This window comes from Sturnus vulgaris, chromosome 1 (genome assembly GCF_052056855.1).
Source record: "Sturnus vulgaris isolate bStuVul1 chromosome 1, bStuVul1.hap1, whole genome shotgun sequence".
NCBI lineage: Eukaryota > Metazoa > Chordata > Aves > Passeriformes > Sturnidae > Sturnus > Sturnus vulgaris.
In genome coordinates, this window is record NC_142243.1 from 1,511,252 (window position 1) to 1,612,262 (window position 101,011).

Consider the following 101,011-nt stretch of genomic DNA (forward strand, 5'->3'; position numbering starts at 1 on the left):
GGGGGACATTCCCGTCCTCCTTGGCCGCCCACGCTCTCCAAGGGATCCAAGGACCACGCAGGGCTGTGCAGCCCTCCCCGGGGAGCTCCCAGCATCTCTGGTGTCCAGCAGGTCTGGAGAGCTCCAGGGATCACGGAATTCATGGATGGGATCACCCACTGGCCACGTTGGTGGCTCACTTGTTTGTTTTTGGTTTTTTTTTTGTTTTTTTTTTTTTTTAACCTCCCAAATAACTTAATCTCTCATTCCACAGAACAGAGAAACCGCATGGAAACCCTTGGAATCCGCTGCGTGGCCTGATGGTCTTTTCCCACTAAATGCTCTCCAGGGACCTTTTTCATCCTTTGGGTGAATTATTATTTTTTTTTTTTCCTTTCTTTCCCTCCTCCTGTCTTTACATCACTGTCTCTCTCTCCTCTTCCACCAGGACCGTGGGTCTGTCTCCGTCGTAGAGCCCGGAGCCGTTCAGGTATTCCTCATCCTTGTTGTACTGCTCAGGGCCGGAGGAAGGCATGGAATTCTCTGAAATGGAGCCGTTTTTCACATAGCCTGGCAAATTCCTGTGGCCATTGAGGGTCCCTGGGATCAGTCTGGTGTTGAGGTGCAGGGCAAGGGCCCCTCTCGTGGCTACATTGGTGATGCTGGTGTGGGACACCATTGGTCCATAACTGTACGTTGTGCTCCCACTCCGAGCTTTCCTTTTAAAGTCAAGTGCTAAAGTCCACCTGCTCCATGACTTCTTTATTTCTGCTTGGACCTGAAGGGGGGGAAAAAAAAAAGAGGGGGGGAAAAAAAAAAATCCCCATGAGTGGGAGAAGGAAAATGCCAGAAAAATGTGGTGTCCATAGAATGGGCGGGAAACTCGGCGGGGATTTGGAATTTCCTGGTCTTTATTTTTATGGGCCAACTCGTGATTCCATGAAATTGGAAAGAGCAATAAATTCACATTAAACCTGCCCTTTCCCAATGAAATATTGGACACTGGGAAGCTTGAATGGCTGGAAAGGTGGGATGGCTCTGCCCAAGGTTTAAGGGATGGAGAGCAGCACATCCAAGAGGGAATTGTCTCAACATCCCATGGAAATCAAGTGTGAGTGGGAAAACCACCTTGAGGGGCACCTGAATCCTGAGAGATTTCCCTAGAACGAATTTCCCTGAGAATTTCCCTAGAATTTTCCTAGAAATGGGAATTTTAGGCTGGGTCTAAAGTAGGTTGTTAAAGTTAGGCTGAGATCAATCCCCCTTAGATTTTATCCTCGTTTTATCTGCAGAACATACACAGTGAATTTGTAGTTTTATTTCCCTTTAAAATCCATAACTTTAGGTCATAAATTCCCCTTAAAATCCATGAATTTCATTTTAAGTCAGTGTGTGGAACTTCTTCCCTGGGGTCAGTAGCTGCTGACCATCCATTTTCTTAATTAACAGCAATAGAGGGAATTAATGGAAATGAGGAAATTAAAGTATATTTTTCTGGAAATAGATAAAAAAAGTCCAAAGAGCCTGGAAAAATCCAGATTTTGTTAATCAGTGACTCTATCAATCGGTTTTTCTTCTTAGTTTGAAATGAAGCAGCACTGAGCAGCACTTGTGCTAGGGAATTAAAAATTGCAAAATTTTTTCTCCATTAGCTGCTTCCAGTAGCTCATTTATCGGTGCCATATTGACCTGGGGGTTTTCCACCAGAACAAAAATGAGGATTTGAATTTTTTATGTGGACTGAGAGACCTTGGACTGCAAAATAAGGTTGTTTGTTGTAGAAAAATGAGGATGTGCTGTTCCACCTGAGTGTGGAATTAACCCAAGAAAGGAGGGAATGAAGACTCACCTCTCCATTGCAAAAACAGTATATGATGGCAACAAAAAATCCCTGGAAGGAGCAAGAAACAACAAATTAATGGGAATGTAGGGAAATTTGAGTCTCTTTTCTGCCCAGCAACCCCAGGCTTCTCTGAGACTGAGGACATTCAAAACCAGCTGTGGCAAATGTGTGTGAGAAATGTGGGATTGCTCAGTGGGGCGGGAGAGGGGAAACAGAGAAAATTCCCTGTGGATGGAGCTCAGAGTGGACAAGGAGCTGTCCCTGAGCCAGCAGAGATGGGGATGCATTGGGAAGAACATTTTTTGCTGGATACATTGCCCCTTTTCTTGTGTTTTGCAAGTAGAAAACAGATTTGGGGCTGAAATATTTTCAAATCCCCTCGTGAATGAATTCTAGTGCACTGTAAACCCAGCCCTGCTTCCATAGCCAGCCTTGCACCCACATTCCCCTCCTCTCCCCACTGAAATTCCCAGGGTTTTCCCAGAGTTCCAGTACCTGGAAAGAGTTGAACAGCATTTCATAGTGCATTTGAACTTGCCAAAGAATCCCTGACACGTCTGTGTATGGCATAGCCATGAAAACAATATAGTGAACGCCAAACAGAGGCATAAGGACGAGGGTAGATTTCAGCAGCTTCCTGCAGGGAAAAAAAAAAAAAAAAACGGGATACAGCAGGAATTAGTGCCTGGATAAAGCTCCAACCCAGCCAGGTTTGTCACCGGGTTCTCCTTGCCCCCTTGGATATGGGATGTTTGTACAGGTGTTGTGGAATTCCACCTGGAATTCCGAGCTGCTGTTTCACTCCCCAGCGTGTGCCAGTGCCAGCCCTTTGTGTGATGCTGGAGGTGACACTGAGGTGCCTTTTCCAGCCTCAGACCCGCTCCAGGTTTGGGTCGGGATGGTGGGTGGAAGGTGAAAAGGAATGGAAGGAATTTGTGCTGCAATTCCAGCCCCCAGGCTCCAGCAGCCACCAAATCCCCTCATCCCTAAAGGATGGCTCTCCATCTTCACGTGGTCCTACAGTGGCTGACACTGCTGGAGCAGGAGGCTGGAGAATCGACTTCCAGAAATCTTTTCCAACCTCAACCACTCCATTGAGGCAAGACAGGAAAATCCAGCCTGGATCCTGTGCAACGAGCAGATCTGGAGGAGAGGGAAGCGAATTAGGAGTGGAATTACTCCAGATACCCAGGGGAACAGGACAGAGCAGAGGTGAACGCTCCCAGGAGGTGCTTTGGGCTTCAGCATCCCTTGGAAAAGTTATTTTTTTTTTTTTTTTTCAGGAAGCAGCTCCACCTCAGCACAGGATCAGTGCTGGGGACTCCACAACCCGGAGTATTTGGCCGGGCTGGCTCCGGAGGGAATCAGCTTTGCCTGGAAGTGACATTAATTGAGGGATTAAAGCTCGTGCCAGGAGTTCCAGCAAGTCCCCGAGTGAAGCAGGGATCGGGAAGGGCGGGAATCGCTCCCAGAAAGCCCCGGCACCGCCTCTGTCCAGCGCCTGCAAACCACCGAGGGAATTTAACACTTTAAAAGGAGCAGGCCCCATCCAAACCATAATTAATGGCAGAGCTTCAGCCAGGGAGAAGTAAATAAATGGATAAATCAGAGCCCTGACAGGGCAGCGAGGAAAAGTGGGAGGTGTTTTCCTGCCAAAGCTCCCCCTCCTGCCTCAAATGTGTGTTTGGAGAGGGAGGTGGGAGCAATGAGCTCATGGTTTACATCCCAAATCATTCCTCTCTCCCCCCTTCCCAAGTGTCCTGTTGGGCAGTCCAGGAGATCCCAAGGAGCCTTGGGAGCTCTCAAGCAGCCGTGGTGTCCCAGCAATCCGATTTTTCCATCCAGTTTTTGACCATGCTACAAATAACCTGAATTGTCAAGGGAGATGAGCTGGCAGAATAAAGGAAAACCAAACAGAAAATGAAACGAAACTGGAATATTTTTATCAGTTCAGCCAAAGCACTGAAACACCCGCTCAAGGGCAGGTTTAACAAATAGGCCAAGCTTAACAAAGCACGGTGGGGAAATAAAAAGAAGCAAATAAACTGATACAAGTTTTATGGCCTTCAGCAGCACAAACAATGTTTTATTTTTGCACTTTTAGCTCAAAAACTGGCTGAAGAGCTGGAATTCCTCCCTAACCTCCAGCAGCTTGGGTTTGAAAGGTTTGGGAGAGTTTTAAAATCGCTCTGGTTCATTCTGCATGACCACACTTGGAAGACAAGAAATTTTCCGAGTTGTTTTAGGTGCCACCACAGCCAAGGGGGTGAGCCAAGGACTTTGTCCATCCCAGAGAGGGGACAGGGCAGGTGACACTCACCTGTACTGTTGTCTCGAGTCACACCTCCCTGCATTCGTCTCTCGGAGCTTGGTTGCGAGGACTCTGATAATATTGATAAAGAGAATAAAATTTACCTGCAGGGGAAAGAAAACAAAGAAACGAGGAGTGTTAAAAATGGATGAAAATGGAGTTTTTCCAGTTGGTGTTGCCCCTCCAGGTGAGGCAGGGGGTGGGACTGGGGAGGAAACTCCTCCTGTGGAAGGGATGAACATTCCAGGAATGATCCCAGGGTTTTTAACCTTCAGGGAGAACATGGAATGGCTCAGAGGTGTGGACATCTCACATGGAAACACCCGAGCCAGCAGCACAGCAGGCACCTGGAGAAGGCCAAAGTGAGGTTTTGTCTTTCACAGCCCAGCTGGGATTAAGATCCCAGGAGCACTCCTAGGATGTCTTCCCACATTTCCATGTGCCAAAGGAAAGAGGAACAAGCCAAATGCTGCTCTGAAGACACAGAGTGGACCTAGCTGGGGATGACAGCTCAAGAAGGCAGAAGGGCAATGAAAACTTGGATTTCTCCCACATTTCCACTGCTGAGCTTCCTCTGGGAAGTGTTTAGGATGGAGCAGACAAGGACAGTGAGGGAACATCACCCACTGCCTTTCAGGGAGACACATCTGTGGACACAGCTGGGGGCCAACTGCTCGGGATAATTCCAGTGGTGCCTTGGAACAGGCTGCACCAGGAAGAAGTGGAATCCCCATCCTGGGAAGTGATGGAATCCCCATCCTGGGGAGTGATGGAATCCCATCCTGGGGAGTGATGGAATCCCATCCCAGGGAGTGATGGAATCCCCATCCTGGGAAGTGGGAGAATCCCATCCTGGGAAGTGGGGGAATCCCATCCTGGGAAGTGATGGAATCCCCATCCTGGGGAGTGATGGAATCCCCATCCTGGGAAGTGGGGGAATCCCATCCTGGGGAGTGATGGAATCCCCATCCTGGGAAGTGGGGGAATCCCATCCTGGGGAGTGATGGAATCCCCATCCTGGGAAGTGGGGGAATCCCATCCTGGGAAGTGATGGAATCCCCATCCTGGGAAGTGGGGGAATCCCATCCTGTGGAAGTTGTGGAATCCTGTGTGGATGTGGCTCCTGGGACAAGGGGTTGTGGTGACCGTGGTGGTGCTGGGGAATGGCTGGATTTGATCTGGGAGAACATCTCCAACCTCCGCGACCCCGTGATTCCGTTCTTGTCCTACAGGAACACGCCGAGGGAAATTTGATGGCAGCACCACGTGGAGAGGAAAGATGGGGAGATTCCCGTCTTTGCAGAGCTCTTCAGAGCTCGGTTTCCCTGGATTCCAGCAGCTGCTGGCCCAGCCAAACCCACCCATGGGTTATGGAGAGGGTGGAGGCAGACCCGTGCTGTAACGGCACCGAGCAGATCCACGCCGTTGGATAAACCCCTGTGGATTCCTCCGGAGCCTTCAGCATTTCAAGACACGGAATTCCCACACCACACACAGGCTTGGAGTCTCAGGGAGGGACCACCTCAAGCTGGACGGTCCAGGAGACTTCCTTGGATTCATTTTGGTTGGAGCCAGAGCAGATCCGTGTTCCAGCATTTCCATGGCAGAGATCCCACCACAACCATGGGAGAGTGGCTCCCACGGTCACTTATTCTTCCTGATAAAATTGGGAATTCCCTGAGCTGCTGGACCAGCAGGGTCTGGTTTGCCATGGCTTTGTCTCCTGTGGTTGGATTCCTATTCCTTTTCATTCCAGTTCATTTGGAACTGTTCTCCATAAAAAAAGCAGGGAAGGTGGTGCCATACCTTTCCATCACTGGGATATGAGTGAAAATTCTCTCCCGTATCCATATCCCTGTTTTCATGAGGTTTGTGGGAATTTTACATCCCTGCAAACCCATTCCCTGAGTTTCATTTGGCTGAAATTTCCTGACTGGCACAGGAATTATAAGGGAGGAACGAACAGACCAACAGGCAGGGAAGCACAGAGCCTGGGGGGCATTTAATTCCTGGGAAACCATCTGGAAGGGAAAAACCAAGCAGGATTTGTGTCTCTACAGGAGCTTTTCCAGCTTTAAAGGCTCCAAAGTGGGATCTTGTTCTGCATTTGTCAGCAAAATTAAAGATGCCCAACCTTATCACACCGAGGAGGGAAACTCCTCTGCTTTCCCCAAATGTGCTAAATTCAAAAAGAAATCCAGACAAAGGAATCCCATCCAAATTAGCAGAAAGTGGAGAGATTTTAAACCCCCCCAGCCTCCAAAACCTCATCCAGAAAAGGCAGGACTTATTCCAGCAACGTGGGAATGGCAGAAGCAGCCAAGTGAACAATACGAACCCACAGAAATTAAACAGACACAACCCACGGAATATTTTTGCATAATAAACAGCTGCACTTGCAAATTGCCAGGGCACAGGCACAGCCTCCTGGAGAAACCTGATTTTTCCAAGGATGAGCCTCAATTGGGCTCTTTCTCCTCTGCTAATTGGCCTTTAAATGAAATGCAATGGGGTTGCTGGAATTCGTTTAATTGAACCATCTGAACTTTCTTCTCCGGCCTCTGCTGCTCCATTTCCAAAGATGTGGTCTCAGCGTTTCTTCCAAGGAATTGCTGCAGCCAGGTGGAGAATTTCCACGGAATGGATGAAATCCAGGCCCTCCCCCAACCCCCAAAAGTCTCACCTAATGGCACGGATGAGCACATCCACCCCAGAAAAATCTCCTGCTCTTTGTGTGTCTGGTGTTCTTCTCACCCACACTGAGCACCTCCCAAGGCCTCCTGATTGGTGAGGCAGGAGGAAGAGCCTGATCCCAAACCCTCGGGATTGTGGAGAGATTCCTACCAGCTCCACTCCATCATGGATGAGTGGAAAGGGAGGTGGGATTTTGAGGGGAGGGCATGAGCTCATGGATTCCATCAGGAGATGGAGCAATGGAGAACCCCAAATAAAGAGGGGGGGGGGGGAAGAGGATAATGAATGAATTCATTAATTAGGACATAATTGAATTCATCTGGTGCAGATAATTAAATCTTATAATCCCCTCTCCAGCTCTGGAGAGCTCCTCCTGTGTTGGGATAATGTCCCTTGGATCTTTCCTTTCCCCTCTGGCTCCTGGCTGGGGGTTGGAATAATCCAAAGTGATTAAAGATCCAATCAAAACTGGGATGGTTTCATTCCCCTTCCCACCTCGGGCTTCCCAAGCTTTTATCAGTTCAGAAAGAATGGGATGACCCTGAAACATGCCTGGGAAAAGCTTTGGTCCAGCTACAGACCCCAAATTCCATCTCTTCCCACTGGAGATGCCTCCAGAACATGTTATGACCCCTGAGAGTTTCCAGGACCATCTGGGTTGGAAATATTGCCTTGAATGTTGGTTTCATTAATGATTTTAGGGTCTTAGCCCTAAAAATGTGGGATTTTTCTCTCCTTGAAGTCACTCACAAACCCTTCTGCTCTATTCAGCTGCCAAAATTCCAGGCAGGACAAACATAAACCCCTCAAAGTGGAAATGCAGGGATTATTTACGAAGCAGGATTTTTTGATAACAGGGAAAAAAAAAAAAAAAAGAGTAGGAAATCCTGGATCAGCTCCCAGATCCCAAAGGCCTCCCAGCCCCTCACTCATCCCATACTCACCACGATAGCTGCCAGGATGGGCACCTGAATAATCCACTTTAAATTGCCAGCACTCAAGTCCCAACACCTGAGGAGAGATCAACATCCTGTCAGGAAATCATTCCAAGAACAATGGACTCCAGAGTTTTGCTGGAAAAATCCCCCTGGAAGGACGAGTAGGGCCTTGCTCTAACCCTGCCTGCACTCAGTGACACTTTGGAATATCCCTTTTCCTGCTGTTATGCCACTGAAAAACGAGAATATTCCAATGGTTGGGATGGTTGTGCTCTCCAGAGGGTGAAGCTCTTTCCAGCTCCTGCCACACTCATCCAGAATTGTCCCTTCCAGGCAGGAATGGATCCTTTTCCACTTCTTCACTTCCTCACCAGAAAAAAATCCCTACGTTAAAAGTAATCCAGGTTTCATGAACACAGGAGAGGCTGAAGTGATGCAGGATCACAGAATCCTGGAATGGGTTGGAATGGACCTTAAAGGTGATTTAATTCCACATCCCTGCCATGGGAGAGAGGTTGCTCCAAGCTCCATCCGACCTGGCCTTGGACATTTCCAAGGATGGGGCAGCCACAGCTTCTCTGGGTGACCTGAGCCAGGGCCTCCCCACCCTCACAGGGAAGAATTTTTCCCAATATCCCATCTAGCCTTGACCTCTGGCAGTGGGAAGCCATTCCCTGTGTCCTGTCCCTTCAGTTCCTGATCAATAATCCCTCTCCAGGTTCCCTGTAGGCCTCTTCAATCCTGGATATGTCCCTGCTCGTGGCAGGGGTTTGGATTAAATGACCTTTGAAGGTCTTTCCCAACCCAACCATTCCATGATTTCCCCTTGGAATAAACCTGCACACTTCCCATGGGGACAATGCTGGGGTCCCACTCTCTCTTCAACCCTGCCCTTGCAGGGAGACCCAGCCAAAGCCCCCAAAATCTTTATCTCCATCCACCTTCAGGCTTTATCCCAGCGAGGACTGGAAGGGACAATTGGTGACATGGATATTGGGATATTGGGATGTTGGGATATTGGGATGTTGGGATATTGGGATGTTGGGATGTTGGGATATTTGGATATTGGGATGTTGGGATGTTGGGATATTGGGATATTGGGATGTTGGGATGTTGGGATATTTGGATATTGGGATATTGGGATATTTGGATATTGGGATGTTGGGATGTTGGGATATTGGGATGTTGGGATATTGGGATGTTGGGATGTTGGGATATTGGGATATTGGGATGTTGGGATGTTGGGATATTGGGATATTGGGATGTTGGGATATTTGGATATTGGGATATTGGGATATTGGGATATTGGGATATTGGGATATTGGGATATTGGGATGTTGGGATATTGGGATATTGGGATATTGGGATATTGGGATATTGGGATATTGGGATGTTGGGATATTGGGATATTGGGATATTGGGATGTTGGGATATTGGGATGTTGGGATATTGGGATGTTGGGATATTGGGATATTGGGATATTGGGATATTGGGATATTGGGATATTGGGATATTGGGATGTTGGGATGTTGGGATATTGGGATATTGGGATATTGGGATATTGGGATCCAATCCTCCATCTGCCAAGGAGGGACGGGCTCCTGGAAACTCCCAGGAGTTTCCAGCACCCGTTGGAAAAGCTGACCCAGTGTTAATTTGTTGGAACCCAGAATCCTGGGAATTTTGAGCTTTCTGTGCTTTCTGACACTGACCCCAGGAGAACACTGCTTGTGACCTGAGGCCTTGGAGAAGGTTTCCAAAATTGAGTGATGGGGTTGGGATCACTGGTGTGCAGTTTGAATAGAAATGTGTGATTTCACACGGTGAAGGGTTTGGAATTTGGGGTTTTAGAATATAGAAATAGGTGTGGGACAAGATGGAGGCTCCTGGGTGTTGTCTCTTTCTTCCTTCTTGTTCCTTCTTCCTCATGATTTCAGGCAGTAGTTTTTAGTCAGACAGTTCTACACTACAAGCCACAAGTGTTTGGTTATTGGGTCAAAAGTATAAATAATATAAGTGTTAGTTCTTTATTGAACTATTTAGCTTTAAAAAACCTCATAACTAGCCAGACTCAGCTCCATTTTGCTCGCTTTTACTTAGTAACTAAAAGTATTACACTAGTAATTACATTTAGATAAAATGTAATAAACAAAAATTCGTCTCCTTCGTGTTTTTAATCCTAACTCTAAGTAAAGACAAAAGAAAATAAAAACAAGCCACTAATTAAGTCGTACAGTTAAGCCATGACATTAATTATTCTGGTGGAATTGTCTCCAGCTCTGGAGACAGGAATGCCACAGGGTTTTCCTTGTCTGATCCAGGTAAGCCCCACATGGCAGCTCAGTTTTCCCAGGCCAGCTCCTCAGGGAAGGCGAGGCTGGAAAGCCACGGGTGCTCCCTGGGAGCCTCTGTGAGGATGAGCTGGTGTCCCTGCTGTGTCACCCCTCTGCTGACCCACCCATCCCAGCCTGGAGCTGAAATCCCCCTCTGGAAAGGGCATTCCCATGCAAAGCCGTTTGGGAATTCCTCTGCTGGAGGATCCTGGGAACAGGACTTGTGTGGTCAAGCTGTGAATTTTGGGGACAAGGCAAGCTTGGATGGGGCTTGGAGCAACATGGGAGAGTGCAAGGAGCCCCTGCCCATGGCAGGGTGTGGAATGGGATGAGCTTTAAGGTCTCTTCCAACCCAAACCATTCTGGGATTGTAAAATCCATGGAGGAATGACAGTTCTACCACCCCACCACCACCAAACGTCTCTGGCTGTGCTGCAGCTGCTCTGCCCCAAATTCATTCCCACTCATTCAGGATTTTTCTGTCTTGTCCCTGCCCAGCTGTGACACAGCCCCTTTATCCTCAGGGACAACAACTGCAGGTATTCCCATTTACTGAATCCTGCAAAATGAAAAATCATCCTTCCCTTCCATCCGCCACCCTCCTCCAAAAGTTAATGACGTCAGAGTAGAATCCCAGCTTTGCCTGGTTCTTTTTCCTTTTGAATTCACCCATAAATCTCATAAAACTTTGCACATAAAAGGCAGAGAAAGGAAACCCAGCGGGACTTACTCTGTGTCGGCCAGAGTGGCTCTGACGCTGGCCCACACTGTGACAAACACAGCAGGGAGTCCTGCAAAAGAACACAGGTGACACGGGGTCAGGGGGGACCGAGGGCTCCAGCACCGAAATTCCAGGTGGAGCGGGTGAGGGGAAGGTGGAAGGAGCAGTTTTTAATTATTCGGGGGTAACTGAGACTTGGAAAGGCTGAGCTGTCACATCTGAGAACTGAACTGGTGCAGTCTGGGGTGCTCAGACAGACCTGGAGGGGCTGGAGAGAGTCCCGGGAAGGGAACGGAGCTGGGAAAGGGCTGGAAAACTCCTGAGGGAGCTGGGAAGGGGCTCAGCCTGGAGAAAAGGAGGATCAAGGGGAATTTCTGGCTCTGCACAACTCCCTGACAGGAGGGGACAGCCGGGGGGGATTTGGGATCTGCTCCCAGAGAACAGGGACAGGAGGAGAGGGAACGGCCTCAGGATGGGCCAGGGGAGGTTCAGGGTGGAAATTGGGAAAATTCCTTCCTGGAAAGAGGCTGCTGCACATTGGAACTGCCCAGGGCAGGAAGGACTCCCCATCCCTGGAGGGATTGAGCCCTGTGGATGTGGCACTTGGGGACACGGTCAGGGGTGGCCTTGGCAGAGCTGGGGATGGTTGGACTCGATGATTTCCGAGGCTGGGGAGTGCTGGAACCTGAGAGACTGAAACTGGCTTTGACCAACTCATCCCATGGGAAACAGAGAAATCTGCTCTGGAGCCAGGCTGGGAGAGCTGGGAATGTTCCCCTGGAGAGGAGAAGGCTCCAGGGAGAGCTCAGAGCCCCTGGCAGGGCCTGAAGGGGCTCCAGGAGAGCTGGAGAGGGACTGGGGACAAGGCCTGGAGGGACAGCACACAGGGAATGGCTCCCACTGCCAGAGGGCAGGGCTGGATGGGATATTGGGAATTTCTGGAATTCCCAGAGCAGCTGTGGCTGCCCCTGGATCCCTGGCAGTGCCCAAGGCCAAGCTGGAGCAGCCTGGGACAGTGGGAGGTGTCCCATGGCAGGGTTGGAATGGGATGATTCTCAAGACCTCTTCCAACCCAAACTATTCCATGATTCCATGATTCCAATGGTTTTATGCAGCACAGCTTCTCCAAGATATTTCCTCCCTTCCTTCCCATCAAGGAAAGGTAGAGCAGGAGTCAGGCTCAGTTTCTCCCAGAAAATCCCTGGATGGGTTGGAAGCTCTGTTAGATATGAGAGAGTTGCTGCATGAAGCACAGAAATACTAAAATTTAGGATTATGCTTCCAGAATATCCAGCCAAAGGTTCATTCCCAAATGAGCCATCCTGATTTCAGCACAGCTACCCTGGGCCATCATCTTTTCCCTGTGAAACATAGAAAAAATATTCCCCAATAACCAAATGCAACCTTGTATTTATTTTTTTTTTAGGGTCCAGTTATTTGTACAACTGAGTCCCCTACTGGCTTCCCTTAAAAAGCAGGATCCAATCCACAGTAGCTTCCACAAATTCGGGAAGAATGACCCCTTTCAGGTGGAAAAAAAAATTATTAAAAAATAAATAAAGGCGACATTTATCAGCGGGGACTGTGAAGAGGCTGTTCCCAGTCTAAGCTCACTGGGGCTCGGGGATAAGCCCAGGCTTAACTTTCAGCATGCACTTAAGTCTCATTAGGGTGCTTAAAGGTTTTCCTGACCACGGGGTGTGGAGCAGGGACGGCTGTGTCCCAAACCCGGGGACAACGGGGCCCTTATCCAGGCTGGGAGCTGGGAATGCCGAGGTAATATAAGAAAGCATAAATAATTAAACACAGAGCCTCACTCAGGCCCAGCACTCCTACAAAGCCACATTTATAAGGAATTTATCCCGCTCCACAATTCCCTGTGTTGCTGGCGCTGGGAAGAAAATCCTTGACCTGTTGCACTGGGAACTTGGAGAGAGGGAAGTGAGGGCTCGGGGAAGGTGACAGGCACCAGCTCTTCCCTCCTCCCTGGAATCCACCTATCCATGGAAAGTAGGGCAGGCTCTGGAAAATCACCCAAAGTTGAAATGGATTGAATTTTTTGGTGCTCTTTCAGTTTATATCCACGGAGGAACTGCCATGTTGAAAGGCTGTCCATGAAATACTGGATATTCCCACTACAGCCAAGCTCTAAGTTTGGAGGATTGATTTCTTTGGGAGATTTGGATATATTGGTCAGGAATTTGTTCTTCTCTTGCCTTTCAAGACCTGTGCTGACTTCAGGCTCCCAAGCAACAATAAAATACTCAGGGGAAAAGAGTTAGGGATGGATGGATGATGGATGATGGATGATGGATGGATGATGGATGGATGGATGATGGATGGATGATGGATGATGGATGATGGATGGATGATGGATGGATGATGGATGGATGATGGATGATGGATGGATGGATGATGGATGATGGATGGATGGATGGATGGATGATGGATGATGGATGGATGATGGATGGATGGATGATGGATGATGGATGATGGATGATGGATGATGGATGATGGATGATGGATGGATGATGGATGGATGGATGATAGATGATGGATGATGGATGATGGATGATGGATGATGGATGATGGATGGATGATGGATGGATGGATGATAGATGATGGATGATGGATGATGGATGATGGATGATGGATGATGGATGGATGATGGATGGATGATGGATGATGGATGGATGGATGGATGGATGATGGATGGATGATGGATGGATGGATGGATGATGGATGGATGATGGATGGATGATGGATGGATGATGGATGGATGGATGATGGATGATGGATGGATGGATGGATGGATGATGGATGGATGATGGATGGATGGATGATGGATGATGGATGATGGATGGATGATGGATGGATGATGGATGGATGGATGATGGATGGATGATGGATGGATGGATGGATGGATGGATGGATGGATGGATGGATTCATGGATGGATTAATGGACATATGGATGGATAGATGGATGGATGGATTAATGGATATATGGTTATATGGATGGATTCATGGATTAATGGATGGATTAATGGACATATGGATGGATGGATGGATGGATGGATGGATAGATGGATAGATGGATGGATGGATGGATAGATGGATGGATGGATGGATGGATGGATGGATAGATGGATGGATGGATGGATGTCCTCCCCCAGCTCCAGCCCAGCCCCTGCCATGCCGTCAGTGACTTGTACAGAATCCACATTGTATGCGCTGTGCATTTCCAGCCACACACACAGTGTGTACAATGCAGGTGCTATAAAGTCAGGAATCTTCCCAGCAGCTGGAAAATGGGAAAGATCTGCTGGCCACCCCACCCTCTCGAGGGTGTTTCCCATGTCTGTGTCTCCCAGCAGCTGGAAAAATGGGTTTCATGCATGTGGAGCGAGGGAGTGACTGCTGGAAGGGAGTTTAGGAATGAAGACCTCGTGTAGGTCTGGGATTTCTGGTCTCCATTCCCTGGGTTTAAAAGCCTCTCTGAGGAACAATGCCTGTGTTTTACGAGTCCCTCTGTGCCCCTTTTTCCTGATGTAAAATGAGAATAATAATTATACTTTTAAGGCCTCTGGTCCCGCTTGGTATAAATGTTTTTGGGGAAGAATTATTCCTGCTTGGATAAACACACAGGGCTCATCATCATGGATTTTCAGAGCACCTCCCACCATCTCTTTTATCTTTTCCAGGTGTCCCTGCAATCCCAAATTTGCTGAAATGCAGGGCAGCCCAGCCATGTGTGTGGGAATTAACGTGGTGTGAAGGAAAAATGCCAATGGAATCAGCTTGGGTTTCCTGGCTATTGGTCATGGTCCTAAACTTCCTTCAAAAAACAGCTGCAGGGAGCTGGGAGTCTCCCAAGGGATTTATTGTTGCCCATAATGTCATTATTTATTTATTTTGGGTGGGTGCTGGCATGGAAAGAGTTCCTTTCCATCAGCAGGGTCTCCCTTGGAAGAAGGGAATTGAGGCCTTTGATGGAGCTTGTGCCAGTGAGGATGTGGACTGAAAATGCAGGACAGAAATCCACGGACACGACATCAAAGAATTGCTCTTTGTCCCGCTCTCCCCAGAAATAAGATGTTGTAGGGTGATTTTCTCTCCCTGCTCCCACCTTGGAGATTTCCAGGCAGCACAAATTCAGTGCTGATTATTGCCACTTTTGGGGGCAAATCTGTCTTTTCCGTGCAATAATTATTTCTCCCCGATTCCCCGTCACTCATTGCTGCGGTGTGGGCAGGATCCAGCGCCCGCTGCAGGCAACTGGAATTTTTCCACCGTCTCCAGTGGCTCCTGGATCGGTTTGCCCTTTTGCAGTGCCCAAAAATTATCCAAACAATCCTCCTGAGCCGGGTGCCTGCTCCGACATTATCATCCCAATCCAAACAAAGCAGCCCCAACTGCCACCGGAGGCACCGTGTGTTCTCATTCCAGAGACATTTCCACGGGGCAGCCTCAGGCTCCTGGAAGCCCAGGGATGCTGGCTGTTGTGACAGGTGTGACTGCAGCCCTGCGGTTGCTCTGATAAAATGATTATTCCCTGGCAGCAGATTATTCCCTTAACGAGAGCAATCCCTGCCCGTCCCAACGTTTTCCTTTGGTTTTTGCTGGTTAAACACACGGCATTATTTTCCAGCTGCTTCCCTCTCCTCCCGGATTCCCACTGGGGAATTGCTTAAGTCTGCTCTTTGCTGTTTAATGTTATTTTTTGAGAGGGAGTTTTTACAGAGCCTGAAGGTTTGGTGGAAGATGAGTTTATTTCTCTTTTCTAATTTAATTTAGCTGGGGTTTTGTTAATTTGCTTTAGCCAAGAGGTGCCATCCAAAGCCCTCTCTGTCCCTCAGCAGCTGAGATAAGAAATGCCAAATCCCCAAAATAGAATCCCAGAATGATCTGGGTTATGAGGGACCTTAAATCCCATCTCATTCCACCCCCTGCCAGGGGCAGGGACAACTTCCACTCTCCCAGGTTGCTCCAAGCCCCATCAAATATCTCTTAATTTGTTGATTTTTCCCAAAACTTTTCCAGCCGTCCCGGACCAGGCTTTTCCTGAGAGATGGATTCCCACTTTGGAATATTCCTATATTTACACTTCCCATCTTTATCATCTGCCAGCACCAGCAGTTCCTGACGTGTGGAGCAGCTGAACAGGAGGTTTGGAAGCAGCTTCTTCCCTGCACCCCATTTGGGAAGGAGAAAGGCTGGAGAGATCCCTGCCCTGGTGCATTGAATCCCAAAAATCTGCAATCCTTCATAAACTCATTCCTGTGCTCCCTGCCTTGCTCTGAGCTCCACCAACATTTTCCCCTAAAAATCTGGAATGGGGATGGGGTGCTGCACACCTAAACCTTGCCCTAAAATGCAGTCAGGACGTGGCCAGGTGAATTTGGGATCTGGAATTTGGGAAGTGGTGCTGGGTCAGGTAACCACAGCCCCCCCCCCCCGGGCAGGTTTTCCCTGCTGTAATTCCTGCTTAAACCCTTCCTTGCATCCTCAGGGATCATCGGAAACATTCCCTGTTCTCCTCCCAACCTCCAGACTCCGAGACAACTGTGGGCAGTTGTTTTATTGTCCCAGCACCTCGTAACTCCTGGGAAGCCAAAATTAAAGCCAGGAGCGAACAGAAATCCCATTCTCCTCCGAAATGTGCGTGCCCGCAACGTCTTCTCCTAATGAGCCCCTTCCCTGCACCCACATCCCGCCCCTTGCTCATTACTCAGGGAAAAGATGCCCGAGTTGAAAGAAAAGGAAAATAAAAAAGTCTTCCCCACAAATTGCAGGTTTCCAGTGGTGTTCCAAGGCTCAGGAGACCTCAGGGATTTGAACCAGCTGAGGTTTGAGGGAGGAAATCAGAGCTCGGGGCTCTCATTGGGAGCAGATGCTCAAAACCTCCCACAGATTTCTGTCCCTCCAGCCCAGCACTGGTTTCTTAGCAGGAGATCCTGGGAAGAGATGGGGATAAATCCCTGAAATCGGCTGTCTCATCCCAAATTCAGCCCTCACATTTCCTGCCCTGGAAGGGTGGCAAAATGTGGGGGTGCTGAGGCACCACCAGAGATTTGTGGCTGTCCCTGGATCCCTGGAAGTGCCCAAGGCCGGGCTGGACATTGGGGTTGGAGCAGCCTGGGACAGTGGGAGGTGTCCCATGGAATGGGTGGGACTGGATGTGCTTTAAGGTCCTTCCCAACCCATCCTGGAATTCCCTCGCTCTTTGTGCTGCCTCTCCAAGGCTGGGCTGATCCTTCTGGAGACCCTGGGAGGAGCCACAGTGTCTGGAATGATAAAAGCTTCCCAAAATGAAAAACCTGGCCTTGATGCTCATCCTTCCTCCATCCCCTCTCCCATATTTCTGTATTTTCCTTCAAGAACCCCCTCCAAGAGACTTTTCCAGGTGAGCCCTGAGGAGCGGCCGTGACTTACCCCAGCCAAATAATGTGAATCCCCAAAGATATTTCTTCTCTGAGAAAAATGCCATGAAGATGAGGCTGTGCAGATAGAGCCCTTCCACCAGGATCCAGTAGTAATTGGTCGCCAGGAAGTAGAGGAAGAAGGTGACAGCTACTTTACAGCCCACCTGCAGCCACCACACAAGGACAGAGAAGGAACACGGGGTGAAATTCTTGTGCTGCACAAACGAGTCGGGGCGAGGTGGGAAACGAGGTGGAGAAAGGAAAATGATTAAATCAGGAAATTGTGTTTCAGGGGTTTTTTGTGAGGGGGGGAAAATCTTTGGGAGAGAAGGAAAGATGAACAGTTGGGAAAAAACTCCTGAGCCAAAGATGATTTTTCCTGCAGCAGGTGAGCTGGGAAGTAGAAAAAAGGAGATGATCCTGCTCTCTCCCAACCTGGTGATGAGGGGCTCACACACTTCCTAGAGCAGCTGGGGTTCATCTTTCCCTGTTCCATCTTTCCCTGTGTTCCATCTTTTCCCTGTGTTCCATCTTTCCCTGTGTTCCACCTTTTCCCTGTGTTCCTTGTCCTTGTTTGAGGCCAAAGGGCCTTGGCCAAGTTGTCCTGGCCTGGGTGTCCTGCTGAAGTCACAGCACTGGGAATTCCAACTCCTTCCTCAGCTCGAGGTGGGATGGGGTCACCCCATCCTGCCCCTCCAGGATCCTCCGGGGTTGTTTTCTGTCCTCACTCACTGGGAACCCCTGCAGATGGCTCCTGCTGCCTTTGGAGCAAACAGGGCCTGGAGGTTTTCCCTGGAAATCTCAGGAGCAGACCTGAGCTGCCAGGTGGGAGATCTGGGAGAGACTTCCAGGACATCCTGGGTGTTCAAGGGGCTCCTAAGCTGAGCTCTCGCTCCACACTGAGCTGAAATCCTTTAATTTTTGGGGAGCAAAACCCTGACTGTGACCCCAGCACTCCCTTGGGTCAGAGTGGGACAAAGCCACCCCTGCTTCCCAATTTCTCAGCTCCAGCAGAGAAAGGCTGCAAAATATCACAAAATCCACTTGGGGATTAATCAGTTCAAAGCCAGCTCTTGTCAGTGTGGATAACCTTGGAGTCTGGGATGTTGGATTTCCCAGGAATTCTGTGGCTGCCACATCCCTGGGCCCATCTTTGTGCTGTCCCTTCCTTTGAGAGGAATACAAAGGACTGACAGAAAATGCCAATAATAATACCTTGGAAATAAAAAGATAATTTTTTAAAATCCTGGCACAGCCCTTTTGCTAATTTTTCATCCATCAATATGCACATTTATACATATATTTGCATATTGATAAGATATCCACTCATTACACTCATTTTCTTTCATAGACAGAGGGAGTAAAAATAGATTAATTAAAATCCCCCTAAATTAATTAATACTTTTTATATTTATTTTAAAAAATCCCCATCTAGGTTAGCTATTATTTTCTATATTTATTTTTTATATTTACTTCCTCATGCAGGGAATGTGAGGCAAGAATTGCAAAGTTCCCACTTCATTTGGAAACAAAATAAATCCATTAATTGTCCCTTCATAGCTTGTTTGCCTTGCACTTCCAAAGAGTGGGAAATGCCATTAAATGCTAATATCCAAAGAATGCCATAGATTATCCTAATTATTCCTTCTAATGAGCCTGGCACGAGGAGAAACACCAAACAATGCTGTGAAACATTTTGTGTTCTTTCCAAAAAAAAAAAAAAAAGAGAGTTTTGGAGGGTGTTGAGTGAGACTCTGCAGATTAATGACACAGATCTCCGGGATGGGAAAGGAACACAATGACAAAGTTCCAGTCGGGACACTGGGATGCACACTGGGACATTCCCAAATCCTCTGATTTTTCACGAGGTGTTGCTGGTCCCTGGTTGTAGCACAAGTTGGGAAGGACTTGAGGAGCCAAGCAAATCCACAGGCAGGAAGTTTATCCCAGAATCCTTGAGGTTGGAAAAGACCTCCAAGGTCATGGAGTCCAAGCTGTGCCTGATCCTCACCAGAGCACCAAGTACCACATCCAGGAATTCCTTGGACACCTCCAGGGGTGGGGACTCCAAACCCTCCACGGCCCTTCCAAGGCCTGACCACCTTTTCCATGGAGAAATTCCTGGTGTCCACCCTGAGCCTCCCCTGCCCATCCTGAGGCCGTTCCCTCTCCTCCTGTCCCTGTTCCCTGGGAGCAGATCCCAAATCCCCCCCTCACTGTCCCCTCCTGTCAGGGAGTTGTGGGAAGGGAGAAGGTGCCATATCCAGGATTCCATGGGAAATCCGAGATGGGACCAATGACAGGGAGAGCCAAGAGCTCCAGGATGTGGGAAATGTGAGGATGGCCTTCATCCCCCCCCGGACATGGACAATGCAGGTATTGCCATCAGAGATTTCTATACAGTGAAATCCCCATGGAATTCTGGAGAAGAATCCAGCTGAGCTCACTTCCATCTTTATTTTGGGATGCTGACTCGTCTGCCTGGGTGGATTGTGTTGACTCAACCAAGCTGAGGTTCAGGTTGGACACCAGGAGGAATTTCCCCATGGAAAGGGTGCTCAGGCTTTGGAAGGGGCTGCCCAGGGAAATTTGGAGTGCCCATCCCTGGAGGTGTCCAAGGAATTCCTGGATGTGGCACTCAGGGCTCTGGCCAAGGTTGGGACTGGGGACCCAGCAACCATTCCAAGGAATGGAATTCTTGGAATTCTTTTCCAACCTCAACGATTCTGCCCAAGGTCTCCCTCACAGACAGCAGCTCCTTTCTGCAGATGAGCCCCACCCTTTCCTCTGACACCACATCCTCCCCCCATTTTCCCTTCCAAAATGTCTTTTTTTCCATACAGGAGGGAGAAAAGTCGTGCATTCCCCATTTGTGGAAGTGTTGTGAGCCAAGCTGGATGTGCCTTGTGCTGGGATGGTCAGGAATGTTTCCACAGCCATAAATGCAGGGGGTGTCAGGGGAATGTAGATGGGAATCAAACCATCAACCGTGACTGGTGTGGGGGCAGCTTTTCCTTAGCCCAGGAATTGGGAATCCCTCTGAACCACCACACTGAGAATGGGAAAGGACGGGAAGGAAGAGCCTGTGAAAGACGAGTAGGGTACAAAACTCCCCAAAAGAAGGAAAGCGTTGAACAGAGAGGACAAAGACACGAATCCTGGAGGATCAGCGCTCTGGGAACACTCACAAACTGTGACTTATCCGCTGGAGGTGCCTCCGTGATGGATTTCAAGTCCTCCTCGGAGATGCGCTCCATCTCCTCCAGGGCTGAGCCCGAGTACAGGACCGCGTCCTTCACGAAGATGCTGACGGCTCTCAGCATGAAGGACACAAACAGGTGCATGTGGATGTAGTTCCTAGTGCAGTGCAAACGTCTGCAAGGGGACAGAAGGGATTGGGAAGTTCAGTCCAGCTCTTGGATGCAGCCAGGGTCGCTTCTGGCTCTGGAGAGCCCCAGCTCCTCCCACCGAGGAGTCACCGCTCCCTGCTCTTCCATGGGGCTGGAAAATGGATTGATGCCTTCTCCAGGGGCTTTTGGGGAATCATGGAATGGTTTGGGATGGGTGGGACTTCAAGCCCATCCAGTGCCACCCCTGCCATGGGCAGGGACACCTCCCACTGTCCCAGGCTGCTCCAAGCCCTGTCCAGCCTGGCCTTGGACATTTCCAGGGATCCAGGGGCAGCCACAGCTTCTCTGGGCACCCTGTGCCAGGGCCTGCCCACCCTCCCAGCCAGGAATTCCTGCCTAAAATCTGCTCCAACCCTGCCCTCTGGCAGTGGGAAGCCATTCCCACTCTTGTCCTTGGATTCCAGAGGCTCCAGAAGTTGGGGGCCACTGGAAACCTCGCAGAGCTTTGTGTAAACCATTAATTTCCTTTGCCCAGCTCAATGTAGGAGCAGCTCCAGCAGTAACTCGGGTGTGCTGGGCTGTTGTCCCTGTTTTCCTGCTGTAAATGTTATCCTTTGGAGCAGTTTGTGGGCTCCACCCCAGCAGTGGCAGCAGCGACCCCACAAACCCCAGTTGTAAAGTGCTTTAAGGTCCTTTTTGGAGGAAAAGCTTTTTTTGGGGGATGGTGAGAGGTGAATGGGTCAGAAGCAGGAAGAAGAGGTGCATTTTAGAATGGAGAATCAGGATTTTGGGAAGAAGGAACTGACATCTTGGAGTCCCCTCTGTGCTCTGGTGCCACGCCTGGATTCATGAATGGATTGATATCCTTGTAAATCCCAATAATCTGCACTAATTAAAAGCTGTGTTTTTATCCCTTTTGCAGGACGTTTTGATAACAACACCACTTGTTCCCTGCGCTTTTATAATCCAAATTACACCAAGTGGAACTGATGAGGTTTAAATGAGGATTGGCTTTGTTCCCTTCTTTTGAAAGGGAGTCAATGAATCTCTGGATTATCGAGGATAAAATCTGGCTTGATCCCTGCTGCTGCTCTGATCCTCGGGATAAAGATGCTCCAGCACAGTTGCTCAGGTGGTCTGGGCTGGAAATGAAGTGCTCTGATAAAGGGATAAAGGTATGGATAAAGAAAAATCAGGAATTCTCTTGCACACATGGAATATTTTAACAGCCTTGCCAGTGTCCAGTGGGAAATGAGGTGAAGGGAAAAGGTTGGGAGAACAGGAGTGTGGGGGAGGGATGGGATCTGCAGCTCCCTTTGGATTGGGTCTGTCATGGATTTGGGATTTGCTATCCAAGCAAACCCCCCTGACCTCTTGCTGTGTGCTGAGAGCTCTGAGCACTTCCAGGGCCCAAAGCCACACATTTGATTCCCAGTGTTCCATGTCCAGGGCTTGGCTCAAGCCTCCCAAATCCCTCCCAAATCCCTCTGCAGACACCACGTGGCCCCCACCAGCGCTTATCCAGGTCCTGCTGGATTTTAGGAGAAGACAGGAGCAGATATCCAAGGGAAGCAAATCTGGGGCTCAGGGTTTGGGGTCACCTTGCTCTCTCAGCTCACCAGACAGAACATTCCCAAAGGATAAATTCCTGGGTATGGGTGACATGGGTGACACCTTTCATCCCTCCCATCCCATGCTGTCTGTGCCAGCAAGAATCCCAGAATCCCAGAATGGTTTGGGCTGGAAGGGACCTTAAAAATCATCTCATTCCAACCCTGACACCTTCCACTATCCCAGGTTGCTCCAAGCCCTGTCCTTGGACACTTCCAGGGATGGAAAATGAAACACTGGATTGAGGAATGGAAAATGAGCATTCAAAGTGGTATTTAGGAGTCAGGGATGGTGGGAAGGGAAGGGAAGGGACACAATGGATGCAGGAGAGTCATTTTTGGATCCCTGGGAAGAGCAGCAATGTGGGGAATCAGCCTGGGAGTTTTCCATCCCTTTCAGCTGGTTTATCCTTCACGAACATTTGGATTTAGAGTGGCATTTCCCTCGGGAATCTTATTTCTCTGCAAATCAGCCATCTAAAGCTAAGCCAGCCACCTTCAGGGACAACAGGGACAGAAAATCCTGGACAGTCTTCCAAGGGATTCCTGGAGACACCGAGGAATTCCCATTTTCTACAAAGAGGGCCTGGAAAAACCCCACCTTAGGGAAGTGGAAGGAGTTCCAGCATCCCACCCACCATCCCCCAGGAAGTTTTCCCAAATCACAGGTGCCACCACCGCCGTTTGGGTAAAAAAGGAGCCGCCTACCTGAAGTATCCCAGGATAAGGACAGCAACTGTGAGGGATCCCAGGGAGATGGAGTATCCAACAGTATAAATCAAATAGAGGCGATCAAAAACCTCCTGCAGCAGAAATGATGGAGAAAACAGCGTCACACGGGGAAGGCTGCACACAGAGCCCCCATCCCGGGGGAATCCCGTCCCTTCTGGCAGCTTGGGAAGGGGGGGGTTTGTGTTTCCTGAGGTGGGGAAGTGGGATTTTCCCCAAGGCATTTGGGATGGTGTGGGGTTCATCCCATACCTGGGGAATTTTGTGGCATTTTCATCCCAAAGGAGCCCAAAGCACTTCACAAACTCCTGGCCCAGTCCAGGAATCACTTGGGAATTTTTACCTGGATAAAATGAGCTGGGAATTTTGTAAGGGATGAATGATGGAGTGGGGTTCATCCCATACCTGGGAATTTTGCAGCATTTTCATCCCAAAGGAACCCAAAGCACTTCACAAACTCCTGGCCCAATTCAGGGATCACTTGGGAACTTTTTCCTGGATAAAATGAGCTGGGAATTTTGTAAGGGATTAAGGATGGAGTGGGGTTAATCCCATAACTGGGGAATTTCGTGGCATTTTCATCCCAAAGGAGCCCAAAGTGATTTACAAAATCCTAGCATAGTCCAGGAATCACTTGGGAATTTTTACCTGGACAAAATACCTGCTGAGCTGGGAATTTAGTAAGGGATTAATGATGATGTGGGGTTCATCCCATGCCTGGGAATTTTGCAGAATTTTCACCCCAGAGCTCTTCACAAAATCCTGGCCCAATTCAGGAATCACTTGGGAATTTTTACCTGGACAAAATACCTGCTGAGCTGGGAATTTTGCTGGAATTGCACAATTTAGCTGTGGCTGGATGACTGATGTGCAGCCTGGGGGATGTAACCCACACCAGAAAACACGGGAAGGAAATACTTTGGCTATGGGACATGAGGAAAAAAATCACCTGCGTTTATTTTTCCCTTTTTTAAATCCCAAGCAGCCTCTGCCTGTGGTTATCCAATCCAGACACAACCTGAGCTTGCCAAAATCCCATTGGAAAAGGTCCTGTCATGGGAGAGTTCCTAATAATTAATCCTTTAGGAAGTTTTAGGTTGCTATTTTCTAAAGCTGGCCTCGAAACCCTGAGGTTTCCATTAAATATCAGGATATTTTCCTTGATCCTGCTGGGACTTGCAGCTGAACTCAGGGATTCCTGGAAAGGGTTAAAATGCCTGCCCCCCCTATCCCAGCCTGTCCTGCCTTTCCCAGCCTGATTTTAGCAATAAAATCCCAAAAAACAACCCTCAAGCAATTCAGGATCTTTCTCCTCATTCCCTCCTGTCCCTCGCCCTGCCCACGGGGCTGCAGTAACGTCAGGAATGCTGGGCTCTGAATGACAGCTCTGATTGGGATTTGAGGCTTGGAACGCTGTCCTGGAATGCCAAACCTCAGCCCTATTACATCAGAATCCGCAGATTTGGGAATGTTTCTCTGCGGTTTGCACTGGAGGAGCGAAGCCCTTGCCAATATTAATTTACTGAGTGTGTCTGTGCGTATTTATGGGATATTTTTATAGATTTTTATAGATCTGTCTGTGCAGGCAGCAGGGCCTGAAAAGCCAAGAAGAGGAGATTTCAAAGCTTTCAGGGAAAAATATCCTGGCGTGATTTTCCTGCTGCCAAGCTGGAATCCTCTTGGAGCTGGAAAATGTTTGCCTCCATGGCAAAAAATAAAATAAAATAATAATAATAGTAATAATAATTTAAAAAATAAAAAATCTCACTCCAAGGTTGGAATTCTCAGTAATCCAAGAGTTTTGAGGCCTTAACAAAACATCCCTGAGCCCCATTCAGAAATTTCACTGGGAAGATCCACGTTCCTATGGTCGGGAATGGCTTTGGGAAGAGCCCCTGGATTGGCAGGAGGTTTTTGGAAGGCTGAGTGCTCTGAGGGCCTTTCTTTGATGGGAGGTTGGGTACCAAGTGCCAAGACACAGAAATCCTCTCCTGGAGTCCTCCTTGGAGAAGGAGGTTTCCCAAATCCTACCTGGAAAAGCCCTTGGGAAATGGGATTTCTTGGATGGGGTACTCAGATCCTTGGGGAAAGCCTTTGGAGCAAAAAACTGAGATTCTCCACTCCCACTTCTCCCTCACTTGGAGCTCAGGACTGGCAATTCCCAGGAGCTTTTCCTCCTTGGATTTATCCAAGAGAGGAAAAAATCTCCAGAAGAATTCCAAGTCTCCCAAGAGCTCCATGAAAACCACAAAGAACAACCAGGAAAGATCCTCCAGGTAGGAAAATCCTTAGGGAGCTGAGGTAGATGGGAAATGAAAGAATTCCCAGAAAACTACAAAGGTCCTGATGGCCAAGCCATGGACACAACCTGGAGCTCTGTCACTCCAGGAATTTGCCACCTGAAGTCTCCTGGAAGTCCACCCTGAGTGGCCATCCCTGGTCATCCATTGCTGGCCAAGAGACCAAACCTGGCCTTGCCACCAGCTAATTAAACCAGTGCAATTTAATTTAATTATCGTTTAATCAAAGTGTTCAGGGCTTTGAGCAACCTGGGCAGGTGGGGGAGTCCCTGCCCATGACACAGAGCTGGAACTGGCTGGATTTTAAGGCTTCTCCCAACCCCCATCAATTCAGGACTCCACAATTCCATGACTTTGATTCCTGCAGGAACTCTCCACTCCTTCAACTGTTGCCGTGTGTGCAAAAAGAAAAGGAAAAGGAAAATCAGACGGAGCAGGGATTTTTCTGGTGGCAAATCCTATGCTGAGTTTCAAGGAGCCGAATTTTTCCTTTCATCCTTTTTATTCCCCTTTAGCAGCACTCGGGCTGTGAAGCTGGGAGGGATCCCAGTGTTTTCAGAGGAATGGGAAAGCTGTGAAGGGTGGGATCAGCAGCACGAGGGGCTGGAAGCATAAATAAGGATTTTCCAGATGGAATTTCTGCAAAGTTTCTCCGAGCTGCTGATTCAGGTGTCGTTAAGTTTGGAATTAGGGGAGTTTGCTGCTTGGAGTGATAAACAAAGCCAGAAAAATCTCTGTGCTTGCTTTTGTTTTGTTTTGTTTTGTTTTGTTTTGTTTTGTTTTGTTTTGTTAACAGGAAAATGGGGCTAAATAAAAGCTAAATGGGATATTCACCAACGGCACTGATTTCCAAAGCCTCAGGGAAATCTCTGAGTGCTGATGATGCTGCTCCTGCAGGACTCTGCTCCTCTCATCCACAGAGATTCCAGGCTCTTAAATCCTCCCAGTCTGGAGAGTGACTGGGATCAGCTCTCACAAAAGACCCCCAGTTTACTCTCAGACACCCCAGTTTAGCTTCAGACACCCCAGTTTACTCTCAGACACCCCAATTTAGACATGCATGCCCATAAAAATCACCTTTAAGCTCCTTTCCAACCCAAACCATTCCAGGATTCTTGGATTCTATTTCCAGGAACCAGACCAAATCCATAGGCATGGAATGAGGATGGCACCTCGGGGTTAATTGAAATTAATGAGCAAAACATCTCTCAGACGATTTTTTTTTTTTTTTTAATCCCTCCACGGACTTTAAAACCTCTGCCCTCTGTCCTGCTGCAAATGCCTGGCACTTCGCTGGCATTCCTTCGTGGAATTGGGCATAGAACAATCCAAACCCTCTCCTGTGCCGTCACTTTGAGGCTCCACAAAGTTCTTTGCTTTTCTCAGGACCCCAGAAAGCTCCGGGATTGCTGCTTGGAACAATGGAGTTTAGATAAAGCAGCCCTGCCACACGCTGGGCCCTTCCCATTGTGTTTGGAATGAGAAGGATTCTCCCATCCCCTCCGAATTCCCGGGAAGACGTAAAAACCCTCCAAGAAGGAGGAGATGAAGACAGGGTTGAGGTTGGATTTTAGGATGGACAATCCTGCTGGTGGTTCCCAACCTCCCAAGTTGCTGGCTCTGACTTCCCCTTTCCCGGGATTTTGGGATTTGGAGATCCAGCTCATTTTTGGGAAAGAGGATGGGTTTGACCTGCTTTAAAAATAACCTGTGCTTGGCATTCCTGATCTTCTGGGGGAGATGGGGATGGGGGAAATTGCTGGGGTTTGACCCAAACGTGTTGGATAAAAGTGACTGGAAAAAAAGGATCCTGCTGCTATTGGCTGGATGTGTGGAAGGGAAGGGATCCACAGCCAGTGGTTCTGTGGAATTTGGGGAGAAATGGGTTAAAAAGCTGCCTGAGGTTCATCACTTGGCATTTGTGCTGCATTTTATATTATTTTTTTCTATAAAGATGGAGGAGCTCCAGGAACACAGGTCACACTCACTCCTGGTTTTAAGGGAATTTAGGGAAGAAAGGAGAAAGGCCAGGCCGAAGATCCTTTAAACTCTGCTCCCTGTCTCCTTCATGGCCAGGAAGGGGAAACTTAGGGAGGAGTGTGGAAACAGAACCAATCCACAATAAATATGACCTGGAGCTGCTGGAGAGATCCAGAGGAGCCCCCAGAGCTGCTCCAGGGCTGGAGCCAGGCTGGGAGAGCTGGGAATGTTCACCTGGACAAAAAAAAAGGATCCAAGGAGAGCTCAGAGCCCCTGGCAGGGCCTGAAGGGGACAAGGCCTGGAGGGACAGCACACAGGGAATGGCTTTGAGCTGAAAGAAGTGGATTTAGATGGGATATTGGAATGGAATTCCTGGCTGGGATGGAATTCCCAGAGCAGCTGTGGCTGCCCCTGGATCCCTGGGAATGTCCAAGGCCAGGTTGGGGCACCCTGGGATGGTGGGAGGTGTCCAAGACCACCCAGTGCCACCCCTTGGATGGGCAGGGACACCTTCCACCATCCCAGGTTGCTCCAAGCCCCAATGTCCAACCTGGCCTGCGACACTTCCAGCTGATTTTTTTCCTTCCCTCTTTAATATAATCCAGAATAAATCCGAGGAAACCCTTTCCCTTTAGGGTGACTCCTTCATCCTACCTGACTGAAGGAGGATTCAGCCTCCAGGGCTCTCAGTTCCCATCCCACAGGGGGGATTTTCCCTGAGGAAGCAGCCCAGGAGCAGTGGCTCCCCCGGGGCACTTACGAGCTGTTAATTCTGATGGTTTTTATTTAACGCGCTTTGCTCTTTGCACAGAGCGGTTTCCGAGCTGCTCTCTGTGAAATAATCCCCCCCTGTTCGGGCCAGGACACCAGCCTTGCTCTGGGACCTTCTGTTTGCTGCTCGGGACGATCTTAAAATTATCCCAGCACGGCTAAAAATGGGAAAATTCCCCACCTAAACAAACATGCCTGGCTGGAGATGCGTGGTGTTTATTTAGGTGTGGATATCTCCAGCTATCTATAGGTTCAGGCCTATTTCCAGAGATAGCCAGAAAATCCATATATTTATAGCCACAGACAGTTGGATTGCCTAATTTTTTTTTTTTTTTTTTTTTTTTAAAAGTCCCAGTTTCTTAAAATTCCCTCTGGTTGCATCTGCTCAGAGTCAGCCACGATGTCCTGGCAAAGCTTTGGGTAAATGCAGCTGTTGGTGGTGACGCAGAGATGCTGCTCCCCAGGGAGGGAAATAATAATAGAAAATAATCTCTCGTTCCAGACAACGGCTCCATGTGGCCAAATCCTTCCCCTTCCTGACATCCCTGCACACATTTGCTCCATGAAAAAAGAGATCTCAAAGGGAGGTTTATGAATCCCAGGGCTGCGGTGCCACATTGAAGTGTGACACAAGAGTTCTTCTGTGCTCTCTGCGAGTAACAAAGAGGGAAATAAATGCCTTTTTTTTTTTTTTTTTCTCCCCCTCTCTTTTATTTCCAGAGTGGTTTTCATACCCTGAGGGAACCTGCAGTGGGTGCACAGATAGCTGCTTCATTTGTCACCAGAATTCAGGCATTTCTGATAAAATCAGGGAGCTCCATGGCAAGGCACAGAATGGCTGAGGGCAGGGCAGGGCTGGGGAAAAGACTTCTTGCAAATACAAGGATGATAATAAAAACATAAAATAACATAAAGTAAATTTTAAATTTTAAATTTTAAATTTTAAATTTTAAATTTTAAATTTTAAATTTTTAAAAAATTTAAAATTTAAAATTTAAAATTTAAAATTTAAAATTTAAAAATTTAAAAATTTAAAATTTTAAAATTTAAAAATTTAAAATTTAAAATTTCAAAATTTCAAAATTTCAAAATTTAAAATTTAAAATTATAATAGTAATAAGTAGATGTTGTTGAAAATCTACTCCATGAAAAAAAAAAAAAAAAAAAAGAATCCAAGGAAGGTTAATTAATGCCAGGGCTGCAGAACCACATTTAAATGTGACAAGGGACCTTCCGTGCTCTCTGTGAGCAAAGTCATCACCACACTGAGGGGAAAAATGCATTTTTTTTTCCCTCTCTTTTATTTCCAGAGTGGTTTTCATACCCCGAGGCCCAATAAACCTGTGGATTCACTTTATTTGTCACAATAATTCAGCCATCTGTGGGATAAAATCGGGGAGCTCTGTGGCAGAACCACTGAGGTCAGGGAGAGAAATCTAAAGTTCATAATGATAATAATACTAACAATTAATAAATGGATGTCATGAAAAAGGATTTGTTTATCAGGATTCTATTTCAAAGCTGGCAGAAACATTAATTTTTTTTCCTGTGTTCTTTGCCCTGGGTAAGCATCATTTAAGTAGCCTGGTCATTTAATCTGACTGGGTTTAATTTGTCCTACTATTAAATATTATTTAATTTGTCTTACTATTACATGTAATTCCATTTTCTTTTGTAGCTATGACAGAAAATTCCTGGCAAAAGATGCCTGAGCTTCGGATAATGAGGATTTTGGGATGGGTAATTGGAACAGCTCATTAAGGCAGAGCTGATGAGGAGCAGTGATGGTCCCAGGGGTTGAGGATAAAAACGAGGTGACACCTCCTGTGAATGTCCCCTGTGCTGTGACCCCCCTGTGACACTCAGGGGACACAAACTCGGGCAGATTTTGCTTTCAGCCTTTAAAATCACCCCGGAGAGGGGTGAAAAAAAAAAAATAAAAAAATTGGGCAACTCTGCTCTTCCTTGTGCCCTTCCTTTACCGAGTCACCCTGACAGGTCGTGCCTGGGGGAGGATAAAAGGATTTTCTTTCCCCAGGGGAAATCTTGGATCAGGGGAATCAGCTGCACAATTCCCACCCCAGATGTGACTGAGGGTGCTGGGACAGGGGAGGAGATTCTGGAGAGTCAAAAGTTTGTGCATTGATCAAGGTGCTCGATGACTCCAACTCCAGGAGCTTCCCAGGAAAATCTGGAGCTAAAAGAGTTTTTTTCCCACTTTGAGCTGGGAAAAATCCCACCAGACTGGTTCTGGAAGGGAAACCATCCACCTGCTGGAGCAGCACCCAGTGCTCACAGCCCTCTCCCCTTGTCCATGTGAGGGAAAATATTCAGCAGCTCAGAGAGCTCTTTGCCTCCTCTCCTTGTTTTCCTAAATCACTCCATGCAGGAGCTGCTCCACTCTTAAGGAGAAGAGAGCAACCAAAAAAAAAAAAAAAAAAAACCAACAAAAGAAAACAACAACAGCAACAAAAAAAACAAAACAAAAAAACCCAAACAAAAACCAAAAGCCAAAAAAAAAAAAAAAAAAAACCTAAACCCAGTCCCAACAATTCCCACTCTGTGGTTAGATTTCAAATGAAGAGCAGTGTCCCCAGGGGGCTCTGGATCATGCCAAGGAAGCTGTGGTTATGTCCTTATCTCAGCTGTCTGGGACAATCCCCCTGTCCCCAGTGCCATGCCCCATCTTCAAAACCACTGAAATCCCAGAGGGCTTGGCTAAATTCTTTGGGAATTACAGTGTGGGTGGGTGGGAATGTCATTCTCTGTGGGACAAGGAGGTCACATCCTCCCAGGGGACACCAGGGACAGCTTTGCTGTCACCTTAGCACAGAATTCCTTCCAAACTTCCACCATTACAGAGCCCCAGGCTGGCTCATGGATTGTGGTGGGTTTTTTTGGGTTTTTGTGGTTTTTTTTTCCCTCACCAGGCCCTCTCCATGTGCTTCAAAACCCTTTTCCAACTTTGGAGTGGTGTCACTGCTTCCAAATTGTGACGACGCCAGAATTCATTCATGGATCATGGAAAACCAGCTGGGTTTGGGTGGGAAAGGATCTTAAGGATCATCCCATTCTCACCCCCTGCCATGGGCAGTGACATCTCCCACCATCCCAGGCTGCTCCAAGTGTCCCATCCAACCTGGCCTTGGACATTGCCAGGGATCCAGGGGCAGCCACAGCTGCTCTGGGAATTCCATCCCAGACAGGAATTCCATCCCAATATCCCATCTAAATCCACTTCTTCCAGCTCAAAGCCATTCCCTGTGTGCTGTCCCTCCAGGCCTTGTCCCCAGTCCCTCTCCAGCTCTCCTGGAGCCCCTTCAGGCCCTGCCAGGGGCTCTGAGCTCTCCCTGGAGCCTTCTCCTCTCCAGGCTGGACGCTCCCAGCTCTCCTCTGGATTTGCTCCTGGTTTGATTCCACATGTGTTTGGACATTCCCTCCCACAGACAACCACATAAACCTTGGAATTTTTGATAACAGCCTGGCAGCAAAAGGATTTCCTGCTGTGGCAGAGGGAGCCTCTACACCATGGAACGACCTCCAACCACTTCTGAGCATCCCCAAGACCGCTCCAATTTCCCCCAAGATCCCTTCAGGAACGGGACCATGGCAGCTGCAGGAAACTTTCCTGCCTTTGAGGACAATTTTCCAATCAAATCATGGCCCATCAAAGCAGCGTGTGGCTTTGGCAAGCTCGGGATGGGTTTCCAAGAGGAGGAAGATGAGCTGGAGCCCATCCGGGGTTTTAGATGAGACAGAGCCCCGTGGGTTAGCCTGGCACGAGGCCAGGAATTCCTGCTGCCTGCAGGAATGGGAATATGGGAATGGGGAATGGGAATGGGAATGGGAATGGGGATGGGAATGGGAATGGGAATGGGAATGGGAATGGGAATGGGAATGGGAATGGGAATGGGGATGGGAATTGAAATGGAGAATGGGGAATGGGGAATGGGAATGGGAATGGAGAATGGGAATGGGAATGGGGACAGGAATGGGAATGGGAATGGGAATGGGAATGGGAATGGGAATGGGAATGGGAATGGGAGTGGGAGTGGGAATGGGAATTGGAATGGAGAATGGGGACAGGAATGGGAATGGGAATGGGAATGGGAATGGGAATGGGAGTGGGAATGGGAATGGGAATTGGAATGGAGAATGGGGAATGGGGAATGGGGAATGGGAATGGGAATGGAACAGGAATGGAACAGGAATGGGGACAGGAATGGGAATGGGAATGGGGACAGGAATGGGAACAGGAATGGGAACAGGAATGGAACAGGAACAGGAATGGGACAGGAATGGGAACAGGAATGGGAACAGGAATGGGGACAGGAATGGGAACAGGAATGGGAACAGGAATGGGAACAGGAACAGGAATGGGAACAGGAATGGGAACAGGAATGGGAACAGGAACAGGAATGGGAACAGGAATGGAACAGGAATGGGGACAGGAATGGGAACAGGAATGGGAACAGGAATGGGGACAGGAATGGAACAGGAATGGGAACAGGAATGGGACAGGAATGGGAACAGGAATGGGAACAGGAATGGGAACAGGAACAGGAATGGGGACAGGAATGGGAACAGGAATGGGGACAGGAATGGGGACAGGAATGGGAACAGGAATGGGAACAGGAATGGGAACAGGAATGGGGACAGGAACAGGAATGGGAACAGGAATGGGGACAGGAACGGGAACAGGAATGGGAACAGGAATGGGGACAGGAATGGGGACAGGAACAGGAATGGGGACAGGAATGGGAACAGGAATGGGAACAGGAACAGGAATGGGGACAGGAATGGGGACAGGAAGGGGAACTCCTACCCTTTCCCTCGTCTCGTTGGTGAGGAACTTGGCGCACTCGCTGTAGTTGGCCCAGGTGCGGTTGTTGCCCGGGACCAGCTCCCAGCTCCCGTTCAGGTCACACCGGCGATAAGCGTGGCCTGCAGAGAGGGAGCAGACACGGAGTGAGCAGGAAAAGGGGAGAAAATTCATCCCTGAGCTCATCCATGCTGGGGCCTCCTGCCCGCTTGGAAGCCGGGCTGCAAAAAACAACTTTATTGATTTTATCCATTTTTTAAGCTGAGTGCTGTAGTTCAGGTTAGGTTTGGGGGGTTACAGGTGCGAGGTTTTAGTGTTTTTGGTTTTTTTTTTAGTTTAGAGTAGGTTTAATAATTTTAAGAAAAAGGGAAGGGAAAAGAAATTAACTGTAGTTCAGGGAATTTTTTTTTTTGTCTTAGTTAGAAAAATTAACTAAAAGCAAAAAAGAGCCCTCTTCTTTGTGAGAAGGATGCAGGGGAGCCTGGTGCAGACTCTGATAACAAAACTCTGCACTTTTTCTTTTCTCTTTCACTCGGGGAACTGATCTTAAAGCTGCAGAATTTAAATATTCAACCAACAGAACAGAGGATTTGGGGGACACAAGCATCATAAAGTTACACCAAGACACAAGAAAGGCCACGGAGCTGTGGGGAGGCTCACACTGGCCCGTGGGCCACAGAGGGTTAATGGAGAAGGGGTATTTGTGAAAGGTGCTCCATCAAGGCCCTTGGCCTGGAGACCAGGAAGAGGAGAAGGAGATAAGCAGGAAAGAAAACCTGCAGCTGGGAGAAAGGATTTTTAGGAAGGTTTTGTGGAAAGGGGAGGAGGTTTCGGTGTAAGCAGAGAACAAAGTGTGAGCCGTGTGCGGGGTGTAAGAGGCAGCCATGCAGGGCACTGCACACTCTGAAATGCAGAATGTGCATTTGTGTGCCTCTACAGCCACACTCAGCCTTTAAGAACAGCCCTGGGTGGAAGTTCAGCTGTTGGGTCTGCAAATGGAGAGGACTTGGAAAACCACAAAGGCCAGAATTATCCTCAGAATTCCCTGCGTCTCTCCCTGTGGAGGAATAAAGGTGATTTGTACAGTTCTGCTCTTTGTTTGCAGGCTCAGGTCACCACCAGGGTTTGGTTTTTTTAATCCCTGTCCTCCTCGTGGGGATGCAGAAGGAAGGGAATGCAAGGTTTCATCCTTGGATTCAGCTGGCAGAGGAGAATACCCGTGCTCAGGTGTCTGTGTGGGAATTGTGGCATCAGGTGTGTGTTAAAATCCCCCCACAGGGAACAGGGATTAATCCCACAGAGAGAGAGAGAGAGTAGGGAACCCAAGGAAAGATGGAAAGGGATTTTTACAAGGCATGGAGGGACAGGACACAGGGAATGGCTCCCACTGCCAGAGGGCAGGGATGGATGGGATATTGGGATGGAATTCTTGGCTGGGAGGGGCTGGGATGGAATTTCCAGAGCAGCTGTGGCTGTCCCAGGATCCCTGGAAGTGTCCCAGGCCTGGCTGGATGGAGCTTGGAGCAGCCTGGGATAGTGGGAGGTGTCCCTGGCCATGGCAGGGGGTGGAATGGGATGATCTTTATGCTCCTTTCCATCCCAAACCATTCCAGGATTCTCTGACTCCATCATCTAAGGGTCTCCATGGGGCTCCCACACTGCCTGAGGTACCCAGTGGATATCAGTGAAGTGAGGAACCCAAGCCATGTTGGAATATTGAGGAAAATAAGGGAAGGATTGCACTGAGGGAGGTCTAGGTTGGATATTGGGAAAATTCCTTCCTGGAAAGGGCAGGGGTGGAGCCCCCATCGCTGGAGGGGTTTAAAATCCATGGATGTGGCACCTGGGGACACGGCCAGGGGTGGCCTTGGCGGTGCTGAGGGAGCAGTGGACTGATCTGGGAGGGCTTTTCCACCCTAGAAAATTCCATGATTCTCTCCCTGCTTGTTCCTCCTGGCCTCTGAGGTGGAGAGCCAGATGTCACCAGCCAGGGGTGAATCCCAGCTCTCAGCCCCTGATGGAATAGTCAGGACAGGCTGTGAGCATCCAGGATTCCTGGGAATATCCTTCCTTGCTTCTTCTAATCCCCAGCAGTGCTCTGCCCCGAGCACAGACTCTGAATCTCCTTTTTTTCCCCCTCCTTGGGTGCTTGGAACATTCACTGAAGGGCCAAGTGTGCTCTGATCACTTCTAAAAACACTCTCAGACTTCCTGGCACCACCAAGAAATGCAGAGCCTGAGGGAAGGGAGATGAGGAATTCCCACATTCTGCTCCCAGACACCCACCAGGGCTCTGGACACAGAATTAACAAAGCCTGAGGTGGAGAGTAAAAGTTGGAAGGATATTTTTGGGGTTCTGTGGGTACCCAGAGTTCATGGGGTCAAACAAATCCCCAGGATTTACGACTGGGAGCTGTGAGCAGGTAACTGGTGTTGGGAATGGCACAGTCTGTGAGGGCCAGGTGGGAAATCTGTGACTCTGTGTGGGAAATTTGTCATTATTTCAATTCCAACTGAGCTTTCCTTCCAATAATTTATGTTTATCCATATTTATCAATAATCACTGGCTCCTTCCTCCTTTCCTTTCCTTTCCTTTCCTTTCCTTTCCTTTCCTTTCCTTTCCTTTCCTTTCCTTTCCTTTCCTTTCCTTTCCTTTCCTTTCCTTTCCTTTCCTTTCCTTTCCTTTCCTTTCCTTTCCTTTCCTTCCCTTCCCTTCCCTTCCCTTCCCTTCCCTTCCCTTCCCTTCCCTTCCCTTCCCTTCCCTTCCCTTCCCTTCCCTTCCCTTCCCTTCCCTTCCCTTCCCTTCCCTTCCCTTCCCTTCCCTTCCCTTCCCTTCCCTTCCCTTCTCCCTGGCTTTACTCCTGCTTGGAAGGGAGGCCCCACGTGAGAAAAAAAAAAAAAGGGATGACAAAGAGAATTTTCTGGCAGCACAACAATTTATGTTTATCCCCATGATGTTTATCCAGTATTCCCATTCCATCCTTTCCCCTGCCTTTCCTGCTGCCGGGAAGGGAGGCCCCAGGTGGGAACAGAGGGATGCTGGAGGGAATGTTGATTTTCCTGGGGCTGGGCAGCACACCCACCTTTGTGGTTGAAGTCGTAGATGTACTCGGGGCACGGCATGGCCACCACCTTGCCGGGCACGCCCTCGGGCCAGCACACGATGCCGTCCCACTCCGGCAGGCAGAAGCCATCTGTGGGAGAGAGCAGGGACACAGAGGAGTCACTGCACCTGCCAGGGCACACCTGTGCCCACCTGGCTGGAGAGGAACAGGCCAGCCCTGCCATTCCCTTGGACAAACCCACCCGAGGGATCGTTGCCGATCCCTTCTTAGTGTGCGGCTCCCGAAGGTGCCGATTATCCCAAAGTTTTGTTGCACAAGGACAAACTGTGCCCGGCTCTGGGATCCCCAGGGTCAGTGGCACTGCTGGAGAGAGTCCAGAGGAGGCAACTCCAGAGAAGTTTCTCCCAGAGCTGCTCCAGGGCTGGAGCCAGGCTGGGAGAGCTGGGAATGTTCCCCTGGAGAGGAGAAGGCTCCAGGGAGAGCTCAGAGCCCCTGGCAGGGCCTGAAGGGGCTCCAGGAGAGCTGGAGAGGGACTGGGGACAAGGCCTGGAGGGACAGGACACAGGGAATGGCTTTGAGCTGAAAGAAGTGGATTTAGATGGGATATTGGGATATTGGAATTCCTGGCTGGGATGGAATTCCCAGAGCAGCTGTGGCTGCCCCTGGATCCCTGGGAATGTCCAAGGCCAGGCTGGATGGGACACTTGGAGCAGCCTGGGATGGTGGGAGGTGTCCCTGTTCATGGCAGGGGTGGAATGGGATGATCCTCCCAGATCCAGGACCTGCTCTTGCCCTTGCTGAATTCCAGAAGTTTCCTCCCTGCCCATCTCCCCAGCCTGTCCAGGTCCCTCTGAAGGGCTCCACAATTCCTCGAGGCATCTCTTGCTCCCAGCTCTGTGTCCTCAGGGAACTGCTCTGCTTTGGGCTGGAGAACTGCACCCATCCATGAAATTCCAGCTGCAGTGGAATCTTGAGAAGGAAATGCCCAAAGCAGCAGATCTGCCCCAAATCTGCTGCCAGAGCTGTGTCTGCCCTCAGCCATGAGTTTATTTAGTCCAGGACACAGGAGCTACCTGGGAATCAAAAGGAACAGGAGCCACCTGCTCTCATCCACAAAAAAAAACTCCTCTAGGAACGAAATCCAAATAGGGCCGAGATCTCAGCGAGTTCCATGGATATCAAAGCTTCCAAGCACCCAGGAACTCATCCTCCCTCCCCAGTGTGATCTCCCGAGATGAAAGGAAAACCAGGATTGCTTCAAAGCAAGGGCTAGGGTCAGAGCCGACACGGATTAATTCAGTTTGGTGGTTTTTAGGACATGAAAAACACCAAAAGTCTCCTCATTTAGCAGCTGATTTCCTATCTCTAATTGGGTGTGGATGAAAAGGACCAGACAAATCCCAGCCTTTCTTCTAAAGCATCAGCTGGGAGGGAGGGTCAGGAGCTGAAATTCCTCAACATCCGCGTGATAAAAAAAATGAGGGAAATAATTTATTGTATTTTCTCTGCTTAAAATCCCGCTAGGAGGAGAAAAATAATTTCTTATTCATGAGAACTGGAAATATCCTTCCCTCTGGCTCGTTTCTTGCAGGATAACTTACACTAGGGGAAAAAAGAGTTTATTTATTTCTTGGTTCTCTGGAAGGTACAAAAGACAAAGGGAAAAAAAAAAAAAAAACAGAAACCAACACAGGGCCCCACAAAGTTTGGCTCAGGACAAAATGTTGATGTCCTTGTGGTCTTTTCCGCAGACAAGAAAGTAAATAAAGATTTAATGGAGCCCTCAAAGTGCTCTTGCTTAAAATAAAATCAGTCCTTATGACAAAATAAATCAATTGGAGTAAACATTAAAAGGAACACAGTGGAGAAACAACTCTGAGAGAAAAATATTCTTCCAAAAGTGCTCTGAAATGAGAGGGAAAAATCTCCCACTTTTTTCCAAAACCTTCACAGATTGCAAAGGGCAATTTCACTTTTAAGAGGTTTCATTTCACATCCCACCGAAATATGTGGCCAGAAAAGAAGAATGTGCTCAATTCTGTGGTGGAAACATGGAAAAAACGATAACAAACCACACAATTACTGATTTTTTGGGTACTTTGAGCCCCCAAAATCCTCCCCAAAAGCTGAAGGGAACAGTGGTGGGACAACTCTGGAATGCAGCTTTATGGGGGAAAATCTTAGGGAGCCAAGAGCTGCCTTAGAAATATTTTAAAAAGATGATTTTTGCATTTAAAATGTTGACCTCTGCATGGAAATGATTCCTTAAACGTTTTAATCCTGGAACTGACTCATTAAAGCTGATAAGAATCCAAAGGGACTCAAAATTCAGGAAGTGTCTGAGCTTCCCAACAAAAGGATCCATGGCTGCTCCCAAGGCCTGAAGCACCCCAGGGAAATCTCTTCCCCCTCCTCTCCATCACCTCGGGCCTCTCTCCCCCCCATTCCTGGCTTGGAAAAAGCCATTCCAGGAAAACTTGGAGGAGGGATAAAACATCTCAGTGATCGTTTCCTGCCTGGAATTCCCCGGGGATGGATGAAGGGCAGGTGGATATTTGGGAGCTGCCACCTGGATATTCGGGATAACGCAGCTGTTTCCTGAAAATCCCGGGAGTTATGGGGGGAAAAAAAGAGAGGATTTGGGTCAGGAGCAGGGATTGCAGGCAGGGAAACCTGGGGAGGAACATCCACAGGTCAAGCCAGGTGGGAGCTCCTGGAATGATTTGAGGAGCTCCTACCTTGACTGAAACTCTTGGAAAACGTTTTTGAAATGGAAATACGGACTGATACCGGGAGCAGCCACACTTTGGGATTGTTGGATCCACGCTCCTGGGGTTTAACAGAGCTGTTTGTCCCCTCTGTGTCCTGGAGAGGAGCCTCACCATCCTCATCTCCCATCCCAAATCCCTCCAAGCCTCCCATCCAAGGAGACCTGGGAGCACGAGGGGAGAGGGGTTTAAACCAAAGGAGGTCGGGTTCATTCCCACTAATTACAAGGAAGAAATTTATTGTAATGAGGGAACAGCTTTTCCAGAGAATTTGTGGGTGCCTCATCCCTGGAAGTGCCCAAGGCCAGGTTGGACATTGGGGCTTGGAGCAGCCTGGAATGGTGGGAGCTGTCCCTGCTCATGGCAGGGATGGATCAGGATAATTTTTAAGGCCCCTCCCAAACCCAAATCACTCCATGAATCCCTGATGAAACAGGAAAGGAAAATCCCATATTTCCCATCGTGCTGGAATCCAAACAAGCCATTCCCTTCTGTTTGTTTGCCCAAAGAGCTCCTCCAAACTTTTTTTTTTTTTTTTTTCTCCTGAATTTATAAAAACATTCACAGTATCAACAGCTTGGCTTCTCCCTTTGTTTTCCTTTTTCTCCCGGTCATTTCTCCAAGGAGATCCAGGCTGAATTCCAAGAAGAATGCAAAAAATTGGGGAAGTTTGGCCTGTTAATAATGAGTCAGTCTCTCCTGACAACAATACTCCAAAGCACTGAGAATTCCAAAGGATCCAGTTGGAAAAGTTGAAAAACTCTTGGAATTTTGGTGGGAATGTGTTCCACTGTGCTGTTTGGATTGATATCCATGTAGGTCAGGACATGGAAGCAGAAAAGTCAAACATTTCTTTCCTTGGAAGAAATAGTAGGATTCCCAGATGATGGAAGTCCAAAGGAATTCAGAAGCTGTTTAGAAAACAAGGAAATCTCACACATATCCCAAAGTGTTTTGGCAATCCTGAAGGGATGATTTATCAGCTTTATCCCTCAGGGATCTCCCTGTGGGTGAAGCTCCCCTGAACCCAGAGCTGTGTCTCTCATGGATGGGGACACGGAAGGTGGGAATGGCATTGGAATTCCTGGTGATTTGAGGACATCACCACTTCAGTGCTGGAGAAATGAAACATGGGATCCCTCCAGGATCCCACGGGCTCAGGGACAGCTCCTCATCCACTGGGACATCTCTTGGATCAATCCTTTCCCACTGAAAGTTGGAATCTCAGGGCATGGAAGGCGAAGTCATTCCAAGATGGGAACACGCAAAAACACTCTTGGATGTCATGGCTGCAGGATTTCCCTTTGGAAGGCAGGAAGGCCAATCCCAGAATATTTTGGGAAGGGGCTGTTCCCAAATGCACCCTTGATTTGGCTTCCCCATCTAACCTAAGTCAGAATCCCAGAGGTTTTTTGGTAGAAGAGAGAAATTAGGAGCAGATTGGGGCCACCCCTGCTCAGGGTGCACGGAGAATTATTCCCTCCTTCCTGCTCCTATCCCATCCCCCTTTCCCTTTTCCTCTTCCTTTTCCTTTCCCTTTTTCATTCCCTTTTCCTTTTCCTTTCCCTTTTCCTTTTCCTTTCCCTTTTCCTTTCCCTTTTCCTTTTCATTTCCCTTTTCCTTTCCCTTTTCCTTTCCCTTTTCCTTTTCATTTCCCTTTTCCTTTCCCTTTTCCTTTTCATTTCCCTTTTCCTTTCCCTTTTCCTTTCCCTTTTCCTTTTCATTTCCCTTTTTCATTCCCTTTCCCTTTTCCTTTCCCTTTCCCTTTCCCTTTTCCTTTCCCTTTTCCTTTCCCTTTTCCTTTTCCTTTCCCTTTTCCTTTTCATTTCCCTTTTCCTTTTCCTTTCCCTTTCCCTTTTCCCTTTCCTTTCCCTTTTCCTTTTCCTTTCCCTTTTCCTTCCCTTTCCTTTCCCTTTCCCTTTCCCTTCCCTTTCCCTTTCCCCCAGCCTCGATCCCCTCAGTCCCCAGCCGGATTGGGACACTTGGCATGTGGAGAACACGTTGGAAGCATCTGCGAGGCTCCCTGGCAGCTGCACAAATGCAAACACGGGCTCGAGGTGTTTATCCAGGGGCACGGAATATAAACCAGGACGGCTCATTCCGGCACCCGGGAGACCACAGCTGGAAGACGCTGTGTGATTGTGGTCACTCCATTACGGGAAGGACATTTGGGGCATTGGAAAGGGAGGAGAGACCAAAAAAAAAAAAAAAAAAGAGGTTTTGGGATGGGAAGGGGGAGGAATCATTTGGGGATTGGAAGGAGGAGAAATCAGTTTGGGGATAGGAAGAGGGGAGGAATTGTTTCGGGATAGGAAGGGGTGGGAAGAAGGAAAAATCATTTGGGGATAATAAGGGGGAGAAATCAGTTTGGGGATAGGAAGAGAGGAGGAATCATTTTGGGATAGCAAGAGGGGAGGAATCGTTTTGGGATAGAAAGAGGGGAGGAATCATTTTGGGGATGGGAAGGGGGAGGAATTGTTTTGGGATTGGAAGAAGGAAAAATGATTTGGGGATAAGAAGGGGGAGAAATCATTTTGGAGATAGGAAGAGGGGAGGAATCGTTTTGGGATAGGAAGAGGAAGAAATAATTTTTGGGATTGGAAGAGGGAAAAATAATTTAGGGATAGGAAGGGGCAGGAATTGTTTTGGGGTAGGAAGGGGGGAAAAATAATTTTGGGATGGGAAGGGGAAGGAATTGTTTTGGGATTGCAAGGGGGGAAAATACTTTCGGGATAACAAGGGGGAGAAATCATTTTGGGCATAGGAAGGAGGAGGAGTTGTTTTGGGATAGGAAGAGGGGAGGAATCATTTTGGGATAAGAAGGGAAAGAAATCGTTTTTGGGATTGGAAGAAGGAAAAATAATTTGGGGATAGAAAGGAGCAGGAATTGTTTTGGGGTAGGAAGAGGGGAGGAATAGTTTCGGGATTAGAAGGGGGAAAATAATTTTGGGATAGGAAGGGAGAGGAATTGTTTTGTGAGAGGAAGGGGGAAAAATAATTTAGGGATAAGAAGAGGAAGAAATCATTTTGGGATAGGAAGGGGAAGAAATAATTTTGGGATAGGAAGGGGAAGGAATTGTTTTGGGATGGGAAGGGGGGATAAATAATTTTGGGATGGGAAGGAGGAGGAATTGTTTTGGGATAGGAAGAGGGAGGAATGGGGGCTTGGAGGGGCAGGAATTTGGTTTTGGGGTTTGCAGATGGATTTCAAACCTCTGAGGGCGGGGGGGATGAGGGGCTGTGGATACACACAGGGGTGGTTTGGATGGAGGGCAGGAGTGGGATCCTCACTGATCCAACAGAATCAGGCTGGAAGGGACCAGAATGGATCAGCAGGGCCATCCCAGAGCACAGGGCTCAGGGTGACATCCAGGTAATTCTGGAGGATCCCCAGGGAGGAGACTCCAGCCCCTCTCAAGTCTCTGTTCCAGCTCGGTCCCTGCCCAGGGCAGAAGTTCTGCCTCCTGTGCAGGGGCAATTCCTGAAATCAGTCCCTGCCCGTGGCTCTGGTGCCATTGCTGGGCCCTGGAGCAGAGCCTGGCCCTGCTCTGACTCTCCCTGCACTCAGCGACACCCCGGGATACTCAGGGACAGACAGAGACAGACAGGGACACCCAGGGATACTCAGGGACAGAGACAGACAGGGACACCCAGGGACACTCGGGGACACCCAGGACTGAGGGTCCCTCTCAGCTGGGGCTCCTCTCCAGGCAGAACAGCCTCAGCTCCCTCAGCCTTTCCTGGGTATGGAGATGCTCAGGCCCCTCCTCATCCCCACTGGATCCACTCCAGAAGTTCCATGGCCATGGATGGAGGCAGTTTCTGTCTGTCATTGCTCAAAGGCCTTTGCTGACCTTCCCCCCAGTGGATCATGGCCAGGACATCCCTCCCTTCCACGCTCAGCCCTGCAGGGAATGGGCATGGGAGGGGATGGACAAGTCCCAACACGTCCTGGCTCACCCCAGTCCCAAGTACCACCAGACAATTCCATGTCCCAGCTCCAGAGACACCTTCCTGACCTGACCAGGCACTTCTGGACCCTGCCCATCCACCCCCAACCTCCCGACCCAGGGGCAGAACCACAACCTCCAACATCCCCTCGGAAACTCCCGACCTGCCACGGCTGGCACATCCCATTCCTTCCTCATTCCAGCACATCCAGTCCTTCCAATCCCTCCAGCCTCCCTCTGGTGATGCCTTTAGTTTGGAGTGTTCCTGTTCTCCTTGGATGTGCTTTTCTGATGTGCTGGGGTGCTGAAGACAGAACAGTTCCTATTCCAGGTCACAACTCAAGGACAGTTTCTCCAAACTTCAGGCCCTGAGCACAAACTCCGTGGAAAGGTGGAGAGAATTTATAAAAGTGTGAGATTTTGTGACCAACCCCTCCTTTCCTTCCACCTTGGAGCCATCCAGGCAGGGCCACCACAAATTTATTTTGTACAATAAATTCCCATTTTATTTCCTTAACTCTGTGTGCAGCCTCTGCTCCTCAAGGCATCACTGGGAGGGAAAAATATCACTCATATCAATCATGCAAATAAGGTTGATAATTAGAATCAGAGCTCAGGCACCCTTTGGAATGTTTCCCTCCCTTTCTCCGTGTTCCTTTGCAAATCTGAACCACAGACCACTCGTGCCTCTCACAATTCCCCAAATCCTTTCCTCCCGTGTGTTCCAAGCCCTGTCCAGCTGCTCTGTGGACATTCCTCAATAGCACTGGGAGCCCCTGGCCCATCGAACTTTGCAGGCAGAGGCCCCATCCCAGTTTCAGCTCCTTCAAGCCCAGCATGGTTCATATCCGTGACCCTGGGCTCCCTCACGCTCCAGAAGAACAGCCTGGTCTGTGATTCCATCCTCAAAGGTCTCCTGGTCCATAATTCCATCCTAAAAAAGTCTCCTGGTCCATAATTCCATCCTAAAAAGTCTCCTTGTCCATAATTCCATCCTAAAAAAGTCTCCTGGTCCATAATTCTTTCCTAGACACTCTCCTGGTCCACAATTCCTTCCTAGACACTCTCCTGGTCCATAATTCCATCCTCAAGGGTCTCCTGGTCCACAATTCCATCCTAAAAAGTCTCCTGGTCCATAATTCCATCCTAGACACTCTCCTGGTCCATAATTCCATCCTAAAAAGTCTCCTGGTCCACGTTGACCCCCCCAGTTGGTGTCCACTGGGGCAGTGAAAGCTTTTCCAAGCCAAATCCGTGCTGGGAATATGGCCACGAGGGAATTTTGTGGAATTTGGGCCACATCTGCAAGGATGGAGAGCAGAAACTGGGAGGAGATGGAAATAGCTGGAGAAATGATGGGTTTCCAGAGGGCTGAGGTGTTTAGGGCTCAGGATGTCTCTGCCTCCCTAAATTCCTGAGGTACCTGAGGCTCCTCCCAACCTCTGGGAGCTCCTGGCATCAGGGAATGGTGCTGGACCCTCTGGAGAGGAAACCAGGAGCAGATTTTGGGGTTCCTCAAGCCCAGCGAGAGCCTGGAATCAGTTCTAGGTCCTTTAGGGACAGTGAAGCCAAACTGGGATGCACAACCCAGGTAAACAGCCCCAGATTCCCAACTAAAAATAACACCTTCCCTGGGAAAATAGGTTTATTTATTAAAAAAACAACCCAGTTTGGAGCTGCAACACCTCAGGCTCAGAGAAAGGGTTGGCCATGGCCTTTGCTAATGACAGGGTTGTGCAAAAATCCCTCTTCTTTCCCCACAAAATGTCCCATCTCCTTTTCCAAACCAGGGAAAGACAAGCTTTTAATTCATGGATTTAAAAAAAAAAAAGAAGAAAAAAAAAAAGTCAGGTCTGATGGCTCAGGGCTGGGAATTTCACTTCATCCCCTTCCAGGTTTAACTTTGGGGTGGCATCAGCTGCCCACCAGGGCTGGGATGGAATATTTGTGTCGGGAGAAGAGAAATTTTTTGGGTTTCCTGTTCTTTCCCAAAAAGCTTTCATCTGGAGACTAAATTTAAGGAAAAAAAGGGGAGGGGGGGAAGAGAAAGAGAAAAGGAGGAAACCAAATGCTTGTGGGGGGAAGGGTTTTGGGGTTTTTTTGGTTTGGTATTTTGGGTGTCCAGCCCTCAGCCAAAGGTGCAGATGACGCACGAATCCCGATGGGGCTCTTTGGGAGCTCCTGGAGCAGCTCAGCCTCGGCTCCCCAGGGCACAGGGATCAGGAGCCAGGGCTCAGAGACACCTGGGAGGTGGCCAAGGGCCAGAGGATCCCTGTGAGCCATCCAGGAGGACAGCAGCGACCTCATCCTCCCAGAAAACTGAATTTTAACCTTTTTAAGGGGGGAAAAAAAAAAAGGAAATTTGGAGTGGCTGAAGAAAATCTGAAATTTTAGAGCTTTTTAGCCTTTTTATTCCCCGAGATTTTTCTTTGGAATATCAACCCTGCCAGCCAGGACACGCTCCCACTTTCTGGAATGGGGTCAAAGACTCTTTTCCTACGACCCCTGTGGTGAGGATTTTCCCAGGAGAGATCCCCCTCAAGTCCTCAAGTTGTTGCCCTTGGGGTCAGGAATTTTAAGTAGAGATTTTCTCCTTTCCCAAACATCCGACACCACAGGGCTGGCCCTGGGTTGGAGCTGCTCCAGGATGATCCCAGAGGGATTCTGCCTCTCCAGGCTGATCCCTTCCAGCAGAGCTGAACGTGGATCTTTTCCCTCACCACAAACAATTCCCTAAAAAAGGCTGGAGAAATCCCATCCTTGGATCACTGTGGAATGTGTTTTCCTGAGGATCTCCCCAAAAGTTCTGCTTCATTGTAGGCCTGTCCTTTCCCCTTCTTTGGAATAACAAATCCAGCAGGGATTTGGAACTGGAAACCACATCCAGGATTTATTTTGCTCCAAACCAACCTTACTTTTCCTCATCAATTTTTCCTTTTAAATCCTATCTGCAAATAGGAGCTGGAGCATCATGATTGTAGATTGTTGCCCTTCCCAGATTTTTCTTTGGGATCTGCAGTGAGGGAAGAGGTGACAGGATGAGATAGGCACAAGTCTGGATATCCCTGATCACCAAAGCAGACACCACATCCCAAATTCTGGATCATCCCAGAAGGAAAACACTGGACCCAACCACTTTCCCTGCATCCAAGGGCACCTGAAATCCCAAAACCCGTGGATGGCAGCTCCTCGGAAAAGTGGGAAGAACTTTTCCAAATTGGAAAACTCTTTGCTGGCACCACAAACCCCTTAAACCATCTCGGGGGCAGTCTGGCAAATCCCTGCCTTGTTTGGGAACTCCTAAAGGGAATTTCTGGGGTATGAAATCCTAAAAAATAATCCTTGTGAAAGGTTGAGTGGGAATTCCTCCTGCCTTTGGATTAGTGCAGATTAATTGGATCTAATTCTCCTCTGCTAATGAGTGAAGTCTCCAAAGCCTTGAAATTCAGGTGGTTGCTCCTCTTGGACAATTTGGGATTGGATTTGCTGTAGAGGATGGAGCAGGGAGCCTGAGGAGCTCAGAGCAGCTTTTTCCAGAGGCAGGATTCACATCCATGGGATTGAACCAGCACACATTGGAAATTTTCTCTTCCAGCCCCAGATCCAGGGGATCCAAATCCCTGGGATCCGCTTCCTTTGCTCCCCCTTTGGGGAAACGGCCCCAAAATCCAGCTGCCAATCCCATCCCTATCCCTGCCCACACTGCAGGGGGATCCATCCCAAAAGCTGGAGAAGGGGCAGGGCAGCAGGGCCAGGTGGGCAGTGAGACACCAGCAGGAAATGCCTTGGCCCACGTGCTCATTAACGAGGTGTTAATTGGGCACGGGGGGGAGGGGACAAAGGAGCAGCAGAGGATGTGGCTTGAGGTTTCCTGATGGAAAACAGGAGGCTTGGAATCAAAGGAAAGCTGGGATTTTATGGCCCCTCGCTGGTGTTTCCAAAGGCACCGGGAGGGCAGGTGGCAAAGCCGGGCTTGGCAAAGCCGGGCTTGGCAAAGCCGGGCTTGGGGGCTTTTCCCACAGCACTCCCCAAGAGAACAGAGAGCCGAGCTGCAGGAACATCGTGGCTTGTCCCGTTTTCCCTGGAAATAGAGGGAAGTGGGACAGGACACCCACCCAGGGGACTGAAGGGTCCCTCAGCTCGCCTGGAATTCACACTTGGGAATGTGAGGAAAGGAACCAGCGGGGGGTGAGGATTTGCTCCCCACATGAGAGAGTTCTGTCCTTCCTCCTCCCCCCAGCCCCACAGCTGGGAGCGATTTTCCAGCCCAAAATAGAAAGGAAGTGGAAGGAAGAGGCTCAGCAGAGCTCAGCCCTTCCAAGGAGAGAGAGTGGGGAAGGAGAAAGGTCTTGGAGAGATGTTTTGTTTTCCTTATCGCTGTTTGCAAAGGATTTTTGGGATTTGGAATAGTGCCCAGGGCTGGAAGAGCTGGGAATGTTCCCCTGGAGAGGAGAAGGCTCCAGGGAGAGCTCAGAGCCCCTGGCAGGGCCTGAAGGGGCTCCAGGAGAGATGGAGAGGGACTGGGGACAAGGATGGAGGGACAGCACACAGGGATGGATGGGATATTGGGAAGGGATTCCTGGCTGGGATGGAATTCCCAGAGCAGCTGTGGCTGCCCCTGGATCCCTGGAAGTGTCCTGGAGCAGCCTGGGACAGTGGGAGGTGTCCCTGTCCATTCCAGAGGGGTGGAATGGGATCTTTAAGGTCTCTCCCAACCCATTCTGGAATTCTGAGATCCCAGAGCTGCTGGTTGCTGCTCTCTCCTGTGCATTGCTTTGAATAATCAGGGCCATAATCCCACAGCTCCCACATCCTCCTGGACCCTCAGCATTTGGAATTCTGGAGCAGAACAAGCCTGGGACAACTTTCCTTTCCAACACCTCGTGCTGAAACCATCCTGAAAATCCAATTCACTGGGATGCTCCAACTGCCTCCTGCCCTCCCAGCTCTGCATGTGGGGCTGAGGGGAAGGGTTGGGAGCAGCGAGGACGGATCCAGCTGCGGCCCCGGGATCTGGGAGCAGTGAGGATGGATCCAGCTGCGGCCCCGGGATTTGGGGAGGGGAGCAGGGATGGATCCAGCTGCGGCCCCGGGATTTGGGAGGAGCAGGGATGGATCCAGCTGCGGCCCCGGGATTTGGGAGGGGCAGGGATGGATCCAGCTGCGGCCCCGGGATTTGGGGAGCAGCGGGGACGGATCCAGCTGCGGCCCCGGGATTTGGGAGGAGCAGGGATGGATCCAGCTGCGGCCCCGGGATTTGGGAGCACTCACCGTGCACCTTGGGCACCTTGGCTTTCAGGTGGCGCTCGCACTTGGCCTTGGCCTTCAGCAGGAGGAAGATCTGCTCCTCCTTGGTGATGACATCGTCGGCATCCACCTGCAGGGAAGGGACACGGAGGTCAAACTCCAACTCCAAACCCTCCTCTGCATCCATAAATTCCTCAGCCTCGCCCTGAGAATCCCGGTTGGCTCTGTAGTTGTGTCCCAAGGAGCAGCTCCTCTGTGGAATTATAATCCCTGGGTATGGCAGAGGAAACACAGGCTGGGAATGATCCCATTGTGCACATTCCCACATGGAAGCAGCAATTTTGGGATGGAGCATCCCAGGTTGCAGGGATCAGGTTGCTGCCCAGGAGGAAAACATTCCCAGGAAATAATTTAATGCCAAGGACTCATCTCCTCTTAGGAATTACAACTTCCCGTGCTGCTCCTCCTCTGCACGGAGATTTCATCCACAGAAAATCCTGCCTGAATCCCAGGAATGTGTGGAGGGATCTGACAGCAGCTCCCCACCCTCTGCTCCAGGGAGAGCTCAGAGCCCCTGGCAGGGCCTAAAGGGGACAAGGGATGGAGGGACGGGACACAGGGAATGGCTTTGAGCTGGAAGAAGTGGATTTAGATGGGATATTGGGATGGAATTCCTGGCTGGGATGGAATTCCCAGAGCAGCTGTGGCTGCCCCTGGATCCCTGGCAGTGTCCCAGGCCAGGTTGGACATTGGGACAGTGGAAGATCCCTGCCCATGGAATGGGATCATCCTTCGGATCCCTTCCAACCAACCCATTCCATGATTTCCCTGCACTCCCCGAGCCATCCCTATCCCAAATCCCGGTTCCTTCCCTCCTTTCCAGTTCATTCCCTTTGCCAAGCCAGTAACAGGAACCAGCTGAGGGCCAATTAACTCCCGACAAAAACTCCCTCCAAATGACATAACGAGGGTTAATGAATCCCAGCTCCCAAATAACCCGGGATTCGATTTCCCAGCGGGCTCCCAGGGACAGGAACGGGGGGCAAGGGACTCGCAGCTGTGGAGTTAAATCTGATAAAGGGCCGGGAGTAAAACAGGAGTTGGGTTTTCATGTCCTTGGAACAAATCCAGCCTGAAAAACCCTTCAACAAGCGGGAGCCGCTTCCAAACCGCGTCCACGTTAATGGGAACAATTCCAGCCTTTCCCAGATGTTTGGCCTGTCCACATTTAAGGCACCATCCCTCATTTCAGCTTGGATTGGGAACAGAAAGCTCGGGGTCAGCTCCCGCTGGCACACGGATCCGTACAAAGCCGGAGGAGTTAGGCTGGATTTAGAGGGACGGGAACCTCAGGAATTCCGAGGGATTCATCCCAAGCACGCTCAGCCCTCAACTCCTCTGGCTGCGCTTGGAGGGATGCACAGAAAACACATTTTGATTCCCAGAAATAAAAGGGGAAAAAAATTCCGAGGGCTGGGCAGAGACTGAGCTCAGCTCAGGTTTAATTTCCTAAACCTGCCTGATCCTTAAAAAAAATCCACTAAAACCGACCCCACGTTCCCTCTTCTCCTCCCAAAAAATTGTTTAAATGATAAAAGAAGAAAAAATCTATTTTGGACCTGACTTTGTGGGTTTCCCCTTGGTCAAAGAGGTTGAAATGTGAATGTAAATAAATTTATGGATTAAAACAGAGATTTTTCACTGAATCCTGGTGTTTGAAGACATCAGCTCTCAAAAGCTTTTGGGAAAACTATGGAATGGTGATGGAAAAATCCCGTAAAACATCCAGGGAAAACCAGGCTGGGAGTTTGGAATTTGGCATTCCCTCTGTCCCCACCCCCTGTGGGGACATTTCAGAGCCTCCATGGGGCTAAAAGATCCCTGGGGATTGAGGATTGTCCAACCCTGGAATCCTCAGATTTGGAATCACGGGACAGCAGCTGGCACAGCACAAACACCTGGAGCACCTCTGGATCTTCCAGCTGCTGGAGGAATTTCAGCTCCCTAATTGCACATTTCCCTGATTTTCCTTGGATTTTTCCTGCCCTGGATCTCCTGATTTCAAGGCAGAGTTTCTCTGTTTCTCTTCCCAGCCTGGCTGTCCGAGGTTAAAGGAATCCATGGGAATATTTTCCTTGTGAAAACTTCCTGATCTAAGGCTGGACAAAGCTTTCCCTTGGAAAAACAATCCCAACACCTGATAAAAAAAAAATTCTGGGGGAATGGCTTTGCTAAAACCGTTAGGAATGGTTTGTGGCAATTTTTGGGAATCTGGAGATTCCCAGGCAGCCAAAGAAGCAGCTCCACTTCCAGGAGTGCCCAGGTGGGATTTGGGAAATTCAGGATTTGGGAATGGCTGGGAATGAAGCTGCTGCTGCTTTGGAGAGGATTTGGATCCTTTTGGATGGAGAAAACCAGGGATGGGGATGTGCAGGATATGGAGAAAGGAAGGAAATGAATCCCTAACTTGCAGGATTTGAGACTCAGATGAAGAGAGCAAGGACTCAAAAAATCCCAACAAATCCCAACCAGAAATGAACAAAGCCCAAATCCAGCAGGAGATGGGAAAATCCAGAGCCTGGATGCAGATTCTGGGGGCAGGAATGTCCTAAACTGCTGCTGCCCCGAAGCTGGGAGGTGACAGCCCTCAAGTGTCACCTCTTTTCCTAAACTGGCCCCTCCTGGAATTAGGCTAGGATGGAGAATTGGCCAAAAGAGGGATATTTTCATCAATATCCATGGATTTCTTCTCTTTTTAAGGCCACCTGTGCCGTGCTGAGGATCCCAAAATCCACATTAATATCCAGAATTTGCTCCAGTCCAGCACTATTTATTCCATAAACTCTCTTCTGCACAGGACAATGAAAAAGGAGATAAAAGGCACTGGGAATTTTTCATCCCAGTGAATTCCAGAGCCAAAACCTCCTCAGGATTCTCATATTCAACATTTCCCTCCTCTTTTATCAAATTCCCACGTGCCTTCATCGTTTTAACCTCCTCAAAAAATCTCTCATCCTGCTAAAACCATTTAACCAAGAGAAAGGAATAAATACAGGATTTATTTTTCCCAATAATCCCTGCCCTGATGAAAAACTGGGAATATCCAGGATGGGTTTTACCAACCTGAGCTTTTCCCTCAGAGCTCCTCTCAGAGTCTTTACCTGCCCACAGCAGCTGGAATTTATTCCATCCTCAAACCAGCACCTGAAATAAATTGGATCAGCCTTTTTTGGGATTTCTTTCCCCCCCACTCCCTTTTTTTTTTTTCCCATTAATTGGCCACTCAGGAGCACTGGGAAGGTTTTTTTGAGGAGGAATTGCTGCTGGTGGGAATTCTGGGAGAAAGAAGAACATCCAAGGGAAGGTAGAAATTGTCCTAGAGCTCCCAAATCCAGCTGTTTTGGAGGAAGAGGTCGAGGTTATCCTGTCCCTGCAGACTTAATCCCTCTAAAATCCCTCTAAAAGCTGCCAGCAAATCCCTTTAAATCACATTGCCCTAAAGTTCCTCAGCAGAAAGTCGTGCACTGAGTTTCTTGGAATTCACTTTATCCAAGGAATTGCTTTATCCCGAGGGATGCAGTGTCCTGGGTGCTCCACTGGTGCAATTTTTTTCCCTGAATTCCTGCAATCCCACCCCAGGAACACCTGGAAAGGATGGAGGCTCCTCCCTGGGCTTCCCAGTTTTCCCATCAAATCCCACCTTGTTCCATCATCCCCTCCTCTCCTCCCAGTGCTGGAAAATAAAAGTTCCTCGTGGAGAGAAGATGTGGGAATGTCGCTTTTCCCTCCTTATCCAGAGAAAACAGAAATGCCAAAGGGAAAAGGGGACACAACAACTTTATCCCCAGGCTGTAAAATCCACTTGGATCCCTTTCCTTGCCCCCCATCTGAGCCCGTGGGGATGGATGAGGATGTTCAGGGAACGAAAATTCCCTGGTGATGTCCCAGCAGTGAAAGCAAATCCCAAATGTCCCTGGGGAGATCCCGGTCATCCTCGTTTCTGGGTCCTCATTTTTGGGAATAACGGGGTGCTTTCTGTGCCACTTCCCTGGGGCACCTCAAAAAGCAGCTCCAGGGAAACAGATTTGTTGGGATTGAGGGTGAGGAGTTCTGGGATCTGCTGGGAGAACACCAGGAAATCGCTGGGAAGGGGAAAAGAGGGAGAAAGAAGGGAAAAGGGAAAATATTGCAATTCTGGAATGGTTTGGGCTGGAAGGGACCTTAAGGATTATCCCATTCCAACCCCTGGATGTTTTCCACAATCCCAACCTGGCCTTGGACACTTCCAGGGATTGGGAATCCACAATTTGCAGTCAGCACATGCCATTTCATCCAGGAGAACTGGGATTCATGGTGCCTTTCCAGGAACAGCAATTTAGGGACAACATTTTTAAATCCCAAAGGATTTCCTGTTTTCCACCCCTGGAGCAAACGAGGTGGGACCCAAGAGGCTGAGCTATGGAAAAATCAACTTCCAAGAAAGGAGGAAATTCCCATAATTTCCTATCAGGCTGCCTGAGCAGGGATGTCCTTCCCAGAGATCAGAGCATGGAGTTGCTGCAGAGGGATCAGCGAGGGCTGGAATTTTATTCCTGGATCATAAACAACCCCCATGGCACTCTGCACTTCAGGAATGATTAATGCCAACCACGATGGCTCAGCTATTCCCAGGAATCCCATCCTGAGCTTCCTCCTGGTCTAGAGAAGGCCTGGCCTAACTGGAGCCATCCCCATTTCTCCATAGCTCCCATGCGATGAGCCAAGCCTAACTCAGCTAAACTCGAGATCAAGGGCTAGGCCTAGACCAAGGCAGGATCAAAGCAGATCTGTGAGAAATTCTGGATTTCTCCCACTGCTTCCAGAGCAGCTGAAGGTGATTCCCAGCTCCCATGGCTTGGAAATTCCCAAAGTGCTGCTCCTGGGTCCCTGTGTCCTGCTGGGAGGAGCAGAAAGGAATGTTGGGAAAACTGGGATTGTTCTGGCACGGTTTGGGTTTGGTTTGGCTCACACCCACCCATCCCTTCCTCTCTTCTCCAAGGGGTGATCCCAAGAAGTGTGACCTGGAAGAGTCCCAGAAGGATCATCCAAGTGCAGCCCCTGTGATCCTGAAATCTTTTAAGGGAATCTGTCCCGGATATGTGATGGATGCCCTTGGACAGAGCACCAGAAGAAATGGATTTTCCTGGACTCTCCATGGGAAAATCCCAGTCCTTCCTTCCCTCTCTCCAGCCCAATTCCCCTTTTCCACACACAGAAACTTCCAAGCAGCTGAGATGAACCAGAATTCCTTAATTCCATCCTGAGGTATTCCCTGGATTTCCTCCCACCAAGAGCCAGTGCAGGACAAAAATCTCGATTCAATTGTGAGATGAAATCTTTTAAAAAAACCCAACTTTGGATTTTTATTCCTCAGCCCAGCAGCAGAAGAGCTGTGGGATATAAAGCAGAATATTCCCAGTGGGAATGAGCTCAGGAAGAAGATGTCAGCTTTTCCCAACTCCCAGAAAATGGGATTCTCTCAATTTCCCTCTGAATTAAAGAAGACCACAGGATTCCATGGAGGTGTTAATTGAAAGTTAATTAAGACAGCAATTAAAGGGAAGGGCTGGGAGTCAACACCTGAAATTAAGCAGGAAGAATGAATTCCTTATTATTTTATAGGAATTGCAGTGAATTCTGCTGATTCTTGTTCATTAATATCAACAATTAATGCACCACTGTCCCACCTCAGATGCTCAAAATTAGGCAAAATTTGGATTATCCATAAAAATCACCAATATGGGATCTATTTTCCAAGGCCACGCTCCCAAATCCCTTCAGTTTGTTTCCAAATCCTGCCAATCCAAGCTTTTCCTACAGTGCTTGGAAAGAGTTGTTAAAATGCTGATTCCAACAGCACTGAATTCCAGGAAATCCCAATTTTCCTGTTATTGGCCACAAAAGTGAGAGGAATCCCAATTTTTGGTGGAAATGGATGGTCCTTAAGGTTCCTTCCAACCCCAACCATTCTGGGATTCTGGGATTTAGGTTCCACTGATTGATTGGGATTGGTTTCCTATGAAGATGCTCCACTGAGGACATTCCCACTTTATCCTCAGGATCCTCTTCCATCCCACTGGGACTCATGGAATTCTTCCCACTCATGGAATTCTTCCCATTCATGGAATTCTTCCTATTCATGGAATTTTCCCCATTCATGGAATTCTTCCTATTAATGGAATTCTTCCCACTCATGGAAATTTTCCTACTCATGGAATTCTTCCTATTCATGGAATTTTCCTGCTCATAGAATTCTTCCCACTCATGGAATTTTTCCCACTCATGGAATTCTTCCCACTCATGGAATTTTTCCCCCCTGGGAAAGTTCTTGTCCTCCTCAAGCCCAACTTTTCAAGCCAAAAGGGACCTGTGGAGGTGACTCCAATTCTCCTAAGGAAGCAGAGCCAGGATTTGGGATCACCCGTGGCCCCTCCATTGTCCTGCACCTCCCTGCTCTGGGTAAAAAAAACCAGGAATATCCCTCAAGAGGCAGAACACCCTCAGGATTCTGAGGGAATTCTGGGAATTCCCTGGGAATTCTCAGTGATCTTGTCTTACTCAACTCCAGACTTTCAGGTCCTGCACACCTTGGTGACTCCAAGCTCCCTATGGAATTCCATCTGGGAATGTGAAAAGCAGATCCCGCCTTCCTGTCTCAGTTTCCCAAGCAAAGCTTCTCCCCTTTCCCTGCTTTACCCCTTTGGACTATCCTGGAATTTTTGGTCTGTCTTCCTCAGGAGGAGGAAAAGATGGATTTGGGAGCATTGAGCTGGAGAACCAGGAATGGAAAAGAGCTCCTGCTCCCAAATTCCAGCCTTCCCATGGGCAAATTATCCAAAGGTTTGACTAAAATCCCAGTGCAGCTTCTCCAGGCCGTGCTGGGATTGATTCCCTTTTTTCCCCTTCTTTTCCCCCCCCTTTTCCTGTTTTTTCCTCCTTCCAAAGCACCAACCCCTCACCTTCCAGCAGCCCTGACCAGGAATCAACACAGGATCACTCCGTGGCCTCAGGCAGCCCAGGAATTTTGGGAGAGAGGCAAAATCTTGGCATGACTTCCCTGCTGCAGCTTGGAAGGCTGGGATAGCACAAATCCTTCAGGTCAGGATAACCTGGAGCGTTCCTTTCCCCTGGAGCATTTGTTCAGACAAACTAATCCCAGCAATTCCCTTTTCCACAGGCACAGACCCTGGAGCAGCCCTCCCATGTGGAGAAACTGAGCTGGAAGCAAAACTCATCCTGGAGGGGCTCAGGGGATGCTCCCGAGTTATTTCTGCTGGAAATGGTCAATCCCACATCCCTCCCCGCTGCCCCAGCAGGGATTTGGGATTGACTCCTGCCAGGTCACGTCTGCTGGTGGCACTGGGAGACGCGGAATCCGTGCCCTGGGAATTCTGTGCCAAGGCCGTGGGGCAGCTGTGGGCTCCGGGCCACGTTCCTGCTGCTCCGAGTGTGCCAGGAGCCACAGCCAAGAGCTGGGAAACCTCGGAGAGCTCCCGGTGCCAACAGCTGCTCCCTCGGGATCATCCACGGAGCATCCGCGTGGGACACGCTGGGCAGCACGAGCAGGACTCGGGACACGTCCCAGGAGACACCAGGGACACGTTCCAGCCTGGATTGGGCAGGGAATTGTCCCTCGGGATGGGACTAGGAGGGAAATATTCCAGCATGGATTGGGAATTGTCCCTTGGGATGGGAGCAGCAGGGAGAGGTTCCAGCCTGGATTGGGCAGGGAATTGTCCCTCGGGATGGGAGCAGAAGGGAAATATTCCAGTATGGATTGGGCAGGGAATTGTCCCTCGGGATGGGAGCACGAGGGAAATATTCCAGCCTGGATTGGGAATTGTCCCTCGGGATGGGACTAGGAGGGAAATATTCCAGCATGGATTGGGAATTGTCCCTCAGGATGGGAGCAGAAGGGACACGTTTCAGAATGGATTGGGCAGGGAATTGTCCCTCCAGATGGGATTAGGAGGAAATATTCCAGTCTGGATTGGGCAGGGAATTGTCCCTTGGGATGGGAGCAGAAGGGAAATATTCCAGCATGGATTAGGCAGGGAATTGTCCCTTGGAATGGGAGCAGCAGGGACAGGTTCCAGCCTGGATTGGGAATTGTCCCTCAGGATGAGAGCAGGAGGGAAATATTCCAGCATGGACTGGGAATTGTCCCTTGGGATGGGAGCAGCAGGGACTGGTTCAAGCCTGGATTGGGAATTGTCCCTCAGGATAGGAGCAGGAGGGAAATATTCCAGCCTGGATTGGGCAGGGAATTGTCCCTTGGGATGAGAGCTACTGAGGTGTGGGTGGGGCCGTGCCCATCCATTCACACCAAGGAGCTCCATATCTTGGAAATGTGGAGGTCAGGGCAGGAAAAGAAGGATTTCCAGAGTGGGAACCTCCCGGCCTGGATGTCACCCTGACAAGGCTGAGGTCACAGAGGATGTTCCCTGGATGAGGTTGGAGCATCACCACAGCCATGGGAAGGATCCTGGTTCTGGATCTTACCCAGGGCAGGAATCCCAGCCACATGCAGGGAATCACCTTTGGGAAAGGGGCTGTGGGTTTGCATCGGAGAATTCCAAACATCTGGAACCAGCATGGAATGGTTTGGGTTGGAAGGGACCTCAAGGATCATCCAGTTCCATCCCTGCCGTGGACAGGGACAATTCCCACTCTCCCAGGATGCTCCAAGCCCTGTCCAACCTGGCCTGGGACACTTCCTGCCTCTTCAAATTCCCCCTCTGACTCCAGCTCCTGGTTTCCATCCCTGTCTTGGAATAACAAATTCCTCAGTCTGGTCAATCCCTGAAGGTTTCTTATTTTTGCCTCCCTGTTGGATTTGCTTGGAAAAACCCCCTGGATGTTTCCCTGTGGGACACGAGGCTGCAGGTGGTGATGCCTTTGCTCCATGAGTCAGCGCTCTCCCCATCCATCAGGGACCCAAAAATTCCAGGGGACACTGCTGTCCCAGACTATCCACAAACACAGGGAAAGCCAGGCTTAGACAGATCTCCATGAAAAACATGGAATAACCGAGTGGGGGGAGGGAGATTATCAGAGGAAATAACACATCCTACTGCTTAATCATGGAATCAGGGAATGGTTTGGGTTGGAAAGGACCTTAGGGATGATCCCATTCCACCCCCTGCCATGGCAGGGACACCTCCCACTATCCCAGGCTGCTCCAAGTGTCCAACCTGGCCTTGGACACTTCCAGGGATCCAGGGGCAGCCACAGCTGCTCTGGGAATTCCATCCCAGCTCCTTCCCAGCCAGAAATTCCTTCCCAATATCCCACCTAACCCTTCCTCTCTTCCCTGCACACTTGTCTTCCCAGTTGTAACTGTGTTGGGAACCGTATCAAATAGACCAGACGAATCCAAATAGCCCAAAACCTTTTTAAAATCCCATTTTGGGAGGATCCCACTGGAACCTGTCACCTCGGGCTGTGTCCGTGCCAGCCCAGATCTGCTAAAATTATCTGGGATTTATATTCCCCAGGGGATGAGTTATGGCTGGGGAACCCCTCTGGCTTTAGAGCAGCACCCAGCCCCGTGGGCTGCCCCATTCCTTCATCCCAAATGATTCCTGGGCACGGCACAAACCCCATCCCTGCTGTGCTGCTGGGCCGGGGCTGGAGGATTTTGATCCCGGGTGAAATCCCGAGCGGATCCAGGCGGTGTTTGGTTTGTTGGAGCCGGCCGTGCCTGGAGTGATTTATCTCCTCCTAACCCAGACACGTAAACAGGGCCATGAATCATTCCTGAAATCATTCCCTAAAAGTGCCTCTTTTCCCTGGGAGGCCGTAAAGGGAGCCTGGGATGAGCTCACAGGGAGCGGCTGGGCCACCCGAAGGGGCTCCTCGCTCGCCTTCCTCCCTCTCCTCTCCACGGGCCTTTCCCAGAACTGCTCTTCCCAAAGCCAGTCCCCGGCTTTCCCCCTGCTCACTCGGGCTTTATAAAGTTAACAGCCCGGCTTAGGCAGGGACAGATGTTCCTGATAAGCCACAGCCTCCTTAAAAGTGTTGCAACCCAATTTTCCTTCCAAGTGCTCCCTGCCGGAGCCAGAGCTTTGTGGTGGGGAATCATGGATCACCTGGCTGGAGCTGGGATTTATTTCCTTCTGCTGCTGCTTTCCCTAAAAAAAGCCACTTATTAATCACCAGTTTCTCCTGCAAACCATGGGGACCCCCCACTTGAGGTTCCATCACCTTTTCCAGGATGAAGGATGTGCTGATCCCTCCAGCACAGCCAAAATTCCCGGCTACCCGTGACCTTTTCAGCACGGACAAAGGCAGATCCTCATGATTTATGGGAAGGAAAAAAAAAAAAAAACAAAAAAAACCCCAACAACCCCACACTAAAAATATCTCCCTGTGTTTCACCGTCCCAGCTGGAAGCTTTTTCCAGAAATTCCCTTTGGATTCCAAAACAAGGCCGGTGCCCATCCACAAGCCCGTAAAACAAGTAATGACTTTTTGTCTGGATGAAAACAGACTTTTTTGGGATGAGGTTGGTGCAGGGATTCCAACCAACAGTGCTCACATCCTGCTTTGGAGGCTCCACCTGGCTGTCAACAAGAAACAGAGGGGGGGGAGAAAAATTCCATTGGAATCACGGGGATGTTGGAGAGCTGTGAGAAGGTGAGACTGGAGCACGACTCTTGGGATTCCCCATCCCTGGAAATGTCCAGGGATAAGGCTTGGATCAACTTGGGATAGTGGATTCCCTGCCCATGGGGTTGGAGATGGTGTTCAAGGTCCCTTCTGACTCAAACCAGTCTGGAATTCTGGGACTTTGGCATCAGAATGACATGGAAATACTGGGAAAAGAAACCTGAGCCAGGCAGGTGCCTCCTGTGCTTTTTCCCTGCAGGTGATTTGGGATTTTCCATCAGAAAACAAGAGAAGGAAAACTCTGGAGATCAGAGGCGAAAGGAATAATTTTTTTATGGCTCTGGAAATGTCCCAGTTCTGCCAGCAGGGAATATTCTTAATTGTGACTATTCCTGATTGGGATTTTTGGACACAGCTGTAAAGATGCTGCCAGGAGCTCTGGGTGTGTGCTGGAAAAGGCCATTCCAAATTTTTTTTTTTGTGTTTTTTTTTGGGAAACAAGATGCATTTCAGTTGTCATCACCAGCCTAAGACCTTGCTCTCCCTGAGTCTGGCTTAAAATTCCCTGAGCTGAGCCTTCCCAGCTCACATCTTCCCACAATTTTGGGGTCACCTTGTTCCTTAGGAGCCCCTCCTGATGTGATCCCAACTTTCCACCTCTGTCCTTGTTTGTTTGGACTTTAGGCCGGACTATCCCAGCTCTGACACCAAAGCTGAGGCCACCTGGTCCTGCTGGGCTTTCCTGGCCACTGCTGAGCTTGGTTTATCCCATTTATTTCAGACATCAGGGATACCCTGACAATGGGATTTCTGCCCAGGGTCGTTCCATCCCTGGGAGGAGAATCCTTCCAGCCACTTCCCACTGCAGATCTGGAGGTGTCCCTCAATCCACTGCTCATTCCCAGAACAAGCTGACCCTGATTTATTCACCTTAGGCCTGGCTGTCCCACATCAGGGAATTATGGGATGGTTTGGGATGGAAGGGAATTTAAGGATCATCCCAATCCACCCCTGCTATGGGCACAGACATCCCCCACTGTCCCAGGCTGCTCCAGCCTGGCCTTGGGCACTTCCAGGGATCCAGGGGCAGCCACAGCTGCTCTGGGAATTCCATCCCAGCCCCTCCCCACCCTCCCAGCCACGAATTCCCTCCCCACATCCAATCTCAATGCACTCTCCTTCATCCTAAAACCAAGGAAAAACGGATAAAATAAACCTCACATTCCCAGGTCTGATTTGGAAATTATCCAAACCCAAGCAAGCCTGGAGCTCGTAAAAACCCAACACCCATTGACATCTCCCCTTTGTGCTCCTCATCCCTGAGCTGGGAAATGCAGAGCTGCGTTTTTCCAATCCCCGGCCCAGCGGGAACGAGGCAAATCCTCCCAGCATTCCCAGCCCCTCCGAGACACGGCAAAAAAGAGCTGGAATTTGGGCCGGTGGAAATCGAGCTGCCCCGCTGACGTCAGCTGGGGGAAGGATCCCTTACTGAGAGCCCACCCGAGAATCCCAAAGCCACAATCCAGGGTTTGTGTCCAGGAATATCCCGACGGATCCGGCTCTCAGCACGTGCCGATATCGCGTTACCGGCGCCCCCGGTTAGAAACGCTCGGAGAAGCACCGGGAATATTCGGGGCACACCCGTGACTTTGGGATGATGAATTTACTCCTGTCTGGGTCTTAAATTTAGCACAGACTCCTCTCCATCCGAAAAAAATAATAATAAAAAAAAAAAAAAATAGATTGGATGCCTCCCGAAAAAGAGCTGGGGATTTCACCCGTGAGAAATGGGCTTTGCTCCGGAATAACGGCGGGAATTCCGTCTGGAGTTTTGTATCTTGGAATAGTTCACGCCAAGGGATCCGTGAGTGGACAATGGATGCAGGGAATTCCAGTTTATCCCAACCTGGACTCTGGATAATAAAACCAGTTTGCACTTGAAGCTCTCAGGGTCACCAATGGTTCCATTTCTCTCCCCTCGCTCCTGCGGGATTTTCCAGACTCGGAGCAGCTTTAATACCTCAGCTGAAAACCAGGCTGATTCCAAGTTTTCCAATATATTCCAAGCTTTTGGAAAGTTAGAGTTGCAAGGGAAGATCATGGCATGGTCAGGGTTGGGAGGGACCTTGAGGATGATCCATCTCCAGCCCTGGATGTGCAAAATCAAATAAACCCAATTTCTTTAGGGAATTAAATTTTTAAAATTTCAATTTTGGACTAATTAAAGACTCCTCGGGATTCTGGTTTTTATTCAGGAGTGGGAGGCTGGAAAATAAACACGGATGGAGGAGAGGGAGGGATGTTCCACCACACATTTTTATGATGGAGTTTCTTCCCCATCTCCTAAAATGTGGGGTTTGGCCCCTTTGGAGCCAGGAATGGGATGGACAAAACCCAGCTGGGTTCAGCTGAGCCAGGGCCTCTTTTCCTTGGGAGAATTCCCAGAGGGAACACTGATGTCCCATGTCACTACCATGGGACTCCCACAGCAGCTGCTCCCAGTGGGTGACAAATCCTGGCTGGAACAATGAGCATGGAAAGGGGGATTGGGATAGAGAATGGGAAATGGAATTCTGGATGGAATAATGAGCATGGAAAGAAGGCTTGGGAAAGAGAATGGGAAATGGAATCCTGGCTGGAATAACAAACATGGAAAGGGGGATTGGGAAGGAGAATGGGAAATGGAATCCTGGCTGGAATAACAAACATGGAAAGGGGGATTGGGATAGAGAATGGGAAATGGAATTCTGGCTGGAATAACAAACATGGAATGAGGGCTTGGGAAGGAGAATGGGAACTGTGGCCTCTGGCACCTGGATCCAGTGACCCCAAAACAAAGGCCTGCAATGGGAAAGCTCTTCTGTTAACACAGCCCCAGGCAGCATCCAAAGGCCTTTAGTCCTGAGCCTTCCTCTAAGCCAGGCTTAGGCCAGCAGGTGGAGGAGGGAGGAAAGGAAACGTGGGAGAGCTCAGGTTTCCTGGCTCAGCGCCTTGGTGGGCTCAGGGCAGAGCTGAGGGAAGTCCCCCCAGCCCCGGGCACAAAGGGATCCTTTCCAGTGGGAATTCAGATGGAAAACTGATAGCAGCATTCCTTGAAGGAAAATTGATCTCAGCATTCCCTCTAGGCACGGATCCAAGAGCACTTTGCTCCCCCACACCAAATGTGACGGGATTCAATCCATGCTGATGGATTTGGGATTTTCTTGGAGGTTCACAGCCAGGAGATCACGGCTCCTCATGGCTTCAGCCCATCTGGAGGGAATTCCCACAGCTCAGGAGCAGCTCCCTGTGCCAGGAGAAAACCTGAGGCACTTGGGAAGAGTTTCTGGACAATTGGAAATGGCAGCAAAGCCATCCTGGAGTTCTGAATGTGGGGGGAATTTTGGCGTGCAGCACATCCACACGAGGTGGAGAAGTGTGATCCAACACCCTGAGCGACCAGGCAGGCTTTCCTGGTGGGGAACACAATATTCCGGAAAAAAAAAAAAAAAAAAAAAAAAAAAAAAAAAAAAAAAAAAAAAAAAAAAAAAAAATTAAAAAATTGGGATTTGGGTTTTAATTCCAAGCCCTGCAGATGCAGGGGTTTGGTTTCCTTGGCAAAACACCACGGCCACAGCTCTGCCTGCTCTGATCTCACCTCCCGCAGCACCCACACGGGCAGCAGAGCTTGTGGCAGCCCCTGCTCCCCACGGAGGGCAGGGATGGGCTCTGGGGGATGAGTCAGCCCATCCCAAGCCACGACTCCTCTTGGAAAAAGCCCACACTGGCTGCTGGGAAAAGCTGGATTTGAGCTAGACTGGAGAAGTTGTGGCTGTCTCATCGCTGGGATTGATCAAAGCCAGGCTGGACAGGGTTTGGAGCAGCCTGGGATACTGGAAGGTGTCCCTGCCCTTGGAATGGGGTGGAATTCCTGAATAAACCCCAGAATTCTGGGGAGTCTTTAATCAGTCCAAAATCGGCGTTTTTAAATTTCATTCCCTAAAGAAATTGGATTTATTTCATGAAGGTCCCTTCCGACCCAAATCATTCTGGGATTCTACAAATCCTGATGGATTTCTCCCTCAGGGCAGGTGTGAACTTTCCTCTTCATCTCTCTGCTGGAATTTGGGGTCAAAATCCAGAATTTCGACAAAAACACTGACAAAATCATCCCTGGCCGGTTCAGCCCCTCCCCACTGGAGCGAGGCAAGGCAGCCTGGAATCCCCGCCTGGATTAGGGAGGAATCCTCAAGGACACTCCAGAGGCATCCACGCGTTTTGGGTTTGGCTTTTCTCATGACAGGAAGAAACCAAAACAACTTCCCAGCCTCCTTTGTGTCCCAAATAAACCCGGCTGCTCCCTCTGCACCTCTGCCAGGCCCAGATTCTGCTTTTCCAAACTTTTTCCGGAGGTTTCTGGAGGAGAGGATTCCCAGTGCCATCCCCACGGGCTGTTGGGAATGCCAGCCCTTCCCTGTCCCCCCCACGGCGTCTCCTGGGGAGCACCAAAGGTTCAGAGAACTTGGAATGTTGGAGCTGGCAGGGATTTGGAGTTTGGAACAAGAGGATTGAGCTGCCCTGGTGGGATTTTATTCCAAAGGCTGCCTTTGGTTCCCCTGGGCCAGGACAGGACAGCCAGGGTCTGGCTGGATTCTGGGAATATTTCCTGTGGAGCCAGAGGAATTCCAGCCCAAAGCTGATCCCTGAGCTGTGAAGGACAGGAGCTGCAGAACCTCGGAGCTTTGTCCAAGGCTTGGGCAGCACAGGGGGCTGGAGCTGCCCTGGAGCAAAAAATCCAAGGCTGAGACAACCTTGGAGTGGTTTCGTTGGGAAAGAGAGGGAACCAACGTTTGGGAACCACAATTCCATCCCCAGACAGTGATTCCATCCCATCCCAGAGCTGAGCAGTCCCAGGAAGTGAAAGGGATTGTCCCTGAGACTGGACACAGGAAATAGGCTGGGAAGGAAAATTCTGGTGGGAGAGGAGAGCAGGGGTGAGGAAAACTGGGAGAAGGGAACATAAAGCTGGGAAAGGGATGAATTCAAAGTTCAGTGCATCCTTTGCAGCTTGGGAGAACATTTGGGAACCAGAACCTCTCCTCTGACACAGATTCATGGGATCAATGTGAGCATTTTCCAGCTGCAAAATCCCTGGAATAAAACCAGCCCTGTGGCTGGAATGGAGGAGCATTTTGGGAATCCAAATCAGGATGAGGTGTGGAACAGGGAAAAGAGGAAAATAAAGAAAGGGAGCAGCCAAACAAACCAGGGAAATTTGGGGCTGGGTTTGACCCCACACCCTCACTCTGGAGTATCCCAAAATCCCAGGAAGGCAAAGGATCTGAACTCTGCACTTTTCCCAATTGGAAACAAATGGCCACTGTCCCTTTTCCATTCCCTGGTTTTACAACACTTTGGAATTAGGCTGATGAGGAGTTTCCTTGCCAGCTCCGTCTATCTTGGGCTAATTACAGAGGCTCTGCTAATTGTGGGACAAAACCTATGGAACCACAGCATTCCTGCTCTGGGCTAATTACAGAGACCTTGCTAATTGTGGGACAAAACCTGTGGAACCACAGCATTCCTGCTCTGAAATCCCAGAGGGAATTGTTTGGGGGAATCCACACTCCTGCTCATCCCATCCCTCCCCTCCCTGGGTGGTTCTGCTCCCCACAGGATAATTAAAGGAGAATTGAAGGGACCAGGCAGGAATCAGCATTCCAGGCTCTGGAGAAGAGCCACGGGGCTGAGCCTGGCTAAGGGAATGCACAACAAAGAGCTGGAGAGGGAGAATCCAGGGATTTGGGAAAGTGAGGAACAGCAGGGCTGGGTCTCCTGGGTGGGGAAGGTGTTGGATTCTCTGCTTGGATGGGGTTTGGAGCAACCTGGGATAGTGGGAGCTGTCCCTGCCCACGGCACGGGGTTGGAATGGGATGGGTTTTAAAGTCCTTCCATCCCAAACCATCCCAGGATTTCATGGAACTCTGGAAATGGGATACAGGGAGCTCCTGTTAAATAATCACACAGAGGGATGGCTGGGAAACACTGGGAGCCTTCCCGAAATCCCTGGAGATGGGATCCTAAAATGACAGCAGGGGCAGGAGAAGGGGAAGGAGCACTCCCAACAATTCCATTATTCCTTTTCCCAAGCACTCGGGAATATCCTCAATGGAATCAGGGCCTCGGGCTGGACAGAATTTTCATGGGATCACAGAGTCTGAGACTGATTTGGGTTGGAAGAGACCTTAAAGCTCATCTTGTTCCAGGGACACTTCCACTGTCCCAGGCTGCTCCAAACCCATCCAACCCGGCCTTGGACATTCCAGGGATCCAGGGGCAGCCACAGCTTCTCTGGGAATTCCATCCCAGCCAGGAATTCCTCCCTAAAATCCCATGTAAACCTCCCCTTTCCCAGTTTGAAACCGCTGCTCCCTGCCCTGTCCCTGCGGGGTGATCCCTCCTGGGGATCCATTCCCAAGGATCCCCCCGGTTCATCCCAGGATCCAGGATGAGGAGCCTGGAGCTGCTGCCAGAGCTGCTCTGCCAGAGATCCCGGGATGGGAGCAGCTGTGATCCCACCTGTGCTCCCTCTCCCTTTGGAGAGGAGACCATTCCCGCACAGCACAGGGATGCAGCAATTTTCCGGGATGCAGGAATTTTCCGGGATGCAGGAATTTTCCCGGCTGCAGCCAACTCAGCGGGAAGCTCCGAGACATTTGCTGCCATCTACGGCCAATCCCAAATAGTGCAAAAGCCGGGACAGACCCGGCTCTGGCTCCAGGCTGGATTTTCCTGGGCACTGGGATGCTTGGAGAAAGCTGGGAATAGGGAATGGGGAAACAGGGAGGAGCTGTCTGCAAAGAACTTCCTAGGAATCCTTTTCCATGGAAAACTTCCGTCCCAGGATCCACTCAGAGCCCACCAGGAACGGGTTTAAAGTGCAGAGATGAGAGCGGAATTTCCCGGGATAATCTGGGATTGGGAATGACGCTGCACAACTGCTCCAGAGGGGACAGTTTTGGAAACGCTTTGGAAAAAATTCCTGCCCTTTTTCTTCCTTCTCGTTTCCTTTTTCCCTGTTTCTCCAGAGCAGATGTCTGGAAAACTTCCAGTCCTGATGCTGTTTCACCAGCATTCCTTGGGAATTTGCATCTCCCCATCCTGACCCCAATTCCGGGAGCAGGCACGGCGTGAGCACCGGGGATTTGGGATGGGAACACCGGGGATTTGGGATGGGAACACCGGGGATTTGGGATGGGAACATCGGGGATTTGGGATGGGAACACCGGGGATTTGGGATGGGAACACCGGGGATTTGGGATGGGAACATCGGGGATTTGGGATGGGAACACCGGGGATTTGGGATGGGAACACCGGGGATTTGGGATGGGAACACTCGGGATTTGGGATGGGAACACCGGGGATTTGGGATGGGAACATCGGGGATTTGGGATGGGAACACCGGGGATTTGGGATGGGAACACCGGGGATTTGGGATGGGAACACTCGGGATTTGGGATGGGAACACCGGGGATTCGGGAGCTGCGCAGGGAGCGGGCGGTGCTTTCCTCTCTCCCTCGCTCTCTCCCGGCCAGGCAGGAGCGCATTCCCGGTGGGAATGGCTCGGGAATTCCGAGCTCCTCTGTTTGTCCTGGCAGGATCCCGAGGCCGGGGAGCCGCGGCCGCTTCCCTGCCAGGCTCCGCTTCCCGAGCTCGGGATCTCGGGGATCCCGCTCTGCCTCCTTTCCAGGGAAACCCGAACCTTTCCAGGAGAAAGCCAGGAAAGGGGATTTGTGTTCCTGGGAATGCCCAGCATTCCTGGGACACCTCTTTGGGGACAGCAAGGGAACCCGGGCCAGCCCCTTTCCGTCCCTTTTCCCTCTCCAAATCCAGGTCCCGGAGAGCCGCTGATATTTGGGAGAATCCCGTGGGAAACACAGAACGGAGCTCCAGCTCCGGCTGGGACAGGCTGGTGTGGGATTGCTCTGTTTAATCCCAAAAAATCCGGGAAATTGGAATGGGATTGGGTGGCAGGAGGAGCTCCGTATGGGAAATATCCCATCCCTCCAACTTCCATGGAAAAAGCTGGATCAAGGATCAGCTGTAGGGAGAGACCACGGCTGATCCCTGAGCCCGATTCCCATGGAAAATTCCCACCTATTCCCACTCCTGCTGTGGTAATTTTGGCATGCCCAGACTCCAACCATCGCTGGGATGTTTCCCTTTTCTACAAATCCTAGAGGAAACAAAGGAAGGTTTGTGGATTCCCTCTCCCTGCTCCCGAGTTATCCCGATTTTAAACTCGGCTCAGTTCTTTATTCCAAAGGAAAAGGATTTGGGATGTTAAGTCTAGGAAGTCAAACAGAGTTTAGGCACAGCAGGGAAAAGCCACAGCTCCAAAGGATTATCCCTGATCCACCGGGATGTTTCTGGATCCCCCATGGAATTCTGAACACAATTCCTCCGGGGAAAGGAATGGATGGCCAAGACTCCCCTGGTAAATCCAGGAATCAGGAATTGCCCCCATCTCATCCCACCAGCCTGCCTTGATAATTCCAGTTTGGCAGGAATTCCGGGAAAAGCTGGAAAACTTCTGGATGCTAAAATTTGATGGGAACAGATTCAGAAACAACCAAATAAAAAAATCCCACTCAGCTCCCGAATTCCGTGGGAAAAGAAAGCCCTGGTCAGGAAATCCCTGAACTTTGCTTTGGATTTGGAAAGGAAGTTTTCCATTATCCTTGACCTGGGATTTGTTTCCAAAGCTCTTGGCCACCTACAGAGAGGAGTTTCTCCTCTCTGGAGACATGGAGCAGAAATATTTGGAATATTTCGTGGAGCAGGGCTGGAAATTGTGGCGTTTTCTGGGTCTTTTGGGGGCTGCTGCTCTGAAAATGTGGGATTTGTTTCTTCCCTGAAAGAGCAAAGCACTGGAAAAGCTGCCCAGGGAAATGATGGAATTACTGCCTCTGGAAGTGTTCAGCAAAGCTGGGTATTCATGGAATCATGGAATGGTTGGGGTGGGAAAGGAGCTTAAGGATCATTTAATTCCAGCAGGGACACCTTCCAATGTGCCAGGGTGCTCCAGCCTTTCCCAGCACTTGGATCCCGAGGATTTGGGATCCAAGGATTTGGCCTCTGGATGTGTGGGATGAGGCTCCTGTGGGAAGGTTCCTGTTCAAGGAAAACGTTTCCCAGAGGGTTGGGATGGGGATTTCAGCAGGGAAATGGAGCAGCCTCCTGGAATTGTGGCATTCCCTCCATTTCCTTCTCCTCCCTGTCCTTGGAAAACCCAGGGAGCCTCATAAATATCTCACAAATTCCCTGAAAATAAATATCTCCTAAATTCCCTAAAAACCAAAACCACAACAAAAAAAATCTCCTAATTCCCCCAAAAGAAAAGTCTCATAATTCCCTAAGAACAAATATCTCACAAATTCCCTAAAAATCGATAGCACCTAAATTCCCTAAAAAAAAAAATCTCCTAATTCCCTAAAAAGAAATGTCTCCTAATTCCCCCAAAAGAAATATCTCACCAGTTCCTGCCATTCCTGATCCATGGGGGCCAGAGTGGATCCCCCAGCAGGAGAAATGATGGATTTCCCAGCAGTTCAATCCCCAGAGCCTCTCTCAGCCTCCATTCCAGCCTTTCCAAACCCATTTGGGGCGAGGCCTGGGATGAGGAGGAGCAGAATCCCAGCAGACCGAGCCCAGCACAAAATGTTTGGATCCTGCAGGAATTGAAGACTGGAATATTTTATGTTCGTGAGGGATTGAATTCCCTGCTCCCTCTGGAATTCCAGCTGCCCCCCCCTGAGGAGCTGGTGTAGATCTGGAATTTAAGATTTTTTCCCTTTTCCCGCTTCCCACCCTTGTACAAGAAAAGAATCCTCTTTTCCCCCCACAATTTAGCAGGAATCTACATTTAATCCACTTGATTCCCACAATTCTGGGAATTCGAATTCCCACCTGCCTCTTTCCAATATTTTGACTCCCTTTTAAATGCTTTGCACTACGAGAGAAATCTGCCCGAGAAGGGAAGGAAATGGAATTAAAAATTGATCAGCTCTGGCTCCTGGCAATCCCAGGAAAAGCAGCATCCCAACATTTCCTGGATAGAATGGCAGGAAGGAGAAATAATATCCATTAAAAAGAGGGAAAGAGGAGTGGGAGCCTGAATTGGGTTTGAAAAATCCTTTGGTTGAGCTTTCCATGTGTTTATTTTGGAGAGATGGAGCACAGGATTATCCTGATCCATAACTGGGGATATTCCCCAAAAATGCTGGTGATCCAGGGAGCAGAACTGGCACCACTTTAGGCAGGCTTGGATCTCCCTCTGGAGATTCCTATTCGGGAGATTCCAGATTTATTCCAGTGGGAAAGGCCCAGAGTTATCAGGAAATCCTGACTTTGGGGGGCTCTGGAATCACAGAACCCTCAGAGGGCCTGGAGATGTCTGGAAAATATGGATCAACCACCTGGAAATCAGCTCCAGAGTCAGAGGACACAGAATTGCTCTTGGAAGTTCCAGAATTCCTCTTGGAATTTCCAGAATTCCTCGTGGAAAATGAGCACAACCAAAGGCTGAGCCAGGCCCTGGCTCTGTCCGTGCTCCCAATTCCCACATTCCTGCTGGGACATTGTGGAATCCAGTCTGCACGTCCATGTGGATGTCTGGAAAATATGGATTGAGCACCTGGAAATCAGCTCTAGATTCAGAGAACAGCGATTTCCTCATGGAATTCCCAGATTTCCTCATGGAATTCCCAGATTTCCTCGTGGAAAATGAGGGGACAGGGGCAGAGCCAGGTCCCTGCTGTGTCCCCACATTCCTGTGCTCTCTGGGACATTATGGAACTCCAGGATCGTTTCTCTTTAGGATCACGGAGTCCAGCACCCCAAATCCCACATCCACACTTGGAAATCCTGCTGGGATCAGGATTCCATCACTTCCTGTGCCAGGCCTGGACATTCCTTTTGGGAAAAAACTTTTCCCTGTTATCCAATCTCAACCTGTCCTGGCACCATTTGAGGATGTTCCCGATTATCCTTCCCCAATTCCTTGGGAGCAGAGCCTGACTGTTCCTACCTGGAAAACCAGAAGGTGAAACAGATCTGAACATCCTTAAAATCCCAGAAATAAGGAAAAGCCCGGGAATATTCCAGGGAAAGCTTTGCCTGGCCTGCATTAAGAGCTTTGCAGGGCTCTGCTGATGCAAAGCAGCTGGAGCTCGGTCATTCCCATGAAAAATCCTCTGGGATGAGCCAAACCTCACACGTGGGGCTGGGAATATTGGGAATGTGCTCCAGGGATTGCACCCTCCTCGGGTCACTGAGGGGTGTCCTCAGGATCTTTGGAATGCTGGAAGGGCCTGGCAAACTCCAGGCTGGGAATTTGCAATCCCACGGAGCAGAGGCAGCTCTGCAGAGTGCAATTCCATGGTTTAAACTCTGCCAGTTACAAAACAAAGGAAAAGCAGCCTGGCTGCAGGGGAAGAGCTTTTGTTCCGCTTGGGAAAAGGGAGGATTTGTTGACAGCCTCGGGATCTCCTTCCAGCCAGGAACGCTCAGAGAATCCCACAAAATGTCTCATTCCAGGGGATCCTTCATCCCCTGTCCTCGAGGGTTGTCCTTCTGGGATGGAGACATCAGCTCATCCCAGCCTCCAGCCTCTGGAAAACATCCCGTGCTTTATCCAGGATTGTTTGTGCCCTGCTCTCCTTCCTCAGGGCACAGGGAATTGTCTGGGACATCCTGACCGGTTTTCTTTAGAATCCCAGAGTTATTTAGGTGGGAAAATCTCCCTGATGGAGTCCAGCTCTGCCAAGGCCACCCCTGTCCCCAAGTGCCACATCCACAGCTTTGAAATCCCTCCAGGAATGGGGAATTTAAATCCCTGGGCAGCTGGGCCAGGGCTGGACAACCAATTCCAGGAAGGGATTTTCCCAATATCCCACCTGAACCTTTCCCTGAGGCTGTTCCCTCTCCTCCTGATCCTATTCCCTGGCAGCAGATCATGATTCCTTCCAGCTGCCCCCTCCTGCCAGCGAGTTTGGAGATCCAGAAGGTCCTTCCCGAGCTCCTTTTCTTCAGGAATATCCCTCATCCTCATCCTCCTTTTCTGGGAAGTTTTCTTCAGGCAGGAGGTAAAACTGGGCTGGGGGAGGTTTTGGGATAATCCTGGCATTGCTGAGCTGTTGGAAACATGGATCTGTGAGAAGCACTGAGTTAATTTTCCTAATTAAACCCAGGATCAGCTCTGCTTTAATTACTTTGATGAGGTTCTGGAGCTGATAACCAATCCCTCCCTTCCCAATATTCCAGCCTCACCATCCTCCCAGGAATCTTCTGACTTTTAACCCAATTTCCTTCCCAGCAATCTGAGGTCATGCCAGCCAATCCCTGAGGGATTGAGGAAGAGTTTTCCCCTCTCCTTTCATGTGTTGGGAATTGGGATCATGTGTCCCCTTGAACTCCTCCAGCCCAGATGTCTCCCTGTCTCCCTTCTCCCGGATCATGGATCACGAGATCCTGATGCTCCAGGGCCGCCTCAGGACACAGCCGGGTGACCTTGGCCACAGGGATTTGAAGAATCCCGGGATTCTCCAAGTCTGCACCAACGGGGAGAAGGGAAGGATCGAGGTCTCCCCGAAATCTGGGATTTTCCCACCTCGGATGCCTCCGTGTTCTCAGGGAGGTTTAAAGGCAACTTCTGGAGGGGTTTCTCCACCAATTCCTCTGGTCATAAAAGGATCTATGGGAAAGAAATCCAGGCATGGAAAACGTATCTGAATGTTAAACCACGGCCTGAGAGAGGGATGTTGGATGCAAAGGGAACCAGGATCTGCCTTTCCTGAATATTCCCCAGGTTTTTCCATGGGAAATAAAGAGAACCAGGAAAAAATTTGGGGTAAAACGAACCCAAATCCAGCTTTTCCTGCTCAGCTGAGGAGTGTGAAACAATATCCAGGAGCACTGTGGTGCAAGGGGAAAGGGAAAATGGGAATTTTCAGGAGGGATATTGGATCCAAAGGGAACTGGGAGCTGCTTCTCCTAAATATTCCCCAGGTTTTCCATGGGAAATAAAGAGAACCAGGAAAAAATTTGGGATAAAACGAACCTAAACCCAGCTTTTCCTGCTCAGCCTGAACCCACATCCAGGAGCACTGTGGTGCGGGGGCAGAGGGAAAACGGGAATTTTTGAGAGGGATGTTGGATCCAAAGGGAACTGGGAGCTGCCTCTCCTAAATATTTCCCAGGTTTCTCCATGGGAAATAAGGAGGACCAGGAGAGAATTTGGGATAAAACAAACCCAAATCCATCATTTCCTGCTCAGCCTGAACCCACATCCAGGAGCACTGTGGTTCAGGGGAAAGGGAAAATGGAATTTTCAGGAGGGATATTGGATCCAAAGTGACTGGGAGCTGCTTCTCCTAAATATCCCCCAGGTTTTCCATGGGAAATAAAGAGAACCAGGAAAAAATTTGGGAAAACGCAAATCCATCTTTTCCTGCTCAGCCTGAACCCACATCCAGGAGCACTGTGGTGCAGGGGCAGAGGGAAAATGGGAATTTTCGAGCGGCTGCGGAAGCCACGGCGCTGCCGGGCCCGGTTCCTGTCCTAATGATCCCTCAAATCCATTAACTGGGATTCCTTTCTCCCCCTCCCTCCCTCCCTCCCATCCTGGCTCATTTGGAGGGAGCAGAAAGCTTCCCTGGCCAGGCTCCATCCAGCCCAAGGACGAGGAGTTGTCCCGAGGGAATTCCAGCCCTATCCTTGTTTTTCCCCTCACATTCCTGCTGTGTCTCTGCTGCTTGGAGCACGAGTGGCATTCCCAAGTGTCACATCCACGTGGATGTTAAATCTCTCCCCTGTGCCAGGGCTGGAGAAGCCTTTCCATGAGGAATATTCCCAATATCCACCCTGAGCCTCCCCTGGCACCGCTGATTTCATGGAAGAAAGAACCAAGCCCCACCTGATTTTAGGGAATTTTAAGAAGTCAGGAAGATTTGGCAGCTGGATCTCAGAGTGTCCCTGAATTCCACACTTCTTTCCCAACTGGAAATCATTCCTGCCCTGTCCTGAGCCACTCAATCCCCACAAATCCACACAAACCTGGCTCGGGGCCCAGCAATTTCCTGGGAAAGTTGTTTTGGGGAGAATTCACTCAGACTTGAGGGAGAGCCTGGATGTTTCCAAAGCCAGGCTTTGGAAAGAAGGAAGTTGGAGGAAGGAGGGAAGAGCCAAAAAAAGAAAAAAAAAAAAAAAAAAGGGAAGGAGATTCTCAAAGTCACCCCAGGGCCCGAGATGAGGATGGAGCCATCCAAAGGTTAAACATCCAGCTGGAGAAAAGCAGGAATGAGCAGCAGGACACACAGAATTCCATGGGATGAGAACTCTGAAACGCCACGGGAAAAACCTCCATGATTTATAAAACTTGGATAAAGTGAGATGAAATCTTCTCATCCCTGTTCTCCTGCAGGTCAGCTCCTGCTGATCCCAAATTTCCCTTCAGAACTGGAAAATCGCTGGGATTTGGAGCTCAATGAAGGTTGGAGGTTTCAGATCCTGGTGGCCTGAAGGGAATATTTGGGATTAACTGTGGACTGAGGGGAGGCTTTCAGCCTTTATCCATCTTTTTTTTTAATTTATTTTTTGGGGAGATGTGAACCTTGTCTCATAAGCAGTGTCAATGATGGATTTAGGAATTTTGGGAATTTTTCTCCAATCTCTCCGTGGAGAGCTGAGCTCAAACTCAGCCTGAGACAGGAGATTTTATTTGTGCTTCCAGATATTTCTGAGAATATTCCTGAAATTCACTCTGGGATTGGACCAACCACTCTCCAGCATTCCATAAAAGTGCAAGGGGATGACAGGGATGTGCCATGATTTTCCCATAAATCCCTGCTCTGCTGCGTGTTTTCCCTCTGGTCTTTGAATTTCACTCACAACCAGATAAATCCCGGAATTCCTGATGTTTTTCCCCACCCCCCATCCAAAACATTTTGGATATTTGATCTCACGGAATCATGGAGGTTGGGAAAGACCCCGTGAAATCCGGAGTTAGGAGGGAAAGCAAGGACACACAATTCCCACCCTCGCTGCCATCTCCAGGGGGGATTTTTATCGGCATGAAAACGGAATTACTGCGCATTTTGGAGCAAACCCCACCAAATCCGGAGCTGTCCCCGCTCAGTCAACAGAGACAGACAAACCCTGCTTGTGAGGGCGCTGCTCCCTTTCCAGGGGCTGCCGGGAAAATCCCGATTCCTGCTTTTCCAGAGGCTGGGGCAAGCCAGGTGTCGAGTGCTACTTGATGTTCCCTGCTGGTCCTGAGCCAGCCCCGGGAAGGTTTCTTGGACACCCCGGGTGCCTCTGGATGACTCCAAGCAATGAATGGGAGCCTTCAGTGCCTCCAATGGAAAATTCTGGATCCTTCCCCGGGAGCTCCATGGAGAAATTCCCATCACAGAGCCCTGGGAGACACCTGGATATCCCAGGATGAAGCATGAGGGGTTTTCTGCCTGGAAAAAAATTCCAGCTAAGAGGAACCAGGAGCACCTGGAGGAGAAAGCAGCTTCCTCATTATCTTAATTATCCTAATTAATTGTCCTGCTGGGAGATGCTCACTCAGCTCCTTGGAATATCTGGGCTCCCTTAGGCCAGGGTGGTCTCTGCAATCCCTAAAAAGCTCTGAGAGACAACGAGGAGAGATTTGGGATATTGGGATGGAATTCCTGGCTGGGATGGAATTCCCAGAGAAGCTGTGGCTGCCCCTGGATCCCTGGAATGTCCAAGGCCAGGTTGGATGGGGATTGGAAAAGTCTGGGATAGTGGGAGGTGTCCCTGCCCATGGGATGGGATGAGCTCCCAGGTCCTCCCAACCCAAACCATTCCAGGATTTTCTGATTCCTTTCGGCTCTGGGGCTCTGACTGGGACCTTCCCCTTGATCCCCTTCAGGACCCGTTTTTGGAATCTTTGGAAATTTAATTCCCGCCCAAACTGCAGCTCTTGCTCTTTCCAAAGGTGCATTTCCCAAATCCGACCACAAAAACTCTGACATCCAAATCTTCCCTCTGTGGGCACCACAAATGCAACAAAAACCCCCAAACAACACCGAGCACATCCCACTCACACCCTGCCCCGGCATTTCCAGGAGAATCCCTATTCCTGCACTCACAAATCCCCACAGCAATTAAAATGTGGATTTTGGGGATCTTTCTAATTTGCCCTGGCACTTCTCTCTACCCCACAGTGACCAACTGGATAAGGTGGAAAAAAGAAGAAAAAAAAAAAAAAGCAAAGCAGCAAAAGAGCTTTTAATTCCAGGAATTCCCCCCAAATCTTTGGATATCTCCTTTGTGAACTGCTTGCAGAGGGGGAATTGCTGAAGGAAGGAGATAAGAGGATTTCCTCGCTCCTTTTCCCCTTTAAGGACACCGGGAATGTCAGGATTGTGGCTTCTCATTCTTTTCTCTGGCTGGTTTTCCTTGAGCCTTGACTCCCAGAGTTATTTATGGAGAGATGCGAAATTCCCAACTAAAATTCACCTGCCCTGGTGACAGGAAGAAGCTGGAGATGAATTCCAGAGTGCCAGAATGAGGGGGAAAAAAGGAAAATAAATCAAGGTAAAGGCTCAACACGCAGTTTAAAAAACAGGGAGTGTTGTCCTGGAGCAGAGCTGGGAAATCCAGGGAATGGTTTTGTCTTTCCTTTCCTTTCCTTTCCTTTCCTTTCCTTTCCTTTCCTTTCCTTTCCTTTCCTTTCCTTTCCTTTCCTTTCCTTTCCTTTCCTTTCCTTTCCTTTCCTTTCTTTTCCTTCTCCCTTTCCTTTTTCTTTTCCTTTTTCCTTCTCCCTTTCCTTTCTCTTTCCCCTTTTCCTTTCCCCCTCTCCCTCTCTTTTGTTTTTTTTTCCCCCTCTTTAACCCTTTCCTTTCCCTTCCCGCCTGCATCCCTGCTGGAAATCCGCCTCTCCCAACCGCGGAGCCGAGTGTGGTGTTCTGGCTCCAGCCGTGCCTCAAACCACAGGTATCCAACCCCATCCCGATGCCTGGAATGCTGCTTAATGTCGCGATTCAGAGCCCCACGGCGGAGCCGCCACTCCGCCCCCTCCCCTGTGCCTGGGCTCCTGCAGACCCCGCTCTCTGCCTTTTCCCGGGAAGGGCGGTTCTGTTCCCAAAAAAAAAAAACCAACCAAAAAAACCCAAACAGGCGGGAGCTGCCAGCGGTGGCCGGGAGCGGAGCATGGGATGGGATCGGGATGGGATCGGGATGGGATCGGGATGGGATTGGGATGGGATTGGGATGCTGGGACAACAAGGGCGGCTCTGTGTGGGGCACGGGAGCCCGCAGGGAGCCCTCCACGTGCTCCTGCAGGAACTTCCAGGATATCCCGCAATATCCCGGCACTTCCAGGGGTATATCCACAATATCCCTCCCATCCCAGCACATCCAGGATGTTCTTCAATATCCCAGCACATCCAGGGGCACTTCCAGGATATCCTTCATATCCCAGCTCCAGACAATCAGCTCCAGGATCTCTCTCCTCTCCTGAATCCAGCCAGGCAGCTCCAGCATTCCCTCATCCCCCAAATCCAACTGATCAGCTCTGGAATTCCTTCATCCCTCAAATCCAACTGATCAGCTCTGGAATTCCTTCATCCCTCAAATCCAACTGATCAGCTCTGGAATTCCTCAAATCCAGTTGATCAGCTCTGGAATTCCTTCATCCCTCAAATCCAACTGATAACTCTGGAATTCCTTCATCCCCCAAATCCAGCTGTTCAGCTCTGGAATTCCCCCATCTCCTCAATCCAACCACTCAGCTCCCGCATTCCCTGCTCTCCTCACTCCAGCCGGTCAGTTCCAGCATTCCCCCATCTCCTCCCGCCTCCAGGCAGCTCTGGAATTCCCTCCTCTCCTCCTTTTTCTGGGAAAGAAGAGGAGATGCTGGAGGGGCCGCTGCTCCTGGAGCTGAGAGGAGAAAAACTGGATTGGCTTTTCCACCGGAGATTATGGGAAAGAGAAGGAAAATCCATGGAGAGAGGAAAAAAATCCCTGCTGTGGAGAAGCCAAAGCATTCAAATAAATCCAACCCTGGAGCACATTGCTATGGGATATCCGTGCGGGAATATCGACATTCCCGGGATCCAGGGGGTGGTGGCCAATCCTTGGGATCCTCACCGTGGATGTTCCCCCACTCACAAAGGGCTCTCCTGCAGGTTTAGCTCGGGCAAATCCAGGCTCAAAGGGAATTCCCAGATCCAGCAATCCCGGCCTTTCTGGGGGGAATCTAAGGAATATCCCACTCCAGCTCTGCTCCCAGCCCCATTCCCAGTTTTATTGCAGGGGGTGATCCCAGGGATGCTGCGATCCCGGGAATCCTCCCAGCCAGGAGGATAAATCCAGGCAATAAAGCGATGAAATCGTGGAATTGTGGAATAATCTGGCTTGGAAGGGACATTTAAAGGCCGCCTTATCCATCCCCTTTGGAATGAGCAGGGATAATCTTCCTAAGTGCCAGAGATTCCCCCAAAATCCCACAAATCGCAATTCGCTGCCCCTTTGTCCCCTTCTCGGCGGGAATTCCCGACACCTGCTGGAATTTCAGGGTGGGAGGGGGGGGGGGAATTGGGAGATTGACCTGGGTGGGAGCAGGAACGGGAGCACTGGGAATGTCCCTGCTGTGTCCCCCTGGGGCTGTGCCGTCCCTGCCGGCCCCCGACCAGCCCGGCAAGCGCTGCTGAGTCAGGGCGGCTGGCACAGCCTGCGCCGTCCCCCAGGGACATCGGCCCTGCCATCCCATTCCCTGGCACTCGCCCAGCTCCTCCCCTGCATCCCAGGCACGGGAACTCTGCTGCTTTTCCACCACCTGGGGAAAAAAAAAAAAAATAAAAACAACAAGAAAAAGCTCCGGTCCCTCCCCTTTTCCGGCAGCCTGAGTCACCTCTGCCTGGTGGCACAGAAATTTGGGAATACGCAGCACAGGGCGCTGATTTCCTGCTTCCAGACCTCCGAAATCCACGGAAAGGCCGTTAAAATTCGATTTATTGATCACAGGGACTTTGCCAATGACACCGAGGCAAAATCAGGAAAAAAATTTGGGAGGCAGAGAAGAAAAAAAAAAAAAAATTTCCTGACCAATCTGCTTTAAATACTGAAACTCAATTTGCCCAAATCTCAGAGATGATTTGGCAGCTCCAAATCCACAGAGGGATCCAGCCCTGTCCTGTGGTTTGGAAAATCCATCCAGTGTGTCCATCCTCCTTGCCAGGAGCAGGGGGGACATTCCCAGCTCGCTGAGCCCCCTCATTGCTCTGCTTGAAATATTCCAGGGAGGTTTCATTGCCCGGGGCAGGGAAGCACCACAGGAGATCAGCAGGGCTTGGAGATGCAGCTGGAAAACCGGGATCCATCTCCAAGAGAGAATCCTCTCCCTTCCCATCCAACTGGGATCTGTCAACTGGGAGAATCCTCTCCCTTTTCATTCAGCTTGGATCACTGGGAGAATCCTTTCCCTTCCCATCCAGCTGGGATTTCTCCAGTGGGAGAATCCTCTTCCTTCCCACCATCCTCTCTCCATCGGGAGAATCCTTTCCCTCCCCATCATCCTCTCCTCTCCCAACTCTCTCCATTTGGATCATTCTCTCCCTTCCCATCCAGCCTGGATCTCTCCAGCTGGACAATTCCTTTCCTTCCCATCCCGAGCCCCTCAGGGACACCCTTGCACCCCCCTGGATACACAAACACATCCCAGTTTTGTACCAAATTCCACGGGTTTGTACAGCCAAGGGAAAAACAGCCCGAGCCCCACCCAGGCCTGGCCCTATCCTGCCTTATCCCAATCCAGGGATATCCTGGATAAACAGCCCTGGGAGAATCAGCACGTGGGAAAATCAGCCATGGCTGTGTTAGCCTGGAATGGTTTGGGCTGGAAGGGACCTGAAAATTGGATTTATTTTATGGGATAACCCCATTCCACAGGCAGGGACAGCTCCCACTGTCCCAGGCTGCTCCAAACCCAATGTCCAGCCTGGCCTTGGACACTTCCAGGGATCCAGGGGCAGCCACAGCTTCTCTGGGAATTCCATCCCAATATCCCATCCATCCCTCACCTTTTTCCAGTTTAAAGCCATTACAGATCCATATATAAACAGCCTGGAAGTCCCACCTCTATCAGCTCCCTCCCACTTTTATTTTAGGGATCATTTTCCTGTATTTTTACCGAGCGGAGTCGAATTGCAACCCACAAAATAAAAGCTCCTTGTAATGGATATTGATCCGAGCCTCGGAATAAACCTGGGACAAGGAGGTCGTGTCCTTGCTCAGGGTCTCAAAGCCACTCACATTCCTCCGTGTCCAGGAGGAAACATGGATTGGGATGCAGGAGCAGAGAAGGAAGTCGAGGCTGAGGCCAGCCAGGGGTTCGGGCAATTCAAGTGGGACCAACGGAAAGAACATGGAAATCAGGCCGGAATTTTCTGTGAATTTTGGAATTGGATTTGTGTTTTTGAATAATGAAAGACACCTGAATAGTGGGATGAACTTTAAGGTCCCTTCCAAGCCACTCCATCCCGGAATTCTGGGATTCTATGAAAGGAATTTAATCCTCAGCTCTTTGATAAGGTTCTTTAATTCAGAAATCAATTAATTAATTAATGCCTCCATGATTTCCTACAGCTGAGCATTCCCTGGATTCCCAGATCTCACTGTATCCCAAAGTTAAGCGTGTTCCAGACCATTCCCAGGTTTTGGGGTTATGGAAGATGAAGTACCATGGGCTGGCTGGCAGCTTTTCCTTTGGGGTGATTCCCTGTGCCCACACGGATCGGGATTCAGCTCCCCGGCAAAAACGTCGATTCTCTGTCCCCAGAATTGTGACAAAAATTAAAAAAAAAAAAAAAGATGGAGCAGGGTCTGATCCCGATGGGAGATGGAGCATGGGAATGGTGAAGGGAATGGAACAAATCCAGGCTCGGAGGGAATTCCCAGATCCAGAAATCCCAGTCTTTCTGGGGGGAATCTAAGGAATATCCCACCCCAGCTCTGCTCCCTGCCCCATTCCCAACTTTACTGCAGGGGATGATCCCAGGGATGCTGCAATCCCGGGAATCCTCCCAGCCAGGAGGATAAATCCAGGCAATAAAGTGATTAAATCGTGGGATTGTGGAATAATCTGGCTTGGAAGGGACATTTAAAGGCCACCTTATCCATCGCCTTTGGAATGAGCAGGGACATCACCTAAAAGTGCCAGAGATTCCCAAAATCCCACAAATCACAATCCATTGATCATTTGTCCTCCTCCAGGTGGGAATTCCCCACAAAGCTCTCATCCCTAAATCCATGAGAAGCATGAGCTGAATTTCGGGTCTTTTTGTTAAACCACAGGAAAAAAAATTAAATAACGCCCCCCCCAAAACCCTAAATCCCATTTCAGTCCCAAGCCAAAATTCAGGGAAGGGAAGGGAAGGGAAGGGAAGGGAAGGGAAGGGAAGGGAAGGGAAGGGAAGGGAAGGGAAGGGAAGGGAAGGGAAGGGAAGGGAAGGGAAGGGAAGGGAAGGGAAGGGAAGGGAAGGGAAGGGAAGGGAAGGGAAGGGAAGGTTTTTTAAGGACATTCCAACATCCAACCCTGCCCTTTCAGATCCAAGTGGGGCTGCCTCTCCAGAGAGAGCCCCGGGAATTCTCGGAGAGCGGGGAAGGGAGGCGGGAGCCGCGATAACATCGGGAGCCCGGATCGGCGCCGGGGCAGCCGTGTGGAAAAGCAGATAAGGAGCCTGAGCTGCTGAGTCAGCAATTCCTGACCCCTTCCCTGCCCCAGACACGGATCCAGGGATCGTTTGACAGAGGCCGAGATTCCTCTGGATGTGTTTTTCTGGGAGAAGTTTGAACTTCCGGGACTGTTAGGGTGGAAAGGCTCGGAACTTTGGGATTTGGGGGAACATTTGGAGAGGGTGGGATGGGATGGGATAATGGGATGGGATAATGGGATGGGATGGGATGGGATGGGATGGGATGGGATGGGATGGGATGGGATGGGATGGAGTAGGGATGAAATAGGGATGGAATAGGGATGGGGTGGGATGTGGTTTCCAGTGCCAGGACAGGTTTCCCCCTCCCCCCACAGCCATAAAATCTGGGATTTCAGGGTGACAAAAGCGACCTTTGTGTCCCAAATCCCTCTGCAAACGGCTCCTGATTCCAGCTGGATTGGCTGGAGGGAATTCTCCAAAGGATGGGAATCCTCCAGCGGGACAATCCCGGGAAGAGCTCCCAGGGACAGGGGGTGGCCCTGGTGGCTCCAGCTGTCCCTGTCTGGGGGATCCCTGCAGACACAGCCACGCTCCAGCCGGGATAATCCCCCTGATCCCAAAAAACCGCCCGGGGCTATTTCAGGGAGGACACAAACCAAACACCAACTGCTGCCCCCATCCCCCGACCCCTCCGTGGGCTCAGCTGTGCTCCCGCTCTGCCCCTTCCCAAGGCTCCCACAAACCCAGCGCGGATTTGCTGGAATTTTCTTGGCCTGGGTGGGCTTTGTCGGTTTTCCCTTTGGAGAGGGTTTTCCCTGCTGGAGAGTTTCAGATGCAGGGGTTTGGGCTGATCCCAGGTGCAATAACAGCAGGAGGATCCCTCAGAAATGTGGGAGCAGGGATGGGCTCCTTCCCAGGAATGGACACTTCCCATTTTTTGGGGCCTGGCTTGGTTTAATGAAGTTGGGATTTGTGGGATTTCCATACAGGACTATTTATTATTGTTATTATTGTTATTTTTGTTATTACTATCATTATTTTTTATTCTTTTTATTAATGATATTTATATTGATATTTTATTTTTATTCTTACTTTCATTTTTAATTTTTATTACAGGTTGTACTCCAAGGACGAACATTATCATTCCTCCCTTCCATTCCACTTCAAACCATTCCCTTTTCCCATTTCATGGAGATTTTTGGGATTGATCCGAGCAACCAGGAATGAGTCCAAGAGGAAAATCCCATCCAGCACCTCCTTAATCCAAACCTTCCTCAGAATTCCAGAGTGCTTTTCCTTGGGAAGGACCTTTAGGATCATCCCATTCCAACTATCCCAGGCTGCTCCAAGCCCCATCCAACCTTTCCTCGGACACTTCAGGAATCCAGGGGTGGATGCAGCTCCCTGGGGAATTTTCTCCAGGTCCCCGTGTGCCAGAAAAGATTCCCAATCCCCCAAAGATCGGGATTGGATTTTTTGGGAGCGTCACAAAAGCAGAGGGAATTTCAGCATCACCCAAACACCCCGAGCAGGGCCAGGGCTGGGATTATAGCCAATAAAAAGTGGGAATGGTTCCTTTTCCCCACCCATTCCCTTCCCAAAATTAGGATATTCTGGTCCCAAAACCTGCAGGAGGCTGCTGTGTAATTATTATTATTATTAATAATTAATTGATTGATTGATTAATCAGGATATCTCCTCCAATGACAACTGGGCTGGGATCTCCCAGGCTGAGCAAGAGGAGGAAATCAAAGGGAAAATAAAAAGGTTTGGAAGAGCAAACCTTGGAGATTTTGGCTCCATGAATGCCAGGATTAAGTTGGAAAAATCTTTCAGATCCTAAAACCCAACCATTTATGCCACGGGGAGATTTTCCCTCTGCCAGCACCTCCCAGATAAAAATCATTCCCGCATTTTCCCTTCTCCCGAGCCCTGCTGGTGTCAGACCCGACTTTTGCAGCTCCTTTTGCCACAAATTCTCCTCTCTGCAGCGCTCCCCACCTTAGGCCGCTCTTAATTCCTTAATCCTGGGACTAAAGAGCAGAATTATCCCGGATTTCCAGCCTCACCCTGCCGGATTTCAGGCACTCCAGCCAGGTGGAATTCCACCCGTTTGTCCGGGCAGCTCTTACCGGGCTATTCCAGGGAAATGTTGGGAAGATTTCCCTGGATTGTCAGGAGAGCTGGAACGAAGCCGAGCTGAGCCCAAGTTTTTCCCCCCATTTCAAATGTCCCTAAAATCACAGAAGTGGGATTTGAGCCGCAGGGAAGAGGGCCCTGATTTCCCACACTTTGCCCTCCTTCCCAGAGATTTTTCCCGGTGCTGGATTTCCCTCCCCGGTTGGAATGCAGGGACACCCCGGATCCAACACCCAATCCTGGGATAATCCCAGCCATGGGAAAGGATTTCCCATCCCGTTATTCCAACGGGAATATCGGGAATTACAGCGCGGGGCTGGGGACGCTCCGGGCTCTGCTCCATCCCAGCATGGAGGAGCTGCAGAGATCCCGGGAATGAGAATTCCAAGATTCCCGGTTCAACCAGGAATTGTGTCCTGGAATCCTGGAATTTTTTGATCCAAGCCCTCAGCTGAGCCTGGCTCTGCTCTGCCCGGAGGGGAGCGCTTTAAGCTCAGCTCAGAGCCGGAATTAAATCCCTGCATCCCCGTCCTGCTGTTTTTCCCCGTGGATTTTTCCTTGTTGCTCCTAGGAAAGGGAAAATTTATGGCAGCAGCTCCCTCAGAGCCACCGAGCAAATATCAAATTATTTACAGCTCCTTTAGAAACAATAACAACAAATCCTCTAATAAATAACGATGACAACAAAATCGATAACAAACACTAATGCACATTTTATAATAAATACAAATAATAACAAATTTTATAATAAATCCATAAAATCTCTCCCTGCTGACCACTCTCTATCCCATTCCCTCCTTCCAAAATCTGTTTAAAAATCCGATTAGCTGGAAAAAGAAGCGGCAGCTCCAAGAGAAACCAGGGCAGGGGGGTGACAAGGGGTGACATTTTCCTGCCTGGAAAGGGGGGGACACTCGGGATCTCTGCAATTCCCAGAGTGTCAGGAGGGATTTAGGAACCCTCTGCGAATTCCTTCTGCTGTCAAGAGCGGTTAGAAAAGTGCCTGGAACGGGAATTTAAGCCTGGCCTAACTAAACCGGGCAGGGTTTGGAGCAGCAGGACCTGAACTCAGTAAAAAATCCGAAGGGATTTTTTATTTTTTATTTTATTTTTGGGAAGGACTCATGGGATTAACAAATCCAGCTCCAGGAGGGGCTTTAGGAAAACTTCTGTGTTTTCCCAGCAATCCCATGGATTTCTGAGCCCTCTGGGATTCTGGAAGAGCTGTTCCCAATTTTTGCCCTGGGGACACGGGGGCACCTCCCAGCTCATCCCTCAGGATGGAAAGGATCTCTTGGAATGGGGTATCCCCAAAAAAATCCCACTGTGGGTTTGAGGCAGCTGACACTGGGTGTACTGGGAGAGAGGAGTGAGCCAGGAATGGGAATGGGAATGGGAATGGGGATGGGAATGGGGGAATGGGGATGGGGATGGGGAATGGGAATGGGGATGGGGATGGGAATGGGAGATGCAGCCTTGCCCGGTTTTTTTTGCATCCTGAAATTTCCCCATCTCCAGCCTGGCTGCTTCCCAATCCCGATTTTCCCAGTCCCAGGAATTGCAGGAATTCTGGAGCAGGGAGCAGCAGGTGCTGCAGGACCTGGATACGGCCCCAAAGTCAGGAGATGCCGATCCAGCCCTGGAATGTGGGAAAATCCTCATCCATCCCTAAAATCCCAACAAATCTCCACGTGGTTCTCCCGATTTCCCCAATTTTCTTTGGATTTTGGAAGGTCCCTGCACACATTTAGCAGGGATGGACTCGGACAGGGATTGTTTTCCAAGGGGCTGATCCTTCTCATTTATTGAGGAGAAGTTTCCTGCTGGAAAAGTTGGAAATCCCCTCCCTGCCAGCTCTGCACAAGATTCCAAACTATCAAATCCAGGGATAAGGCCCAGGCTGGTGGATCCTGGAGGGTCAGGAAGGACCTGACTGGAGCCAGAATGATCCCAATCCCAATCCAAATCCCAATCCCATTTCCATCCCTCCTGGAGAGCAGATCCCACTTTCCATGGGTGTCCTGCTCCTTCCTGGACTGGAAAACTCTGGGAAATGGGAGCAGGAGTGAGAATCCCAGGGATGGGGAAAGCCAGGAGAGCTCCTGTCACAGCAGAATTCCAGCACTGGCTCCATATCCAGTGGCTGATTCCCGAGGAAATGTCCCTTCCCTGCTTCCTGAAAGATTTGGAGCTGCAGGTTTTAAATAAATTCCCAGTTTGGATGGATTTATCCCGGTTTTCCAGCCTTGGAAAGCCTGGTGTGTGCAGGAAGGGGTGGAAAGTGCCAAGGAGCAAAGGGTTCCTACAACTTCCCTGTTTTCCCTGAATTTAATTCCAAAGGAAAGGCTCTGTTTCATTGGGAATAAGGAGATTTGCAAGGAAAGGAGATGGATTGGGAATGAAATTATCTTGGAGGGGGTGGAGAAGAAGGAAAGGGAAAGGGAGAGGGAAGAAGGAGAAGGGAAGAAGGGAAAGAGGAAGGGAAAGGGAGGAGAAAAAGTGAAGGGAAAGGAAAAGGAAGAAATGAAAAGGAAAAAAATAACAAAAGGAAAAGGAACAGGAGGGGGGAAAAAAAGAGAAGAAAAAGAGGAAAAAACGAAAGAGAAATTAAAAAAAATTAAGAGCAGGATAAAAAACTTATAAGGGGAAAAAATAAAAAGTATGAAAAAAAAAAGCAAAGTTGTCCCTTCTCCATAGGCAGATCCCGAAATCCTGCCCCAGCCGCTGTCCCGGATCCCTGTCAAACCTCACACGTCCTGCCCGCAGCTTTCCGAGCGATCCCAACTCCGGGGAAGCACAGACCAGACATTTTCACCGCAGCCCCCGGAGCCCGCCTGCACTCCGGATCCTCCAGCGGATCCCAAAAACCCCAGACAATCTCTTTTTAATCCTTCATCCACTCATTTATCGGCAGGAAGAAAAAAAAAATAATAATAAAAATAAATAAAAATAAAACCCCTAAAACTGGGACTCACCAGCGCGTAGACGGAGCTGAGCACGGAGCAGCAGAGGATCAAACCCAGGCTGGGATACACCAGATATGATCCCATATCCAAGGGGCTGCTTCCAGCATCCAGCCCCGCGCAGGGAAGCAGGAGGAGGCGAGCTCGGAATTCCAGCGGCGCGGATTTCTCGCCGTCCTCCCCCGTTTTCCCCAGCCCTGCGGGGAATCCGCGGGATTTGCGTTGCTTTTGGTGAGACTCCCGCAGTTTTTTTTTTTTTTTTCTTTCTTTTTTTTTTTTTTTTTTTTTTTTTCTCTTAACCAGAAAGGCACATGACGAGAGATCTCGGGTTTTTTCCTCGTTTTCTCATGGCTGGAGTAGAGGGCAGTTCCCAAAATTGCAACGCGGAGCCCATGGGGAAGAGGCAGCGGAGCCGCTCAGCTCCGCAGCTGCCGGGGCCGCTCGATCATCTGCGGAGGATCCGCGAAAATCGCATCCATATGGGCCCGGCTGAGCCTCGGGATCCCGATTTTTCTGCGGCTCCGGGAAGTTCAAATCATTTCTTTGTCAAAACGCAAACACGGAGAAGGCAGAGGGAGAGGGGAGGGAGGGAAGGAGGGAGGGAAGGAGGGAGGGAAGGAGGGAGGGAGCAGGGAGAGGGCTGGAAGGGGGTGGGAGATGGCAGAGGGAGGGAGGGGGAACCTTTAACCACCGCTTTATTTTTAGCCGCAGTAATTTTATCTTTTCGCTCGCCGTGGGGACAAAAAAACCCCAAAACTCTCCCCCCTCCCCACGCCGCTCTCCGAACCTTTTATTTTTGGGTTTTGCTTTTTTTTTTTTTTTTTTTTGCTTCTCCTCCTCTCTCTGCCGCACGCAAACAAATCCCAAATTTCCAAGAAGCCCCCGAAAGTTGGGAATATTTTGTTTTTGGGCCAGCGGTGGCACGGAGGGGAGGGTTCGCTTGGCTCTCCCAAGAAGTTGGTTCTGCCTGCCAGGGAATTCTCCGGTTTTAGGGAGAAATCGGGAATTTTTGGCTTCTCTCTCTCTCTCTCCCTCTCTCTGCCTCCAAGGAGCTGCAGTTTGGAAAAGCCGATTGCAAACGTGGGGCTGAACATTCCCTGCCTCTCCTTCCACCCCTTTCCCGTCCTTTATTTTAGGGCTTTTGGGGTTTTTATTTCATTTATTCCTGCGTATCAAAAGCGCTTTGCCCTCACTCCGAAATTCCCTGAAATCCTCGGGATGTGGGGTTATTTTGATTTTAGGAATTAATTTTTTTTTTTTAATTTTTTTTTTTAACCCATCCACATGGGCGCAGAGTTCTCCGGCAGATCCCAGGATCCCTGAAAAACCGGGAAAATTGGGGTTTGGAGCTTCCCAATCTGAGCCCCCCCCCCACCCAGAGCCCACCCCTCTGCTCCCAGCCTGAATTTCTCCAGCATTCCCAACTCCCAGAGTTGGAATATCACTCCCAGCTCAGCAGGAACTTTCATTCATAAAACTCCGCTGCGAGAAAAAAAAAAAAAAATTAAAAAAATTAAAAATATCCCAACCCACCCTCTCCCCCTCCCCAAAATCGAGCTGCGGGGGGAGGGATTATTTGGATCCAGCATTCCCTGCCGGTTTTTCCATGCTGGGAGGAGAAGCGGGGCTGGGCAAAGGTTGCCAGGGATGCACCGGGCGGGCAAAGGCTCCGGGCTCGGGGCTGGCTCACTCAGCTTTGCAAATCAAACTCGCAGGGAGTTTTTCCTCCTTTTTTCCTCCCCCCTCCCCTTTATTTCCCGCTTTTCTCGCGGATATTTGGGAGCTGCACGGCGGCGAGGAGCGAAAAATTCCAGTCTCTCCTCTGCCGGGGAGCAGACGGTAAAAACATCAAATTTTCGCTGCGAGCATTTCTGTGTTGTTAAAAAAAGGGGAAAAAAAAAAAAAAAAAGGAAGAGCGAGAGAGAGAGAAAAAAAAAAAATAAAGAAAGAAACCCCGAACGCTCTCCGCTTGCTCGGGTTGGTGTTTTTTTTTAATTTTTTTTTTTTAATTCCCGTTTTTTTTTTTTTTCCCCCAGCTCCATGGCCGTGAATGGGAGCCTTGAGCTGGGTTTATGAAAGGCTCTTTCCAGGCGAAGGTAGAGCTGGGCTTCCTGTGAGAGGCAGAGAGGGGAAGGGATAAAAAAAGGGCGATCGCTGCCTCCTCCTCTTCCTCCGCCTCCTTCTCCGCCTTTCCCTGGAATCCCGAAGGATTCCCCGGCTGCGGGGGGATCCCACAGGGATGAAAACTCCCCCCCACCCCCCAGTCCCGATTGGGATTGCAGCGGATCCAGGGCAGATGGGGTGGGAATGAAGGGGTGGGTCCTGAATTCATCCCCTCCCATTATCCCATTATCCCATCCATTATCCCATCCCATTATCCCATCCCATTATCCCATCCCATTATCCCATCCATTATCCCATTATCCCATCCATCCCTAGGGATTAGGATGGAGGATGCTGAGGGATTTCAGAGCAGTGACCCCACACTCCTCCCACCCCATCCCCATCCCCATCCCTATCCCCATTCCCATTCCCATTCCCCATCCCCATCCCATTCTCCATCCCCATTCCCATTCCCATTCCCATTCCCCATTCCCTTTCCCATTCCCATTCCCATTCCCCATTCCCTTTCCCATTCCCATACCCATTCCCCATCCCCATCCCCATCCCATTCCCATTCCCCCATTCCCATTCCCATTCCCATTCCCATTCCCATTCCCATTCCCATTCCCATATTCCCATTCCCATATTCCCATTCCCATTCCCCATTCCCATTCCCATTCCCATTCCCATTCCCATTCCATCTGGATCCCAAATCTACATTTCCAGCACTCATTCCAAAGTTATTCATTAAGGGGAGTGAGGAAGGTTGAGGGGGCTCCTTTGGCAATTTCTGGCCAGTTATTCCCAGAAATATTATTCCCACCAAATTTTTCCCAAAAAACCTCAGCTGGGGATTTTTGTGGGGTCTGGCTGCTTTTCCCACTCTGGGGGGTTTGGGGAAATCCTTCCCAGGGATTCCCAGGATCTCTGTGGGTTTAGGGCCACAACAAATCCGGATTCAGGGATCCACAAGCTTTGGGAAAAAAAAGGGAAAAATTCCACTGCAGCATTCCAGGGGCTCCATGGTGGAGATTTCCTTGGAGAGAGGGGCAAGCAGGGAAAAATCTCATTTCTAGGTTTATAGATATTAAAAAAAAAAAAAATAAATTTATAGGGGCCTCGTGCAGAGATCCCAGTGCCAGCAGGGGATGGGAATAAACTGGGAATGGTCACATCCAGATTTTTGGATGTGTCCAGGGATTAATCCAGGGATGTCTCTGATCCCATTTGCTTTTCTACATATTTCATAATTTAGGGATATTTTATTATTTAAATACATTTATTGAAATACATTTATTTATTTATTTGTTATAGATGCTTTATTTCTAATTGAATTATTTCCAATTCATTTATTTCGAAACGATTGATTTTGGAATTCCTTTCTTCTAAGCCGCTTTTATTATTCCTGTATTTACATTTCTTTTATTTCCCCTCCAAATTAAAGGGATTAAAGGGAGATAACACTGAACTGCTGGAGCTGCACAAGGAAATGATTCCCAGTTCAACCCTGACATAAAACTGGGAATTTTCCCAGTTTAACCGTTGTACAGCACTGGGAATTTTCCCAGTTTAACCCTTCCATAAGAAGGGAATTTTCCCAGTTTAACCCTGGCATAAAACTGGGATTTTTTTCCCCAGTTTAACCCTTACACAAGACTGAGAAATTTCCCAGTTTAACCCTGTCAAAAAGGGAATTTTCCCAGTTTAACCCTTCCATAAGAAGGGATTTTTCCCAGTTTAACCTGGCATAAAGAGGGAATTTTTCCAGTTTAACCCTGGCAAAAAAAGGGAATTTCCCCCAGTTTAACCCTGGCATAAAACTGGGAATTTTCCCAGTTTAACCGTTGTAGAACACTGGGAATTTCCCCCAGTTTAACCCTTCCATAAGAAGGGAATTTCCCCCAGTTTAAACCCTGGCATAAAACTGGGATTTTTTCCAGTTTAAACCTTCCATAAGAAGAGAATTTTCCCCAATTTAACCCTGTCAAAAGGGGGAATTTTCCCCAGTTTAACCCTATCAAAAAAGGGAATTTTTCCCAGTTTAACCCTGGCATAAAACCGGGAATTTTCCCAGTTTAACCTGGCATAAGGAGGGAATTTTTCCCAGTTTAACCCTGGCATAAAATTGGGAATTTTCTCAGTTCAACCCTGGCACCAGAATCTCTCCTGAGAATCTGCCCCGACTCAAAGAATGAGAAATTCTGGATCCCTTTTATCCACAAAATCCAAATTCTCCCCCTGCCAGATGATTAATTCCTCCTCGTTTCCTCCTGGAAAAAAACGGGAATTCCAGGACCTGGAGCGATTTTAGGATTTGACCTTCAAATCCAGTCCAGCAAAGTGGATTTTTCCAGGTGGCAGCTGGGAATCCTTTCCCTAAACACTCAGAGCAAAGGATGATGGGTAATTCCCATCCCTCTCTTGGATCCATGGATTCGATTTCGGATTAGGATTTGATGGATTGGGTTGGATTCCCGTGGATTTCTGCTGGGGATGAGCTCAGAGATGCTGAGGGAGGATCCCCTTGGATACCACCCTGCTCATCCCTGGAATCCCAGGGAATCCCATCCCAGGGGGGTCACACGATCCCAAAGAGCCTCTCCAGCATCAAAGGATCGCGGGGTTGCAGAAATTCAGCCTATACACTTGGAAATTTTTCCTTGGAAATTCTGATTTATTGATGCCAGGAGCAGCTCCAACCCCACCGCTTTGGGATTTGGGATGGAGCAGGTGCTCCAAGGATTCTGTCACTTCCCATTATCCCAAAGCTGCTTCCAAGAGGAATTTTTCCTGCTCTGCAGCATTTGAAGGGCAAAAATTCCCTTTGGAGGGGAATCCTGGTTTTGTTTGGGATGGTGAAACCAAGGATGGGAGATCCTTGGAATTCTTCCCACTGGAGAATTCCATTCTTATCCCAGCCTTGCATCCTCTCTCGAAGAGAATTTGGAATTTTTTTCTTTCCCTTCCCGATTGTATCCATGAGCAGGGATTTATGGGATATATGGGATTTATGGGATTTATGGGATTTATGGGATGAAAGGAGAGTTTGTAACGTTGTTGTTTTATGGAGCCCCTTGGGAATGTTTCTCCAAGAGCTTCAAAGGAACCTTTCCAAATGTTTGGATGATTCCACTGTTGGAAATCAGCATCCTGGGGAAAAAAAAAAAAAAAAAAAAAAAAGGAATAATCCATTCCAACTGCTGCACTTTGGGCCAGGAATGGTCACTTTTGGGAATCAGCTCCATATTGGAAGGAATTTTTCTGCAGTTTTAGGATGAAAATTTTTAAAAATTTATTTCCAGCTGGGGAACATTTCTCTCCTGTGGGAATTGAAATTCCCATTGTGGATAAAAAAAAAGTATCTTCTGTCCTCTCTCTCCTGGTCACTAAGTGGGATATTGGGAAGGAATTCCTGGCTGGGAAGGTGGAGATTTGGGATTTTCCTGCCAGAGAATTGGAACACCCAACAGGAGGGGAAAAGCAAAAAAAAAAAAAAAAAAAAAAAGGAGGTGGCTCATCCCAGGTGGGTGCTGGAATTCCTTGTGCAGGATTTTGTTTGTGTGGATTCCAGCCTGGGTTAGATAAGGAAAAAAAAAAACATTCCAGGCTTTTTAAACCCCTGTGAAATGTCTGTGCCTGGGAGGGCCCCGGGCCTGGAGTCGTTGGGGGCTGGGGAATTTTGTGGAAAACCTTCAGATGTTCCCAGTGCTGTCAGGAGGAATTCCAGTCCCAGGAGTTATCAGCCTCTTGTTCCTTTGTTATCCATTCCAGAGGGTGGGATTTCTATCTGAGATGGATCAGGACTTCTGGGGTAAAACCAAAAAAAAAATAAAATTAGGAAAAAGGGATTTTCCAGGTGGAAAACTCCCCCCTGGCCAAGCTCAGTCTGCTCTGAAATTCCAGAACTGAGAGCAGGGAATGCTCCTGGTTTTCCAATCCTCCCCTCTGTTCCTCCAGAAACCCTTGGAGCACCCAGAGTCCCTCTGGGACTGCTTTCCTGGGAATTCAGTGATCCCAGGGGTGGAGTATCCTGGAAATATGAAAACATCAGGGCTCATCCCTCTGTTTTCTCTCCCAGATCAATCTGAACCTGGCTCAGGGAATCTCAGCATTGAATTCTCCCACAAATCCTTGGGAAGGTTTTTTTTTTCTGGGATTCATGGAGCCAGAGGGATTCCCTGATTATCCAGATTTCCCTCTTGGGTTGGAACAGAAAAATTTGAAAATCATCGAATCCAACCCCTCTGGAATGGACATGGACACCTCCCAACATCCCAGATTTCTCCAAGCCCTGTCCAACCTGGCCTTGGAAATTTCCAGGGATCCAGGGGCAGCCACAGCTGCTCTGGGAATTCCAGCCCAGCCAGGAATTCCAATATCCCAATATCCCAATATCCCATCCATCCCTGCATCCTTCATCCCATTCTGCTTCCCTTTTCCCAAAGAACTCCGTGGGAATATCCAGGTGTGTGTCCATGGGGGGGGAATCTCATTTCCCGTGGACAGAACCTGTGCAGAGCTGAGGATGAGCTGGGAAAAAATCCAGGAAAACTCCATTCCCACGAGAAATTCCAGTCATGCCTTCAATCCAGGATTTTTTTTTTCCTTTACTAGAGGTTTGAACATCCCACGATTCATTTCCTCGGGGATAAAATCCATGATTCCACTTGAAATGTCCTCTCCATCCAACCTCCAGCTCCTCCCAACTGATTGGTTTGAACACAATTCTCCCGTTTATCCCTTAAAATTCTATTTTTTATCAAGAAACCCCCAAAAATTTTTAGGAAAGCTCCAAACCAGCTCCTATCAGGGATTTGCAGAAATTCAGGAGCCTCAGGAGGCTCCAAGGATCCGTCACTTTCCAAGTTTTCCAAGTCAAGAGATGGGGAGAAAAGATTTATTTTATGATATCCTATTAAAATGAAATTAAATTATTCAGCATTCCCTGCTGTTCCTATATTCCCATTTTTACATTTCCCATTATTTTAAGGACTTGTATGAAAACGAAGCTGCAATTCCCAAATTTTTTGGGGGGATGAAAATCAGCTACAATAGAAAATAATGGAATTTTTTCCTTCTTTTTAAATGGAAATATTTAAAAATAATTTTAAATGGCCCCGATATTTCCTTTTTTATATATTTTTAGATTCCCTTTTTTTTTTTTTTCACAGCTGGCAGCTGGGAATTTGGAGTTTTGTTAAACTCCAGATGGAATTTAGAGGGATCCTTGTGCTTCCACACTTCCCTGAACTCCATTAAATTCTCCAGGATATAAATTTTTTGCTGCCTAAGGAAAAGCTGGAAGTTGGCTCCTGCACGTTCCAACAACTCAGCCAAGCATAAGGATAAAGGAGAAACATGGGAATAAAAAACAGGAGAAAGGAAGAAAAAAAAAAAAAAAAATCCACCCCAGCCTTTGGAACATTTGCTTTTTGCCAGGATTTCAGGAATTTTCACTGCAGGAACATTTCCCAACTTGTCCAGTAAAATCTTTAGTTTTAAATTGTGCTGCTTAGCAGGAATGGGTGATGAAGGAAATTTGGGATGTTAATAAAATTCCCAACTCAGGAAGTTTTATTTCAGCATCCAAGTAGTCAGGAATGAGGTCTTATCTATGGAAAAATTTGGATTTTTGCATCCAAAATGTCCTTTCAGGGATGATTTTGGCGATCCCTCTCCATGTGTAGGACTGGGAAAAGAATAAATCCATGGATTAAATGGGATCAATGTTCACGCTGAGGATTAGGAGAGATGCCTGTGGAGCTGCAGTTACAGAATTCCAGGATCACTGAGGTTGGGAATGATCTCTGGGATCATCAAATCCAAACTGTGCCCCATCCCCACCAGAGCCCCGAGTGCCACATCCAGGAATTCCCTGGACACCTCCAGGGATGGGATCCAAACCTGCCTGGGAAATTCCAACACCTCAGCACGGTTTCCATGAGGAAATTCCTGCCTGGCCCAGCCTGTCCCTGTTCCCTGGGAGCGGATCCTGATTCTCAGCTCCCTGGTCAACACCGTCAAGTTCATCCCAGTTATTTTTAATATTCATGGAATTATTTTATTCCACGTGTTTCTGGGATTCCCAGTCCTCACAGTCCCTGTCCCAGGAACTTTCGACCCCGTTGCTCAATTTGAAATAAATTTCCCAGAAGGATGAAAGTCCCGTGAATATTTTGTGTAAATTCTGTCAAAATCGATTGTGAGAGTGGAGGGAAAATTCCAGAAAAAAAAACCCAACAACTCCTAACAAGAGGCTGCAAGGGAAAATCAGTCACCAAAATTATGGGATGGAGATGCAGGGATTAAGAGGTTTGTAAATTTTGGGAAAGGAAAGTTCAGGAAAGTTCAGGAAAGGAAAGGGAAGGGAAGGGAAGGAAAGGCAAAGGAAAGGAAAGGAAAGGAAAGGAAAGGAAAGGAAAGGAAAGGAAAGGAAAGGAAAGGAAAGGAAAGGAAAGGAAAGGAAAGGAAAGGAAAGGAAAGGAAAGGAAAGGAAAGGAAAGGAAAGGAAAGGAAAGGAAAGGAAAGGAAAGGAAAGGAAAGGAAAGGAAAGGAAAGGAAAGGAAAGGAAAGGAAAGGAAAGGAAAGGAAAGGAAAGGAAAGGAAAGGAAAGGAAAGGAAAGGAAAGAAAGGAAAGGAAAGGAAAGGAAAGGAAAGGAAAGGAAAGGAAAGGAAAGGAAAGGAAAGGAAAGGAAAGGAAAGGAAAGGAAAGGAAAGGAAAGGAAAGGAAAGGAAAGGAAAGGAAAGGAAAGGAAAGGAAAGGAAAGGAAAGGAAAGGAAAGGAAAGGAAAGGAAAGGAAAGGAAAGGAAAGGAAAGGAAAGGAAAGGAAAGGAATCCCAGCCCTCCCCAGGCAGGACAATGTGTTTGGCTCAGTGCTGCATTTATGGGAAGATTTATGGCTCCTGCTCCAAGAATTTAATGGATGAGCCAAGGAGAAATGTCTCGATCCACACGGTGAACAGAGTCACCATGAATGGAGTGATGGGACCATGAAAACCGGGATTCCAGAGCTGGGAGTTGATCCCAAATCCCATAAATCCATGCCTGGTGACTTCCAACAGGGCTGTCCATGATTTTTGTCCTGATGGAAGGGGAGCGTCCAGGTGAAAAATCCATGAGCTGGATTCCTTTTCCCCAAATCAAGGAGCAGCTGCAGCTCCAGATGTTTTGTTTCACTTCCACCCTCAGGTGGGAATTCCCAGCTTGGGGTGATCCCTCTCCAGTGACTGGAAATAAGGATTTGAAGAATGGGAAAAGGAAAAGGAACATGGAAAAAATTTCCTCCCCCAGCAGGAGCCCTCTTTATAAATAAGACAAATTTCCAATTTAAACCCTGTGGAACCCCTTGAAGCTGAATTATTAATTTCCTAATAGATATCCAAAGGGTGAGGTTCCTCATAATTAATATATCTTAATTAAAGAAATTAAATAAATAAAAATTATTCGAATAGATACATTATAAATGAGGAAATAGATATTAAATAAATCCATATGGGAAAATAGATAATGAATACATAGATAAATAAATAAAATATATAAATTGATAAATATGTATTTAAATAGATTAATGATATCAAATTAATAAATATGTGTGGAATATGCCCTTATTTATATATTCCTCATTCCCACATATTAATAAATATATGTTGAATATTAATTCTGAATTCCTGCCCCCTCCAGTCCATGCTTGGGCCACCACAATCTACTGGACCAGCAGGAAAACTCATCACAATAAAACGAATTCCATCGATTTGGGGTTGGTTTCAACTCCAGAAATTCCTTCTCCAGCCCGTATGGGGGAAATTTTTATGGGAATTCAGGAATGAGCAGGAAGTTGAGGAGAAATTCCCACTTTTATTTGTCAATAAAATCTCCGTGCCCTTGATCCAACTGGGAGAGGAGATTCAGCCTCGTGTTGGATCCCAGTGCAAATATTTGGATCGTGTGGAAATGTTTAACCCAAGAACAAACAAACAACAAAAAAAACAAAAAAAAAACTGGAAAAAGGAATTTTCTTCCTTCATCCCCCTCTCCTCCCTGTGAATATCCAGGAATCAGGAAGGGAAAAGCTCCCATTCTTTTCCTGGAGCTGCAGGGCTGGGTCTGCCCCAATTATTTCCTGAATTCAGTTATTCCTGAGATCATTAGTCCAAAGTCAACATTCCTGAATTGGAAGGAAATATTTGGATTCTTTGCCCTGTGGGAAGTTCTCTCCTGTAGGATTTTTCCAGGCTTAGGCCAATCATGGAATCATGAAGGTGGGAAAAGATCTCCAGGAGCATCAATTCCAAATTCCCACTAAACCATATCCCAAAGTGCTGCATCCACCTTTAAAAAAAAATAAAAAAAATTCCAAGGATGGTGATTTCACCACTTTGTCCAAATATCTTCCCAGGGGGAAGGATTTCCCTTTGGAATTTTTGATTTTTCTCTGTTAATGGGGATTTTCATTTTACCAACGTAAGGCATTTCTGCTGACTTAGAGGCAGTGCAGGTGAATGGTTTGGTGACTTTCCATATGGAAAAAAAATCCCAAGAAACCTGGGGAAAACACCAAAACCTCATCCATGATGGCTGGAAAGAGAGGAAAGTGTGGAGAAAGGGTTGGAATATTCCTGGAATATCTCAACACGGGGCTGGTTTTGACCTTCCAGCGTGATTTTCCTCACGATTTGTTTTGTTCTTTTTTTTTTTTTTTTTTTTTTTTTCCCTGCAGGAGCAGAATTCCCACGTGATTTTATTGCAGCGACCCTTGGCCCTTCTCACCCTGCAATTGGGATGGAATTCCAGGAGTTAGGCAGGACAAACACGGGGAGGTGACAAAAATCAAAGTGCTCCTCCACCCTCCCGGTTCAGCCGGTTCAGGGCTGGGAGATGTTCCAGACAAACCCGTCTGGAGCTGCATTTCCAGGAATCTTCACTGGGAACGTCACCTGAGCACAGATCCCAGAGTCTCGTGGGTTGGAAGGGGACAGGCAGCACCAGCCAAGAGAATTCCCAGCATTTGTCAGGCCGGGATAATTTGGGAATCTCTGAGTGCTCAGAGACATCGAGGACCAAAATATCAGAGCCCTGGATGTCAAAGGAAATCCCGGATTTCCTTGGAGTGAGGTGAAGGACAGACTTGTACAAAATATTTTGGGATGTTGAAAGGTTGGGAGAGTTGGGAATGCTCAGCTTGGAGAAGAGAAGATTTGGGGTGACCTCACTGTGGATTATCCCAATCCCACCCCATTCCATGGGCAGGGACACCTCCCAACATCCCAGATTTCTCCAAGTCCTGTCCAACCTGGCCTTGGAAATTTCCAGGGATCCAGGGGCAGCCACAGCTGCTCTGGGAATTCCAGCCCAGCCAGGAATTCCAATATCCCAATATCCCATCCATCCCTGCATCCTTCATCCCATTCTGCTTCCCTTTTCCCAAAGAATTCCGTGGGAATATCCAGGTGTGTGTCCATGGGGGGGAAATCTCATTTCTGTGGACAGAACCTGTGCAGGGCTGAGGATGAGCTGGGAAAAAATCAGGAAAACTCCATTCCCACGAGAAATTCCAGTCATGCCTTCAATCCAGGATTTTTTTTCCTTTACTAGAGGTTTGAACGTGAGCATCCCACGATTCATTTCCTCAGGGATAAAATCCATGATTCCACTTGAAATGTCCTCTCCATCCAACCTCCAGCTCCTCCCAGCTGATTGGTTTTATTTATTTTATATTCCTAATTCCCAATATCCCCATCTAATTGGGAGCCATTCCCTGTGTGCTGTCCCTCCATCCCTTGTCCAAAGTCTCTCTCTGTGTTTCCTGCAGCTCCTCCAGCTCCTGGAAGCTCACACTGAGCTCACTGCAGAGCTTCTCCTCTCCAGCTGAACATTCCCAGCTCTCCCAGCCTTTCCTGCTCCATCCCTGGGATCATCCTGGTGCCTCCTCTGGATTCTCTGCAGCAGCTCCAGCTCCTTCCCGTGCTGGATCCAGGGCTGGGCCAGCTCCACCTCAGTAGCCCAGACCAGCTCTAAGTAGCCCAAAACATTTAAATGCATCATGGAATGTTGGGTTTGCCTTTTTGATTTGTAGGAAAATGGGAATAAAGAAGAATTCCAAACGTTTAAATTCATTCTGGAATGTTGGGTTTGCCTTTTGATTTGTAGGAAATGGGAATAAAGAAGAATTCCAAACTCATTCTGGACTGTTGGCTTTGCCTTTTGGTTTGCAAAAAAAAAAAAAAAAAAAAGGGAATAAAGAAGAATTCCAAACGTTTAATTCATTCTGGAATGCTGGATTTGCCTTTTGATTTGTAGAAAATGGGAATAAAGAAGAATTCAAAACATTAAAATACATGCTGGAACATTGGGTTTGCCTTTTGATTTGCAAAAAAAAAATGGAATAAAGAATTCCAAGCACTTGGAAGCATTCGAGCTTTTACAGGAATGAGGAAAACGAATGGAAAGGAACTGAAATGGGAGAATTTCCCTTTAAATGATCCTGGATTGGACTGAAACTCAATTTTGGCAAGGAAAAGCTCCAGGAAAACCTTCTCAGGTAAAGATTTCCACACGGGAGCTACAAATCCAGGAATGTGCAGTGGACACATTCAACAGGGACTGGGAAACAGAGGGAACATCAGGGAATATTGTCCCTGGAGAATCTCAGACCTGGATATTTCCATTTCAAACCAGAAGAAAAACCATGGAAAAATCTGGATCTGCTGAAACAGACGATGATGATTTTTTTGTTTTTTTGTTTTTATTTTTTGGGTTTTTTTTTGTTTGGTTTTTTTTTTTTTTTTTTTTTTGTTTTTTTTTTTTTTTGTTTTTTTGGTTTTTGGTTTTTGTGTTTTTTTGGGGGGGGGTTGTGGGTTTTTTTAAATTTTTTTTATTATTATTATTATTTTTTTTTAGTCAAGGAGGAAAATTCCCAGTACTTGGAAAAATTGGGTGGGACTGAGATGAGCACAAAGTTCGTGATAAGGGGATGTTGGACATTCCATTCGGACAGGAAGGTACAACAAATCCCACCTTTATCCCCTCTGGATAAGGAGAAAAATCAGGATTTTCCAGCTCACCACCAGTGACTTTTCCCAAGAACAAGGCTTGGCTTAAAGGGAATTTACAATCCCATATCTGTGTCCTCATCCCAGAATTCTGGGAAGTGTTTTAAGATCCCTTGACTCGAATCCCTGGAAATATTTGTTGGAATGGGAATGTTTGCATCATCAGGGAAGGGCAGGGAGGTTGTGGAGGTCCAGGTGATCCTGGGTGTGATCCATGGCCTCAGTCTTGGGGACAAAATTCCCTGCAGCTGGATATTCAAAAACCTCAGGAATAAACGCTTTTCCAAAATCAGGGATTCTGGTATAAAAATGGATCAAATCCCCGATGAAATCCCAATAAAATTCTCTGGGAATTACCTGTTCTCAGCTGAAAATCCAGTTTAAAGCAGGAATTTATTGCCTGAGTTTAATTTTAGGCCTGGCTTTTCACAGCTGAGCTGGGCTCAGTTCTGTTGCCCTGCTCAAGTTTAACTCTCCTTGTGGGTTTCAAAATAAAAATCTCATTGGAAAGGATTGGGACGAGTGGGAAGCAGCTAAAAATTAATTTTTTAAAAAAATTGAACTCTAAATGGTCTTTTAAGGGATATCCAGGAAAGGGAAATGCCCGTCAGGAATTCTTATGGAAAGCTGGGAAGCAGCCACAGGATCCCAATCCAGCCCATTCCCAGCAGGAATATGAAATTCATCCCCAATCCTGTGAGTTGGGAGGGTTCATAAAGTTCATAAAGTTCTGCCCTTCCTCCAATTCCTCATTCCTCACACTTTACAATTCCATGATTTTGGAATGGATTACTGAGGAGGGAATTTTCCAAGCAGAACATTCCCAATGTTTGCCCCTTTCTCCCAGCTGTTTTTTTGGGAATGACACCATCCCCCGCCACGAGTCCTGCCAGGGTATGAAGATGTTGCATTTCTGTATTTTTTTTATCCCATAAATTAGATTAAAAGTGTGGAATTAGGGAATTTGTAAGGAGATTTTTAAGGAAAACCCTCTAGGACTGAATCCAGCACTTCCAGGTCCACCAGATTTTGATATTTTTTTGGGACAATTCCCACCCTGACAGTGAAATATGGGATAGGGATCCAGAGCTGATCCTCTTGGAAATGAAATGTGAGGAATTACAGCTGGAAAAGCAGGGAGGGACTGGAAAAATTCCCTTCCTGCTGGGGCAGGGAGCTTGGATCTGAGTGTGGAATTCCCTTCCAGCCACAGCCACGGGGGAGTCTGTGACTCTGGAATTGTTGGTTTCTGGAATTGTGGATTCTAGGATTGCAAGATTCTGGAAGTCTGTAGTTCTGTGATTCTGGGATTCTGGAATTGTGGGATTCTAGGATTGCAAGATTCTGGAATTCTGTAGTTCTGTGATTCTGGGATATTGGGATTCTGGAATTCTGGAATTCTGTGATTCTGTGATTCTGGAATTCTGGATTTTGGGATTCTGGAATTCTGTGATTTAGGATTCTGAGATTCTAGGAGTCTGTGGTTCTGTGATCTGGAATTCTGGGATTCCAGGACTCTGAATTCTGGGATTCTAAGATTCTGAGATTCTGTGATTCTGTGATTCTAGAATTGTGGGATTCTGGAATTCCAAGATTCTGGAATTCTGTAGTTCTGTGGTTCTGAGTATTGGGATTCTGGGATTCCAGGACTCCGGAATTCTGTGATTCTAGGATTCTGTAATTCTGTGAGTCTGTGGCTCTGTAATTCTGTGGTTCTGGGATTCTGGAATTCCAGAATTCTGGGATTCTGTGATTTTAGGATTCCAAGATTCTGAGATTCTAGAATTCTGTGATTACAGGATTTTGAGATTCTGGGATTCTGTGGTTTTGTGATTCTGGGATTCTGGGATTCCAGGACTCTGGAATTCTTTGATTCTAGGATTCTAAGATTATGGAAGTCTGTGTGCTGGGATTCTGGGATATTGGGATTCTGAGATTCCAGGATTCCAAGATTCTGGGAGTTTGTGCTTCTGTGATTCTGGATATTGGGATTCTGAGATTCCAGGATTCTGGAATACTGTGATTCTAGGATTCTGAGATTCTGGGAGTCTGTGTGGTTCTGTGGTTCTGTGATTATGGATTCTGGAATTCCAGAATTCTGGGATTCTGAGATTTTTAGGATTCCAATCTGGGATTCTGGAATTCTCTGATTCTAGGATTTAGAGATTCTGGGAGTCTGTGGTTCTGGGATTCTGAGATTTTAGGATTCCAAGATTCTGTGATTCTGAGATTCTAAGATTCAAAGATTCTGTGGGATTCTTTGGTTCTGTGATTCCAGGATATTGGGATTCTGGGATTCTGGGATATTGGGATATTGGGATATTGGGATTCTGGGATTCTGGGACTCTGGGATTCTGGGACTCTGGGACTCTGGGATTCTGGGATTCTGGGATTCTGGGACTGTGGGACTCTGGGGTTCTGGGACTCTGGGGTTCTGGGACTCTGGGATTCTGGGATTCTGGGACTCTGGGATTCTGGGATTCTGGGACTCTGGGATTCTGGGACTCTGGGACTCTGGATTCTGGGGTTCTGGGATTCTGGGAA

The 101,011-nt window shown here is 48.8% G+C and overlaps 1 protein-coding gene across 1 annotated transcript; it reads right to left on the bottom strand.

The window, feature by feature from the left end:
- Nucleotides 1-333: 333 nt before the first annotated feature.
- On the bottom strand, nt 334-85,854 carry PTH1R (parathyroid hormone 1 receptor). The gene is made up of 13 exons (XM_088177505.1): nt 85,328-85,854; nt 47,860-47,965; nt 35,889-35,999; nt 32,809-32,927; nt 22,911-23,005; nt 20,431-20,617; nt 17,253-17,406; nt 10,829-10,889; nt 7,772-7,838; nt 4,143-4,237; nt 2,318-2,459; nt 1,829-1,870; nt 334-757 (listed from the first exon to the last, which is right to left on the bottom strand). Exons 1-13 carry the CDS (start codon nt 85,400-85,402, stop codon nt 395-397), a joined length of 1,617 nt encoding a protein of 538 aa, XP_088033631.1. The 5' UTR covers nt 85,403-85,854; the 3' UTR covers nt 334-394.
- Between the last annotated feature and the right edge of the window lie 15,157 nt (nt 85,855-101,011).

Excerpts from the sequence above, each read along its gene's own strand:
- PTH1R (XM_088177505.1), bottom strand. The coding sequence starts at position 85,402 with ATGGGATCATATCTGGTGTATCCCAGCCTGGGTTTGATCCTCTGCTGC. Across the intron at positions 47,966-85,327 it reads TCAGCTCCGTCTACGCGCTG|GTGGATGCCGACGATGTCAT; the intron begins GTGAGTCCCAGT and ends CCTTCCCTGCAG. Across the intron at positions 1,871-2,317 it reads TGCTGTTCAACTCTTTCCAG|GGATTTTTTGTTGCCATCAT; the intron begins GTACTGGAACTC and ends TGCTCCTTCCAG.